General features: G+C 38.2%; 3 protein-coding genes and 1 non-coding gene across 6 annotated transcripts; 2 read left to right on the forward strand and 2 right to left on the reverse strand.

Moving 5' to 3' along the window:
- The first annotated feature begins 1292 nt into the window (after positions 1-1292).
- TRNAK-CUU (transfer RNA lysine (anticodon CUU)) lies at positions 1293-1365 on the forward strand. Its single transcript has one exon. It is a non-coding gene; the product is annotated as a tRNA-Lys (tRNA).
- Positions 1366-30969: 29604 nt separating this feature from the next.
- Positions 30970-75845, reverse strand: CDKL3 (cyclin dependent kinase like 3). Its single transcript, XM_061189604.1, has 13 exons — positions 75533-75845; positions 75074-75256; positions 71542-71736; positions 63351-63529; positions 46921-47033; positions 44738-44877; positions 39759-39847; positions 37450-37603; positions 37015-37343; positions 35804-35894; positions 34420-34582; positions 33507-33604; positions 30970-31020 (listed from the first exon to the last, which is right to left on the reverse strand). Exons 2-13 carry the CDS (start codon positions 75236-75238, stop codon positions 30970-30972), a joined length of 1767 nt encoding a protein of 588 aa, XP_061045587.1. The 5' UTR covers positions 75239-75256; positions 75533-75845.
- A 3175-nt stretch (positions 75846-79020) lies between these two features.
- On the forward strand, positions 79021-92408 carry UBE2B (ubiquitin conjugating enzyme E2 B). The gene is made up of 6 exons (XM_061188177.1): positions 79021-79192; positions 81284-81364; positions 82895-82920; positions 86621-86710; positions 90042-90130; positions 91384-92408. Exons 1-6 carry the CDS (start codon positions 79149-79151, stop codon positions 91510-91512), a joined length of 459 nt encoding a protein of 152 aa, XP_061044160.1. The 5' UTR covers positions 79021-79148; the 3' UTR covers positions 91513-92408.
- A 6574-nt stretch (positions 92409-98982) lies between these two features.
- Positions 98983-107346, reverse strand: CDKN2AIPNL (CDKN2A interacting protein N-terminal like). 3 transcript variants are annotated; one of them, XM_061188178.1, is made up of 3 exons: positions 107091-107346; positions 105671-105770; positions 98983-99106 (listed from the first exon to the last, which is right to left on the reverse strand). In XM_061188178.1, exons 1-3 carry the CDS (start codon positions 107327-107329, stop codon positions 99029-99031), a joined length of 417 nt encoding a protein of 138 aa, XP_061044161.1. In that variant the 5' UTR covers positions 107330-107346; the 3' UTR covers positions 98983-99028. The 3 variants fall into 3 exon arrangements, with proteins under 3 accessions (XP_061044161.1, XP_061044163.1, XP_061044164.1); XM_061188180.1 differs by lacking the exon at positions 98983-99106 and adding an exon at positions 100535-100827; XM_061188181.1 differs by lacking the exon at positions 98983-99106 and adding an exon at positions 101741-102141.
- Between the last annotated feature and the right edge of the window lie 16272 nt (positions 107347-123618).

Below are 123618 nucleotides of genomic sequence, written 5' to 3' on the forward strand. Positions count from 1 at the left end.
CATAAAAGAAAATATGGATAAGCTGGACTTTATCAAATTTAAATATTTCTGCTCATCAAAAGACACCATTAAGGGACTTCCCTGGTGGCACGGTGGTTAAGAATCCGCCTGCCAATGCAGGGGACATGGGTTCGATCCCTGGTCCGGGAAGATCCCACATGCTGCAGAGCAACTAAGTCCATGCGCCACAACTACTAAGCTGTGCTCTAGAGCCAGCGTGCCACAACTACTGAGCCCACGTGCTGCAACTACGGAAGCCCATGTGCCTAGAGCCTGAGCTCTGCAACAAGAGAAGCCACTGCAATGAGAAGCCCGTGCACCGCAACGAAGAGTAGTCCATGCTCGCCACAACTAGAGAAAGCCCGTGCGCAGCAACGAAGACGCAATGCAGCCAAAAATAAATAAAATTAAATCTTAAAAAAAAAAAAGTAAACAGGCGTCTTGAACAGGCAACCAAAGAAGATATATAAGTGGCCAAAAAGCACATGAAAAGGTGCTCAGTCATTACTCATCAGGAAAATGAAAATCAAAACCACAATGAAATACTACTCTACACCCCTTAGAACAGCTAAAACAAGAGATGACAAACCCGTCATTGGTGAGAACATGTAACAACTGAAACCCTCAATCATTGCTTTGAACAACTGTTTTGCAGGTTTTCCTTATATGAACTACCCTCTATGAACTACCAGCATTCACAGGTATTTACCTGAAAAAAATGAAAACATTTGTCCAAAAAACATTTGTACAAAAGTGTTCATAGAAATATGAAAATCTGTGAACAGCTCAAATTGTATCAACTGGAGAATGGATAAAGAAATTGTGGCATATTCATACAACAGACAACTACTCAGCAATTTAAAAGGACTGAACTACTCAGAATGGATGGATTTTAAGGGATGTTAGCTATATCTCAATAAGGCTATACAGAAAAGGAATGAATTAAAAATACATGTATAACATTGATGAATTTCAAAAACATTGTCAAATGAAAGAGGCCAGGTACAAAGGAATACATACTATACGATTCACTTACCTATATATTATATTTCATTTTCATAAAATTTGAATACAAATAAAACTAATCTGTGTTAACAGAAGTCATACAGTGGTTGCCTCTGGTAGGAGGCATTGACTGCAAAAAGAATAAGGTGTAATATAGTTGTTCCGTATTTTGCTTTAGGTGGTGGTTATGTGAGTATTTTTGTCACAACTCTTGACGCTAAACAGTTAGGACCTGTGCATTTTATTTTATGTAAACCACACCTTAAAAAGAAGATATCATTGGGACTTCCCTGGTGGTCCAGTGGGTAGGACTCTGCACTCTTGATGTGGGGGGCCTGGGTTCAATCCCCTGTCAGGGAACTAGATCCTGCATGCATGCCGCAACTAAGAGTCGGCATACCACAAGTAGGAAACCCGCATGCCGCAACTAGAAGATCCCACATGCCGCAGCTGGAGGATCCTGCATGCCTCTACAAAGAAGATCCTGAGTGCCACAACTAAGACCCGGCACAGGCAAAATAAATAAATTAATTTAAAAAAGAAAGAAGAAGAAGATATTAAGAAAACAAATAGCCATATCACACATTGGGAGATAATACTTGCAATGCATAGGTGTGACAAAAGACTTGTGTTTAGAATATGTATATCAAGAACCTCTAAAAATCAGCAATAAAAAAGCAAACATTCCAGTTGAAATTGTACAAAACATTTGAACAAACACTTAACAAAAAAGACATAAGGATGGCTAATAAGCATGTGAAAAGATGAAAAACATCATTACTTACCAGGGAAATGCAAATTAAAACCTCAATGAGTTACTACTACACATATACTAAAGTAGATAAAATGAAAAAGACTGATTCTATCAAATGTTTATAACGATGTGGAGCAACTGCAACACTCAACCACTGCTGGTGGGAGTGTAAACAGTTTTCTCATTTTAGACAACTGTTTGGTACGATAGTTTCTTATAAATTTAAACATGCATCTATGCTACGACCCAGCAATTCCACTTCTAAGTATTTCCCCAAGAAAAAGGAAGTCATATATCCACAAAAAGGCTTGTACAAGAAAGTACATAGTTGGGAGTTCCCTGGTGGTCTAGTGGTTAGGACTTGGCGCTTTCACTGCTGTGACCCAGGTTCAATCCCTGGTCAGGGAACTGAGATCCCGCAAGCCACAGGACGCAGTCCCCCAAAAAGGTACATAGCATCCTTAATCATAATAAGTAAAACAACTCAAATGTGCATCAACTGGAGAATGTATAAGGAAAATATTTTATATTCATATAATGGAATTCTACATTGACAAAAAAGTAACGAATAACTGATAAATGCAAACCACGGATGAATCTCAAAACATTACACTAAAGTATACATACTATATTCTATTTATATGATTAAAATTTCATGAAGTCCAAAAGCACGCAAAACTAATCTATGGTGTTAGAAATCAGAAACTGTTCGCATTGAGGGTGAGTAGAAAGATGACTGGGAAAGGAACTGGGGTAATGGAAAGGTTCTGTATCTTGTTTCAGGCTGTGTTTACATTGGTGAATACAATTGTCAAAACTCATTCAACTGAAGACTTAAGATCAATTCAAAAAGCCCTCGGGGACTTCCCTAGTGGTCCAGCAGTTGGGACTCCGAGCTCCCAATGCAGGGAGCCCGGGTTCGATTCCCGGTCAGGGAACTAAATGCTGCAACTAAGAGCCTGCGTGCCACAACTAAAGATCCCACGTGCCACAGCTGAGACCTGGTGCAGCCAAATAAATAAATAAATAAATCTTTAAAAACAAAAAAATAAAAAGCCCTCAAAATAAAGATGAAATATATGCATTTTCAGAAAAACATGAATGTGTCAGCAGCAGGTCTACACTAAAGGAAATACTAAAGGCTATTTTTCAGGTAGAGAAAAATGATCCCAGATGTAAACTTGGAGATGCAGGAAAGAATAAATAGCAACAAAAAAGGGTAAGTATTAACTGTCTAAGACAATAGTATGTACTGCAGAGTTAACGTATATAATTAGAATACATGACAAAAATAGCACATAAGTCAGGAGAGAAGTAAAAGGAGTTAAAGTATTCTAAAGTCCTTTCATTGTCCAAAAAGAAGTAAAAGTACTAATTTTATTAAACTGTGACAATCTACAGAGAATTGTAAAAGAAGGTATAATTAACAAACAAAAGGGAAATTTTGAATAATAAAAATACTTAATAAATCCATAGGAATTCCCTGGTGGTCCAGTGGTCAGGAATCCACCTTCCAATGCAGGGGATGCAGGTTCGATCCCTGGTTGGGGAACTAAGATCCCACATGCTGCGGGGCAACTAACCCCGCGTGCCACAACTGCTGAACTCATACGCCTCAACTAGAGAGCCTGCATGCTGCAAACTACAGAGCCCACGCGCTCTGGAGCCTGCGTCACAACTACAGAAGAGAAAACCCGGTCGCCAAAACTAGAGAGAAGCCTGCGCGTTGCAACCAAGAGCCCACGTGCCGCGAGTGCTGCAACGAAAGATCCCACGTGCCGCAACAAAGACCCGACACAGCCAAATAAATAAATAAATAATTTTAAAAATAAAAAAATAGGGGCTTCCCTGGTGGCGCAGTGGTTGAGAATCTGCCTGCCAATGCAGGGGACACGGGTTCGAGCCCTGGTCTGGGAAGATCCCACATGCCGCGGAGCAACTGGGCCCGTGAGCCACAACTACTGAGCCTGCGCATCTGGAGCCTGTGCTCCGCAACAAGAGAGGCCGCAATAGTGAGAGGACCACGCACCGCGATGAGGAGTGGCCCCCGCTCACCACAACTAGAGAAAGCCCTCGCACAGAAACGAAGACCCAGCACAGCCAAAAATAAATAAATAAATAAATAAAAACCCATTTAGCCATCCATTTCATTCATCTGTAAAAAATAAATAAATAAATAAATAAAAGGATTCCTGGTACCTAGTAGATGCTCAATAAATATTAAAAAAAAAACAAAGAAAAATAAATAAATAAATAGAAAATAAATAAATAAAAACACTTAATAAATCCAAAAGAAAGCAACAAAGGAGAGAGAAAACAGAAGTAAATGGAACAAATGGAAAGTAAATGGTAAGTTGGTAGATTGAAAGCCAAACATATCAATAACTACATTAAATATAAATGGCTCCAAATAAAATGCTCCAAATAAAAGACATAAATAGACTGGATTTAAAAAATTTTAAATGGCCAGCACCAACCATATGCTGCTTAAAAAAAACTATTTATATGAAATATATAGCAATACTGAAAGTAAAAGGAAATAAAAATGTGTACCATACAAACATACAAAAAAGCTAGCGTAGCTGTACTGATAGCAGATGAAGACTTTATCGCAAGAAGCATTACTAGAGATAAGATATATTTCATAATGAAATATGGTACACTTTACCAGGAAAATGTAACAAATCTAAATTTTATGCACCTAAAAACATAGCCTTAAATGTATATAAAGAAAAAATTGATAGAATCAAAAAGGACAAATAGACAAATCCACAATCATAGTCGGAGATTTTAACACACACCCCTCAATAGCTGTTAGAATAGGCACATGCCAAAGAAGCAGAAATGGTATAAAGATTTAAGCACTATAATTAACGCTCCTGACCTAATTGACATCTATAGAACAGTGTACCCAAATTTACTATATGCTGGTGTATAAAACAAGTAAATACATTTCAAAGGGCTGAAATAATACAGCGTATATTCTCTGACCACACTCTAATTAAGCTAAATTCCAACTTCAAAGATATTCACGTTTGGAAACTGAGAAGTACATTTCTACAAAGCTCATGGGTCAAAGCAGATATCACAAAGGAAATTAGAAAATATCTTTTACTGAATAATAATGAAAATACTACATATAGAAACTTTCAGTACAGTTAAAGCTGTGCTTGGAGGTAAATTTATAACATTAAAATGCTTATTAGAAAAAGAATAATGGCTGATAATCAATGATTTAAATTAGAAAATGAACATAAAATTTAACCTGAAGAAAGGAGAAGAAAAAAATAATACAGAAGCAGACATAGAAAACAAACATACATAGAGTGGATCAACTTCATTGAAAAGACTTTGAAACTCATAAATTGCTGTCAAAACTTATCAAGAAAAAAATGAGAGGGCTTCCCTGGTGGCGCAGTGGTTGAGAATCTGCCTGCCAATGCAGGGGACACAGGTTCGAGCCCTGGTCTGGGAAGATCCCACATGCCGCGGAGCAACTAGGCCCGTGAGCCACAATTACTGAGCCTGCGCATCTGGAGCCTGTGCTCCGCAACGGGAGAGGCCGCGACAGTGAGAGGCCTGCGCACCGCGATGAAGAGTGGCCCCTGCTCGCCGCAACTGGAGAAAGCCCATGCACAGAAACGAAGACCCAACGCAGCCAAAAATAAATAAATAAATAAATTTATTTAAAAAAAAAAAGAAAAAAATGAGAGAAACCACAAATGACCAACATTGATAACGAAAACTGGGACTTCACTACAAATCCTACAGACTTTTATAAGGGATATTATAAACAGCTTTATGCTGACAAATTTGAAATTTTAAATGAAATGGACAAACTCCTAGAGAAACATAACTTACAAAATTGACACAAGTAGCAGCAGCAAAAATAAATAAACAGGACTTCCCTGGTGGCACAGTGGTTAAAAATCCATCTGCCAATGCAGGGGACATGGGTTCGAGCCCTGGTCTGGGAAGATCCCACATGCTGTGGAGCAACTAAGCCCGTATGCCACAACTACTGAGCCTGCGCTTAGAGCCCACGAGCCACAGCTACTGAGCCTGTGTGCCACAACTACTGAAGCCTGCATGCCTAGAGCCCATGCTCTGCAACAAGAGAAGCCACCGCAATGAGAAGCCCACGCACGGCAACAAAGAGTAGCCCCCTCTCGCCGCAACTAGAGAAAAGCCCACACACAGCAATGAAGACCCAATGCAGCCAAAAATAAATAAATAAAAATAAATTTTAAAAAATATTTTCTCCCATTCTCTGGTTGTTTTCCTCCACTTTTACATTTTCTCCATATCCCTGCATATTGATCATATGTTTTAATTTTCTGTATTTCTATGCTTTGGCATCTTGAGGTCTTGCTGACACTTGAGGGACTGCCCCCTCCTAGGGCTAGTCAATGCCTAGAAATAGAACTCACCTGTAAGCATGTCTTTCATATGCAGTCAATCCATATGTGTCCATACGCCAACTAACTTTTTTATCAGGCTCTTACACTCCAGGCCACTATTCCCCTGCCCTAATCACCCCAGGACCAGGTACAGGAAAACTAAGGACAGCCCCTACCCCCCAGAGCCTGCTGAAATTATTCAAACTAGCCATTCCTAAGACTGCTTATCTGCTTGGCACATTCTTCCCTGTGGAAGCCACAATAAAAGCTCTTTCCCAGGTTTCCCCCTCATTCCCTCTGCCTCCTGACCAACGCTGGTGTTTCCCCATGTGGCCCTCTGTGGCATGTTGTGCCTCCTTCTCTTGAGATCTGTTGAGTATAACAACAATCTTTTCAATGGTAGTTTTCTCCTGATCTGTTGGCCTCACCATACCAGAATAATAATAAAACCTGTGTTTAATACACCCTGGGTTTTAGCAATTTGATTATTATGTGCCTTGCTGAAATTTTGTGTTTATCCTGCTTGGGATTTATTTACCTCCCTGGATCTGAGGACTTATAGTTTTGAATAACATTATTCAAATTTGAATAACATTAATAAATGTTATGAATAACATTTCAGTTATTCTTTTTCAAATATTTTTTCTGCCCTTTCCTCTATTTTTCTAGGAACACAATTACATGTATGTTAGAATGATTAATATTGTACCAGAGTCATTTTGCTTCTATTTCAGTTTTGTTTCATTTTATTTCAATCTTCTTCTATGCTTCAATTTGGATGGTTTCTATTGCTATGTCTTAAAGACACTGATATTTTCTTTTACATTATCTAATTTGCTTTGGACTCAATTCAGTGAATTTTCATTTCACTTCATATAATGTATTTTTTAGCTCTAGAAGTTCCATTTGGATCTTTTAAAATATTCTACTTCTTTCTTCATTACGTTTCTGTTTTCCTCTAAATATATGAGTATTTTATAATAGCTGTTCTCAAGTCCTTGTCTGCTAATCCATCAGCATTTTTTTTCCCCTGGCCTCACCACATGGCATGCAGGTTCTTAGTTTCCCAACCAGGGATTGAACCTGTGCCCCCTGCGGTGGAAGCACGGAGTCTTAACCACTGGACCACCAGGGAAGTCCCCCATCATCATTACTTTATCTCTTTCTATTGACTGATTTTTAATTTTCATTATGGGTCACGTTTTTCTGAGTTGTTTTCAAGTCTAGTAATTTTAGTTTGAATGGGAGGTGTTATGATCATTTATTCATCCTGCTAACGTATGATTCTTCTGGGATCTCTACTGAATATGCAGCTATTCAACAAGATCGTTCCACACTGGCTGTCAGAAACTTGAGTCTCTCCTAGCTCGGTGTGATCTCTAAGAAGTATTCAGCTTATAGCTCCCTGGCAGATATTCTTTGACTGGCCTCATAAATTTCCTCTATGCATGCCTTGTCAGTCTGGTTACTCCAAGAAGCAGATGCCAAGAAGAGGATTTGACATGAAAGAGATTTATGGAAGTAAACACCTATAAGGAAAAATGGGAAGGGAGCCAGGGGTAGCTAAGAGAGTCATAAGATTGCAATGCAGGTCTAACCCTTGTGAAGGAGAGAGGAATGAAAGTAAGACTGAGTGGAAAACATTTACACTGCACTGTAGCTCTAAGGAAGTTTGGGAAGCTGATGTGGAATCCTCAAGCCTTAGTCTCCCATCAGGAGAACTGCATTTCTCAGGAACAGGCCTGCCTTATAACCCTGATGAGCTCAGTCATTAACTGAGATTAACATGTGGGAAGTGTAGCTTTAGTGCAAATGCGGTGCCAGATTTCAGAGTGCAGCAGCTGGGGCTCACTTATGCTCTCCACAGTCAGAGATCTAAGAGGTACATTTTTGTGGCCACCAGAGATTCACCCATTGCACCACATATATCTACTTCTCACAATTTGGAGAGAGGTTCCTCCATGATTCCTGTTACCCTTCTTGAAAGGAAATTCAGAGGATGGAGAACAATGAGACAAATTACAGCCCTCATCACTGCAGTTGATCTCAAGGCTGCAACTGGTACTTATCCTCCTCCATGATTCATTCTGCATTTTCCTCACCTACAGGTCATCATTGTAGCAGGTCTTGGTGGCTTACCTGGTAGTGTGACCCAAACCTACATTCCTGGGCAGTCTGAACCCTTGGTAATCATACCCTCCTCAGTCAGAAGTTGCTACGTGAGTCCATTCACAGTTACAGTAGTATAAGGGAGTACCACGGGGTACTCAAATGGATATCTTGGGTTTAACACATATCCCACCTTGCCCCCATCATGTAACAGTAATCCTACCTCCTGCTGCTCAGGGCCAATTACCCCTACCAATATGGTGACTCCTCTTCTTGCTTGCCATGGGCACAAGGAATCCAAAATTCCATGGTGACAACTCAAATTTTTAGTTCAATGGGACTCTTGCTGTGGCCTCTAGCAAGAGTGTGCCCCTTTTGGAGACCAGGAACTCCAATTCTGCCAAAGCCCTGGGTTGCAGGGATGGAAAGTACAAAATCCCAAAGTAGGTCATTAGGAGTGATGTTAAATGGAACTAATCCTCCTTCCATGCCTTGGTCCCCAAATCCATGGGGATCTAGCACCCTATTATTCCTACTAGGGATACAGCACTCTATAAAATGCCTCTGATTTAACACATATTCTGCATCCTGAAGAATGGCATATCATCCTTTTATAAGATTGCCTCTGGGGTGTCACTTCAGCTGCACCTTATAAAGCATCCAGTGTTCTATGATGGTTATGGGACCACACCCACACCTCCTTCAATGTGAAGTGGTTGGATGCTATGCTGTGTGTATTTCCATGCTTGTGGATCAGGTTTTCTGTAAGTTCCAGGCTACTAAGAATCTGCAGGCAGGAAAGCATAGCCATATTCAGAATGGGTATCTATCTCAGTGAGGATGAAACCCTAGCTCTTCAAGGATGGAAAGAGCCTGATATATTTGACTTGCCACCAAGCAGCCAGTTAGTCTCCTCAAAGAATAATGCCATGCCAGGGGCTCAGCATTAGTCTCCTTGCTGTAGGTTTCAATATACAAGTCTTGCACTTCCTTTCACTAGGGTATTCTTTTTTTTTTTTCTTAATTGAAGTATAGTTGATTTATCACCAGGGTATTCTTAATGGACTTGGTGAATGACGGGTCCCCTGGGTCCTCCCATGGAACATTACTCTCTGGTTGTCTTCTGGTCTTATATAATACATTTATTCTAGCATGCCCACTTCCCTCAGTCTATTTATTTCTTCCTTTGTCACTGTAAGGGCAATTCAGGCATTTCTACTTCCCTGAGTGTTGGCCATAGTTTTCCCCAGGCTTAAGAGCAAGCACAGCAGTGTATTTTCTATAACCCCTAAGGTCCTTGCTAGGGTGTTAAATCTCGTGTCCTGAGAAGGTTCCCTCAAGTCAATGAATTCTTGCTTATCTAGGCTTATATTCCAGTCACCTTGATCAAACACCCAAAAATCTAATTCCAGGGATATTTTCCTGAATCCTCTGGTAAGCTAGCTAATTTTTCTTGTTTCTTTTCTTTTTTAAAGATCAAGTCCATTTTTAAAAAAATTTATTTGTTTTATTTATTTATTTTTGGCTGCATTGGGTCTTTGTTGCTGCACACAGGCTTTCTCTAGTTGCAGCGAGCGGGGGCTACTCTTTGTTGCGGTGCTCGAGCTTCTCATTGTGGTGGCTTCTCTTGTTGTGGAGCATGGGCTCTAGGCACACGGGCTCAGAAGTTGTGGCGCATAGGCTTTGTTGCTCTGCAGCATGTGGGATCTTCCCGGACCAGGGCTTGAACCCGTGTCCCCTGCATTGGCAGGTGATTCTTAACCACTGCGCCACCAGAGAAGCCCCTAGCTAATTTTTCTTATTCTTTTGGTTTAAGTTAAATTACACTCCCTGCAGTTGGAGCTCTGGGAGGTGCATTATGATGGCCGCAACACATGCACAGATTACTACTCAGCCAAAGATTGGAGGGGAAGCCATGCAGATTTCTAAGTTCCTTCTCTACATAGCTTTCTCTTCTCTTGTATTCTGCCTTGCAAACTCTAGCCACCTTTACCTCCCCAAGCTTATATCCCTACCGCATAAACTCACCAAATGTGCCAGGCTATCAGTGAATCACCACCTCCCTGTTTAGTGATCCAGAAATTGTAGAAAGCCTGTGTGATCATAATGATTGCTTCACTCATTTTTCTTCTCTCAGAGATCAATGTCCTGGGCTGCCTGTTGCCCAGTGTCCAAGACAGTTGTTTCATATTCTTTTCTATTATCTCAGAAGTTGGCAGCAATAAAGCAAAACCTTTGACTTGTTAGAGTTTAATACAAATTACCACTTTCACTACTTCTCTGATAGCGCTAACTGTAAGGAAAGCTGGGAAAAGTAGATTTTATTCCAGGCATTCATGTGCTCAGTTAAAAATCAGGGATTTTATTACAAAAGAAGCAGCAAAGAACAGATATTTGCAGATGACTATTAATAATCTGCCTCAGTATTCCAAGTTTACAACTATTTTCTCTCCATCCTTACAAAATATTATTCCAACTGTCTTCTGACTTTCACTGTGCTGTTGAGAAGTTGCTGTCATTACCCATCATTCATTTGTAGTTATCAGTCTTTGACTACTTTTAATCTTTTTTCACTTCTTTGGTGTTCTGCACTTTCATGATGATGTATCTGAGAGTGGGTTTCATTTTAGTTATTCTTGGATTCACTGGGATTCCTGAATCTGAGGATTCTTGGTTTTTTAAAATCAATTCTGGAAAAATTATCAGCTATTATTTCTTTGAATATTGCATTTCCTCATTCTTTCTATTTCTTCCTTTTGGAATTCTGATTAGTATTATGTTAGACCTTCTCATACTTCATCCATGTCTCTTAACTTCTGTTTTATCTTTTCTACCTCTTTGTCTTTCTAGGCTATACACTGGGTAGTTTCTTTAGATCTATTTTATTATTTTTTTAATAGATCTTTATTGGAGTATAATTGCTTCACAATACTGTGTTAGTTTCTGTTGTACACCAAAGTGAATCAGCCATATGTATACACATGTCCCCATATGCCCTCCCTCTTGAGCCTCCCTCCTATCCTCCCTATCCCACCCCTCTAGGTCATCGCAAAGCACCGAGCCAATCTCCCTGTGCTATGCTGCTGCTTCCCACTAGCTAACTATTTTACATTTGGTAGTGTATATATGTCAACGCTACTCTCACTTCACCCCAGCTTCCCCCTCCCACCCCGTGTCCTCACGTCCATTCTCTATGTCTTCATCTTTATTCCTGCCCTGCAACTAGGTTCATCAGTACCATTTTTTTTTTAGATTCCATATATATGTGTTAGCATACGGTATTTGTTTTTCTCTTTCTTACTTCTCCCTGTATGACAGCCAGAGAGTGAGGTCCATCCACCTCACTACAAATAACTCAATTTCGTTTCTTTTTATGGCTGAGTAATATTCCATTGTATATATGTGCCACATCTTCTTTATCCATTCATCTGTCAATGGACATTTAGGTTGGTTCCATGTCCTGGCTATTATCATAAATAGTGCTGGAATGAACATTGTGGTACATGTCTCTTTTTGAATTATGGTTTTCGCAGGGTATACGTCCAGTAGTGGGATTGCTGGGTCATACGGTAGTTCTATTTTTAGTTTTTTAAGGAACCTCCATACTGTTTTCCATAGTGGCTGTATCAATTTACATTCCCACCAACAGTGCGGGAGGGTTCCCTTTTCACCACACCCTTTCCAGCATTTATTGTTTCTAGATTTTTTGATAATGGCCATTCTGACCAGCGTGAGGTGATACCTCATTGTAGTTTTGATTTGCATTTCTCTAATAATTAGTGCTGTTGAGCATCCTTTCACGTGCCTATTGGCCATCTGTATGTCTTCCTCAGTGAAATGTCTATTTAGGTCTCCAGCCCTTTTTTTTTTTTTTAATTTTTTTTTGGCTGCTTTGGGTATTTCACTCCTGTGTGAGGCTTTCTCTAGTTGCGGTGAGCAGGGGCTACTTTTCATTGTGGTGCATGGGCTTCTCATTGCAGTGGCTTCTCTTGTTGTGGAGCACGGGCTCTAGGGCATGGGCTCAGTAGTTGTGGCACACGGGCTTAGTTGCTCCGCGGCATGTGGGATCTTCCCAGACGAGGGCTTGAACCCATGTCCTCTGCACTGGCAGGTGGATTCTTACCCACTGCACCACCAGGGAAGCCCCACCCATTTTATAATTGGATTGTTTGTTTTTTTGATATTGAGCTCCATGAGCTGTTTGTATATTTTGGAGAGTAATCCTTTGTCCGTTGTTGCATTTGCAAATATTTTCTCCCATTCTGAGGGTTGTCTTTTCGTCTTGTTTATGGTTTCCTTTGCTGTGCAAAAGCTTTTAAGTTTAATTAAGTCCCATGTTTTTATTTTTGTTTTTATTTCCATTACTCTAGGAGGTGGGTCAAAAAAGATCTTGCTGTGGTTTATGTCAAAAAGTGTTTTTCCTACGTTTTCCTCTAAAAGTTTTATAGTGTCTGGTCTTACATTTAGGTCTTTAAACCATTTGGAGTTTATTTTTGTGTATGGTGTTAGGTAGTGTTCTAATTTCATTCTTTTACATGTAGCTGTACAGTTTTCCCACCACCACTTATTGAAGAGGCTGTCTTTTCTCCATTGTATGTTCTTGCCTCCTCTGTCGTAAATTAGGTGTCCATATGTGCGTGGGTTTATCTCTGGGCATTCTATCCTGTACCGTTGATCTATATTTCTGTTTTTGTGCCAGTACCATACTGTCTTGATTATTGTAGCTTTGTGGTATAGTTTGAAGTCAGGGAGCCTGATTCCTCCAGCTCCATTTTTTTTTTCTCAAGACTTCTTTGGCTATTTGGGGTCTTTTGTGTTTCCATATGAATTGTAAAATTTTTTGTTCTAATTCTGTGAAGAATGCCACTGGTAGTTTGATAGGGATTGCATTGAATCTGTAGATTGCTTTCAGTAGTATAGTCATTTGCACAAAATTGATTTTTGCAATCCAAGAACATGGTATAATTCTCCATCTGTTTATGTCATCTTTGATTTCTTTCATCAGTGTTTTATAGTTTTCTGAGTACAAGTCTTTCACTTCCTTAGGCAGGTTTATTCCTAGGTATTTTATTCTTTTTGTTGCAGTGGTAAATGGGAGTGTTTCCTTAATTTCTCTTTCGGATTTTTCGTTGTTGGTGTATAGGAATGCCAGAGATTTTGGTGCATTTATTTTGCATCCTGCAACCTTACCAAATTCACTTATTAGTTCTAGTAGTTTTCTGGTGGCATCTTTCAGATTTTCTGTGAATAGTATCATCTCATCAGCAAACAGTGACAGTTTTACTTCTTCTTTTTCAATTTGTATTCTTTTTATTTCTTTTTCTTCTCTGATTGCCATGGCTAGGACTTCCAAAACTATGTTGAGTAAGAGTGGCCAGAGTGGACATCCTTGTCTTGTTCCTGATCTCAGAGGAAATGCTTTCAGTTTTTCACCATTGAGTATGATGTTTGCTGTGGGTTTGTCATATATGGTCTTTATTATGTTGAGGTAGGTTCCCTCTATGCCCATTTTCTGGAGAGTTTTTATCATAAATGGGTGTTGAATTTTGTCAAAAGCTTTTTCTGCATCTATTGAGATGATCATATGGTTTTTATTCCTTAATTTGTTAATGTGGTTTATCACACTGATTAATTTGCCTATATTGAAGAATCCTTGCATCCCTGGGATAAATCTCACTTGATCATGGTGTATGATCGTTTTAATGTGTTGTTGGATTCTGTTTGCTAGTATTTTGTTGAGGATTTTTGCATCTATGTTCATCAGTGATACTGGTCTATACTTTTCTTTTTTTGTGGTATCTTTTTCTCGTTTTGGTATCAGGGTGATGGTGGCTTCATAGAATGAATTTGGGAGTGTTTCTCCCTCTGCAATTTTTTGGAAGAGTTGGAGAAGGATCGGTGTTAGCTCTTCTCTAAATGTTTGATAGAATTCACCTGTGAAGCTATCTGGTCTTGGACTTTTGTTTCTTGGAAGATTTTTAATTATGGTTTCAATTTCATTACTTGTGATAGGTCTGTTTATATTTTCTAATTCTTCCTGGTTCAGTCTTGGAAAATTGTACCTTTCCAAGAATTTGTCCATTTCTTTGTGGTTGTCCATTTTATTGGCATATAGTTGTTTGTAGTGGTCTCTTATAATCCTTTGTATTTCTGCAGTGTCAGTTGTGATTTCTCCTTTTTCATTTCTAATTTTATTGATTTGCATACTCTCCCTTTTTTTCTTGATGAGTCTGGGTATGGGTTTATCAATTTTTTTTTATCTTCTCAAAGAACCAGCTTTTAGTTTTATTGATCTTTGCTATTGTTTCCTTTGTTTCTATTTCATTTATTTCTGCTCTGATCTTTATGATTCTTTCCTTCTACTGACTTTGGGTTTTCTTTGTTCTTCTTTCTCTAGTTGTTTTAAGTGTAGGGTTAGGTTGTTTGAGATTTTTTCTTGCTTCTTGAGGTGAGATTGAATTGCTATAAAATTCTCTCTTAGAACTGCTTTTGCTGCGTCCCATAGGTTTTGGGTCACCGTGTTTTCATTGTCATTTGTTTCTATGTATTTTTTAATTTCTTCTTTGATTTCTTCAGTGATCTCTTGGTTATTTAGTAGCACACTGTTTAGCCTCCATGTATTTGTGTTTTTTTACAGTTTTTTTTCCTGTAATTGATTTCCAATCTCATAGCGTTGTAGTCAGAAAAGATACTTGATACGATTTCAATTTTCTAAAGTTTTCCAAGGCTTGATTTGTGACCCAAGATGTGATCTATCCTGGAGAATGTTCTGTGTGCACTTGAGAAGAATTGTATTCTGCCACTTTTGGGTGGAATGTTCTATAAATATCAAATAGATCTATCTGGTCTATTGTGTCATTTAAAGCTTATTAATTTTCTGTCTGGATGATCTGTCCATTGGTATAAGTGAGGTGTTAAGGTCCCCCACTATTATTGTGTTACTGTCGACTTCCTCTTTTATAGCTGTTAGCATTTGCCTTATGTATTGAAGTGCTCCTATGTTGGGTGCATAAACATTTATAATTGTTATACCTTCTTGGATTGATCCCTTGATCATTATGTAGTGTCCCTCCTTATCTCTTGTAACAGTCTTTATTTTAAAGTCTATTTTATCTGATACAAGTATTGCTACTCCAGCTTTCTTTTGATTTCCATTTGCATGGAATATCATTTTCTATCTCTTCACTGTCAGTCTGTATGTGTCCCTAGGTCTGAAGTGGGTCTCTTGTAGACAGGATATATATGGGTCTTATTTTTGTATACATTCAGCCAGTCTGTGTCTTTTTGTTGGGGTATTTAATCCATTTACATTCAAGTTTATTATCGATATATATGTTCCTATTACATTTTCTTAATTGTTTTGGGTTTGTTTTTGTGGGTCTTTTTTGTCACTTGTGTTTCCTGCTTAGAGAAGTTTCTTTAGCATTTGTTGTAAAGCTGGTTTGGTGGTGCTGAATTCTCTTAGCTTTTGCTTATCTGAAAAGCTTTTGATCTCTCCATCAAATACGAATGAGATCTTTGCTGGGTAGAGTAATCTTGGTTATAGGTTTTTCTCTTTCATCACCTTAAGTATATCCTGCCACTCCTTTCTGGCCTGCAGAGTTTCTGCTGAAAAATCAGCTGATAACCTTATGGGGATTCCTTTGTATGTTATTTTTTGTTTTTCCCTTGCTGCTTTTAATACTTTTTCTTTGAATTTAATTTTTGTTAGTTTGATTAATAGTTGTCTTGGTGTGTTTTTCCTTGGGTTTATCCTATATGGGACTCTCTGTGCTTCCTGGACTTGGGTGACTATTTCCTTTCTCATGTTAGGGAAGTTTTCCACTATAATCTTTTCAAATATTTTCTCAGACCCTTTCTTTGTCTCTTCTTCTTCTGGGATCCCTATAATTCGAATGTTGGTGCATTTAGTGTTGTCCCAGAGGTCTCTGAGATTGTCTTCAATTCTTCTCATTCTTTTTTCTTTATTCTGCTCCTCGGCAGTTTTTTCCACCATTTTTTCTTCCAGTTCATTTATTCGTTCTTCTGCCTCCGTTATTCTGTTATTGATTCCTTCTAGTGTATTTTTCATTTCAGTTCAGTTATTGTGTTGTTCATCTGTTTGTTCGTGAGTTCTTCTAGATCTCTGTTAAACATTTCTTGTATTTTCTCAATCCGTGCCTCCATTCTATTTCCAAGATTCTGGATCATCTTTACTATGATTACTCTGAATTCTTTTTCAGGTAGATTGCCTATTTCCTCTTCATTTATTTAGTTTTGTAGGTTTTACCTTGCTCCTTCATCTGTAACATATTTTTTTTGCCGTCTCATTTATTTTTTTTTTAATTTTTAAAGATTTTTATGAGTGGGATTGTGTTGCTGTCTTACTGGTTGTTTGGCCTGAGGCTTCCAACACTGGAGTTTGTAGGCTGTTGGGTAGAGCTGGGTTTTGGTGCTGAGATGAGGATCTCTGTGAGACCTCACTCCAATGAACACTCCCTGGGGTCTGAGATTCTCTGTCAGTCCAGTGGTTTGGACTTGGAGCTCCCACTGCAGGAGCTTTGGCCCAACCCCTGGCTCATGAACCAAGATCCCACAAGCTGCGTGGGGTGACAAAAAAAAAAAAGACAATAACAAAGTAAAAAATAAAATTAGACTAGGAAACTAACAGATATGTTAGAAAGAATATAAAAATAAAAACATAGATGAATCAACAACTGGAAGGTACAACAGTACCACAATAGTAAAAAGAGGAGGAGGGAAAAGAAAAAGGGGGGAAAGGTCTTGGTTGTGGAGGACGGGGCCTAAGAAAAGGTGAGGTTTGGGTGGTGGGCGGGGCCAATGCTCAGGACCCACAGGGCTGGAAAAAGCCCCAGTGGCTGTGGGGGTGGGGCCTAGGCTCAACAGAAGGGGCCAGGTGTGCCCCCCACCCCTGGTGTCAGAGGGCGGGGGACCTCACCTGGGAGCCCAGCAGGCTTCCTGGGCTCGAGTGGCAGGGCAAATGCCCTCCTCTCCTGCTCCTCCCAGAGGTCCCCTCCCGCCTGCCTCTCCTGAGCTCCCCGGCCTCAGGGTGCTGATCCTGTCTGGCCTCCACTTCTCCTTCCCCCTCAGTCCCCCCACATCCTACCAGTTCACTTGGGGGTCCCTCCCATGTCCTTGGGCATTAGGGTCCCCCACCAGCAGCTGGAAGGCACCCTAGTTTTTAGATCTATTTTAAAGTTCACTAATTCTCTCTTCTGCGCTAATTAACATTTGACCAATCCACTAGGATTCTAATTTCAAATATTATATATTTATTTCTAGATGGATGTTCTATTTTTTCTTTTTCCAAATCTGTCTGGTTATTTTTTATAGTCTCTTGTTTTTTTAAATCATACAATCAATATTCTCTTTATTTCTTTATATGTAGTAAATAAGCCTCTGTGTGTATCTGATTAGTTTATAAAGTCTTAGCAGATTTGCTTCTGTTTGCTGTTTCTGCAAACTCTCATTCATGTTGCCTTATTTTTTATGTGTTTGTGATTTTTAATAGTGAGCCCATGTTCATAGTAAAAGTATCTGTGGAAATTCTTTAAGACCTTCATTTAAAGTACATTCCTGGGACTTCCCTGGTGGTGCAGTGGTTAGAATCCACCTGCCAATGCAGGGGACACAGGTTTGATCCCTGGTCCAGGAAGATCCCACATGCCACAGAGCAACTAATCACATGTGCCACAACTATTAAACCCACGTGCCTAGAGTCCATGCTCCACAGTAATAGAAGCCCCCACTCTCTGCAACTAGAGAAAAGCCCACGTGCAGCAATGAAGACCCAACGCAGCCAAGAAAACCAAAAAACAAAAACTCAAACATCAAAATAAATAACATTTTTTTAAAAATTTAAAAAATAAAGTGCATTCCTCCAGAGAGTATTTGTATTTGCTTCTGCCAGGTAACTGGTTTCATTACTTACCCAGTAGCACTTTAAACCACATTCTAATCTTGGGTTTTTTGGGTCACACAAGTAGGTGAAATGCGACACCAAACCTGTATGAAGGATGGTTATGAGTTCTCGGGAAAGGTTGTTGGTTTGATTTTTTTTTTCCATCCAGAGCCAAGGACAAGACAAACAAATTTCTCTATAATCACTCTTTGAGGAGTATATTTTGTCTAATTCACTCTTTACTAAGGGTATCACTTTTTAAGGACTCAGCTTTATGTGTAGTTTCCAATACAACTTCTCACCTTGCTTAGGCCCTAGACTTTATCTCCAATGCTCTAAACCACCAGTAACTTTTGGCCATTAATGAGAAGTTTCATAATTGGAATTTTTCAGGATATCCAACACACATACAGTCAGATATCTAGTACATGTATTGCCAAGAAAAAGTAGAATTGCTTTTGATCTGAGAAGGCTGAAACTTGATAAAAACTTCAACTAAGCCCTCCTAAAGGCACACAGAATTGTGAGTGCTCTGAAGTTTTAAAGAACTGCAACATGACACCACTAACTGCCAACCCAAGATTTCTTCTGACAAGCTTGCTCTGTGACATCCATGCCTCAGATTCTTACTGATCATTTTTAACATCATTCATTGATTCTTCAGCACGTCTTCAAACTACCAAGGTCATTCTGAATTTAAATTATTTGTTCCATACATATCAAGGTACATTAATTATATGAAGGTACTGGGGGTAGGATATAAAGGTACAAAGATATAAATTAAGAGGTAAGTAGGGCTTCCCTGGTGGTGCAGTGGTTGAGAATCTGCCTGCCAATGCAGAGGACACGGGTTCGAGCCCTGGTCTGGGAGGATCCCATATGCCGCGGAGCAACTAGGTCCGTGAGCCACAACTACTGAGCCTGCGCGTCTGGAGCCTGTGCTCTGCAACAAGAGAGGCTGCGACAGTGAGAGGCCCGTGCATCGCGATGAAGAGTGGCCCCCACTTGCCACAACTAGAGAAAGCCCTCGCACAGAAACGAAGACTCAACACAGCCAAAAATAAATTAAAAAAAAAAAAAAAAAAAAGAGGTAAGTAACTAGCATCATAAAGCAGGATGTGAAACATATAAATTTGTTTATATATAATATATAGTATAAACAATAAAAAACGGTAGTCTAATTTTATTCTTCAAGGTGTTAAATGCATCAGGGTGCTTCCTATCACTGTGACTATATTCTATGTTCCTTCTTCCAAATGAAAGGAAATGAGTGCCACATAGCAGCAACCTACCGAGCTACCAGTTGTAACCCCTTCCACTTGTAACAACTCCACTTGGCCAAAGGATTGAAACCAGGACTCCTAATCATCACATGAATATCTACCCAACAGATTTCAAAACTTGACCTGGTTGACTGCCAATTCAGCTGCCACTGCCTCTGCCGTTCCCACTTCTCTGCATGACTTTTGGTAGCTACAGAGAACCAAGTAATGGCAATCCCATCAGCCCTGGTCCGGGAAGATCCCACATGCCGCGGAGCAACTAAGCCCGTGCACCACAACTATTTTTTTTTTTTTAATTTTATTTATTTATTTATTATTTATGGCTCTGTTGGGTCTTCGTTTCTGTGCGAGGGCTTTCTCTAGTTGCGGCAAGTGGGGGCCACTCTTCATCGCGGTGCGCGGGCCTCTCATTATCGCGGCCTCTCTTGTTGCGGAGCACAGGCTCCAGACGCGCAGGCTCAGTAATTGTGGCTCACGGGCCTAGCTGCTCCGCGGCATATGGGATCTTCCCAGACCAGGGCTCGAACCCGTGTCCCCTGCATTGGCAGGCAGATTCTCAACCACTGCGCCACCAGGGAAGCCCCACCACAACTATTGAGCCTGCGCTCTAGAGCTCACGAGCCACAACTACTGAAGCCCGCATGCCTAGAGCCCGTGCTCTGCAATAAGGGAAGCCACCACAATGAGAAGCCCGCACACTGCAACAAAGAGTAGCCCCCGCTCGCCAAAACTAGAGAAAGTCTGAGCACAGCAACAAAGACCCAACACAGCCAAAAATAAATAAATACATTTATTAAAAAAAAAGTAATGTAACATTTTATACATGCAGAGCAGACATGTATTTGTCATCCATGCCAACTTCATATCTAAACAAATAGAGACCAAGGCACAGATCCCCTCAGAATTTCACAGGCAGTATACAACAAGAGTAAAGGGCACCTGTAGACCTAATTTATTACCAAAGTGAATGAAGTCAGGATAAACTCGGACAACTTGGACAAAAGAACTAAGATTAAAGACCATAATTCTGGGGAATTCCCTGGTGGTCCAGTGGTTAGGACTCTGTGCTTTCACTGCTGTGGCCCGGGTTCAATCCCTGGTCAGGGAACTAAGATCCCACAAGCCGTGGGCGTGGCCAAACAAACAAAACCATAATTCTGCATCTTTGAAGGAGACAACTAAATTTGATCAGTGCAGTACAAACTCACTATGCCCTGTGTGTATTAAACTTTATCTCAGTAAGTCCTCACAAAATCTCTTAAGAGATAAGCTATTCTTATCCCCATTTTCCAACTGAGGAAAACTGAGGCAACAAAATACCACACACACACTCCCCAGTGAAGAAGTGGTAAAAGCCATGATTCTAATTTAAGCAATCTGATTATAATCTGGACTCTGTTATACTATGTGGCTTTCTTTTTTTAAGATTTTTTTTCATGTGGACTATTTTTAAAGTCTTTACTGAATTTGTTACAATATTGCTTCTGTTTTACGTTTTGGCTTTTTGGCCCTGAGGCATGTGGGATCCCAGCTCCCTGACCAGGGATCAAACCACCTCACCCCCGACATTGGAAGGAGAAATCTCAACCACTGGACAGCCAAGGAAGTCCCATACTACATGGCTTTTAATAAAAATTGAATGTTCATTCAACAAATATTTTTAAAAAGAAAAAAGCCCCAGAAATTTATAGGTATAGTTTCAATAAGTATTCTGATACCACTAGATATTCTGTTTAAAGGACAGCAATTAAAGGAACCAATTTTCTAAACTCAAATCTATCAAACAACAACCCAAGGAAGACTACTGATAGCAGATTATTCCATAATAAATCTGGTTTTTAAGGTTTTTCATGAGGCATCAGATGCTTTAAACATTTTAATAATACTGTTCAAAGTAATAATTAGTAGCCACAAAGAAATTACTCAGAGATGCCCAAGAGATGCTGTCTGAAATGTATATAAATAATCTAGGGCTTGGTTTGAAAGGTCCTAAGACTTTGGAGTCATCCACCTGAGGAAACCCAAATCCTAGCATGCAATTTTATTATATTTCTCATCTCAGGGAGTAAAAACCACTGATTTAGAGCAAAAAGCACTGTCTCATTAGGATTCCATCTTCATATACTAGTTCAGTCCAACAGGGAACTGAATGGCTAGTCCTGTTAGATCAGGGCAGACACTAGCTCCAGGTCCTGAAATGCTGGACACTGAGCTCCCTCTGGAGGAGGTTAGGACTAAGTGACCTCAAAGAGAGCTTCAGAATCATCTTTACTCTTTGGCAAGAGCGGCACAGAGACCATGTAATAGCCCCTGGATACCTGCAATCTCTATACTGCTATCCATTAAATGAAAAGCCAATTGTGAAGAGCAAGCACCTTAACCCAAAGTTAGTCTGAAAGTCAATCGGAAGCAAACTTCATTTTATTTACCTCTTTGAGTTATATACTTCGTTTATTCTTTCGATACCATCCAATTAAGCAAGCAAATTACTTCACTTATTCTAAGCCAAGAGAGTTAACTGAGAGACCTTCATAACACTGAGACAACACTCACACAATTTCTCACTCTATGGCAAGTACTAAGGGTACTAATTTAGGACTTGCCTGGTCTCCTGACACGCAGTCACTAAAGAAACAGAAATGTGGTGACTTAAGGTGGATAATCTAAAATTCTGACCCATATACTGTAACTCACTTTGTAGAGCATTATTTCTTTTTACCCTTTCACTTGTCTTACCTGAATTTCCTTGTCTCTTTATAAATTTTGAGATACAATTTTTCTAACTTATCTGAGATTCTTCTGAATTCTGTTCCTAAAAAGCATGCTTCAGTTTTACCTATAAATGTAACTAAGTTTCAATTCCTCCATTAAAACACTAACAAACTATAAGTTCACCTTGTCTACTTCACCTTTAAACTCCATGCTGAATGACTGCTATTCATTCCTTGTTCAGCTACTTGAGCAATGAATATTAGCATGCTATAGGAAGCACATTCTACCACACCAATAAAATTATTTCATATTTTATTCTTTGGTTTTTTTCGGGCTTCTCTGGTGGCGCAGTGGTTGAGAATCTGCCTGTCACTGCAGGGGACACGGGTTCGAGCCCTGGTCTGGGAAGATCCCACATGCCGCAGAGCAGCTGGGCCCATGAGCCACAATTACTGAGCCTGCGCGTCTGGAGCCTGTGCTCCGCAACAAGAGAGGTCGCGATAGTGAGAGGCCCGCGCACCGCGATGAAGAGTGGCCCCCACTTGCCACAACTAGAGAAAGCCCTCGCACAGAAACGAAGACCCAACACAGCCATAAATAAATAAATAAATAAATAAAAATTAAAAAAAAAAATATCTTCCAAGAAACAAAAGTCCAGGACCAGATGGCTTCACAGGCGAATTCTATCAAACATTTAGAGAAAAGCTAACACCGATCCTTCTCCAACTCTTCCAAAAAATTGCAGAGGGAGAAACACTCCCAAATTCATTCTATGAAGCCACCATCACCCTGATACCAAAACCAGAAAAAGATACCACAAAAAAAGAAAATTATAGACCAGTATCACTGATGAACATAGATGCAAAAATCCTCAACAAAATACTAGCAAACAGAATCCAACAACACATTAAAACGATCATACACCATGATCAAGTGAGATTTATCCCAGGGATGCAAGGATTCTTCAATATATGCAATTCAATCAGAGTGATACACCACATTAACAAATTAAGGAATAAAAACCATACGATCATCTCAATAGATGCAGAAAAAGCTTTTGACAAAATTCAACACCCATTTATGACAAAAACTCTCTAGAAAGTGGGCATAGAGGGAACCTACCTCAACACAATAAAGGCCATATATGACAAACCCACAGCAAACATCATACTCAATGGTGAAAAACTGAAAGCATTTCCTCTAAGATCAGGAACAAGACAAGGATGTCCACTCTCGTCACTCTTATTCAACATAGTTTTGGAAGTCCTAGCCATGGCAATCAGAGAAGAAAAAGAAATAAAAGGAATACAAATTGGAAAAGAAGAAGTAAAACTGTCATTATTTGCTGATGACATGATACTATACATTGAAAATCCTAAAGATGCCACCAGAAAACTACTAGAACTAATCAATGAATTTGGTAAGGTTGCAGGATACAAAATTAACGCACCAAAATCTCTGGCATTCCTATACACCAACAACGAAAAATCCGAAAGAGAAATTAAGGAAACACTCCCATTTACCACTGCAACAAAAAGAATAAAATACCTAGGAATAAACCTGCCTAAGGAGGCGAAAGACTTGTACTCAGAAAACTATAAAACACTGATGAAAGAAATCAAAGATGACATAAACAGATGGAGAAATATACCATGTTCTTGGATTGGAAAAATTAATATTGTGAAAATGACTATACTACTGAAAGCAATCTACAGATTCAATGCAATCCTTATCAAATTACCAATGGCATTCTTCACAGAATTAGAACAAAAAATCTTACAACTCGTGGGCTTCCCTAGTGGTGCAGTGGTTAAGAATCTGCCTGCCAATGCAGGGGACATGGGTTCGAGCCCTGGTCCAGGAAGATCCCACATGGCGCGGAGCAACTAAGCCCACGCGCCACAGCTACTGAGCCTGCACTCTACAGCCTGCGAGCCACAACTACTGAAGCCCGTGTGCCTAAAGCTTGTGCTCCACAACAAGAGAAGCCATCCCAATGAGAAGCCCGTGCACTGCAACAAAGAGTAGCCCCCACTCACCACAACTAGAGAAAGCCTGAGCACAGCAACGAAGACTGAACGCAGCCAAAAACAAAAAAGAAAAAAAAAATCTTACAATTTGTATGGAACACAAAAGGTCCCGAATAGTCAAAGCAATCTTGAGAAAGAAAAATGGAGTTGGAGGAGTCAGGCTCCCCAACTTCAAACTATACCACAAAGCTGCAGTAATCAAGACAGTATGGTACTGGCACAAAAACGGAAATATAGATCAATGGTACAGGATAGAATGCCCAGAGATAAACCCATGCACATATGGGCACCTAATTTACGACAAAGGAGGCAAGAACATACAATGGAGAAGAGACAGCCTCTTCAATAACTGGTGCTGGGAAAACCGGACAGCTACATGTAAAAGAATGAAATTAGAACACTACCTAACACCATACACAAAAATAAACTCCAAATGGATTAATGAACTAAATGTAAGACCAGACACTGTAAAACTTTTAGAGGAAAACATAGGAAAAACACACTTTGACATAACCACAGCAAGATCTTTTTTGACCCACCTCCTAGAGTAACAGAAATAAAAACAAAAATAAACAAATGGGATTTAACTAAACTTAAAAGCTTTTGCACAGCAAAGGAAACCATAAACAAGACAAAAAGACAACCCTCAGAATGGGAGAAAATATTTGCAAATGCAACAACGAACAAAGGATTAATCTCCAAAATATACAAACAGCTCATGGAGCTGAGTATCAAAAAAACAAACAATCCAGTTAAAAAATGGGCAGAAGACCTAAATAGACATTTCACCAAGGAAGACATATAGATGGCCAAGAGACACATGAAAAGCTGCTCAACATCACTAATTATTAGAGAAATGCAAATCAAAACTACAATGAGGTATCACCTCACGCTGGTCAGAATGGCCATTATCAAAAAATCTAGAAACAATAAATACTGGAAAGGGTGTGGTGAAAAGGGCACCCTCCTACACTGTTGGTGGGAATGTAAATTGATACAACCACTATGGAAAACAGTATGGAGGTTCCTTAAAAAACTAAAAATAGAACTACCATATGACCCAGCAATCCCACTACTGGGCATATACCCTGAGAAAACCATAATTTAAAAAAGAGACATGCACCACAATGTTCACTGCAGCACTATTTACAATAGCCAGGACATGGAACCAACCTAAATGTCCATTGACAGATGAATGGATAAAGAAGATGTGGCACATATATACAATGGAATATTACTCAGCCATAAAAAGAAACGAAATTGAGTTATTTGCAGTGAGGTTGATGGACCTAGAGTTTGTCATGAAGAGTGAAGTAAGTCAGAAGGAGAAAAACAAATACCATATGCTAACGCATATATATGGAATCTGAAAAAAAAAGAAAAAAATGGTACTGATGAACCTAGTTGCAGGGCAGGAATAAAGAGGTAGACATAGAGAATGGACTTGATGACATGGGGTGGGAGGGCGAAGCTGGGGCCAAGTGAGAGTAGCATCGACATATATACACTACCAAATATAAAATAGTTGGCTGGTGGGAAGCAGCAGCATAGCACAGGGAGATTGGCTCAGTGCTTTGCGATGACCTAGAGGGGTGGGATAGGGAGGACTGGAGGGAGGCTCAAGAGGGAGGGGATATGGGGACATGTGTATGCATATGGCTGATTTGCTTCCTTGTGCAACAGAAACTAACACAGTATTGTGAAGCAATTATACTCCAATAAAGTTGTATTAAAAAAAAAAAAAGAATACCCAGCCAGTGAGTTGATAAGAAAATGAAGGTTGAACAAGCGTGAAAGTAGGAAGATCAGTTACTAGAAGACTACTACAAAATCCAGGCAACAAATGTTGTAAATAGCAGTAGAGGGGTAAAAAGTAGTCAAATCCTGGAAATACTTTAACAGTAGAGCTGAAAGGATGTAGGTTAGAGATGCAGAGAGAGAGAGAAGTCAAGGATTACTCCAAGATTTTTCTCCTGAGCAACTGGAAGAAATGGAGTTGCCCTTAACTAAGATGGGGAAACACGGAGGAGTAGCAGAGAGTAGGGCAGAGATCAGGACCTTAATTTGGGACATGATAAGTTTGAGATACCTATTATACATTTTAGCAGAGCTATTGAATGGACAATTGGAAATCTGAGTCTGGAGTTACATGGTCAAGTCCAGGCTAGAGAGAGAGAATTAAGAGTCATCAGTATATAAATGATATTTAAGGCCATGCATCTGGATGAGCTCACCAAGGGAATGTAGAGAGAGTGTGGTCTATTCACACTTGTCTAATATATTGTCACTCATCCTAGGATTGCTAAGAAATAGTTATAATTGATTAGTTATAGTTGTTATTTGGGAAACCTATCAGAAGGCAGACAAACATAGCACCCTTCTTTAAAATGTCATTGGCAAAAGAAGAACAGATTTGTACACCTTAATTTTGAAACTTGAAGACCCAGAAAGAATGACCAGTTGGTTTACAGTCATTTGGAAGAACAGTAGATAATAATCACTATGAACTAATAACTTTTGACAAGTATTAGCAGCCAATAAACTATCCAACCTGTCTAACTATGTCTACTGCTGAAGTTCTACTGGCAAACTTCATACTTCAAACTCTCATATTATTGGCAAAGAATTTACAGAATAAATGATCATTACGATAACCAGAATAAGAACAACAAAAGGCACAGGCAAGTCCCTACAAATTCCTGTCCCCATATCTATATCCTTAGGGATAGTCTTAAACTAAAAGGACAGACAATCAGGGACATTTTATATAAGATAGAGCTAGAACTTTTGGTAATGACTCTAAAGTTTACTCCTTATTCACAATAGTGACTAGATCTCTCCACTTTCAGAATTCTTTAACTAAACTTCTAGTTCCAGCCGTGATTAATAGGTATTGATATTACCTTAAACAATGGTAAAACTGGAAAAAATAAACAACTGTTTTCAGTCAATGAGCAGCAGATAAAGGTCAATTTCATCAGGTATATAATAGTCCTAAATATATATGTACCCAATAACAAAGCTTCAAAATGCAGAAAGCAACTACTACTAGAACTGAAAGGAGAAAGAGACAAATATATAATTACAGTTGAAGATTTTAATATTCCTCCCTCAGCAATTAATAAACTAGTATACTGAAAATTAGTAAAGATATGAGACATAAATACCTCATTAGCATAAACTCAGGTATGGTTGAAAGGGGCTTATAATGAATAACAAAGATGTTCCTCTCACTCCTATCAGTCAGGAAATTATAAAGGTTTTGGGACCTCTGTGTCAGGAAAAGGGGACAAAGACTAAATATTTGTATTTCTTATTATATCACAATATTACAAAGAGCAAATTAAACCCAAAATAAATAGAGGAAAGAAAAGAACATAAATCAATAAAATAAGAAACAAACAATAGAAACAATAAAACCAAAAGCTGGTTCTTCAAAAAAATTAGGAAAGTTGATAAACCTCTAGCTAGACTAACCCCCCAACAAACCCCTACAAATTACCAATACAAGAAATGATAATGGGAACATCACCTCTTCAATGATAACAAGGGCAAATGATAATCAATGTTACGCCAATAAAAATCAACAACTTTGATGGAATGGATAAATTCCTTGAAAGAGGCAAATTACCAAAACTGACACAGGAGGGACTTCCCTGGTGGTCCAGTGGGTAAGACTCTGAGCTCCCAATGCAGGGGGCCCAGGTTCGATTCCTGGTTGGGGAACTAGGTCCCACATGCGTGCCACAACTAAAGATCCTGCAAGCCTCAATGAAGATCCCGTGTGCTGCAACTAAGACCTAGCACAGCCTAAATAAATAAATATTTAAAAAAACAAAAAACAAAAAACCTGACACAGGAGAAATAGCAAATCTGGATAGCTCCATATTTATTAAATAAATTTAAGGAAAATTGAAGTTGCATCTTAAAATCTTTCCACAAAGGAAACTTTAGGCCCTGCTGGCCTCACTGGTGATTTCTAAAAAATGTTTAAGGAGGAAATAAAATCAATCCTCCACAAATTCTTTCAGAAAAGAGAAGAGGAGGTAAAACTTCCCAACTCATTTTATAAAGCACCTTAACACTGATTATCAAAAGCAGGCAAAGATAACACAAGAAAAAAAAAGGGACTAAAATCCCTCATTAATGTAGATGTCAAAATCTTAATAAAATATTAACCAATCAAATTCAATACAATACATAAAAAGGATCAAGTGGAGCTTAATGCTAGGAATGTAGGGTTGATTTAACATTAAAACATCAATTAATGTAATTCACATTAACAGAAAAAAGGAGGAAAATCATAAAACATCTCAGAACATACAGGAAAAGTATTTAACAGAATTTAACACCTGTTCATGGTAAGGACACTCAACAAACAGAAACAGACAGAAACTTCTTCAAGCTAATAAAAATTGTCTACATAAAACCTACAATTAACATCATACTTAATGGAAAAGGCTGAATGTTTTCTCTCTGGTATAGGAAAAAAGGTAAGAATGCCCACTCTCACTACTTCTGTGCAACATTGTCACACATCACAGAAACACTGGACAGGAAGAAGTAAAACTATCTTTATCTGCAGATGCTATAATTGCTTATATAGGAAATCCTAAGGAATAGAGAAAAAAAAGAAGGAAGGAATGAAGGAATGAAGGAAACCTACTAGAATAAATAAATTTAATTTAGCAAGGTCTCAGAATACAGGATCACAATATAAAAACAAATTGTACCTCTGTAATACTAGCAACAACCAACTAGAAGATATTAAAAAACGATACCATCTATAATAGCCTGAAAAACTAAGACACATAGGAGTAACTTTAATGAGTGATGTATAAGACTGCTACAAAATATTACAGAAAAAATTTAAAGATGTAAATAAATGGAGAGTTTATACCATGCTTCTGGGTTGGAAGACTCAATATTTCTAAGATATCTATTCTCCTCAAATTGATGTATAGATTTTAACACAATCCCAGTCAAAATCCCAGCAGGCATTTTTGTAGAAATTGAAAAAAAAGGACAATCCTTTGATGTAAGGATCAACAAATATATAAATGCAATAGGCAATGGGCAGACCTATATTTACTGAACCCACCACAGGAACAACTCTTAATTTCCCTGGATGAGATTAGTTACTAAAGCTAACAGGGAGTCTGTTAGAAAGATATGTTATATATAATAATCTGAGCTGTTAATTTTAATCAACCTTTTAATGAGTTGAAAAGAGATCAAAAGAAATTATCAAACTATCAAATTATCAAACAAAGGAAATTATGTTTCCTTTGTTTTTCACGTCTATTTAGTAAATACAAAATCAGGCAGAGTCCTTGTAAAATACCAGATAATCCCACTTTATTGTTTTTTGAAAAATATGACAATCAAGAATTTTGGTAGTATACCTCTTCTGGGTCATACATAAATAGAAAAAGTTTGTACCACATAAAAGGCACTATCAGACTGAACTAGGAAACTGGAAGAGTGCTGGCAGTTGTTGAAAGGGATAAAAAAATTAATATTTAAACACCATATAATTTTCTGATACTTTATAAATATTATAAGTTATAAATATTATAACAGAACATGTTAGTCAGCTATGTAATCATGTAATAGTAATGAACTGCTTTTAGAAAAATGTCAGATATTTCATTGAGAACTCACTTCAGGAAGCCTGAGCATTCTAGGAAATAACTGACACTTAGGTTATGTGACTAGCAGAGGGCAGAGATCAGTATAAATACAGTGTGTGTCATATGACAGGATGTGTTACCTACTCAGTAATCATGGCAAGTAAAGAAGCAGGCAGAGAGGAGACGACTTTATAATTCCAAATCAAGACATCACATCAACAGAATTCTTAGAAGAAAGAAAGAAGAAAACAGTGAATGGTTTGCTAACAAAACAAAGTTGGATGATGATACCAACGAATTGCTGCCTTAACAGCTCATGTTACATTTCTATTGTACATAAAATTAAAAGGGAAGACTTGTCAATTTGTATTTTTAAGATTTAAAAGAAAAGACACTGCCAGAAAAAAAATCTGTTCCTCTTCAAATTCTTCCCCTTACAATGGCCATCTCCACCCTAAAGTTAGAAACCAAGCCAATAAGTGGGATAAGAATGTAAATACATGTTGCCAAAACCTTGCCTGTATTAATGTTAAATTATATGTAACAATATATTCTATATAAACTACTAAATGATAAATATGCTGGTCAAGCCAAAAGATTTGCTTCAATGCTTTGCTCAATTTCCATCCTTTTAAACAACCTTCATGATGTTTAAATACTGCTCCAGAACGTCCAGTGTGAAACCAAACCCACGTTTCATGCTTATCAAGTGTATTTGTTTGCTCAGAAATGTTTGGTGCTCCCAGACATTGGGAACTCACTTTATTACGCATTTAGAAACTTTTCCATCTATAATTATAAAGTTCTGAACCAAAGCTAAGAATGACCACTAATCAAACATGACTGAGATAACAGGTCATCAAATAAAATTATATGACTTAACATAAGCTGTAGTTTTATTAGGATGTACCAGTCAGGAAGTTTTTATAAATTAATGTTCAAATTAAGAAAACATGAATAATTTAAAGATTAATAAATTTAAAAACAATTATAGGTGAGTATACACATAACTACACAGGATTTACGATATATCTGTAGAATTCTCCAGTCAGCATTTTTGTGTATGTAATATTAATAAAAAGGATTTTTTTTTAACCATACAGTGATTCTGGGATTCCCTGAATTTTCAGCAGCTGCATTTTCTACTCTACATCTGGCAGGTTCTTCCTTTCAGTTTGTGCATTTCCTGTATTCTAAAAAGTAAATAGAAACAGGACCTTAATTGAGGAAATGGTGAGTCTTTGGCTAAGGAAATACAGCCACAGATAAGTACTTATAACCTGGGGGTTATTTTATAAGGTACAGGAAGACTATTTAGCAAAGTATTCCTTATTATCATCATGAGACAAAACTGAAGGTGGCTTTTCTATGGACTCTTCTTTCTTGCCTAACTCACTCATCAGCAGTAATTAGAATTTCTCTCTAGGTCACAGAGTCTATTCAGTTCATGTATATACTATTAACTGGGAAGTGCCTGGATGTGATTTGGTAATTCAAAAACAAATCAATGAATAGAACAAATAAGTTGCCATTCCCTATCTTAGTTTTTTAAAACATGTCATATTCTCTCATGCTCTAAATTAACAAACTACCAACTCGAAATTTAGGAAATTTTCTTAATTCTGACATTAATTTATTAAAAGCAATTGAACCAGTCTTACATGCAATTTCAGTCGCTTGTCAGAACTGCATTTGAATGATTAGTACAAATAAACTACAACCATCACTGACAACTTCTGGATATTTCTAACAACTACAACTGTTTCAACATTACTCTTTTTTTTTTTTTTTTAATTTTATTTATTTATTTATTTATTTTTTATTTATGGCTGTGTTGGGTCTTCGTTTCTGTGCGAAGGCTTTCTCTAGTTGCGGCAAGTGGGGGCCACTCTTCATCGCGGTGCGCGGGCCTCTCACTATCGTGGCCTCTCTTGTTGTGGAGCACAGGCTCCAGACGCGCAGGCTCAGTAGTTGTGGCTCACGGGCCTAGTTGCTCCGCGGCATGTGGGATCTTCCCAGACCAGGGCTCGAACCCGTCTCCCCTGCATTGGCAGGCAGACTCTCAACCACTGCGCCACCAGGGAAGCCCTCAACATTACTCTTAAAAAGATCGTCTTTTCAGGAGTTCTACACCGTATGTACAAAAAGGGGTTTTCCTTTCCTACTTACTTTTGTATTTTTAAAATGACAGAACTGTCTTAAGAGTTCCTTTCTTCCTGCATTAAAATGTAATTTTAGTTCTGGGGGCTCTCATAGGACAGTAGGATAAACACATGTAGCACATTACTAGTCTGCCCAAACTCAAGAGCCCTAACTCACCCAATCATTCAAAAAATGTGCAAATGGTGTGCTGTTCAACATGCTGTGACCCAGGTTTAAAAGTTTAAAGCCACTTTATTACTTTTCATAACAAACTAAAAGATGACCATTAATGCCTTTCTTGTTCTACCTAGAAAATATTTCTTTTCTGCAAAGTTGATTGTGGAGTTGTTAACAAGTTGTAGGCCAGGAATAAGGCATAAATGTCACTGTGAAAATAAGTCTAACAGTGTCTGATAACTCTTACCTGAATGTTGCAGAGATTGAATAGACTTAGTTAAAATACCGTCCTACATAATTTCAGATCAAAGTTTCTATCTTCTAATTTCTTCAAATTTCCTTAGGAAGTATGTACTAATTTTATCATGAATAAAAATGTAGTCAATTTTATTTAGAAAATAAGAAACTGAGATAACAAAGTTAATGACCTCACAGGTGTACAGGATAGAAGGCTGTCAATATAATTTAATTCAGTGGGTGCTCAGCATAATCCCTTTCCCTTAAAAGAGTACCTTTAAAGAGTATTCATTTAGATGTTGATGGCTTCAAGATTCCCAAATAAAATTCAAGATTATCTGATAGCTGAGAGCAAATCTTTGAAAATAGGACAGTAGGTAGAGAGCAGAGATGGGGGAGTAAATTGGACAAAAACACAGGAAGAAAAAGGCCAAAGACAAAATACATATGTTCTTGTGGCCAGTATAATCCTATGTTTATACCATTATTCCTTTCCTCTGGCATGGTTTACCCACCACTAGGTAGTACACGTAACACACATACTATTTTCCCTGGGTACCATATATTCAATCACTCAACATTCAAATGAGAGTTCGTATTTACTACTCTCAAAAAATAACCTTTAAAAAACTTTCGTAATTGATTATTCTAGGAAATTTTAGTTCTGTTTCTAGAGGTCAAAGATTACAGCATTATGAATTTTTATCTGACTTTCCAACAGTAATAACTAAAATTATATACTAAGTCAAGGGTTCTAAACAGCATTACTTAGTAAAAGCTATAAATAAAAAAGTCTGGGCTTCCCTGGCGGCGCAGTGGTTGAGAATCTGCCTGCCAATGCAGGGGACACGGGTTCGAGCCCTGGTCTGGGAAGATCCCACATGCCGCGGAGCAACTGGACCCGTGAGCCACAACTACTGAGCCTGCGCGTCTGGAGCCTGTGCTCCGCAACAAGAGAGGCCGCGACAGTGAGAGGCTCGCGCACCGCGATGAAGAGTGGCCCCCACTCGCCGCAACTAGAGAAAGCCCTCGCACAGAAACGCAGACCCAACACAGCCAAAAATAATAAATAAATAAATAAATAAAAATTAAAAAAAAAAATCTGTAAAAAAAAAAGTCTTACCTCTTGTTTTTCTTGATATTGATCTGCATTAAGTAAAGTTGGTATTTTAGATGAATCTGTTTTCTTTGATTCCCTCTTCAGCACTTTTATCTGTTTAACTTTTGCAAAAATATATACAACAATGAGAAATTGTTACTCCTACCTTGAAATTTTACCTTCCTTTTCAAGAGTTTTAAATGGAAATTCTGATATCCACTGAAGTCAGTTTCTGAGTTTATTATAAAGGAACTGAACAAATCATGAGTTGTAATGGTATTATGTGCCAGATATAAATGATTTGTTATATAATTTTACTAACAGTCTACCAGTCTGTCCTCTAAATAAGGAGGACAGTTATTTATAAAATTCTGAGTATAACTGTTAAGTGGATCAGATAATTCCTCTTGAGCTATGCAAGTACTATTTTCTTGCTCTTATATTATCTTTTCACAAGGTGTCACTGTTCTTCAAAGAAACATAATAATAACACTGCAAAAAAATGAGTTCCATTTTATGAGCTCAGTACATGTTATAAATCTTAATCTACTAAACCCTTGGATGCCTGAAGCACACATATCATTCCTCCTATTATATGGGCAAGTTATCACAGAGAAACAGAGGAAACTGATTTACCCCAGGTCATATACTAAACCAAAAGCACCTTCCTCAAATACTGTTCTAACATTCCAACAAAATTGAGCTAATGAAAATTTTACTTTTTAAAGTTTTCTTAACCCTTTTTTAAAGTTATCTCCTTTAAGTCTTACCCATTATTTGACTATGGGAAAAAATTTTTCATCAGCTGAAAATATTTTGCATAGCAATATACTCCTTTCTACCTAAATCACGTTATAACATCTAAGTTATATTACCAAAAAAGATCTTGTAAAAGATTAAGTCTGTAGATTTCCAAAGCTATGCAACAAATATGTACCTTCCATTCCTTTCATCTCCTTTGACTGTATTGTGAAAGGCAAGTCTGGGAAATGGAATTCTTTCCTGTTAGTTCTGGAAAAATTCAGCTTCCTTTTGTTTCCATTTGCCATTTGGTCACTTTGACCTGTTCGCTCATTAAACACACCCTTCTCCATTCGGCTCTAAAAAAAAACAAATAAACAAGAGTTAATTTGAAGAAAGGTATGTAACTGCTTATTGAATGACAAGCCTACAAATGCCAGCCATTTGGATGGTATAAGATAGGCATAAAAATAACTATCTTTGCAAGGTTATTTTAATAAGTAAGAAGTAGAAGAGAATACCATCAAACATATAAACAGATCAAACTCCAATAAAAATTTTATAAAGTAAACTTTTTCTAGCATATTCAATATGCTGAGAATAGTCTTGATCATAAGAACCACAGTCTCAACTTTTAATTTTTGATCCTATTCATTGCATTTTGACTTTGGACAAATTGCTTCAGTTCGTTTTATTAATAACTTATTTTTCTATTTACAAAATGATGTGCTCTGGACACTAGGAAAACCCAAAGGAAAAAATTACTTGTGAACTCAGCATTCTGGAAAAACTTTTGTGTTACCTGTTTTTGCTCACTTGACAACAGATGATAGAAACTTTCCTAGGTTAATGAACACTCTTCCACAATGTAATGCGTAGTATCCCACTGTGTGGATGTACTTTAACGTACTTAACCAGTCACTTGCTCTTGGATGGATTTGTGTTGTTTTCAATGTTTTATTATTATAAATAACACTGTGCTTCAATTTTTAATTGAACTATTTTCCTATGTGAAAAATGAGGAAATGAACTACATTGATTATGTTTTCTTGTGAAAAGATGTATTTATTTGGTAATTGCTCTAAATCTAAAAAGTAAGATATTAAAATCATTTCTTGGAAGTGAAAAACCAAAAAGTCTTGTGACTTTTTAAAACATATTTATTTATTTATTTGGCTGCGCCAGGTCTTCATTGCGGCATGCGGGATCTTTTTTTTTTTTTTTCAGTTGCAGCATGCAGGATCTAGTTCCCTAACCAGGGATCAACCCTGGCCCCTGCACTGGGAGTGTGGAGTCTTAACCACTGGACCACCAGGGAAGTCCAGTCTTGTGACTTTTAAAGGTGAAAAGCTTACCTTCTTTTCCCAAGTCACACATTAAATACACAAATCAAGTTATAAGAAATAAAAATTGTGAAAGCACTAAGGAAATGATGACCTATTTTCACCTCAGGAAAAAAAAAAAGGAAACTAAAAGCACGTTAAAAAAAATGTTAGAGCCCCAAACATAGAGAAAATGACAGAAGGTGGGGGGATAATGTTGAAAGAGGCCATATTTTAATGACGAGCTTCTTGCCTTACTTGAGTGGGACCTGCATCCTCATGCCTATTAGATATAACTTGTCCAATAGATTGTGAAGAAGTACGTCTCTTTTTTGCTCTTTCAGTTAACCTATTATTTAAAAAAATGAGAAGTTATTAGAACTTCCCAGAAGTGCTTCTGTTTTAGCTTCAATAATGATGTTATACCATGGTAGTCTACTATTTGAACAATAAGTGCGAAAATGCAACTGTTAGTCCTTAAGTACCAATTGCTCTAAGTAAAGAGGTGAAAACAGAGCAGAGAAAAACTCACTTATGGCTAACATCAGTGGTGACAACCATGTTGTGAGGTTACTCCAGCTGGCCTACTTGGTCCCTTCTGCCTGTTCTGAACCTGGATCTCTTAACTACTGCGTTCATGAACTTCTGAGCTGTCTGACCAAGGCTAGTTTGTAACTATGGTTATTGCAGCCATGGTTTAGGAGTCACCTCAAGAACGATTGGACACCTGCTGTCTATATTCTGTTGTACAGACATGTCCACTTGCCACCTCTGCAGACCACTAAGCTTCACAACTTATAGCCCAAATCAGTCTGTTAGGATTGGCTTAGGATAACTGAACTAAGCCTCCTTCCCCAACTAGAGCCATAGTAATTTCCCTAAATTTAGAATGGGCCCTGATGCCTTGCTAGGAAGACCCCTGTCATCCATTACACTGCCCTTGATTAACCAGACTCATGGTACCAGTCTCTCAATCTGTATTAGTAGTTAAATCTAAAATCGGTCCAATATGCTGTTTTTCTCCCAAAATTTGACCTTGAAAAGCTACTTGACTACACACGATTATTTTCAACTATCTTTTCTCCATTTAGACAATTTGCTATGATACGAAAATAAAGCTTACTTTATTATTCAAAGGCACATCAATACCAAAACTGAGGTCACACTACATTTTTCTCTTCAAATGGGAAGTAATTTTTCTGAGGGTCTTTTTTTTTTTTTTTAATGAGGTTTTTCCAAACAGCAATAGTGAAAAACTAAACACCTAGATAGCCAAGAAAAGTTAATTTCTTCTGTAGCATTCATACGAAGCACTTAGTAATGGCCCATTATATGATTATAATTTCAATATACCTTCAAATTCAGTTTATATATAGACACTACGAAGTTGATTCTTTGAAACACCATTATATAAAAACACTGTATTACTTAGGTCCATTACCTTCTGTTTCTTTTCTGTTAAAACTCACCTTGAATTGTAGTGGGAGAGATTTGAATTAGGATTTGAAGCCATCAAATTCCTGCTAGTTAGATTGATGGGTGGCATCACCATACTACTTCCAGCATGTGGATCGTCTTTCATGCCCATAGAGTTAGTGCTGGGATTGACAGGGTTTGGTGGTTCACTGATTACAGGTTTTATATCTTGAGACATAGTATGAGCAATTTCAACTGCATCCTGTCGACAATGTCCACCTTCACACTCTATCTTTTCTGGTTCTAAGATATCTCCTTTTCCTCCTTTAACTTTAATAACTCTGACTTTGATCTCCTTGGGCTTTTTCTCTTTTTCCATTTCCTAGAATAGATACATCCAAAATCTGAGTCAGGAGAACAGTTATTTTTATCATTAGAGTACTAACTATAAAATAGTTATACTGGCTAAAAAGAAGACCAATTTTTACCTTTCCCAAAACTGAAGTACTTAGCAGTGTATTAGTATAAATTGTTTTTCTATCATCTTTCATAAATTCATTTTCTTTAGAATTCTCTTTTGGCTTTATGAATGAATTGACTTTTGCTTCTTGTAGCAATTTAGCTCTCAGTTCTGGTATGAATCTGATAAAACAAGCAATATCAAATACTTTTATTTATGTTGATAGAGTATTTTATCTTTAAAAAACTTTCTAATCAATTAATTTGCATTTGAGCTACAGCATAAATAAGTTATCAGTAATGCATGCCAAGAGATGGCACAATATTTACCTAATACAAATTGTTTCCTGGTAAAGATACATCTTTCTAAAATTTTTCCATGGTAATCTACTATTAATAAAACTTTTACAACATAGACTTACATGAATTAGATTCCTTTTTTGATGCAAAGTTTACTTAATAAAAGCATTGTTTTTAATTTTGATAAATATACTATTCTTTTCAAGGAAGACTCGGGCCACTTTGTCCCTTTTGTGGTTCTTCAAAGTAACAGGACTTAAAAGATGAACTAGTTTCTAAAATTTACTCTAGAGAAATATTTTCAGTACAAAATGTAATAGAATACATCAATATTGAAGGGAGGGGCTTCCCTGATGGCGCAGTGGTTGAGAATCTGCCTGCCAATGCAGGGGACACGGGTTCGAGCCCTGGTCTGGGTGGATCCCACATGCCGCGGAGCAACTGGGCCCGTGGGCCACAACTACTGAGCCTGCGCGTCTGGAGCCTGTGCTCCGTAACAAGAGAGGCCGCGATAGTGAGAGGCCCACACACCGCGATGAAGAGTGGCTCCCGCTCGCCACAACTAGAGAAAGCCCTAGCACAGAAACGAAGACACAACACAGCCAAAAATAAATAAATAAATAAATTTATTTATTTAAAAAAAAAAAAATTGAAGGGAGATTGTTTTGGTTTTAGTTAGGCTTTTTTAAAGTTATTTATTTTTTAATAGAAAATCCATTCACATGGCTCAAAACTCAAAAGGTTATACCGAAAAGTCTCCTTCCCACCCCTCTCCCGGAGTTGCACAGTTTCCCTCCTTGAAGCAGCTACTGCCATCAGTTTGGGACTGAATGAATTCTACCATGAATGAATTCTTCCCTAGAATTATAGTAAAGGGTAGTGTGAGGAGATGAATAACCAGTATCATTAGTTTGGCTGAATAAGAAAATGGCACATTTCTGTTAAAACTTCCTTGCATTGCAGAAGGTCCATGAAAAAAAGAGGCCTCTTATCCAAGTAAAAGGTCTTCCCCCAAACATTTTCTGAGGCTTCTATTATTGGAACTCAAAAAATTTCACCCCATAATAGTAAAAACCTAATATCTAAATACCCAAGACAAATCAAATTAGTCTATGTAGAATTGATAGGAAGCAATTTTTTTATTCAATAACTGACACTTCTTATCAATGGCACTTTTAATGTATCTTCTCATTTTTTCAGATTAAAATTCCTGAAATGCCTGAAGTTCTAGTTACTCTCAAAGATTCCCTTTTCTTTGCCTTTTTCTATTTTGGTCTATCTTCAATGGAGGTCCTGGTCTTTTCTATGCCTGATCTTAACTCCATCACATTTTTAATTAATATTCATGTTTGTGACCTCATATCCAAAGGCAAACTGATTGATTTTGCAATTAATGAGAAACTTTTCCTGTTTCTTTCAAAGCCCAAATAGAAAGTGGTGTGTTTTTTTAAAAAGCATGGCTGACTTATGAATCTACATTGTCATTATATATTTTAGATACAATGTGAGACAGAGACAGGCTTTAAGAGGCATGGTCCCTGTCTTCAAGGAACTTCCAGTTTGGTGGGGAGAATAAAACAACAGGAACTGCAACAGAGAATAAGTAAAGCAGAGAAAAAAAATCATCTGGGAAATGAATGCTAATTGTAATATATAGATCAGAGATGCTATCAGAGAGGAAAAACTGGACTATTCTGAGTCAGAGGTCTAAATGGAAACAAATCTAGAAAGTATTGGTTGTTTATTTAATGTTATCTCTGGCCTATAATGAGAATTGAAAATGCATGTGAAGAGCTTAGCACACTGCCTAGGACGTAGTAACTGTGTAATGAATGTTATGTACACTTTTTTTTATTATTAGAATTTTCACCATGACACCTGTGAGTCTACCATATACTTAGTCAATACAGAAACTCAGTAAGTTTTTGATAAATTGAATTCTTCTGTTGTGTAGCATTAACCCACATAGCAATTTTCATGCTAGTAAAACATCTTAATATAAAACATGAAAAAGTCCACACTCACTCAAAATGCTTACTTTTCAATAAATCCATCTCTAGTAAAATACTCATGATGCAAAAGATCAGTAGATGATATCCTCTCAGCAGAATCAATTTGTAAACAAGCCTAGAAAATGAAAAAAGATTCTATGTTAAACAAACTCTTAACAGGGCTCCTAAAGGTAAATGTTAAATTTATTTCACAAATGTAGGTGTAATTAATTACCCAGAGCTAAAAGAGTTCTTGAAAAGATGGAATTAGACCTCAGGAATTTCTGACAGTGAGTTCTGACCACTTATTTCCCTAAGAAATTTGTACTTGTAAGGCATTATTACAGGTTAAATGTCCTGTGATTCTAGCCAAAACAGAAGTCGGTCTATTTCTGCTGGAATTAGCAGGAATTAATTAGCTCATTTTGATCCTCTTATCAGCCCTGTAAAGTGGAAAGTTCATGGATTATCATTTCCATTTTACAGAACTAGAAGCATGATTAGTGATTTGCCAAACTAGAATTTTAATTCATATTGTCTGATTACTAACCCAGTGCTCTTTCTATGGCATAAAACAGTTTCACAAATATCCAAGCCCCCAAATCTTTCTATAACCCATTATCAGAACAGCTCTTTTCTGTTTCCCTAACTTGGGAGGACTTCAACTGAGTAGAGAACCAAAAAACCCCCACAAAACAAAAAGAGACAATGGAAGTAAGAGTTTTGGATAAGGGGCTTCCCTGGTGGCGCAGTGGTTAACAGTCTGCCTGCCAATGCAGGGGATGCGGGTTCGAGCCCTGGTCCAGGAAGATCCCACATGCTGCGGAGCAGCTGAGCCCACGTGCCACAGCTACTGAAGCTCGCGTGCCACAGCTACTGAAGCCTGTGTGTCACAGCTACTGAAGCCCGCGCACCTAGACCCTGTGCTCCGCAGCAGGAGAAGCGACCACGGTGAGAGGCCCGCGCACCGCAGCGAGGAGTGGCCCCCGCTCGCCGCAACTAGAGAGGGCCCGCGCACAGCAACGAAGACCCAATGCAGCCAAAAATAAATAACATAAATAAATTTTTAAAAATTATTTTAAAAAAGAGTTTTGGATAATAAGATGCACATAATGAATCTATATATAAATAATATAATTATAAATAGAACACATTTCTTTAATCAAAATATTAAATATAGAATTTGAATAAAAGCTATTTGCCTTATAATATTCATTCTTCCTCTAAAAGAAGGCAAAACATACTAATAATAGTTAACTTTTATTTATGCTTACTATGTGCCATACAACACTCTATCTAGCCTTTTCCTATTATTTGATCCCAACAACAATCCTACAAGGTGGGTAGTATTACTATCCTCATTATACAGATGAGAAGACTAAGGCCCAGAGAGGACAAGTAATTTGTCTAAGATCTCATAAATAGAAAAGATAGTTAAAGTCCAGAATATCCAAAGTAATTGCATACAATATTACACTTTTGTTTATTTCAAAAGGTGTATGTTTAAATTGATTCACAGAAAAAGTTGTAGAGATCTGCTATACAACAATGTGAATATAGTTAACAACATTGTACTGTACATTTTAAAATTTGGTAAGAGGATAGATTATATGTTATGTGTTTTTTACCACGATTAAAAAAAAGTTGACTCACAAAGTAAAACTGAGTCCATTATCATCTTTATGATGTGGGAATATTCAGATCCTTAAGACTGCAACTAGCTAAAAATATGTGCTTATTTTAGAACATAATAGTTATCCAACAACAAAACTTAGGAAGAAAAATGCTAAAAGGTCATAGCCTATTAGAAGCAGATAAATATTCTTTCTGTGAATAATATAATTCACAAAATTTAAATACTTGCCCTAGTTTGGAAAATGTAAAATACCATACTTTGAGAAACAGACTGGCAGTTCCCCCCGAAAATATAAATACACATCTACACAAAGACTTATAAGTGAATGTTAATAGCAATTTTATTTGTAAAAGCCAAAAAGAGGAAACAACCCAAAACAGAATAGATAAAAAATTGTGATATATCCATACAATGTAATACTACTCAGCAATAAAAAGGAACAAACTACTGATACACACAAAAACATGAACTGAATCTCTAGACTACAATGCTGAGTTAAAGAAGCCTGACATAAAAGAGTATATACTGTTTGATTCCATTTGTAGACTATTCTAGAAAATGTAAACTATAGTGACAAAGTAAATCAGTGGTTATCTGGGGATAGGAATGAAGGGAAGGATGGATTACAAAAGGACGCAAGGACATTTTGGGGAATGATGGAAATGTTAGGTATCTTGGTTGTAGTGGTGGTTTCACAGGTGTTTACATCTATCAAAACTCATCAAATTATACACCTGAAGTACATATAGTTTACTGTACAGAAATTATACCACAATAAAATTGTTTTAAAAATTTAAATCTAGGAAAAAAATACATGCTCTACACCAGGTATTAAGATGTATTTTAGGGAATTCCCTGGTGGTCCAGTGGTTAGGACTCGGCGCTTTCACTGCCGGGGCCTGGGTTCAATCTCTGGTCGGGGAACTAAGATTCCGCAAGCCGCATGGTGCGGCCAAAAACCAAAAAGATGTATTTTAAAGTTACAGTAATCAATCAAAACTGTATCTGTACTAGAATAAAGAGAGAAATCAACAAAATAGAAACAGACCCAAGCATGTATAAGCATTTTGTCTATTATAAATGTGGCGTTCCAAATCACCAGATTATTCAAGTTGAAAAAAAGTAGTTACAACATATACAACAGAAGACTAATATGTTTATTATTTTGCAAATCAATATAAAAAGATACTTGAAATGACAAATAGGTTAAGGATTCTTAAAATAAGAAATACAAATGACCAATTAATATTAGTAAAACGTCCAACTTTCCTGTAACGACCTAAGTGCAATTTTAAGAAAGGTACTTTATTTCTAGTTTATTAAGTTGGCAAATATTTTTAAAATTATAATATTCTGGGACTTCCTTGGTGGTGCAGTGGTTAAGAATCCGCCTGCCAATGCAGGGGACACGGGTTCTAGCCCTGGTCTGGGAAGATCCCACATGCTGCGGAGCAACTAAGGCCCATGCGCCACAACTACTGAGCCTGTGCTCTAGAGCCCGAGAGCCACAACTACTGAGCCCATGCACCACAACTACTGAAGCCCACGCGCCTAGAGCCCGTGCTCCGCAACAAGAGAAGCCACTGCAATGAGAAGCCCACGCACAACAATGAAGAGTAGCCCCACTTGCCACAACTAGAGAAAAGCCTGCACACAGCAACGAAGACCCAATGCTGCCAAAAATAAATAAATAAAATTTAAAAATAAAAAAATTATAATATTCAATGTTAGATTGAGAATGGAGATTTATATCCAGTGCTACTTGAGTATAAATTAATGAAACCTTTCTGGAGAAAAAAATAGCAAAATATATCAAAAGTCCTAAAAAGTGTAAACCCTTCGGTCCACTAGTCACACTTCTAGGAATTTATCCCAAGCAAACAATACAAGTTCATAAAGACATATAAAAGATGTTCACTGTAGCAACTTTACCAATAGTGAGAGAAAAAACCTGAAAACAAATGTCCAAATTGCAAGATAAGTTAAATAAACTATAGTACAGTCATACAATGAAACACTATGTAAGCCCTAAAATTATGATGTAGCTCCATATTTACTGACATGGTAGTATGCTTAAAATATACTAAGTGAAAATAAACAGGTTACATAGCAGTGTGTAAAGTATGATACCTTTTAAAAAGCATAAACTTCTATGCACGTAGTTGGTTGGCAAAAGCCCAGAAGTATATAAACCAAAATGTTAATAGTAATTGTTCCTGGATTGTGGGGTTGGGAAAATCTTAACTTCTCCTCACTGTTTATCAAGTATTCCTATTTTTCTTATGATCATTATGTATTCCTTGTATGATCAAAACTATGACATGAAAAAAGAAAGAAATTGAAGTGAAAATGTAGTAAACAAGTCTTATCCTTTAATAAACTCTAGTTCTTTCCAAGTACCAAAGAAACAACCTTCTTCCTTTGATAATAGTCTTTAGATGTTACATGTCATATGTTTAGTTTTATCTAAATAACAGCAACAACAGTTAACATTAACAACATTTGTTGACAGCTTATTCAAGGCTCTGTGCTGAGAATATTTCTACCATTACCTCATTTAATCCTCCAGCTCCAGAAAATAAATATTGTTAGTGTTGTTTTATAGCCCAGTAAACTGAGGCACGGAGATTGACTTGCTCAAGTTTACAAAGCTAATTAGTGACAGAGCTGGGTTTTAAACAAAGTTCATGTGAATCCAGAGCCCCTTCTTATAAACACCACACTATACTTGCTTTGAAATTTAGGTAACCACTTTTTTTAAGGGCTGTACGTTGGAAACAAGATACCTTAGTTGACCCTGGGAAAGGAAATTGGCTGGAAAGAGAAAATAGAAGCAAGTAACTCTCTCACATTTTGAATTTTGTACTAAGTATGCTGGTATATTTATTATGTAGTTCAAAATAAAATTTAAATTTTAAACTAACTTAAAAGTGCTATATAATGTTTTTGCTTCCTCCGATTCAACCTGAATTTTGGTACTGGTGTATCCTCAAACAACATTAAAACTGCAGCTGCGAACGCCTTGTGCATACCTTAGAATACCACTGTACAAGGAACAAATCCCTTGGGTAGATTGCTAGGCAGACTGCCTGTTAAGAGGTGTTGATAAACATGGTAAGTCCTTAAAATTTTCCAGTTTATCCCTAATTATCAATAAAATTGGGATAAACAAAAAATAATAGACAGGATTATCCCAGGGGCCTTTCATTTCTAACAGTCTGTGACTTTTAATTTCTCTGAACTTAAGACATAAAGGCAGAGGAATATAGTAACTTTTAACAGATAACATTACTTCATGAATCCTTTTGGAATTTCATTAAAGTAATATCCTAAAACTGTATTATAATTTATGCAAATTTCCCAGAATAAGTCCTTAATCTCTTAACATACATGAACAATATCTGCCAACAATACATTTAGCTTTGGGTATTTTTTTCTTGCATTTTTGGGGTGTTGAACTTGAGGAAGGACCACCCCAGCAAAAATGGGATTCTTGGAAAAGATATTCTGCAAGTGAGGTGTCAAATTGCCTGAAAAGAGAAAAAATATATACATAAGAAAACAGGGAAATTATTCTACAATCAAAATAATAAATTGTTATGTAGTCTGCATTAAATTACTAAAAAGGGAGAATAACAGTTAAGTTCTTTTAATTTTTTAAAGTTGAACAAGGAACTATCTGAATACAGCTTAAAAAAATGTGAGTTTCCCCAGTAATCTATTGATAGTACATAGGCAGTAGAAAGTATAAAACCACATGTGCATATTCTTTTCCCAAAATACAAGACATATTATATAATGCCATCAGAAAAGGCACATTCAAACTTTTACATATTTCTATAAGGGTATATAAATGGTTTAACTAGCAAGTGTTCATCAGCAAAGCCTTACGCAAAACAGCTAAAATACTAAAATTATATAGAAATAGGAATCCTGCAAAGAAGAAACAAGGCTATAGAGTAGTAGTAGAATGGAAAGAACTATAAATAGGAGTGGAGAGAGCTAAGTTCTAGCACTAGTTCTGCTATAACTAATTCTGTGACCTTGGGCAAATCTTCCTTTTCTGTGCCTTGGTTTCCTCATTTGTAAAATAACAAAACTGATCCCACCATCTCTAGAGGTCCTTCTAACATTAATCTCATAACCAGAACGTTAAAGATGACAGAAAAAAGTATGTTTTAAGGCTCTGAACTGTATCTTTAATCAATATTTACCCAGATTCACAGTTTTTATAGTTGTTCACAGTACCTGTCTCATGATCCTGTAATTACATGTTTATGTATAGCTTCCTCACCACAAAAAAGGCTCCTCAAGCTCCTCATTCAGAGGTATATATATATAAAATCCTTGAAACTCCATGAGCAATGCTAACCATGAAAATGTTTTGGTAGTCAAAGCAGATCAGCTCTCTGCTTATCTACTGTGGTTTAAAAAAAAGTTTTCTCAGTAAATAATTGGTTTTCTATTTCCAAGCACTTTTATTTATTTATTATAAATGTATTTATTTATTTATTTATTTTGGCTGTGTTGGGTCTTCATTGCTGTACGTGGGCTTTCTCTAGTTGTGGCGAGTGGGGCTACTCTTTGTTGCGGTGAATGGGCTTCTCATTGCGGTGGCTTCTCTTGTTGTGGAGCACGGGCCCTAGGTGTGTGGGCTTCAGTAGTTGTGGCGCCGGGGCTCAGTAGTTGTGGCTCGTGGGCTGTAGAGCGCAGGCTCAGTAGTTGTGGTGCACGGGCTTAGTTGCTCCATGGCATGTGGGATCGTCCCAGATAAGGGCTCGAACCCGTGTCCCCTGCATTGGCAGGCGGATTCTTAACCACTGTGCCAACAGGGAAGTCCTCCAAGCACTTTTAAAAAGCATTAAAATCAACTCTATTACTTAAAAGTCCTCTTTGAAAGAAGCAAATATTTGTAGAAGCCAAAATTTTAAAACAACTTTCAGACAAACTGAAGTAGGTTCCTATTTTACTATTTTTCTTAGTATCAACCATCAAAACATGGCATAGCTATTTGCATCCCAGCAAAGAAAAATATTATTTGCAAAAACAGAGGAGAGGGACTTCCCTGGTGGTGCAGTGGTTAAGAATCCGCCTGCCAATGCAGGGGACATGGGTTCAATCCCTGGTCTGGGAAGATCCCACACACCACAGAGCAACTAAGCCAGTGCACCACAACTACTGAGCCTGTGCTCTAGAGCCCGTGTGCCACAACTACTGAAGCCCATGCGTCTAGAGCCCATGCTCCACAACAAGAGAAGCCACCGCAATGAGAAGCTCGAGCACCGCCATGAAGAGCAGCCCCCACTCGCCACAACTAGAGAAAGCCTGCGTGCAGCAACAAAGACCCAACGCAGCCAAAAATAAATAAATAAATAAATTTATATTAAGAAAAAAAAAAAACAGAGGAGAATTTTCTACCTTTTTTATCAGCCCAAAGCATCCATCTACTCCCATCTATCAAAAAAATATGCTTCCCTGTTCTTATAAAGAAAACACTAAATTTGAAAATCAAGCAGAATTGATCTGGAAACACTTATTTGAGGCATTTAACAGTATATTTCAGTAATACCTACCTACTTTTAAAACAATTTTATGAAGTAAATCCAAATCAGAGCTGCTAGGAAGATAGGGATTTCCAGTGGCCATCTCAATAATCATACAGCCCAAAGCCCAGATATCCACAGGTCTGAAACAGACAAGAATAAATCACTTTTCATGGAAAAATATATAAAACATCTTTTCTGAAAAAACTTTTTTTTTTTTTTTTTTTGGCTGCACTGTGGGGCTTGCGGGATCTTAATTCCCCAGCCAGGGATCGAACCCATGCCCCCTGCAGTGGAAGTGCAGAGTCTTAACCACTGGATCACCAGGGAATTCCCTAAAAAAGAACTTTTAAAATAAAGTTAAGGCTAAAGAAAACAGAATGGTTAAGTGGTATCATTTATCAATTTTCACTACAATATCATATAGCAACTTTAGGATATATATTAAATATTATAATGTTTTATTAGTAACTTAAATAGTTTATATTTAAATTGCATGAGAAGCCATGTAGCAGTCCAAAATAATTAATTATAATTCTAAAACTGTTTGAAATACTTATATAAGGACATTATGATAAATGGTTTATGACATAGAATAGCTGAATAGTAAAATCATCTTGTACTTAGAAAGTAAAAATTAAAAATCTTAAATATTTTACCACTTACTTTCATTTATTTATCTTAATGAATTGTGAGTCATCCATAATTCAAGCTTTTTTTCCCACATAATCAGTTTTTTAAATAGATAAAAAGATGCCCAAACTCACATTCAGAATAAATTATAAATAAACACTATAATGAGATCTATTTTTCACTGATCCAACTGACAAAAATTATAAAATTTGATAACTGCTATGTTGGTGAGGCTATGGAAAATGAATACTCACATGTACTGCTCTGAGAGTATAAATTTAAACAACTTCTTTGGAGGAAAATTGGCAAAAGCTACTAAAATTTTAAATGTACATACTTTTGACTAAACACCTTTATTCTTAAGAACTTATCCAAAGATCTACTCACACATGTGCACAAAGATAAATTATAAGAGAATTTCACTGCAGCACTGTTTGTAGTAGAAAGATTGGGAACAACCTAGACATCCATCAATACGGGAATAGCTATGTAAGTTTTTGTACAACCACACAAGGAAATATTACTCAGTTGTTAAAAAGAATAAGGTAGGTCTATCTGCATGCGTTAATATAAAGTGATCTCTGAGATAAACTCTCAAGTGAAAAAAGCAAGATTCATTAAAGAAATCAGAGGAGATCTAAATATAATAAATGGAGAGACATTCTATGTTCATGGATAGGAAAACTCAATATTGTCAAGATGTCAGTTCTTCCCAACTTGATCTATAGATTCAACGCAATCCCAATCAAAATCCAATTTGGAGGGGACTTCCTTGGTGGCGCAGTGGTTAAGAATCCACCTGCCAATGCAGAGGACACAGGTTCGAGCCCTGGTCCGGGAAGATCCCACATGCCGTGGAGCAACTAAGCCCGTGCACCACAACTACTGAGCCTGTGCTCTACAGCACACAAGCCACAACTACTGAAGCCTGCGTGCCTGGAGCCCGTGCTCCACAACAAGAGAAGCCACCGCAATGAGAAGCCCACGCACCGCAACAAAGAGTAGCCCCCGCTCGCCGCAACTAGAGAAAGCCTGCGCGCAGCAATGAAGACCCAACGCAGCCAAAAATAAATAAATACATTTATTTTAAAAAATCCAATTTGAATATCAATAAATTGATTCTAAAGTTTATATGGAAAGGCAATAGAACCAGAAAAGCCAACATGATGTTGAACAAGAACAAAGTCAGAAGAAAGACACTATCTGACTTCAAAATGTACTATAAAGCTACAGTATGTGAGACAGTGTGATATTGGTGAAAAAATAGACAAAAAGATCAAGAGAACAGTATAGAGTGCCCAGAAAGAAACTCACAGAAATACGCTCAACTGATCTTTGACAAAGGAGCAAAGGCAATTCAGGAAAGAAAGTCCTTCTAATAAGTGATACTGGAACAACTAGAAATCCATATGCAAGAAGAAATGAACCTAGACATAGAACTTATGCTTTTCACAAAAATTAACTCAAAATGGATCATAGACCTAAATGTAATATGCAAAACTATAAACTTCTAGACAATAATATAGGAGAAAATCTAGATGACCCTGGGTTTGGTGATGAGTTTTTAGATACAATACTAAAAGCATAATCCACAAAAGAAAAAATGGCTAAGAAGTACATCATTAAAATTTAAAACTTTTGCTCTGTGAAAGACACTGTTAAGAAACTGAAAAGAGAAGCCACAGAGTTGGAGAAAATATTTTCAAAACCCATAACTGATAAATGAACTGCATCCAAAATATACAACTCAAATAAAACTCAATAATAAGAAAACAATCAGGGACTTCCCTGGTGGCACAGTGAGTAAGACTCCGCACTCCCAATGCAGGAGGCCCGGGTTCGATCCCTGGTCAGGGAACTAGATCCCACATGCATGTCGCAACTAAGAGTTTGCATGGCACAGCTAAGGAGCCCACGTGCTGCAATTAAGGAGCTGCTGAGCCACAACTAAGGAGCTGATGAGCTGCAACTAAGGAGCCCACTTGCCACAACTAAGACCCTGTGCAACCAAATAAAGAAAAAAGAAAACAATCAAATTAAAAATTGGGCAAAATATCTGAACAGACACCTCACCAAAGAAGATATACACATGGCAAATAAGCATATGAAAAGATGTTCACCATCATATGTCATCAGGGAACTGTAAATTAAAACAATAATTAGATAGATACCACCAAACACCTATTAGAATGGCTAAAATCTAAAACACTGACAATACCAAATGCTGGTAAGGATGTGGAGCAACAGAACTCTCATTCATTGCTGTTGGGAATGCAAAACGATACAGCCACTTTGGAAGGCAGTTTGACAGCTTCTAACAAAGCCAAACATAGTCTTACCATACAATCCAGCAAAAACTGCACTCCTTGGTATTTAGCCAAATGAGTTGAAAAACTTATGTCCACAAAAAACCTGCAGATGAATGCTCATAGCAGCTTTATCCATAAGTGCCAAAACTTGAAAGCAGGTAAGATATCTTTCATCAGGTGAATGGATAAACAAACTGTCAGACATACATATGATGGAATATTAAGTGATTACAAAGAAATGAGCTATCAAGCCATAAAAAATACGAAGGAACCTTAAATACACATTGCTAAGTGAAAGAAGCCGTCTGAAAAGGTTGCATAATGTATGACTCCAATTATACAACAGTCCGGAAAAGGCAAGTGTATAGAGAGATTTAAAAGATCAGTGGTTGCCAGGGGTTCAGGGAAAAGGAGGGACAGATAAAATAGTAGAGCACAGAGGATTTTTTGGGCTGTGAAACTATTCTGTATGATACCATAATGGTAGATACATGACATTATACATTTGTCAAGACCCACAGGAAACACAACACAAAGACTGAATATTAATATAAACTATAGACTTTAATTAATGATAATGTATAAATATTGGTTTATCAACTCTAACAAATGTACCAAACTAATGTTAGATGTTAATAATAGGGAAACTGTGCTGTGCGGGTGGGGGTAGAGGGGATATAGGGAAACCCTGTATTTTCTGTTCAATTTTTCTATAAACCTAAAACTGCTCTAAAAAAGTAAAGTATATTAATTTAAAAAATTAAAAGAGAGAAAAAAAGCAAGATTCTATACAATATATATAGTATGTTCCTATTTCTGTTTAAAAGGAAGGAGATGTGTGTCTGTCTGTGTGTCTGTGTGTCTGTGTGTATTGCTAGATAATGATTTTAAGGAACAAACGACTTAACTGTGGTGTATACAATTTGTTAAGTCCACATTACAACAAAAACTGGATAATAGGAACTTAAAAGCTTGCTTACTTCACAAGTTTTAAGAACTTACAGCAGAAACTAACACAACATTGTAAAGCAGTTATACTCCAATAAGAAAAAAAGAAAAGAAAAAAAAGAACTTAATAGAAATTTATAAGTTTTAGTGAGAAACAGTAAAATTAAGACCAACTTATTGCCTTCAAAGTTTTAAGTAAAGTATTTTTAGGCACTCTCCCTACAGTATGAAATTCCTACTCACCTCCTCCACTTCTAACAGAGGCACTAAAAACACTCCTACACAAATAAGTTCACTTTTTCCCAGCTTGTTCTGAACTTTCACAGTTCAGTTTGGTAAGGTAAGGCATTATCTGCAGAACTGTAAAGAATTATCTAAGCAGGTCTCTCAAAGAGCAATAGGAGACAAAATACATATAATTGATTGTCATTGCAGTGCTAATCTTAATGGGCTCCCCCATTATCTGAAGTATGAATAAGTCCTAGGATAACATGCAGGACTAAGAGGAGGATTAAAAAGAATCACATGGGGGAAGAACTTGGAGATCTGCTGACCTACTCTCCAGTGAAACTGCTGAAAATTATGAAAAAAAACCCCACAATAATTAAAACCTCTAGAAATAGTCCTAAGGGCAAACAGTGGGGGAAGGACTTGGAGATCTGCTGACCTACTCTCCAGTGAAACTGGTGAAAATTATGAAAAAACCCCCACAATAATTAAAACCTCTAGAAATAGTCCTAAGGGCAAACAGCAAATGAAGAAATACCTATTCAAGAAAATCTATGAAGGGACTTCCCTGATGGCACAGTGGTTAAGACTCCAAGCTCCCAATGCAGGGGGCCCAGGTTCAATTCCAGGTCAGGGAACTAGATCCCACATGCATGCTGCAACTAAGAGTTCACATGCCCAACTAAGGAGCTGGCGAGCCACAACTAAGGAACCCAAGTGCCGCAACTAAAACCTGGCGCAACCTAATTAATTAATTAATTAATTAAATATTAAAAAAAGAGAAAATCTATGAAAATTTGTTTATAAAGATGAGTCTGTGGTATTTGAATCAAGACCACTCTCTCCCTCCTCCACTCTAGCTCAGTAAGGCAAAGACACTACCCTACACAGTTCCAGCCAAGAACTTCAGGCTTCCTTTTTCCCTAGCTCCCAGTCAGAGGGCTTTATTCCCAAGAGGAAAACTTCAGTATTTCTCATATTTTCCCCAGTTACCTGTTCCTGAGGCTAAGTTCTGGGTGAGTGTGGAGAAAAACTTCAAAACAGCAAGAGAAAAATAATTCATCACTTACAGAGGAATCTCCTTAAGATTAACAGTTGACTTCCCAATAAAAACAATCTAGGCCAGGGACTTCCCTGGTGGTCCACTGGGTAAGACTCCACACTCCCAGTGCAGGGGGCCGGGGTTTGATCCCTGGCAGGGAACTAGACCCTGCATGCATGCTGCAACTAAGAGTTTATATGATGTAACCAAGGGTCCACATGCCGCAACTAAGGAGATCCCTCATGCTGCAACTAAGACCCAGCACAGCCAAAATAGATAAATAAAAATAAATAATAAATAAATATTAAAAAAAAAAAAAACAATTTAGGCCAGAAGGCAGTGGTACAACATATTCAAACTGCTCGAAGAAAAAATTATTAACTAAAAATCCTATATCCAGCAAAGTTATCTTTTAAAAATGAAGGTGAAATAAAGACTTCCCCAGATAAACAAAAACTAAGAGAATTTGTTACCAGCATGCCTGCATAACAGGAAATACTAAAGGAAGTTCTTCAGGCTAAAAACAAGTGACCCCAGACAGTAATTCAAGTCCACACAAAAAACAATGAGCCCAGGTAAAGGTACTTATGTTATTATAAAAGACTGTACATTACTTAACCATAAAAAAGAATGAAATTTTGCCATTTGCGACAACATGGATGGACCTAGACGGTATTATGCTAAGTGAAATAATTCAGACAGAGAAAGACAAATACTGTATGATATTGCTTATATGTGGAATTTAAAAAACAAGACAAATGAACAAACATAGCAAAACAGAAACAGAATTATATATATAGAGAACAAACATGTGGTTGCCAGAGGGGAAGTGGGTGGGGGAAGAGAGAACTAGGTGAGGGGGATTAAAAGGTACAAACTTCCAGTTACAAAATAAATGCGCCAAAGGGATGAAACGTACAGTATGGTGAACATAGTCAGTAACTATGTAATATTTTTGTATGATACATATCATAACTAAACTTATCATGGTGATTATTTGAAATGTATAGAAATATCAAATCACATAGGGTTATAGGTCAATTACATTCGGTTGGCCAAAAAGTTCGTTCGGGTTTTTCTGTAATATGTTATGGAAAAAACCCGAACGAACTTTTTGGCCAACCCAATACTTTAAAAACAAACAAACTCATAGAAAACAAGATTAGATTTGTGGTTTCAACAGAGGCAGGGGGATGTGGGGGGAGGGGAAAATGGATGAAGGTAGTCAAAAGGTATAAACTTCCAGATATAAGATAAATAAGTACAAGGGATAATGATAAATATAATTTACACTGCTGCATGTTACATATGAAAGTTGTAAGAGAGTAAATCTTAAGAATTCTCATCACACAGAAAAATTATTTTCTATTTCCTTAATTTTGTATCTATGTGAGATGATAGATGTTTACTAAACTTACTGTGATAATCATTTCATGATGTATATAAGTCAAATCATTATGCTGTATACCTTAAACTTATATAGTGCTGTACGTCGATTACATCTCAATAAAACCGGAAGAAAAAAAGACAGTATAAATTCCTATTTTTCTCTTTTATTCTCTTGATTTATTTTAAAAGCAATTGTATAAAATACTATGCATATAGTATATTGTTGGGCCTATAACATATAGAAATGTAATATATGTGTAACATTATTTGCCAATAACAGCAAAAAGGAGGTAAGAGAGAGCAAAACTGTTTTGGCTAGGGAAATTACTATAGATTATAAAGTAATAATTACAACAAGGTATTTTTGGGTTTGTAACGTTAATAAATTATTATACACAGCAAAAATACCACAAGAAGACAGAAAAGGGAATAAAGCTATATAGGAGTAAGTTTTCTATGTATATATCACTGGAATTAAGCTAATATAAATCTGAAGCTGATTATGATAATTTAAGGTGCACATAATAAACACTAGAGCCACCACTAAACAAATTCCCAAAAACTATAGTAAAAAAAATCATTAAAGAAATTGAATTGAGGGACTTCCCTGGCGGTCCAGTGGGTAAGACTCCACGCTTCCAATGCAGGGGGCACAGGTTCGAACCCTGGTCGGGGAACTAAGATTCCCACATGCCGCACAGCGTGGTCAAAAAAAAAAAAAGAAAAAAGAAATTGAACTGATACATTACAAGATATTCACTTAATGAAAAAGGAAAGCAGTAAAATAAGAACAGAGGAACAAAAAAGACATGAGACACAAATAAAGAAATAAAGCAGGTGTATGGACTTCCCTGGTGGCACAGTGGTTAAGAATCCACCTGCCAATGCAGGGGACACGGGTTCGAGCCCTCGTCTGGGAACATCCCACATGCCGTGGAGCAACAAAGCCTGTGCGCCACAACTACTGAGCCTGTGCTCTAGACCCGCAAGCCACAACTACTGAGCCCACATGCCACAACTACTAAAGCCCGCGTGCCTAGAGCCTGTGCTCCACAACAAGAGAAGCCACCGCAATGAGAAGTCCGCGGACCACAACGAAGAGTAGCCCCCGCTCACCACAACTAGAGAAAGCCCATGCACAGCAACGAAGACCCAACACAGCCAAAAATAAAATAAATAAATAAATAAATATATTATTTTTTTAAAAAAAGGATATATTAAAAAAAAAAGCAGGTGTAAATCTAACTATATCACTAATAACATTAAATGCAAATAGATTCAACAATCTACTTAAAAGGCAGAGATTGTCAGCCTGAATTTCAAAAAAAACATAATTCAACTATATGCTGTTTACAGGAGACACGTTTAATAAATTTTACACATTTATTCAAAGATACAAACATATTGAAAGTAAAAGGAATGAAAAAGCTACATCATGCAAACAACAACCACAAGAAAACTGGACAAAGTAGACTTCAAACAGAAAATGTTACTAGAGATAATGTTATAATGATAAAAGTGTCAATTCATCAGAAAGCTATAACAATTATAAACATGTTGAGAACAACTGGACAGAAGATCAACAAGGAAATAGAAGACTTGAATAACACTATAAACCAGTTAGACCTAATAGACATCTATCGAATACTTCATCCAATAACGGAATATACATTTTCTCAAGTCGCATGGAACATTCACCAAGATAGACTATATGGTAGGCCATAAACAAACGTCAATAAATTTAAAAAGACAGAAATGATACAAAGTATATTCTCCTATCACAATAGAATACAATTAGATATAAGTAGTAGGAAAATTTGGGAAATGACACATTACTAAATAACAAATGTATCAAAGAAGAAATCAAAAGGGAAAACAGAAAATACTTTGAGATGAATGAAAATGAAGAAACAAAACAAAATTTAGGGTATGTAGGTAAAGCAGTGCTTAGAGAGAAATTTACAACTATAAATGCCTATATTAAGAATTAAGGGGCTTCCCTGGTGGCGCAGTGGTTGAGAGTCTGCCTGTCAATGCAGGGGACACGGGTTTGAGCCCTGGTCTGGGAGGGTCCCACATGCCACGGAGCAACTGGGCCCGTGAGCCACAATTACTGAGCCTGCGCGTCTGGAGCCTGTGCTCCGCAACAAGAGAGGCCGCGATAGTGAGAGGCCCACGCACCGCGATGAAGAATGGCCCCCGCTTGCCACAACTAGAGAAAGCCCTCGCACAGAAACGAAGACCCAACACAGCCATAAATAAATTAAAAAAAAAAAAAAAAGAATTAAGACAGACAACCCACCTATCCCTATCTACACAGCAGCACTATATACAATAGCCAAGACATGGAAACAACTTAAATGTCCATTGACAGATGAATGGATAAAGATGTGGTATACATATATACAATGGAATACTACTCAGCCATAAAAAAGAATGAAATAATGCCATTTGCAGCAACATGGATGGACCTAGAGATTATCACACTAGTGAAGTAAGTTAGAAAGAGAAAGACAGACACCACATGACATCACTTATATGTGGAGTCTAAAATACGACATAAATCAACTTACCTATGAAACAGAAACAGAAACAGACTCACAGATATAGAGAACAGACTTGTGGCTGCCCAAGGGGCTGGAGGGTGGGGGAGGGATGGATTGGGAGTTTGGGATGAGCAGATGCAAACTATTATATATAGAATGGATAAACAACAAGGTGGTACTGTATAGCTCAGGGAACTATACTCAATATTCTGTAATAAACCATAATAGAAAATAATATGAAAAAGAATATATGTCCACATATCAATATAACTGAATCACTCTGCTGTACAGCAGAAATTAACACAACATTGTAAATCAAACACCCTTCAATAAAATTAATTTTTTTAAAAAAGAATTAAGACAGATATCAAATCTACAACCTACCCTTCCATCATAAGACACTGGAAAAAGCACAGCAAACTAAAACTACAGCAACCAGAAGGAAGGAAAACATTATTAGATCAGATCAGAGTGAAAACTAATGTAACAGAATTTTTTAAAATAGAGAAAATCAATGAAACCAAAAGCTGGTTCTCTGTAAAAATCAACAGAATCGACATTTAGCTAGAATGACTAAGAAAAAAAGAGTGAAGACTCAAATTACTGGAATCAGAAATGAAAGAAGTAACACGACTACCAACCTTACAAACATAAAAAGTACTATCAAAAAATACAATGAACAGGGACTTCCCTGGTGGCACAGTGGTTAAGACTCTGAGCTCCCAATGCAGGGGGCCGGGGTTCGATCCCTGGTCAGGGAACTAGATCCCACATGCATGCCCCAACTAAGAGTTCACATGCCACAACTAAGGAGCCAGTGAGTCTCAACTAAGGAGTCTACCTGCTGCAACTAAGACATGGCGTAACCAAATAAATAAATAAATAAATAAAATATTTTTAAAATACAATGAATAACTGTATACCAACAAATTAGAGAATTCAGATTAAAGGATAGTTTCTGAGAAAAACACAAACTACTGAAATTGGTTCAGGAAGAAGTCGACAGGTACTTCCTTGGTGGCCCATTGGTTAAGACTCCACGCTTCCACTGCAAGGGGCACGAGTTTGGTCCCTGGTTGGGGAACTAAGATCCCACATGCTGTGTGGCACAGTCAGAAAAAAAAAAAAAGAAAGAAAGAAAGAAAAATAGACAATCTAAATAAACCTACAGCAAGTGAAAATTTTGAATTAGTAATCAAAAAACTACACACAAAGGAAAGCCCAGGCCCAGAGGGCTTCACTACTGAATTCCACCAAACATTTAAAGAAGATGATCATGTGAATTCTTCACAAACTCTTTCAAAAAATAGAAGAGGTATGAACAGTTCCCAACTCCTTTTTAGAAACCAGTATTATCCCGATACCAAAATCAGACAAAAACATCACTAGAAAAGAAAACTACACACCAATATCTTTTACACATATGGACACAAAAATTCTCAACAAAATACTAGCAAACTGAATCTAGCAACATATAAAAAGAATTATACACCATGATTAAGTGGGATTTATCCCAGGAACACAGGTTAGCTCAACATGGAAAAATCAATTAATGTAATACATTATATCAATAAATTAAAAAACAAAAATTCACATGATCATCTCAGCAGGTGCAGAAAAAGCATTTGACCAATACCCTTTCATGATAAAAACCCTCAATAAACTAGGAATTAAAAGGAAACTTTGTCAACACAATAAAGGGTACCTATGAAAAAACCACAGCTAACATCATACTTAATAGTGAAAAGATGGGGAGTTTTTCTCCTAAGATTTGGAATAAGACAAGGATGTCTGCTCTTACCACTTCCATTCAACATTGTGCTGGAGGGTCTGGTCAAAGAAATTAGGCAGGAAAAAGAAATGGAAGGCATCCAGACCAGAAAAGAAGTAAAATTATCTCTACCCACAGATAACATGATCTTTTATACAGAAAGTATAAATCCACTAAACAATTATTAGAACTAATAAGTTCAGCAAGGTTGCAAGATACAAGATCAATATACAAAAATCCCTTGAATTTTTTTACACTTGCAATGAACAATCTGAAAATGAAATTAAGAAAATTTGATTCACAATAGCATCAAAAAGAATAAAATACTGGGACTCCCCTGGCGGTCCAGTGGTTAAGACTCTGCACTTCCACTGCAGGGGGTGTGGGTTCGATCCCTGGTCAGGGAACTAAGATCACACATGCCACGCTGTGTGGCCAAAAAATAAAAAAAAATTAAAAATTAAAAAAATAAAAGAATAAAATACTTAGGAATAAATTTAACAAAATAAATGTAAAATGTAACAAATGGAACCTAATTAAACTCAAAAGCTTTTGCCTAGCAAAGGAAACCATAAACAAAACAAAAAGACAACCCACAGAATGAGAGAAAATATTTGCATATGGTGCAACCAACAAGGGATTAGTCTCCAAAATTTATAAACAGCTCATGCAGCTCAATACCAAAAAAACAAAAAAACCAATCAGAAAATGGGTGGAAGACCTAAAGAGACATTTCTCCAAAGCAGACATACAGATAGCCAACAGGCACATGAAAAGATGCTCAACATCATTAATTATTAGAGAAATGCACATCAAAACTACAATGAGATATCACCTCACACCAGTCAGAATGGCCATCATCAAAAAGTCGACAAACATAAATGCTGGAGAGGGTGTGGAGAAAAGAGAACCCTCCTACACTATTAGTGGGAATGTAAATTGGTAAAGCCACTATGGAGAACAGTAATGGAGGTTCCTTAAAAAACTAAAAATAGAGCTACCATATGATCCAACAATCCCACTCTTGGGCATACATCCGGAGAAAAACATGGTTTGAAAGGATACATGCACCCCAATGTTCATTGCAGCACTGTTTACAATAGCCAAGACATGGAAGCAACCTAAATGTCTATCAACAGATGAATGGATAAAGAAGATATGGTACATATATACAGTGGAATATTACTCAGCCATTAAAAAGAATCAAATAATGCCATTTGCAGCAACATGGATGGACCTGGATATTATCATACTAAGTGAAGTAAATCAGACAGAGAAAGACAAATATCATGATATCACGTATATGCGGAATCTAAAAAAAATGGTACAATTGAACTTACTTACAAAACAGACTCACAGGCTAAGAGAAGGAACTTATGGTTACCAGGTGGAAGGGTGGTGGGGAGGGATAGATTGGGAGTTTGAGATTGACATGTACACACTGCTATATTTAAAATAAAATGCCTTACCATGAAAAAAATGTAAAATGTATGTGCTAAAAGCTATAAAACATTGTTGAAAGAAATTAAAGATCTGAAAACATCTTATGTTCATAGATGAGCAGACTTAACAATAAGATGGCAATATTCTCCAAACTGATTTATAGATATGCAATCCCTATCAGAATCCTAACTGTCTTATTGGCCAAAAAAAAAACCAAAATTGATAAATCTGATCCTAAAATTCACATGGAATTGCAAGGGTCCCATAACAGCCAAAACAATCTTAAAAAAGAAGAACAAAGTTGCAGCACTCACACTTCCTGATTTCAAACTAGCTACAAAGCAATGGTAATCAAGACAGTGTGGTTCTAGAACAAGGATAGAGATACAGATCAATGGAACAGAATCAGAAGTCCATAAATAAACCATCTGATTTTCATCAAGGGTGCCAAGACCATTTAATAGGGGAAAAAAATCATCTCTCCAACAAATGGTGCTGGAACAAATGGCTAAACACATGCAAAAGAATGAAGTTAATTAAATTAACTTCATTTAAATTAACTTCATTAAATTAATTAAATTAACTTCACATTTAATTAAAAATTAACTCAAAACAGATGAAAGACTTAAATGTAAGAACTAGAAGTATAAACCTCTTAAAACAAAACAGAGGGGTAAATCTTCACAACCTTGGATTTGGCAAAGGATTCTTAAATATGACACCAAAAGCATAGGCAACAAATGGAAAAAACAGATAGAATGGACTTCATCAAAATAAAAAATTTTGTGTGACAAAAGACACCATTAAGAAAATGAAGAGACAACTTCAGAGTGAGAGAAAATACTTGCAAATATATACCTGATAAGGAATTTGTATCTAGAGTATATGAAGAATTCTTACAATTTAATAATAAAAGCCAATATAATTTAAAAATGGGGTATGGATCTGAACAGACATTTCTCTAAGGAAGATACATAAATGGCCAATAAGCACATAAAAGATCAACAATTAAGTTGAACAATCATTAGTCATCAAGGAAATGCAAATTAAACCCATAATGAGATACCACTTCACACCCATTAGGATAACCAGAATCCAAAAGTCAGATACTAACAAGTCTTGGTGAGGATGTGGAGAAATTTGTAACCCTCATACTCTGCTGGTGGGAAAGTAAAATGATGCAGACACTTTGAAAAACAGTCCGGCATTTCCTTAAAAAACTCGACATGGAGTTACCATATGACCCACAATTTCAAATCCTAGGTACATACCCAAAAGAAATAAAGACACATGTATGTCCACAGTAAAATGTATATACAAATGTTCACAGCAGTATTATTCATAATAGCCAAAAAGTAGAAACAATCAAAATGTCCATCAACTAATGAATGGGTAAATAAAATGTGGTATACCCATAAAATGGATATTATACAGCCAAAAAAGATAAAGTACCGATACATGCTGCAACACAGATGAATCTTGAAAACAATATGTTAAGTGAGATAAATCAGTCCCAAAGGACCAGATACTGCATAATTCCACTTATATGAAATGTCCAGAGTAGGCAAATCCAGAGAAAATGAAAGTAGATTGGTGGTTGCCTAGGCCTGGAAGGGTTGGGAGGAAATGGGGAGTGACTTCTAATGAGCACAGGATTTCTTTTTGGGGTGATGAAAATGTTCTAAAATTGAATGTGGTAATGGTTGCACGACTCTGTAAATACACTAAAAACCACTGAATTGTACACTTTAAATCTGTCAATTGTATGGTATGTGAATCGTATGTTTAAAAGAGCTGTCATTAAAAAAGGCTAAACTAAGTAGATATACTTTTGCGTAATAAAACTATTAAAAATGCAAGAAACTGATTATAATAAGAGTCAAGGGACTTCCCTGGCGGCGCAGTGGTTAAGAATCTGCCTGCCAAGGCAGGGGACACAGGTTCGAGCCCTGGTCCGGAAAGATCCCACATGCCGTGCAGCAATGAAGTCCGTGTGCCACAACTACTGAGCCTGCGCTCTAGAGCCCGTGAGCCACAACTACTGAGCCCATGCGCCTAGAGCCCGTGCTCTGCAACAAGAGAAGCCACCGCAATGAGAAGCCCATGCACTGCAACGAAGAGTAGCGCCCGCTCACTGCGACTAGAGAAAGCCCGCGCACAGCCATGAAGACCCAACGCAGCCAAAAATAAATAAGTAAATCTATTAAAAAAAAAAGTCAATATCATGTTACTTTTGAGGTTAGAAAGAGTATTGTAAGTGGAATAGGGCACATAGAGGGTTTTCTGGGGTAGCCTGCAAAATTCTATTTTTCCATCTGGTGATGGAAGTATACATTTGTTGTGTGAGCTTTTCTTGTATCTGTTTTATTTTATATGTTTTAAAATGTAAAGATGTTAAAATTTAACATGTTTTAAAAACTCACTAGCAAATTTATTTCAAACACAACGTGAAGCCTTGCATTAGAATCCAAACTGACTATATACAAGGCATCAATTTTGGCTCTCTAGAATACAAGAGATCACACCTATCCTCAAGGAATTTATCTTTCAGCAAGAAGAATATTTTAAAAAGAGGTAGATAGAACTAGGCCATATTAAATATTAACTGGCACAAAATTTACATATAATGTACAACAGGATTTAGAGGAGGATATGATTTGGGGGCAAGGGATAGGAATAAGGGGGTGCATCAGGAAAGGAATTTAAGTAAAATATCACAAACAGAGGGTAAAACTAGGAGAGATCTTACAGAGGCTACACTGATTAAGCATTTACTTTATTTTCATTTTTCTCATTCATTAAATCATTTAATCCTCACAACAAACCTATGAAGCTGGTTCCATTATTATTTCCATTATACAGATAAAGTAACTGAGGCACAGAGGTGGTCTGCATATGGTATCAGTGATAAGTACAGTCGAAAACATACCCTGGATAGACTTTGGGTAAATTAGTTTACTTTTCTTAGTAAACTTACTCACTTTCTTACTTTCTTAGTGTCTTACTCACTACCTGTCTTAGTGTTGTCTTATTTGAAATGGGGATAAAATACTAGCACCTTCATCAGAGGGTTGTTGTGAAAATTAGATAATTTAATGCATGTAAAGCATTTAGAACAGTTTCTAGCTTTAAAATAAGTACTTATTGATGTTAGATTTTTTTAAAAATAAATTTATTTTTTTATTTATTTACTTATTTATGGCTGCATTGGGTCTTTGTTGCTGCGCGTGGGCTTTCTCTCTAGTTGCGGTGAGCGAGGGCTACTCTTCATTGCCGTGCACGGGCTTCTCATGGCGGTGGCTTCTCTTGTTGCAGAGCACGGGCTCTAGGAGTGCGGGCTTCAGTAGTTGTGGCATGCGGGCTCAGTAGTTGTGGCTCGCAGGCTCTAGAGCACAGGCTCGGTAGTTGTGGTGCACGGGCTTAGTTGCTCCGCGGCATGTTGGATCTTCCCGGACCAGGGCTTGAACCCGTGTCCCCTGTATTGGCAGGCGGATTCTTAACCACTGCACCACCAGGGAAGCCCCTATGTTAGATATTATTATAATAACAGAACAATGGTTTCTAGGAAAAGCATGTGAGAATTATCCCCACTCCCATTTCTTGTATTCAGTTGTACAACTTGGTCCCTTTGTTCTTCAAGATTCATTATTTATTAGATTGTTGTTTCCTATACTGTTTCTACTGTTTCACAATAGACTGAGACCTTTCTACTTTTTGAGGCATCTAGAACAGTACAATTTAAAAATTATTTGCCAGTCTGCAAAGATTGTGCCATATTCAAGAAGCAGGAAATCTGGCAGATCCTGTGGTAACACTGGCAGAGTACAGTAAATGTAGAGCCTACAGATAAGCAGAGGAGGCAACTCTGTTAAGGGTGTGGCACAGCTTAAAGCAAGCATGGATACAGCCTGAGGGGTGACTGCATAGGTCTTCTGGGGCTGGGGCCACTCAGCCCCAGAGGGCAAGCGTGGTAACGTCAATAGCAGCAGGGCAGGTGCCTAGGGTCTCTCTGCTCTATTTTGGGGTGTCCCTTTTCTAGCCCAAACCCAGATGCAGAAGGCAGAGGGTGTCAGTAGTATGGGTGACAGATACACCAAGGGAAAAAAAGAGACAGCTAGGAAAGGCCAGGCAGGATTCCCAAATATACTTACTTTCCATAAGATGTATCTTTTAATACTAATTCTGGAGCTCTATACCAGCGTGTGGCCACATAGTCCGTATAAATGTCTCCAGGAGCTGCTAGCGTTCGTGCAAAACCAAAATCACAGAGTTTAGTAATTCCTGACTGGGATACTAAAATATTCTCAGGTTTTATATCTCGATGAATGATCTAAAAACAAACAGAAGATGCAATAGATTAAAATGAGGTTTCATTATCTAGAAAATCTCTCAACAATTACATAGAGAAAATCTAGCTAATTAAGACAGTAAAGCTATTTTCTTACCAAATGCAAATGATTAACTACACAATGCAAAAGCTAAATAGTTATATACTTTCAGTTCTTGCCCCATCCATCATCTCCAAACAAAGCCAAGAAAACAGACATAATACTGAAAAGGTAAATCACATTCCTAAAAGGAAAAGTAATTAAAAGAACTTAACGGAAAAAGTTTAACTTTCTTTTAACCCCATGTCACACTCCAAGTACTGCCCTTTCTCTCATTTCCTTCACAGCTAAACTTCTCAAAGACATTATTTTTACTCAGTCTTCACTTTGACCACTCATTCACTCAAGGTAATGCAACCTGTCTTCTGCTCCCACATTCAAACTGCCCTAGCCAAAGTCATCAACAGCCTCGTTGCTACATCCAACACACACCCTTCAATACATATCTTACTTGGTATCTTAGTGTAAAAGATGTCAACCACTCCTCCATTCCTGACTTCTGGGACCTAAAATTCCCCAGTCTCCTCCTATGGCAGTTCCTTTTTCTCTATCTGTCCGTAAATGTAGGGTTCTGGTCTTAGGCTTCTCTTCTCTTACATCTTGTTTCCTGCACAATCTCAACTACTTTTTTTTTTTTTTAGCACTTTCTTCACTTGGTTATGGGAACACCATATTCTTTTGGGCTTCTTCCCATCTATTGGCTGTTCCATCTCAATCTCACCTACTATTACAGCCTTAGTAACTATCCATAAACTGATGACTTCTGTATTTCTATTTCTATCTTTCCTGGTTTCCACAAGGAATGGAAGTCCACAAGAAGTCCCACAGGGCTGAACCACACATCCCCACAAACTCAGCAAATCCAAAACTAAACGCATGATCTTTTCTCCCAAACTCATTTGTTCTCAACAGTCCTTTAGCTCAGTAAATGGAACCAACATTGATCCCATGGCTCAAGCCAGAAATCAAGGCACTTTTCTCCCTCAGGTTCCATACTCTCTCAACCTGTCTACTTCTCTCCCTAGTTCAAGTTCCCTCAGTTCTCTCATCAAAATTACTAGCTTACCAAATGGTCTCCCTGAATTCACTCTAATCCCCTCCAATCCATTGTCCACAGTGAAATCACAGTGCTATTTTAAAGTCACATGTATGATTATGTCACTCCTTCAAGGATTCCCTACCCCACAGGACAAATTTGAAGCTACGTAAAATGGCTGGTAAGGCCTTATAGGATTTGGTCTCTGCTCACATTCTCAATGTCCCTTCGCTAGCCTATTGAATATTAGCTTCCCAATTTTCCAGGTTTGTGTCATCATTTTTTGCATTTGCTGATGCTGTTCTAACCGCCTAGAACACTTTGCTTGGCCAACTATTTCCTCAGGTCTCAGCTGAGATGTTTCTATTAGATGTTCCTTCTATATGTTCTCACATTATTCTGCACTTCCCCCTTCACAGCATTTGTCATGCTTTATTATTAATTGCCTATTTACTTTTTTGTCACTCCCATTAGACTGTAAGTTCCATGAGGGCAAGATGTATGTCTGTTTTGTTCAGGCTATATCTCCAGGGCCCAGTACAATGCCTAAAACAAAGAAGGCATTTAAAACCTTTATCAAATGTATTAAGCATATTCTCATCACCAGTAAAGTATCATGACACGAGTGAAAATATCTTGGTGACAGAAATCTGGGATCTTTCCTTTTTTATACAACTTGCTGCTATAAGCCTTTGGGGTTGGCTCTTGTTCTGCCTCACTCTTCCTCCTAAATGGCCAAATAATTAATTTAGGGTAATGAGTCACCTTAAAGGAGACATCTATAAAACTATATTAGTCCTTTTTTACTTCTACAACTTTTACTGAGTGACTACTATATGCCAGGCACTATACCAAGATCTGAGGATATAACATGAGCAAAAATAGACATGGAAAAGCACGTTAAGATACCACTTCACACATTCTGCCTACTACACATCCATCACCCTCCTCCTCAGTGCTCTAAACATGGGGGAGAAAGATTCACTCAGCTGATGTCCTAATGTTCTCACTCGTTTTAACAACTAACACCATGACTACATGGCAGAACGCTATCCTTGAGAATCAAGCACTCTCTGAATCCCAACTTTTAAAATTCTGTGTTTTGACAACATCCTCCTTGGTCTTCCACAATCACTGAGACCGCTATAAACACAGTATTTCTTTCTATGTGTTTAGATCGTCTTTAATCTCTCTCATCAATATTTAATAGTTTTCAATGTATAGGTCTTATATATCTTTTGTCAGATTTTCTCTAAGTATTTTATATTTTTGATGCTGTTACAATGGTATTTTTAATTTCAATTTCTGATTGTTTGTTGCTAATACACAGAAATACAATTAATTTCAGTATATTGATCTTGTATCCTACAACCTTGATAAACTTACAAGTTAGTTCTCTTAACTTTGTTGTAGATTCCATAGAATTTCCTACATAGATGATTATGTCATCTGTGAATAAAGACAGTTTTACTACTAAAAAAAAAAAAAAACAAGATACCACTTCACACCCACTGGAATAGCTATGATCAAAAGACAATAACGGGAGGATGCAGAAAAACTGGAATACATTGTTGATGGGGATGTAAAATGGTACCACCACTTTGGAAAAAGTTTGGTAGTTTCTTTAAAAAGTTGAAACATAAACTAACCATGTGATGCAGTAGTATTCTTAGCTTGTCCTATTTCTATTCCTCTCTCCACAGCTCCTGGTAGCTTTGTAAACCAACAGCCCCCAAAATCATGGTGAAAACTAGCAGCCTAGCAGCCACCAGAGGGAGTAGAATAGGGTTGTATCTCCTCCAAAGCCCCATTCCCAGGTAATAGTCATTATTTGACATGTCTGGCAGATCACTGGAAAATCGCACTAGAAGTCTTGTCTTTACTGACCTAACTCAGGGCTGGCCCAAGCAATCAGCCTTCTTAGCAGCCACTATATAACATTATAGCCACCTGAGGAAGCTATAACAGGACAAACAACAAGCTGACCAAAATACTTAATTAAAAAGAAAGGCTGTTTAGAATGGATAAACAAGGTCTTAATGTATAGCACAGGGAACTATATTCAATATCCTGCGTGATAAACCATAATGGAAAAGAATATAAAAAAGCATGTCGCTATGTGTATAACTGCGTCACTTTGCTGCACAGCAGAGATTGCCACAACATTGTAAATCAACTATACTTCAATTAGAAAAAAAAAGAAAGGCTGCAGTTGAAAGGTATTATAGTATAAAGTTTAAGAGCACAAATTGTGGTGAGACTAACAGGTTCAAATCCCTACTTTACCCCTTGATATTGTGAGAGTGGGGCAAGATTCATAAACATGGCTTCTTTATCTATAAATGGGGGTGAAATAAATATATATTTCCTAGTGTGGTTTTGAAGAATATGCCATTACGTATGCCTTAATATATGTAAAACACTGAAAACATTTAAAATAGTGCCTCATGTGTGCTAACTGCCATAAAAATGTTGATTACTATTATGATTCTTCTGTAAAAAGGAATTGAAGACATTCTCTGTATTCTGACATGGTGTGACCTCCAAGATATAATGTTAAGTTAAAACAAAATATGCGTGTAAAACAAGAGAAAAGAAATAAAGAAAGAAAGGCTGGGAGTGAGATGTCCATAAAGGGTTTGAAAAGTTCCAACATATTCCTGGGAATCATGAAGGGTACATGCACAGCTGTGCACACACCCAGGAAAGACCTGAGATTGTCCCTAAGCTCTCAAGACTGGCAGACTTTAAGGTTCTACACAAGCAGGAAGGTAAGGCTAAGGCAGAGTTGTAAACTGCCTGCCTGAACATTGAAGACATGGCCCAACACAGAGAAAGAGCCCTCAGTAAATATGGCTAAGAGATTTATTGGTTTCAAGAATTGAAGGAAATTTCTGTCCAAACCTTAGCTGACCACTAAACTAACTGAGCAGAGATTTTAGTGGTCACACATGACAAAGAATTCAGACTTCACAGAATTAGTTCAGCAAAGTAACTAAAAAAATAGCAACAACTACAAACCCTGAGAGATGGGAAATTCTGACTTCCAGAGTTACCACATATTATTTTAAATGTCCAGTTTTCAACAAAAAATTACAAATGTCCAAAAAAAATCCCCCCAAATAGGTGTGCAAAGAAACAAATATGGCCATGCACAGGGAGAAAAAAAAAGCAGTCAATAAGAAGCTTTCCCTGAAGAAGCCCAAACATTGAAGCCACTAGACAAAGACTATAATTGGCTATTTTAAATATGTTCAAGGTTAAAGGAAACCATGTCTAAAGAACTAAAGAAAAGTATGAACACGTCTCACCAAATAAAGGATATCAATAAAGAGAAAGAAATGATTTTTTAAAAAACCACTATCGAGAAGGCAAAAAGGCAATCCACAGAATGGGAGAAAATATTTGCAAATCATGTATCTGATAAGGATCTAGTATCCAAAATACAGAAAATACAACTCGACAATAGAAAGACAAATAACCCAATTTAAATATGGGCAAAGGACTTGAAGAGACATTTCTTCAAAGAAGATATACAAATATAAACTTGCCTATTCTGGACTTTTCATTTAAATGGAATTTATACTTATGTCTTTTGCATTTTGACTTTTTTCATTCAACATAATGTTCTCAAGGTTCACTCATTTTGTAGCACGTATCAGTACTTCATTCCTTTTTGTGGTTGAATAAGTCCGACTGTAGGGTTGTACCCCATTTTGTTTATCCATTCGTCAGCTAATATACATTTGAGCTGTTTCCACTTTTTGGCTACTTTGAATAATGCTGCTATGAACATTCCTGGGCAGGTTTCTATGTGAACATACGTTATCAGTTCTCTTGGGTAGATACCTAGGAGTAAATGTGCTGGGTCATATGGTAATTCTATGTTTAACTTTTTGAGGAACTGCCAAGCTGTTTTCCATAGCAGCTGTACCATTTTACATTACCACCAGCAGTGTATGAGGGTTCCAATTTCTCTACTTCCTTGCCAACATTCATTCTTGTCTGTTTTTTAAATTACAGCTAGACTACTGGGTGTGAAATGGTATCTCATTGTGATTTTGATATGCATTACCATAATGACTCAGGATATTGAGCATCATTTCATGTGCTATCAGCCATTTTTATATCTTCTTTGGAGAAATGTCTATTGAGTCCTTTGCCCATTTTTAAATTGGGTTGTCTTTTTATGTTGAATTGTATTTTATATATCCTGGATACTAGTTGCTTATCAGATATATGATTTGCAAATATTTTCTCCCATTGTGTGAACTGTCTTTTTACTTTCTTGATAGTGTCCTCTGATGCACAAAGTTTTGAATTTTGATGTAGTCCAATTTGTCTTTTTCTTTGATTGCTTTTGATGCATTAATACATGATCACACAGATTTACACCTATGTTTTCTTCTGAGTTTTATAGTTTTAGCTCTTATGTTTAGGTTTTTGATCCATTTCAACTTAATTTTTGTATATGGTGTGAACTATCAGACTTTGGATTCAGTGAGTTTAATTCTCCTTTATTTTGTAGTGAAATGCTCCAAAACTACATAGAACTCCATATTACAATGATTTATAATAACTCTGCTCCATGTGCTTGAATATTTTTGTTTAATTTTTTTTTTTTTCCGCTGCACCATGCAGCTTGTGGCATCTTAGTTCCCCGACCAGGGATCGAACCCTGGCCTTTGGCAGTGAAAGCAGAGAGTTCTAACCACTGGACCACCAGGGAATTCCCCTTGAATTTTTTTGACTATTGATTCATTTTCTTTGTTAGTTTTAAGATCACTTATATTTTTTTCCATTTTGATTCCATTAAGGCATTTTTGTTTGTTTTAGTGAACTATCATTGACTTACAATATTGTGTTAGTTTCAGATGTACAGCAAAGTGATTCAGTTACCTACTTATTTTTTCATATTATTTTCCATTATAGGTTATTACAAGATATTGAATATAGTTCCCTGTGCTATACAGTAAATCTTTGTTGTTTATCTATTTTACGTATAGTAGTTTATCTGTCAATCCCATACTCCCAATTTATCCCTCCCTCCCTTTCCCCTTTGGTAACCATAGTATGTTTTCTATGTCTGTGAGCCTGTTTCTGTTTTGTATATAGATTCATTAGTATTACTTTTTAGATCCCACACATAAGTGATATCATATATTTGTCTTTCTCTGACTTATTTAACTTAGTATGATATTCTCTAGGTCCATCCATGTTGCTGCAAATGGCAATACCTCATCCTTTTTATGGCTTAATAATAAGATATATATCTATTTAGATATATATATATCATCTTCCTAAACCAATCATCTGTTGATAGACACTTGGGTTGTTTCCCTATGTGCTTGAATTTAAACACCCATATAAGTTCAAAATTGTTACTTTAGTTTTACCTCCTCTTTGAAGTTTTCTACTCTCAGTGTAGCCCATACTGGTGTCTCCCATTATTCAAGAAATATTTTTAAAGTCTACTACAGGCAAGACACTATAGGGATACAGATAACATATAACTATTCCTGACTCCTTATCTGCACTATTTAATGAGCACTTAAAACACACCTAGTGTTAAACACTACCTACTACCTAATTTGATCTTTATAAAAAATCTGTGAGGTACTATAGTATCATTTTACAGATGAGGAAAATGAAGTTCAGAGAGGTTAGATAACTTTCCTGGGGCCACAGAGTAATGGGGCTACCACCTTTCATTGTGCAAGTGTGAACTCCACATGTTGTGTGGTTATCCATACATAAGCTGGTGGGTGAAAATCCAGGACAGTCTGATTCCAAGGACTGTGTGCTCTTAACTGTTACATTATACTGTCCCCCCATGGATCCAGTCGGCAAGGAAATTACAATCTGAATTTCCAGTTGCTATCATAACCACATTTTTCAAAGCTGCAATATGAGATGCACTATTACCAAGACAGAAAATTAGAAATTAAGGTATCTGAAAAAGCCTAGGGCATATAGATGTTATGCCTATATCACTTACTAATAAAACTATTTTTGAGGCTTGTACTGTTATTTCACAAACATACATCTAACTTTACAGAAAGTAGAGCTCATGTTGGGAACAAAGTATGTCCATAAAAACCTGCTGAGATAAACATTAACTAAACAATGCTAGCTAAAAGGCAGCACTAAAAATCAAAACAGTTGATCCTCTTTCCTTTCTTGACTTAAATGACAAGGCTCTACACCCCTCAGCCACTTTATTTCTCTCTTTTCTTTCCCTAAAGGCATCCACCTTCTCTTGCCATTCCCCTGGCCTAGTTTCCAGTTCCTACCTCCAAACCTCCCTTCATCTGAGCTGGCTTGACTTTCGATGTTTTAATGTACTTTCGTTAATAAAAGATGCCCCAGTTGACTGTTGATTCCTCTATACCTCCTTTAGCATCCCATAGTTGGTCTGCCCTATAGTTATAATTAGTGTGTGTTCAATACGTTTTTTGGTTCTGCAACTGAATTATAAGGTAGTAACTCCCCTGATCTTCTCTCTATTTTCAGGATGTCAATTAATATTGTCCAGAAAAATAATTTTAACAACTTTCATAAAAACAGAACAATGTTTAAAGGGCACTTACAATTCATATTCATCCTAAAGTTTGGCTTATTTTTAAGCACTTACATTATTTTTTTTTTAACATCTTTATTGGAGTATAATAGCTTTACGTTGTTGTGTTAGTTTCTGCTGTATAACAAAGTGAATCAGCTATACGTATACATATATCCCCATATCCCCTCCCTCTTGCGTCTCCCTCCCACCCTCCCTATCCCACCCCTCTAGGTGGTCACAAAGCACAGAGCTGATCTCCCTGTGCTATGCGGCTGCTTCCCACTAGCTATCTATTTTACATTTGGTAGTGTGTATATGTCAATGCAACTCTCTCACTTCGTCCCAGAAGCACTTACATTATTATTGTGAAGATATTCAATTGCTCGAAGAATCTGGAAGAGGTATTTTCTAAGTCGTTTACTCTCTAGTCCATGACAATAATGTTGTAACTCATCTAATACTGTGTGGTCAATAAATTCAAACACCAAATGAATTTTCTTTTTCTGTCTAAAAACTTCAATCAGATTGACCAGGTTTTCATGACGAAATTGCTATTAACAAGAGAAATGGATTTTTAGTATTTCATGCACCATAATTTGCACATATAAGACCCATATAATTTTAAAAAGAAGAAATATTCTCTGCTTCTTTTCCTCCATGCATTTCAATAAAAATTTCTCAACTGATTTGCTTACATTCCTATTTTTTTAAATGTTAATCTATTTAATAATTAATATTTATAGAACAGAGGGAGATGTATTGCTTTACTTCAAGTTGACATTTGGTTGCCTACTAAAATAATTCAGAGTTAATGTACTAAAATGTATTCTGCTAAGAGATATCTTCCTATCTTTTAAATTGGTTTGTGATTAAAAGGTCCTTATCATTTCAAATGAGCATGGATTCCAGTGCCACTGAGCATGTAATCTGAATTTACAGAAGTTAATTACTCTCTGAGATTTGTCCTGAACTCTCAAGAGTAAAATATAAGTTCCACGTGGACGTTATAAATTCACCACACTGTTAACAAAAGGGTATCAAAATATCTAGAAACTTTTCATATATGCGAAATACCAATTTATATCCATAGGAACTTTACATAAATATACAATTATTTGTGGGTACATTTTTGTTCATTGCCTGTAATATTCTATTAAGCAACCAAACACATTTTTAGACTGGTAAGCACTCACTGTCAAGATAATTTCAAAATGTCAAAAATGGCATGTATCAGCTTAGAAAACAAAAGAGGTTTATCATTTTATGCTGCTTATTCTATTTTTTAACACACTGACTTAATTACAATCAATTCTCAAATATTTAACTTTTTCAAATTACCAAAAATATTTATTCATTTGGCTAAAAATTAAGGGGTATATTTTTGATGTTGGATTCATCAAAAAGCTATACTTGTAAGAGAAAAAGTTTGCCTTTATTCCAATAGCACAACATCCATTTTTCTACTTATCTGTACTAATACATAGACTAAATTCCTCAAAACATGACTAATAGAAAAACATGCCAAAATATAATGCCAGATTTCTTTCCTATTTTTGCTCCCAATCCAATTTCCCTGGTTGGTGGGGTGCCAGAGTGCTGCAGCAACAACATGCTGGCAGTAGCAAAAAAAAAAAAAAAAGACTGCCTTTAGACACTATAATATTAATCCTTCAACTAAGGAGAATTACTGGTTTCTTGACCAGTCTTAATTTTAAAGGCAAAAGCAGATAAGGGTGAATGCGAGTTAATAAGCATTAAGGAACATCCATCCAGGGGTAAGGAATCAGTGACTTTCTCAGATAAACCATAAAACCACTTGAAATACTCCATTATCCTTTTTCAGGTTGTTTACTTTTGTTTTCCTTTATAAATAGAAAACTTTTCTACAGATATTCTCACTAACTACTCTAACTGTAATTTATTTAATGAAATTCCAGCAGATAAAAATTTAGTTCTAATTAAGTCATTATGGCAGTGTTTTTAGACTAAGAATGTTAACTAATCCAAGAAATCTCTCGTGGAATTAGATCTGATCAAACTAAAAATTCTACAAGAAATAAACCAATGAGAAAAAATAGTTAAGCTATCTCAAAATATTTTGCACAATAGTTGTAATAGTAAATTTTCAAATTCATCTCTGTGTTCTTGCCACATATTGGTTATTTTTACAAAACAATTAAGAAGAAAAAAATAATTAGCTTAAATGCAACAAAGGTGAAGAAAGAGCAAAAGCTATTGCCTGGGAAAAGGTCTCCTTCTAGTCAGATTTTCACTTATGGTGCACAACAGTTGACTTACAGTATTATTGTGTTTTAGGTCATCAGGATAAGGACAGGTATCGTTCACAAAATCATAACATCTTTACTGACTTTAACTTTCCTTTTCATTGTCTAGAAATAGAGCAGTTCCAACAATTCACACATGCCTAATATATTTCTTCTATTTAGAAAGCAAATTGATCCATCATATCTAATATAGACTTACAAAGAAAGAAGAGAATATTACTTTTGTATCAGATAAAAAAGAACAAGAACAGTATCTGTTTTCTTCATCACATGTAAAAACATCTAGGCAATGAACCTTAAAGCATCTAGATAAATTCCAATAAACAAAATACATATGTATATTTAAATATTTTTAAAATCACTAGTTTTGTACCCAATTGCCAATGAATCTTAATGCTCCTTTCTTTACACTCCTGAGGTCTTTCCACTGAGTGGACCTATCATACCTACATGAAATTCTATCTTGTCCCCTGATCTCTCCTGCTATTGTTCTCCACCTCTAAACACCTACCTATCATCTTTACTACATTGTATTCCTGTCACCTCAAATTCAACATTTCTAAAACCGAACTAGTTCCCAAACCATGTCTCTTTTGGGTCTTTCATATTTCCATCAATGGTAGCAATCACTGAACCTCAAAGATACCTTTGATTCTCCTTCTGTTTCCTTCTACACTTTCATGTCTTCTTTAGTAATATATTATGTTCTAACTCTACTTTCCATTCAAATTGCTGCATTCTAGCAAGGACCCTCACATTTAACAGGATTCCTGAATTAAAAACACAACAGATCTCCCTATTTTTACTTTCTCAGTCCTCCAATCTATTCTAAAAAATAATGCTAGATTAATATTTACAGTTTCTTTACTCTGAATTCAAAACCTCGCACCTCTCACAAAATCAAGTTTTGATTCCTTAGCCTAAAAGACAAGACTTTAAAGCCTGCCTCCAGCTTAATTCTCTAATCTCACCTCCTTCTATTTCCATATAAGAAACTCTACAGGCAAATGCTCTTTGTCCTTTCTGCTCTGCTCTTTGTCCTGCCTTCAGCCTCTCTGAGCTTATGCTGTTCCCCTAACCTGGAATACAATACTCTCCCCCTCTTTCCTAAATTCTACATACCCTTTAAGGCCAAATTCATGTTCCACTTCCTCCAAGAAACCTTCCCTACCCAACAGGACTTTGTGTTAATCACTTGGCTTTTATTATCAGCCACTTAATATTCAGTATTATTTTTATATGCCCTCTTGTCTAATTAATAAAAGTCCTGAAGAGCAGGTACTGTCTTTTACGTCATTATAGTCACAACATCTGGCACAAAACCCTGCACAAAGCAGACATTTTTACTAAGTATTATACCTGGATATTTCTGAATAATTATTTCACAATATTTGGCATAGCTTTTGTTACATTATACATAAAAACATATATCTAGTATCACTGTAAAATTACAAAATGTACACAGTAAGGTAAGCTATCACACTTGTTTTTCTATTATATGTCCAAATACATATGTTAACTGAAATATTCATTATATAATTTTTTATTCCATAACAACTTCCCTTTTGACTTACAGAGAGCAATTAAGGCAAAAGAAGCAAACCTTTAGCAACTTTATTTCTCTCGTTGCAATTTTGTTGACAGACTTTTCTGGTTTCTCATAAAATATCTTAATGGCCACTATCTGCCCAGTATCCTTATGTTTACACTTCATGACTGTTCCATAACTTCCCTCTCCCACTTTTCCAAGGGTTTCATACATCTCCATTTTCAAGCCCAGCTTCTTCTTTATAAAAAGAAAGGGGGGGGGGAGGAAGAAGGTTAAACATTTATACCTTTATTTATTCAAGGCGGATAATGCATTTCCACAATAAACCCATACTTAAAAATACGGAAACAGGAAAAGTAGGAATCTTTTCACAGATTCTGTTTGTCTTTGGGAACTCTGCCAGTTCGGCAGTAAGGGGTCCTTGTGGGGCTCTGGCCCCCACCAGAACTTGGGGAGCTTCCTGCTGTCAAGATCATTCCCACCAAGAGTGAAGATTCGCTCACTACATGTCACCTATTCATCATGAGTGGGGTCCCCACACGTCCAGTCATGCCCGCGTCAAATATGAGGTTCCCGCAAAGCTGCAGTCGCCAACAGGTCAGGCCCTGGGGCCCAAGAAAACCTCGGTCCCACCCGCTCCTCAAACCAGGCGTCTTAGGGTCCTGGACCAGTGCCGCGCCCTTCGCCCCTCAGTCGACCACGTCCGGACAGCCGCCGCCGCCTCAGCCCATTCTGCAGTCCCGCCGGCCCAGCTCCGCGCAGTCTCAGCCGGGAACCAGGACACCGACCCTACCTATCCCGTCAGCTCCCAACGGCCTACTGCCATGGCAACAGCGCACCGGGCCTCTCGCTCGGGGCCTAGGGCGCAAGACCGGAACACCGGCCAGGCCCGACCCGGAAGGAAAAAGAGGGAACAAGCAGAAAAGAGTTCCTGGGGGGCGCTAACTGAAAGCCTCCTTGAGGGTGGAAGTGGGAAATACGAGCTGCTGTCGATCAAACTGGGGCCACTACACAAGGTTGGTTTTGAGCGGCGATGGGGGCGGGTCGCATTTTGACGGCAGCTTGAGTGACTGCAGAGCCTCTAGGGAATGGGAACCAGCGTGGAAGTTTATCCGCCCTGCGTTTTAGATGCCCCCAGGCCCGTGAACACTTGCCACTTGCCACTTGTGCCGGATCCTAAAAGGATGCCTGGTGTCACCAGGCAGAGATTTCTTGTAAAACGAGACTTCCAAGGAAGTCTTGTGTAATTATAGTTTTCTAAGTTACCTAGTTACGTTAATATTCCATAGATCTGATTTCGACCTCAGCTGTTGACATTCATCCTTAAAACAGGGATAAAACGATTCGTAAATCAAGAACATTTCTTGAACACCTCTTATATGCTTAAAACTTTTTTTTGAACTCATAGTAATCCTCCTTTTAAAAAACTCCCTTCCTACATGTCAAAACTCTTAAAAGTCCCTCTTCAAAAGCAAATAATTCAGAGGGCTCCACCCCCCCCAAAAAAAGAAGCCTTAATCTAATTGCTTAAGAACTAGACATGAGGTTCTGCTGGAGTGCCAGCCTCCAATGAATAAACTGAATATCACTGGAAGCGCCCAAGGAGTGCTGTCTTTGTTAGGGCTTTCATTTCTTTTTTCCGTAAAAAAAAGTTAAGTGTAAGAGGCCGAATCTCACTGTGCTGCTCGAAAATAAGAGAAAGCACTATTATTGTCCGATAAATGCTAATCCAGTTGGTCTCACCCCACCATGCACGTTAAAATCACACCTACAGAGCTTTTTAAAAGGTCCCATCCCCAGAGATCCTGATTTAAATGAGTTAGGGTAAAGGAACTGGTATTTTAAAACTTTCCTAAGTGTTTTCTATGCTGCTAAGGTTTATACTGAGAGAGGTGTGGGGGAGGAAGGAGAAGTGGTCATGGTTTTTTGCTTATCACCACCAAAATATTCAGAATTGTCTTTCCTTTTGAAAAGTTATTCAACCATGTTATAAAATACTTTCCATGAATAAGAATATCATAATAAATCTTACAGTGGACCCAGACTTGCTGTAAAGCACATTTATTAAATATTTGTTGTTGGCTTAATATTGACAAGGGACAAAGCATGAATCAGAGTTCCTGCTCTCAGTGAGCTCACAATCTAAAGCTACAGTCTCTACAGTATAAAATTATAGCTTTAAAACTATTCTTTCTACAAATAGATTGTGGCAGGCCTGGTAACCAGGACAGCCTATGAGTCTTTCTTATACAGTAAAGCTCTAGGACTTAAATGAAATCTCCTCACTTGATTTTCTCAAAAGCGTTACTTCATTTTGGAAAACCATAATCTGTAGATTTCCAAAACAATTATAATAAACTGCTAGACAAATGACATAACGGATTTTTTTTAAAAAGTTTCTCTTTGGCATTGCACTGTAGGTAACCCTACCAGTGTGTCCTCATCCTTAGTTATAGGGAGGATAAGGATTGCTGTGGCAGGAAGGCAAAAAAATAAGAATATTCACCTTATTAGAGAACTACATTTGTGAATGCGTGTCTATCAAGAGTTAGGCCTGGCTAACTTGATTACCAAGGCAGTCACTAAAAACAAGAGAAAGAATTCAGGGATTGAAGAAAGGGAGGTACCAGAAAAGTAGAGAACGTTAACCCTTTCTGGTTTCATGAAAGTATGGGCAACGCTAAATTCCTCATTCTATCTTCCTATAATACCTTGGGCTGAGGAATTGCCCAAATGGGTTAAAAGAGCTCAGAGTTCAGACCAACAAAGCCCTGAAGAACAGAAATTGACGGCAATAGAGGAAAGGAACTCAATGACTAGAAGTAATGTCAGAATCCCAATGGTCAACATCCCCGAGCCCCCCTAGAGGGGGACATTTCAGGTCATTTACTTGCTAGTGTAGAAAACCTGACATAAGTTACTCAGGCTACATACATAACCCCCACCGACGTTTGCATGCTCTCTGCCCCAGATCTGAATCATAGTATTAGGTTTCTCTGACAACCAACCACCTATTGATATACTCTTGCGATCACCCCCACATTTCTTGACAAATACAACGGTACCCTATTGTAGCCAAATCCACGGACTCACAAAACCTCAAATAAGAGCAGACCCATAAAGGAAAAACAATTCCGTAATTCTATGGGGATTGTAAAAAAATATTAGATAATCTATACACCGTTCTTTTATCTCTGCCCAGAATTTCCAACCCTGGAAACCCACTGCAATGCACATGCAGGATTTTTGGTGGCCCTAAGGAAGCATTTCAGGGGATTTTACTTAGTATGGGCCTCAGCATTGAGCTGGGGAAAACGGAGGTCCCTTCACTGTTCCCCACATACCACACTTGATAAACCATTGAGTCAACTAGGGGGCATTTTAAGTCCAAATTATTTTTGGCTCTATTTTAAAGATTTAAGAAGCAAAACAAACTACTGCTTCCGACACCACCTCATCAATTGCCGTTCATTGGACAAACTGGACGGAAAACTAATAAAGGTGTATACCCGCCCTCAGCCCCGTAAATTTAACTACCCGGTTCAAAGACCTGGAGGAAACTCGGATCCAGGCGACGCTCTCACGTGATCCGTTCTAATCACGTCATAGGGACACGTGGTTCTAGATACTTCGTCCCCTCCCCCTCAGGCGTGGATTGTTGACAACGCCGCCGGCAGTCACGTGATCTTACGTCACCCCACCTTCTTTCCCTGATATCCCTGGCCCCGGATGCGTCCCTCTCTCCCCACCCGGTTGAGCCTAAACTAGTAAAAGAGGGGGAAACGGGTTGGTGTTTCGGTTTCGGTGTTTCTTAATCACAATCTCCAGCCTGAGCACAGAGAACAATAATTGGTCGATTAGTTGAGGAAGCCAAAATGGATAGGGTCCCTGCTAAAGGGCTCCAATAACGAGCTCTCCTACGTCCCGTCCCCTTCTCCCCACCCCTCACTCCATGGTACTGGCAGAGGGCGGAGGGATCTGGAGGCAGCGGAGGGAGACGTCATTGCAGGGTTGTTTGTGCAACCTCGGCGGAGGCAGTGATCCACAGTGATTCGGCCGCCGCGCCGGGGGGTGGGGGGGCTGCGCGGGACTCTTTTTTTTCAGACTGACCGCGGGGCAGCTGGGGAGCATGTCGACCCCGGCCCGGAGGAGACTTATGCGGGATTTCAAGCGGTAAGGGCCTTCATCTTCGCCTGGATGACGGCTCCTCCCCAAAGCTACGGGGCTGCAGGGCGGGGATCCGGGACACCTTCCTCTCATGACCCTAAGAGGGCCGCTGTGGGCCCAGCGGGACGGACGGAAGCCCAGTCCTAGCCCCCGTTAGCACTCTCGTGTCGTTGCCTGTTCATTCGTCCGACGTAAGAAATTTCGATACCCCCTCGCCACCCCCTCCCCCTCAAAAAGTAAAAAGATGGCCATGGGCTGTCCTAGGATTCCCTGCTGCCCACTTGTCCCAGTTGCCCGATGTCTCGCCCTGGCGTTCAAACCTCATCCCCCGCCCCTGCACCTTGCGGTACCTCCTCTCTCTGCCCTGAAAGCAAACCCTTGCAGAAGCCTTTCCCCCCGCTAGCTGCACCAGTTAGCTTTGTTCGATGGCCTTGCGGTCTCCTTCGAGGGCCAGGGTTGGGGCCAAACCCTCTCGCCCTCCCTCCCTCCCCCCCCATTCTTTCTGCAGTGAGGGTGGGGTCTGATGCGCTAGGGCCGGAGGTTAACCCATCCTCCGAAACCCGACTCTCCCCCCGCCCTCCTGAAAGGACCTTGAGAACTGGCTTAGAGGGCTGGGACTTGGGCTGGCAACCCCAGCTGCTAGTGCTTTCTGGAACTCAGCTCTGTGGCCTGGTGTATAAAGCGCTATCTATAGCCTCCAAAGCCTGGGGAAATGCCGCCTTGGAGACTGGCGCTAACCTGATACTCCCTGGGCCTCCTTTTGTAAAGTAGGGTTTTGTTAGGAGGTGTTGGGGTTAGTGAGGAGGAAGTGACTTTTTCTCAGTTGTTTCCCCTTGATTGAATGCTTGGAGGTACGGGGAGAAAAATGACCGAGAAAACTTAGCATTACGCTCCTCTGCGCATTTTTAAGTGTTTTTCTAGGGAGACCCGCCCTGCTTGAGGCAAAATACCTAGTGTAAGAACTTAGAATGGCCGCTCAGGAAGTAATCTCTCAACTTCATTATAAACCCTTAAATGAGGCACTTGGAAGCCATTGTTTGGGGCTTTGGCCAGTTTATCATTGAGTGTATTCGTAACTTAGCATTTATCTTTGGTGGGCGGGCTTCAAGCAGCATGTCCTCTAACGCTTCTGTTCGTTGTGGCCTATTCTGCTTGAGGTTGACTAAAAAGAGCCATTTTGGGGGGTGACTAATATCAAGTATCATACCACATGGCAGTCTATATATATATAATGTAGCATTTATTTTTTTTACTGAGATGACAGTCTTTAAAAGGAGATGCTCTTTTTGGTGCAGAACTCGCTTTCTACAGCTTGAAACCAGTAGATTTCAGATTAGCTCCCATGAGTGAAATTCAAATATTAAAACTTCCCAGTTCATGGCCATTGTTACCCTGGTTTCTCACTGCAGTTCTCTGCTTAATTCTGAGTTGTATACTTGGCATCTTTGGTAGTTTTCCAGGGGACTTCGGTTGCAAGAATTTGATTATGACAAATGTTGGAAGGTAACTTTGTATTGAGTCGCATGATCTGAGAGGTAGATTTAGTGTTGGTGCAGAGCTTTTAAAATAGGGACTGAGGGGAAAACCTTACCAAAGCTTTGATTACTTTAAAACCTATTGCTAATCGAAGCAAATGGGATAAAGTAACTCTACTGCCTAAAACTAGTTTCCTAATTAAATTGGATATACGTGTGTTTTCAGTCATTTAGTGTTTACACTGAGGTGGGGTTTTTTTTGTTTTTGTTTTTGTTTTGGGGGGAGGAATATTTGGTGGCCATGTTGCACAAGTAGCTGTGGTTAGGACTCACGAAGTCTTTGCATGTTGACAACAGTAAAATCGTTTTTTCACTTGAGGTTTTTACTTTGTTGTTACTGTTGAAGGCAGTTCTTGAACAGATATCTTAACCTTGGTGATATTTGAAGAGGGATGACTCCAAAGCGCTTTTAAGTCATGGTTTATTCCAGCTCAGCACAAGAACAAGGAAATTGATTTACTTTGTTTCTCAAAGTAGATGGTGTACAGTCCATAGGTGTTCTGTTTGGCGTTCTTAGTGGCCTTAATGTTCAACTTTTAAAATTTCTACTCTGGATTTCTAGATTGCAAGAGGACCCACCTGTGGGTGTCAGTGGCGCACCATCTGAAAACAACATCATGCAGTGGAATGCAGTTATATTTGGGTGAGTTGAAAGAAATGACAAATGGTAGGTGTGGTGATTCTTTTAAGAAAAGTGAACGTATAACAACTAGGAAAGGAGCTGAGAGATCAGGGATCTTACAAAAACTGCAAGGTAAAAAAAAATTCTGAGAAGAGTTTCGGCAGTTACATAAAATTTATGATTTTATGATCACTTTGGGCTTTACATGATAAAAATATCATTTGAGACTAAAGGAGAAAGATAAATTATTTTGTGGAAAATGTGCCAAGCAAATTCTTACGCTTGCATTCTACTAGAACTGTAAAAAGGCTAGGAACCAAAAATACTAGAACTTCCACCATGGTAAGGATTTAAATGAAAAATGTTTCACACCTCAGTGTGAAATAACTGAATGGAGCCTTTTGAGATGCATTCTTACCTTTTACAGATAGTAAATATTTTATATATGCTTTTTAATTTAAAATTTCCTTATGGTTTTTCTTTAGTTTTCCAGAACTGGATTTTATTTTCTTTCGCTCTTTTTAAACTAGGGTTTTGCACTAAAACTTTAAAGGAATACTTTTGTAAACAGAATTCTGAATTGCTATTGAATCAGTTATGAGAGTCTACGTTAAAGACTAGTGGAAAACTGAGTGTAGTTCACCCTTCTAATTCAGACTGTTAGAATGCTTCTTTGAGATCTTGAATGTGCCTTGCAAGTGGTAATTAAACTTCATGTTGCTGCTTAGGAAAGATGAAATTGGAATGTGGTAGCAAGGAAAAGATTTGGGCAAAAGAAACTGGCTTTCTTGGTGACATCAGATAAATCTAGTCGATTTGAACAAGAGCTATTGCTCTTTTGAAAAGCAGGACACCTTGGTGTCATAATTATCTTTTTTTAATATAAATTTATTTATTTATTTTTGGTTGCATTGCTGCGCATGGGCTTTCTCTAGTTGCAGCGAGCGGGGGCTACTCGTCGTTGTAGTGCGCGGGCTTCTCATTGCGGAGGCTTCTCTTGTTGCAGAGCACATGCTCTAGGTGCGCAGGCTTCAGTAGTTGTGGCGCAAGGGCTTAGTTGCTCCGCGGCATGTTGGGATCTTCCTGGACCAGGGCTCGAACCCTTGTTCCCTGCATTGGCAGGCGGATTCTTAACCACTGTGTCACCAGGGAAGTCCATGGTGTCATAATTATCTTAAACTAAAGGGTATTGATTTCCATCTTACTGATATACATTGAAAGTAAGACTTTTCCTCTTAAGAATACAGATACTTACAAAAGGGTTGGTATTTATGAACTGAATTCTTTTTGTGCTAAAATTATGACAAGTTTGTTTTGTTTTGTTTTTTGCAAAACCACCCTAAAAGGAAAACTTTGAAAATTAAAGTTACCTTTTATGTCTACATGAATAAAAATCCAGGGCTGAGGTGATACTAAATTAACAATAACTTAAATACTCCACAAATTACCAGAATGAGCCCCTCTTTCTCTGAGTTTATTCTTTCCACTTGTGAAAATAAGGAAAAAGCAGAATGAAAAACTTCTTTTAATCAGAAATCTTCTTGTTTTCAGACCAGAAGGGACACCCTTTGAAGATGGTAAGTCATTCTCAATGTTTTCTATTAAGAGGCTTCTTTTAAGTAGGGAATTGTAACACCAACCTATCTAGTTAACTAGTTTCTATTGTTAATAGGTCAAATTGTAACTAAATAATGCTACTGAGAATTTATAGTTTACAAAGGACTTTCTTCTCAAGTCAGCTTGATCACCTTCATTACTAGTTCCCTCTGTTACTTTGATATTGGCTGTAGAACTCTAAGCCTCGATTAGATGGTGGGGTCTATGTTGAGAATAGTTTAAATGGCCTTGTAGCATGCTAAAAGTGTCCCTGAGGTAAACATCAGAAGGGTAATCATGCTTTTTTAACTTTATGTATATTGATCAGGTGCTGAGCTGAAATTGTTCTTAATCATACACAGCTGCCAGTAGCTTCACATAACAGCTAGCATTTGACACCCGTAAATAGTTACCATTCTGCAGGATCTTTTGCGTCTTAAATTCAGTATTTTCACCAAGAGCCAGGAAAATGGAAAACTCCTTCTAATATGTATTTATAGTTGAACTTCTCAAATTGATTTTAACCAGATACTTAGTTTCCCTAATTATAGCATGGATTTTTAAAAATTGTTAAACAGGTTTGTCTTAGTTATCACAATGGCTTCAGAATTAACCCATCAAGGATATTTGTACAAATAATGATTGCAGAAGTATTTTTAAGGAGATAACCTGAATGTTCAATAGGAGAAATGGTTAAGCAAATTATGATACATCTAGACTCTAGAATATTATGTACCTATTAAAGAATAAGGTAGATCTGGACGTATATCTGAGGAGACAAAAAATTTGCAGAATGTATGTTGTAATACCACATTTTTACTAAATACATACATGCAAGTGTGTGTGGTTAAAGGGGGTTATATACCATACTGTTACCAGTGGTTACCTCTAGATGGGGGGTAAGGAGTTGAAGGGAGGTACTCAAGGAGTTCAGCTTTTTACTTTATACCAGAGGATTCTTAAGGGTGGTCCATAAACTCCTTAAGTTCCCTGTGACTCTTTCAGGGGTTCCATGGGATCAAAACTGTCTTCATACCAGTAGTGAGACATTTGCCTTTTTCATTGTATTAACATTAGCTCTGATGGTACAAAAGTGTTAGTGGTTAAAACTGGCCCTAAGCAGTTTAGCACCTTGGCATATATCAAGACAGTGGCACCAAACTGCTGGGAGTCATTGTATTTTTTGCATTTTAAAAGATGCCAGTTTCAGTTAAAATGTCTTGATGAAAAAGTGGGAATTTATTAATATTACTAAATTCTGACCGTTGAGTATTCATCTTTTTAATATTCTGCGTGATGAAGTTGGAAGTATGCATGAAACACTTCTCTTGCATACCAAACTATGATGGTCGTCTAGAGGGAAAGCAGTTCTGCAGTTGTTTGAGCTGCAACTTCAATTACTGCTTTTTTCATGGAACATTTTTTACTTGAAGGAATGACTGACAGACAAACTCCGGTTATTTAGATTCGAGTTTGTATTTGGTTGACGTATTCTTAAAAGTTACCAAAATGAGCTGTTAGGTCAAGCAAAGTGACTGACAGTATTTGTAGCTGCTGATAAAATGACGGCTTCCCAATACTTTTAAGACTTCTCTCATGAGATCAGTAGGTGGTATTACCTGTTGTGATTTTCTTTTTTTGATGGAGTATATATATAATGAAATATGGTAACATTTAGAAGATTTGGATAACTCAGTGAACCAATATTTTCCAAATGGCCAATGTATTAGAAAATTATGGATGGATAAAAGATATATGCAATATGCAACAGTTGTTAATGTAACTGATGCAGAAAGTTTTTGTGGTTTCAGATTCTACGTTGCAGCTAACCTTTAAAAACGTACCATTTCTTTGGTGTAATATCAAAGAATATCTACAATTATCTGAAAAGGCTATGAAAATAGTCTTTCCTTTTTCATTTACATATTTGTGTGAGGCCTGATTTTCTTCATGTACCTCAACCAAAACAGCATGTTGCAACGATTGAATGCAGAAGCAGCTAAGAGAATGCAGCTGTCTTCTATTAAGCTAATCATTTAAGAGATTTGCAAATATGTAAAACAATGCTACACTTCTCACTAACTTGGTTGGGGGAAATATATTTTCATTAAATGTTACTTAGGTTAATGTGTAATGAGTTTACAGTTGTTAATAAATATGTTAAGTTTTCCTTGAGTTATAGTTTCTAATACAGTAAATATAGATAGTTATAGCCTGTGATGTGCTGGAGGCAGCTTATACTGATTGTGAGAATAGATTGTTTAAAAATTTGGGGGAATTTTTGCAAGTTGGTTATTAAAGAGCCCATATTTTTAAATTATTTTCAATTTTTGGTAGAAATACCATAAAATGGTATGCTGTTCTCAACTTCACATTCAGTGACTTCACTTTGGAAGCTTGGCGTGGTTGGGAGTAAGAGTATAAAGGGGTCCTGAGACCCCATAATGTGAATTTAAAAAGGTTAAAAAAAAGCTGTTTCATATCTGTGTTTGTCTGAAGTGTTTATGTTGTACATTTTTAAAATTAAAATTAAAACTGTAAAACTATATAACTAGGTATAAGGCTATCTTTGCTAATGAACTGTACATTTCATAGACTCTCTATTAATATATCAAAATGTGAATTAAATATCATCTTTGATTTTGTTTGTATCTTTGGCCTCCCTAATCCCAAATTTCCAAACAAAAAATGTAAAGAGGTAGAGGTTACATACTGAATATATGACTAATGAAAATAAAATATTAAATATTTTACTAAATACATGCCTCTGATACTGGAGTCATGAGTTTAGAATTTAGGGTGAGAAAGGGTTTTTGTTTTGTTTTTTTAAGCTGCATTGATGAAATAAGGAAAGAAGCTTGTAGAGACATCTGGAATGGTTTTAAACTTTTATTGACTTCATTAGGAATAAGCCTCAACTTACTATGCCCAAGGTGTTGTGGTTGGAGTACCTATCCAACCTTCAGGTAGATTTCCTCAAAATAAAAGGACTCTGGATAGTGAAAAGGAGGCTAGAAAGACAAACACGAAACTATTAACGGTGGTTGTTTCTGCTAAATATATTTGGAATTTAAGAGCTCTTCTTTGTATACTCTGAACAGATTGACTTTATTATAAATGCATAATTTTTTTAAAATACCTGTCTCTTTTGACCATAAGATAATTATTTAGACAGACCAAAATGTACTGTATTGGTCTATAACCAACAGTAGGCAGTTACACTAATGCTTAACTGATTCTTGGCATACTTAAGTGATAGGGACAGAGCAGACTTTTCACATTAATGGCCATGCCTCCAATCTGAGTCCTTTGTCATGTGGTGGTGAGCCCATCTCAAAATCATTTGGCACCCCCTTCTAAGTTACAATAAATTATTTGTAGTTCCTCAAATGTGCATTTAAAATTTTGGTAGCTAGGGCAAAATTGCTTTCCAACAATATGACAGTTAATGTTCCCACCAGTAGCACATGTAAGTGCTTGTACCCCCCAAGTGCTTGCCAATGCTGTATGTTATCAGTACATAAATAGTATATTTAGTATGTTTTATGCGCTAAACCAAAATTGACATTAATTTTTGTGTGGTCGTGCAAAAGCCAGCATGGGCTTGGGAGTTCATTGATGAAGAGAGAGAAAAGTTATGCTTGTCTTTACTGTAATTATTTTGGTTTGTTTTCTATCTAGGTACTTTTAAACTAGTAATAGAATTTTCTGAAGAATATCCAAATAAACCGCCAACTGTTAGGTTTTTATCCAAAATGTTTCATCCAAATGGTAAGTAGCAATTTATTAGCCTTTGCAAATGATAGGAGGAAAAAAGAGTTGTTTCATCCTTTTAGGTCTTGCCCATACTTCTCGTTATTAGGGCCCACTTCTAGATGTTGCTTCTATGTCAATATTAACCATACTTTTGTAGTCTGGAATCTTATCAAGGTTCCAGATTTGAGGTAAAGTTTTGTTTTAATAACTTCTGATTTTAAAGTAATATCTATTTATTTATCAAAATGTGAAAGATACTAAAAAGAATTTATAGCTTAAAATTTAGCTTGCAAATAAATGTACAAAATTAAGATCATGTTGTATGTAAAGTTAAGTAATTTATATATAACATGAACATTTTCGCTTATTAAATATTCTTTTGTATCTTTTTTTTCTCCTCCTTTGGCCGCGCCACGCGGCTTGTGGGGTCTTAGTTCCCCGATGAGGGATCGAACCCGGGCCCCCGGCAGGGAGAGCGTGGAGTCCTAACCACTGGACCACCAGGGAATTCCCTATATCATTCTTAATGGCTGCAAAATGTTCTGTTTTATGAGTTTACCATTATTTATTTAATCATTGTCCAGTTGGTGATTTTTAATTGTTTACAGTTTTAAACAGCACATTTTTCTTGAAAATAAATCTTCTCAAATACCCATGAATAAGTTTTTAGAAATAGGATTACTAGGTCAAAGGTTTGTATGTTTTTAAGGGTTTTTTTTAAATACAGTTTTCCTCCCTTGTTCCTATTTTTACTTTTAGCAGTTTATTACTATTTTCCATAAATGATTGCTAAGTGACTCTTTTGTAATTAAATTTGCTCTTCCTGACTTATTGCTCTTTACTTCTAATAAATTTGTATTCCTGGGTTATAAATTACTGTATGAAAGACTTATTTTCTAGAATATTTAAGTTCTTTTTCCCTTTTATATCCTTTGCACATTTAAATGTGGTTTTCCCCATCAGTTAACTTACTTTCAGGAGGAACATTTTCAGAGGTCCTCTTGATTGTGCGTCTAGTCTAGAACTACAGACTACGTGAGATAACTGCAGGCAGATAGGGGTCTCCCTACTCATAGGAGAGGTGTGTTTGTGTGTCTGGAATCAAGGTGACTTCCCAATAATAGATTAGATCATAGATTTAGCCTTTGTGCTTTATTGCTGTGAAGTCGCTTTTTCTTTCAAGGTCTTCCCCCACCCAGAGGCAAGGCAGCTTTAATTTTATTTTCTGTTTCTGTTCTGAGGAAGTTTTCAAGTCACTTATTATCATTTATTCTACTGTAGCTTTACTAGCTTAGACTTGTTAGTGAATCAACCCAAACTGTAGTAAGGGAGCTCTGTAAATCAAGGTAGAAAAGACTGTGGAATGTGCAAGGAGTATATGTGTATAGGTTTAAGATTTTCAGCCTTAACAAATTTATAAGGAAACTGTGTATTTGATTTTTCTTTTATCCCTTCATATTAATAACATGGTTTCCCTTATTTCCACTATCAGTACCTTATTTAGTTAACTTCCTAGTTTGCTTTTTTTTAAACATCTTTATTAAAAGATTCACATACTGTGCTACTCACCCATTTAAGTTGTACAATTCAGTGGTTTTTTGTATCTTCACTGAGTTGTGCAACCATCACCATTATCAATTTTAGAACATTTTTATCACCCTCCCCAAAAAATCCCATGCCTATTAGCAGTCACTCCCCATCCCCATCCCCCCCTGCCTCCCAGCCATAGGCAACCACTGATTTATTTTCACTCTACAGGTTTACTTATTCCGGACATTTCATGTAAATGGAATCATATAATATATGTGGTCCTTTGTGATTGATTTCTTTCAGCTGACATAGTTTTCAGGTTCATCTGTGTTGTAACACATACTTGTACTTCATTTCCTTTTATTGCTGAATGATAATCCATTGTATGGATAGACTACATTTTGTTCATTCATCAGTTGATGGATGTTCGGTTTCTAGTTTACTTTTGGATTACTTCTCAAAAATAGTTACTAGTTCAAAACTTTAAAATTATTTTACAGTTTTATGGGTTTTACAGAGGTGATGATTTTTGCTTTGGACTTGCTAAGTTTGATGTTCCTATGGGATACACAGTAAGCGGTTGACTATGCTGCTTTAAAGCTGAGAGTTAAATCCGGTCTAACGCTAACAATTGGAAGTACCTAGCACATAGATAGTAATAATTGAGGCCATGAATAAAATTGCCCAGAGGGTGTGTAAAGGGTAAGAAGGAAGAGGACCGAGGATAGAGCCCTGAGGAATGAAGGTACTTAAGTGTAATTTGCTTCCTCTCCCCAAAAAGGCCTCACTTATTCCTGTTTGATGCAGAGTGGTCTGGCTTGTTCTGTGAAGCATTCCACAATTTGGCAGTATCTATAACATTTAAATGCATTTATTCTTTGTCAACACAGCGATTCTGCTTCTGGAAATTTATTGTAGAGATAAATAATCTGGCAAGTTCTGGATAAAAATTTATGTTCATTGTTTGTATTCTCACATAATCAGTTCAGGAGGGGGGAAAAGCCTCTCAAATGTTAGACTTTTAAAACGGTAATCACTTGATTTTTATTTTTATTATGAAAGGAATGCATACTTATTGGAAAAACAAATCATAAAGTACAAGGAAAGGTAAAGAAAATAATACCCTTCATAATCCTACTATTTACAGATATCTACATTTTGGCATTTAGTCTTACGAATGTTTTTGTGATTGCATATACTTCAAATGAAAATATTTATAAATAATTCTTTATAAAAAATAGAATTATCCTAAATAAGTAATTGGAAACTTATTAATGTAATATATTGGGGGTGTCATTCTACATTAATTAACATATGGTAGATGTATATCATTTCTGGCGGCAGTATTGGTATGTACCGTTAATAACGTACCATTATTTAGCCAGTCCCCTCACTGTGGACCAAAGGTAGTTTCCAGTTTGTCACTTCTATAAAGAGTATTATAGTGACCATCCTGTAAATAAAACTTTGCATGTCCATGATTATTACTTTTAGAGTGGAATTGCTATGTCAAAAAATTAGCTTTTTTATCCCCCCAAGAACTTTATTTAGGAATATTTGGAAATGTGGAATTTAAACAGATTTGCTATATAGTATGTGATGAAAAAATTTAACTCTCACTCAGCCTCCTGATCAAAAGGCGCATAAAGAGTCCTTAGTTTGAGACTGATTTTCCTGTGAGACAAAAAGTTTTAGTTATTGACTAATGTTCAAGATTTCTGACTGAACCAAGCATTTGGTTTGTGGTAAAAATTTCTCTTTAATTGTTAGAAATGACAAAGTTAATATGTAACCAATTTTAGTGTTGTCTTTGCAGTGTATGCTGATGGTAGCATATGTTTAGATATCCTTCAGAATAGATGGAGTCCAACATACGATGTATCTTCTATCTTAACATCAATTCAGGTAAGCATGTGTTAGGATGCATCTTAACTTTTCAAGATTCTGTGGGATATAATTGGCTCTTTTAGGATCAATTTAAAGGCCAAGTGAGCAAACTAACCCTCCCAACACTAAGGTAGCCAGTGGCAGAGCTTGGACAAAACCCTCATGATTTTTATACAACCAATCTGCTTTTTCATTCGTGACCACGTTGGATCAAATACACAATCATTCTGATCAAATTTAAGTATAAAGTGTTCTCACAGGTCAGGTGTTTGTTTTGTTTTGTTTTGTTTTGTTTGTTTTTTGGGGTTTGTTTTTTGCCACACCACAAGGCTTGCAGAATCTTAGTTCCCTGACCAGGGATTGAACCCATGTCCCCTGCAGTGAAAGTGCAGCGTCCTAACCACTGGACCACCAGGGAATTCCCTCACGGGTCAAGTATTATTCGTGCCCACAAAGAAGAGTCTTCTTGGAGAGAGATAAAGATGATTGTTTAGAAAAAAACATAGGGACCTCAAGAAACTGCCAAGTGCAGAGAAGCATTGAGTATGTTACCCCATCCAAGAAATTCTATTTTAAACGAAAGTAAGTAACTATTCGCCAAAGCACTCTGGCAGAATATTTCAGAGTTGACCTTGAATGACAGTTTGGGGGAGGGGTGGGGGGTGAGTGATGTTTTAGTTATATGGATTTGCGAGAAGCAGAAGTAACGTTTTTGGTTTATGACCTTTTTAAAGTTTTTTCTGTCACACTTCTGCTTTAATTCACATCATCTTATAAAGTGTTTTCAGCTTTCCTGTTTCATTCCCTTGCTGCTAGGTGCATATGTTTTGTTGATTAAAGGAAACAAGGTATACTACCCAACTTACTGTCAGAAATTTGCGAATTTACCTCAGTAATAGAGTTTAACTTTGGAAAATGTTAGTTGCTAAGCTATTTTATAGATATTGTGTATTAACCAAATCAAGTTATTTCCTGGTTACTGTCTCAGTGTGCTGAAGAATACTGTTCTTTTCCAATTTCTTTGAGATTAGAGGTCTTAAGGCAATTAAGAACTATCTGTTTTGAAAGCTTAAGTTCTCTAGCAGCAGGAAACTTAGTGTAGTTATCAAACCATTTCTGAAAGTACTTAGATCCAAAAATATGTAAGATGTACTAATTTCTGTCTGTCTTCATAGAATAATTTGTTTTGTACAACTTCTGTGCTCCATATCGGGCCCATGTTAATATAAATAACTCTACAAATATGTTTTATCTTCTGTCTTTCCTTCTAGTCTCTGCTGGATGAACCAAATCCAAATAGTCCAGCCAATAGCCAGGCAGCACAGCTTTATCAGGAAAACAAACGAGAATATGAGAAAAGAGTTTCGGCCATTGTTGAACAAAGCTGGAATGATTCATAATAGACAACTGGTCTGTTAATCTTTTTCATCATTGTTGTGTATAATTTACCTCTCAGTAGAAAGGCTAACAAATTTTAAGTGCCACAGGTTTTAAGGATTCTGCAGAAAAAAAAAAGTCCTTCGGTTTAGAACCTACAAAAGCTTGTGTATCTTGATTAATGTACTTTTTATTGCATGGTGTGAACTAAGTTATTGCTTACATAAATTTGTAATATATCCTGTTTGTATTTTTTTCCAAGTGTATAATGTTGGTGTGGAGTTTTCATGACAGAATATACACATTTTGTAAATCTGTACTTTTTTCAAATATTGAATGCCTTATTTTTGAATTCTTTAGATTTTTAAATTGGAGAAAAGCACTTAAAGTTTTTTATATATGAATATTACATGTAAAGCTGTTAAAATACATAACTTCAGTGCAAGAGACTTTGTCACTTATTTCCTTATCTGAGTAGGAGGGGTTAATAAGTCTCTAGCTCTCCATCAATCGATAGTTTCATGTCTGATTTCAAAAGAACAGATTTATATTTTATCAAGAAATTCTTCAAATTTGATTCTAAACACCAATTATCTCAAACTTTATTTTGAATGTACCTATATTAGTTTCAGTTGAGCAATTATAGACATAACTGGTTTGATTCTGTCCAACTCTGTATTTAGGCCACTTGTTACTGTTTCTTCATGCACTACTTACTGTTAAACTCTACCTTTTGCGATTACACAATTTGCACCTCCACCACGAGGAATTGGCACCTCTACCATGAGCAGAGAGCTGATGCAACTTATTTTGCTGCTTGATAGCACTTTAAAAGATTTTTGATAATGAAAAAAGTAAACCGTCAACATTTACCAAAAACTCATGCCCCACTATTAACAATAAATAAGAACTTGTTGCATTGGTTTGAACAAGGCAGATATTTGGAAGGAATCTTGGTGTAATTTAAATATTTGAAAACTGCCTTTTAATGCAATTGCCTATCTGTTTATTCTGGAAAAATGTTTTAACACCAGGGCCTGCTGAGTTGCTTTCTCTTGTGGAGATTTTTTTTTTTTAATCTCCTAAGTTGTATAAAAGTTGTACTGCATTTTAGTTTATTGGATAAACATAAAACACAGTATTGAAGAAAGCTAATACAAAGCTATCCTATGCCTTCAAATAGTATAGAAAATGGAAAATATACAAGTAAATTCTGTTGAACCACCTGTGTAGTCTTTCTAGTAGTTAAAAGAGCTATTTCATTAACCCCAAGAGTTTCTTGCACATTCATACTAGCTTAGTAAGCTAACAGCTTCTTTTCTATTGAAAGACTGATTTCTCTATTGGAAGACTGTAGGATGGCAATATCTATAGGTTCTATTTATTGAGCAAATTTTAGAAAGGATAAGTGCTGATGTTTCCCTTTAAAAGTTAATACTTGGGAAATTTGGGGGTAAGTGTATGATCTTAGGGAACTTTTGATACAATTGAGAGTTAACTCACTGGAATTATGCCCCTGCCCCCCCAAAAAAAGATGCTTTATTTAAAGGTACTTTTTGGTCATATCAAATGTGTGATACTTCTATATTCAGCTCTAAAACAGTTTCTTTAGACATTTACTCCAGTGACTGTCTCTTAGATTAAATATACAGTAGCTATGATAGTCTCCCCTCTTATTTCATTAAATGCTATTTGGCTACTACTTCAAAATCTATTTTTATCCTTAACCTGTTTTCCCTATTTAAAACTGAAATATTTCAAGTATTGATAATTATAAGGAAGTTACATCTTACTTCGCAGGCAGTTAATGAGCTCTAACTCCTAAATTCAACACATGCATAAAACTCATATCTAGCCCCCATTCCTATTGGAGAAAATTCTTAGGAATGTTCCATCTCTCAATTACTCTTCAGTTTTTTTCTTCAGCCTTGGAACAGATTCCTATTTCTTTGGTTGAATACCAGATGTACTTCAATTTACAAAGTCATGTCATGCAAAGAATGTTTACTCTAAAATTTACTACATAAATTTTATAAATGTATGGTACGGCAAGAGGCTAGAACTAATTTATTTTGGTACAAATTTGGATTCATGTTAAAGATTAAGTGCACTTGTGATGTGCAATTCCTCTGTAACAGTACTTCTAACATAACTCTCTGTGCAAGGCACTATTCTAAGCACTTTAACATGATCACATTTCAAACTCAAGAGTAATCTTATGAGGTGGGTACTACCGTATTACAGATGAGGAAACTAGGTACAGATCAAGTAACTTTCTCATGGTCAACCAGCCAGTACGTGATAGAGCTGGGATTTGAACCCAGGCAGTCTGGTCTTTTAGCCAATAACTATACTATCCCTTAAGAGATGTTAAGGGATTGAGTTCAGTTTTAAAATTCTACTGAACTTAAATATTCATCCCAATTTGTGAAAATACCATGTTGATTGAGTTTTATATAGACTTGTGTCTATCCAGTGAAGAGGTTTTCACCATTTTCCACTTTTTTTTGTAATGTAAACAAGTAAAGTCTGGATATAGGAACACTGATCTCTGATAGAAAGCACTCTTGACTTATAGACCAATTTTTTTCCCCTTCCTAGAAATATCCTTGAGTCTGTACAGACACACACCCCAAAATTAAAAAGTTCCATGAATATGAATAACTTCTGAAACTGATATAAAAATTCTTCCTCATGTAGGTGGAAGGTAGTGGAGAGGAAAGCTATTGAAGGTGGCTTATTTAGTAAGTCTGTTGTGTGCCCAGTAAACAAGGTACCTATCTTAATTTATTCATTTAGTACTCTTTTAGAAGACAGAAGCCTGGGGCTCAAAAAACAATTTAGAGTTATGTCTAAGGTAACCTCAATTCTCCCAGGTTTTAAGAGAGATCAAGTTTTTAGGTCTTGGTGGTATTTATTACAATTCCTTTCTCCTGCATTCAGCAATGCAGAGTCCCAAAGGAATCTGGTATGTGGGGATTATGTATGTAAACAGAAAAGTCCATAGGTGGAAAGCTATTAAAGGTAAATGAAATTGTCCATAGGACAGGGGCCTTGTGCAAAGATGGTAGCCCTGTTACTTCAGTTCCCATCTAGTTAGGGAAAAACTAAACTGTTGTCTGATACGGGGAAATTCTAGTTACCTTGTTCCAGTATATGATATAGAACACAAAGATATATTAGAAACACACAGATGTGTGTGCTGTTTTTTCAGTAATTTCTCCCCACCATCACTACAGGTTTTTAAAATAATTTTGTCAATAATATCCTGAGGTTTTTAAGTTTTCTGTTCATAGCATGGACTAGGGCTTTCTTTTAGTTGGGCCCAAAAGATGAACGAGATGCACCCTATACAAAACTCTCTTAGCTCAGCAACATTAGTTCCTTGCTGGTTGAAATCAAGAGCCCTGGAAGGAAAAGCTCCAAGTTTCCTCTTTGGCATATGGAGGACTCAGACTTGGGCTAGAAGCCTGCATGGACTGTCAGGAACTCTGCCATTGACTTAGTGCTAAAGCTTGGCCACAAGATGCTTTTGTTTACCAGTGACTTCTGGAATTGTATATTTGGAAAAACTCTAAATATAGAGTGTACTGTGCTGAGTAAAATCAAATAACCTTTTAGCTGGTTAGAGAGGTCTTTACGTGGTGATGGTCTTCATTTGGTTACAAGTGTGATGCTTCTGTAGTCCTTTGGGGGGATATTAGAGCTGACCTCAGGCTCCATCAGCCTGAACCATTTAGTTGTCATTCTTCCTGGAATGCAGGAGGGCTTTTGTGGTGTCTTAAGGGCTGCCAAAGTGCAAGTGTAAGCACACTTAAGGCAGACCTCTTAATGCTGCTTCCTGTCTGAAGCCCTCTTCCCTTCCCCCTTTACAAACAAGGCCTTGTGCCAAGAATACTGCAGCCCACCAGCTAAATTGGACTAGCAGCACTTGAACAGAAGAATGTCAAAGGCAGCTCTTTGGCTGGCCTCTGCATAAAGTCATTCTACAAACCTTGAGTTGGGAGATTTTATGTTTTTATGTTTTATGTTTTTGTGTTGGTGCTAGTACAAAGACAACAGGAACAGGAAGCTTCTTGTTCTTATAACTATCCTGAGCAGAGAATAGGAAAGAATCCAGAGACTAGCTCATGGCTTCAGCTTCAGCTAAAGGCCTAGAATATCGCCTCCAAAGAAAATCTAGATTAGTGACCTTGCTGTATTGTAGTGGGCCTTGGCTATAGGACTGTACCTGCATGAGCACATAAGGCTGTGGTTTCAGGTGGAGAGTCCCTGGAACATCGGCTGGAAAGCTGCCTTTAGAATGAAGACTGTCAATCCCAGGGGTGGGTACAAGAGATCTCTCGCAAGCCAGAAAGATCAGCGAGGGCAGTACTGGGGCCTGGTGGTAAGTTGATGATACCATCTGTTAGGGAGAAAGTTTCCTTCCTAGCTTTCATTAGCCCTTACACATTGGTTCTTTGGCAGGGGCTGGATATTGTGCACAGAGCAGCTTGAGAACAGACCACGATCACCATGGCGCCCTCTCAAGACCTAAGTTTGAGGGATCAGGCTGTAAGAGCAACAATATAAGTACCAAAGATTGGAGCCAAACACTGGGAACTGCTTTCCAGATAACCTCTGGCAGTACATGCACAGGCCTAGGGAGGAGGCCAACAGGACAGCAGTGGACCTCCAAGAGTCCAAGCTCTGAATCCTCTGGGGACACTTTTTAATTAGCGGCTTTGTTTTTTGTTATAAAAGTAGAACCTAGTCATAAAAAATAAATTTGGTAAGCACAAAGGTAGAAGGAAGCATGAGTCATTCTCACCACCTGAGAAGTTGAGAACAGCTGGTTTAAGGGGAAGTGAGGACTGTAGGTGTTGGTCCAAGCCCAAATGTTTCCAATAGTCTGGGGCCCAAATTTCACACCCAAAGTGATAAGGAATCTAGTCAGTTTACAGTGTGAGACTCCAGGGCAAGCCTTCTGCCAGGCAGCTGTGTTCATGGAGAAAGGAGCATACCCACAGCCTTTGCAAGCACCAGACCCCTAGAGGTAGGGATTCCAAGGCTGGCCACGTGCTGACCCCTTTCCCCATCCTGCTTCTGCCCACTGTCCAAAACAGCCTGGCATTTAATTTGTGCTGCATTCTTCAGTGCCTGCTGCCATTTGTTCTGTCAACATAACTGCTGATACGTTGGCACCTTATGGGTGCCAAGCTGCAATGTTAGGTCCACCCTTTTGCAGCTTTGGGAATGGAGACTGGTCTGGTGGGGTGATTATGGGTGGTCATTTTTATTTTATGTAAATTTTATTTGAAACATTCATATCCTCCGAGCGTGGCCTCAAAGGGAAAGTAGGGCAGAAATGAAGCAATTCACTAAGTGCCAGGTACTTATACAGACATTGGTTTTTCTACGGAATCCTCCAATAAAGTAGGAATCATCCGCACAGTGCAGATCCCTACACTGAGGAACTCAAGAGGAAGGAATTACTACCAGTTCACAACTACTGGGGATAATTAAACATTCTTAATAAGAGAAAATGCTGAAGGGAAGGAAAAATGCAGCCCTAACAGCATGAGATTTTGGTGCTAGCATTCACAGCAAAGCAAGGGCTTTAATCACTAGGCCCATGCAGTTCAAGGTTGACCTTACTGTTAATTGCCCCTCCACTAAAGCAGGGGGTGGACCAAGACCTGCCTCAAGGGGCTTGCCTGGTGATCTAGTGGTTAAGAATCCGCCTTGCAATGCAGGAGACGCAGGATCAATCCCTGGTCAGGGAACCAAGATCCCACATGCTGCAGGGCAGCTAAGCCCACGCGCTGCAACTATTGAGCTTGCATGCCGCAACTAGAAAGAAGCCTGCGTGCCACAACTCAGACCCGACACAGCCAAAAATAAGATTAAAAAAGAAAAAAAAAGATCTGCCTCAGGCCCCTAACAGCTTCTTTCTCCTAGGCAAATAAGTTCAAGGGCCATATTCAAGGATATTTTTGGTTCACTGGCCTTTTTTTTTTACTAGGCTGGGAAAGAAGGATGGGACTTGGGCTGTGACTACCTGGATTATGTTCTAAAGAGGTATCCTTGTCTGACAGCACTGTCAAGGAAAAAACCTCTGGTTCACATGCCCAGGTCTAGAACAGGTAGGAATTAGCTCCATTCTAATAGGAGCTTAATAGTCTCAACTTTTACTTTCTATTTGATTTCCAAGGGTATCTGTTCAGGTGATGTAGTCTTTGTTACCCCACCTCCTCAGCTGGTACTCATGTCTACGAGCAAGGCTTCAGGCCCACCTCCATCTCTGATAGAAGCACATGCAAAGGACTCTGCCTCTACTGCTGGCAGTGTGAAAAAAAACCTTCCAAACCAAAATGAGAAAGGCAGTCAATACTGCCACCCCTTGCCCTGGGTGTCATAACTTAGAAGGGACAGAGTAAACTTTGGGAAAGAAATTAGCAGGCTTGCTTTTCATTTAAATAAACAGGTTCTCTGGCTAGCTATTTTAATGAAAAGCAAGGCAGGCAAGGTTCTGTTTCTTAAGAGGGAGAGGGAGAGCATGCATTTATTTGTTGAAGGAAGCAATTTCCATACGACCACCAACCTGTTTACGTTCTAAAATTCTTGCGTCTTAAGGATTATGTTTACTCTTATTCCTACAGAACTGAAAGGTATCCCTAAACTAGTCAAGAATGAGAGCCAGGACTAGATGACAAGACAACTAGATGACAGGCCTCAGACCCCAGAAGTTGACAGTCTCCTTCCAGACATAAGGGTACCCAGGCAGAGACTTTAGAGCTGGACAGCTGGGAAACACAAGTCACCTGACGGTTAGGGTATATATATCTCATGTCAGATACAACAATGTGTATTTTCACGGCCATTTACTACAGATAGCAAAGCAACAGAGGATGGGCAGTGATAGTTAATGTGATTCCTCCCAGTGCCCACAGAATAGGTAAGCCACAAGTCCAAATGGATCCTGGAAAAGTTCAGAGGGAATCCTTTCCTTTGCAAAGGCAGAATATTGATCAGGTGGGCCACAGACTCTGAGGAATGTTTCAAAAAGCAACTTTCTGGATAACATAAAAGGGCATCACTATTAACTGAGCACCCTAAACTGTACCGTTAGTATAGGTCACCCAAACACAGGTCTGAAATGTACAGGTCCATTTATATGTAAATTGTTTTCAATAAATATGTACAGGATCTGCAGTTGGTTGAATCCATGGGTTGTTCAAGGATCAATTGTAGTTGCTTCTCAAAAGGTCTTGAGACTTATGTTTTTAACAGATAAGATCCTCTCCTAGTCATTACTTGCAGTAATACTTTACCATGTCCCTTCCTGTGATCTCACTTGATCCTCACCCCATCCTGTGGAGGGTTGTATATATGAAGAGACCAGTAGCTTGCAGCTTATATCTGGTGTGAGCTCCAGTTTCAGATCTAAGAGTGGGCCATTTTACTTGCACAAGGAGTGCTGCAATGCAAATTTTAGATTTCTATGCCACTTTCCACTCCAAAAAAACAAAGGATAAAATTCTAAAATACTGATTAATTTTATAGGTGAGATAGCCACAGAGGTTGTGAAGGTAAGACGAAAAACAGGCAGCTTATCCTGGGAAGAGTAATGGGATCCTGAAACAGAAAAAGGATATTAAGTGAAAACTAAGGAAGTCTCAATGAAGTGTGGACATTAGTTAATAGTGTACCAGTATTGGTTCATTAATTATAACAAATGTACCATACTAATGTAAGATGCTAGTAATAGGGGAAACTGTGCAGAGTATATGGGAACTCTGAACTATCTTTGCAGACTTCCTGTAAATCTAGAATTGTTCTAAAATAAAAGCTTATTTTTAAAAAGTTTGAAAAAAAGGGCAGCTTAAACTGAGGAAACAGAGAAAACCCACTAGAAAATGGCACCAGAAAATTTGATTAACTAGAGAAGTCTTCAAACACTATAAAGACTTTGCAATTGATATGTTCCTGATAGGACATTTTATTTTATATCTTATAGAGAGGCCAAGGCTCACTGAGCACCGTGCTTGGCCCTCTAACATCTTAATCCTTGCCATAGGTCTTTGTGGTAGGTATTTCTGTGATCTTCATTTTCCAGGAAAGGCCACCGGAGAAAAGTGGCTTGTCAGAGGTCCTGAGGTCTTCACTTGGCCCACCCTAGTGGTCACTACAGATTAGAGCTAGAAGCTGCACAGAGATGTGGTATGCTGTTTGGCCTTAACCTTGAGCCATGGGTGAGAGTCGTCCTACTTCTCTGCTCCCAGACACCACGCTCCCACAGTTGCTCTCCTCTTCAGCACTTCAGTGACCTGAGTTTACCAGTAGATTAAGCTAAGGCAGGTCCACTGTCGTATTCTGCCACCCTCTCCTGTACAGTGATAAGTGAATCCTGCTGTGACTGTTACATTGTTGCCCCCCAAATGAAGTCCCTCTCGGTATTTATGCCTGGAGATAAGTACTTAAGAGTGGGTACTAAATAAGAAAGAGGAACAGGGAGGGCGTAAGAAACATACATCAACTGAAAGGGGGAAATTAATAAAACCAGAATTTCTGAGCAAAGCAGCACTGCACTAATAAGCAAGTATTTCTTGAGGGACTTTGTACAAGGCAATTCCTCAAGCCCAGAATACTGAAGCCTCAGGCTCCCTGCAGAAAAAGAGAATATGGGCTTTATTCAGCGGCCTGGAAGGCTTTCTAGAGAACCTACAATCAACTGGCTGCCTGGAACAAGCTGTGGAATCTTGTGTCAATGAGTTTTAAAATAAGGCTTTTTTATAGGCTGCCTCTTCCCATGAGCTGGTAGATACCTGAAGCCTATGATTTGATTTTCACTCAACTCTTTAAAAAAAGATGAAGTGTGTGTGGCAATAGGGTACATGGATGGTGTAAACTTCAGGTAGAAATAAGGGATATAGTTTACCTCAGTCGGCGGGGAAAAAAGACCATAAAGCAGAATCACACATAAAGGTACGTTGTTGAAAAATCCAAAGTGTAAAATTCACTACCTGCCATTATTACATCAACATTAAAAAAAAAAACAGGCATTTTTAACATTTTGACCAACATTCAAAACCTGAAAATAAAAAAGAGGGCATGATTTATAAATACATAAATATCCATGCATACTTTTACAATGATAGCTACTAGAAGAATGAGAACTTTTAAAACGTCAATCTAGACAAGATTCCCTTTCATTCCAATTGCCTCTTTCCTACATGTTGTTAATATCAAGAGTCTTAAGAGAGCTGCTGAGGTCAATGTCATATTCATCCCAGCCTCCTTTCCAAGCCTGTAACTAATGATGAAAATGTGATGAATCTTCTGCCTTAGCTTTGATGCTAGGAAAAAAAGAAAAAGTTAGTAGCCATGTAGTCTAATGAATCAAATTCATAAATTAAGATACAGCAGTGATGCAATATTTATGTACTACCCAGATGGTAGGTAGACTCAGAAATTAAGATTTTACTACATACAGAAAATTCAGCAAAACACTGACCATACTATCCATTTGGAAGCCAGAGTCTAATTTTTTTGTCTTGTCACTTGTGATCTATAAATGTTCACAATTTAAAGCGATAACAGAAATACTTAAAAAATAACTTTTTCCATGGCATGCTCCGCAATGAAGGCTTCTAAAAACAGAATCACAGGGCTTCCCTGGTGGCGCAGTGGTTGAGAGTCTACCTGCCAGTGCAGGGGACACGGGTTCGAGCCCTGGTCTGGGAAGATCCCACATGCCGCGGAGCAACTGGGCCCGTGAGCCATAATTACTGAGCCTGCGCGTCTGGAGCCTGTGCTCTGCAACAAGAGAGGCCGCGATAGTGAGAGGCCCGCACACCGCGATGAAGAGTGGCCCCCGCTTGCCACAACTAGGGGAAGCCCTCGCACAGAAACGAAGACCCAACACAGCCATAAATAAATTAATTAAAAAAAAAAACAAAAAAAAAACAGAATCACATAAACACTTATTGTTCTAAATTAAAATCAGTTGAATCCAGGTAGTAATTTACAACATTTCACATTGAGTCAGGATATTTAGGAGATGTGAAGGTTATAGGTTTCTGGATTTCACACTATTAGAAACTATAGAAACTGCATGTTTTCTAACAGTGGTGAACTGAAGCAGATAAATTCTTTCTGGGTACTCTCTAGCACCATTGGTAAATTTAAACTTGGCTTTAGACAACTTTTAAGCAGGGTGCAAAGAAATCATTTTGTCTGTCACCTTCTATTTGAATGGATTTCCTTAAGATTTAGCAGTGCAAGTGAATCAGTCTGAGACACTTTTTAGTAAGCAGAGTTTTCAAGGTATGACCTATTTCCTAGCTTAAGCCTGTCACTCCAGTCTTTGAGAAGTGAAGAAGCGAAATTCCTCAGCAAAAGCAAAATATAAGAGGGCTTTGTCTTTTTAGGAGAATGCAGTATCACCTAAAGAAACCATCTTTAGTCCAAAAGGAAAGAGAATCCCCTAAGCCATCTCTCAAATTTCCAATAGGATAGACCAAGGCTATAGCAGAAGAGTTGCCACTGGCTTTGGCTGCTGCAAGTATGGTCTTTGACTCAAGGTGCTGGCAGGTGATTCACTCAGCCTGGGCACCAGGCAACAGACTGGCCTGTGGGGTCAGACAGAGCTTTTCTGGCTTCTTCTATTTCTGTGGATAAAGGGAAAAGAAAGGTAGCTCCATGGAGCATTTATCTTAGGATACAAGACAAAACCTGATTTAACTAATCTGATAAGCTGAAAAAAAAATTTTTTAAATAGTTGCCATCTTATTAGAATCACATCTCCTTCCACCAATGGAGTGGCTGCTCCATTACTTTAGAGCTTGCCAAGACTGTATACAATGCACAAAAAACCTCTTGAAAGGCAGGCACACTTGTTTTTCCAACTTCTCTTTCACATTTCATATTTAGTCACTTTCCATACTGCCACTTTCCCTCTTGGACAAAAATGTTCTTAGGGGGACTTCCCTGGTGGCGCAGTGGTTAAGAATACGCCTGCCAATGCAGGGGACCCAGGTTCGAGCCCTGGTCTGGGAAGATCCCACATGCTGCGGAGCAACTAAGCCCATGTGCCACAACGACTAAGCCTGCAGTCTAGAGCCCGTGTGCCACGACTACTGAAGCCTGCGCGCCTAGAGCCTGTGCTCTGCAACAAGACAAGCCACCGCAATTAGAAGCCCGCGCGCCACAATGAAGAGTAGCCCCTGCTTGCCGCAACTAGAGAAAGCCCGCGCGCAGCAACGAAGACTCAACGCAGCCAAAAATAAATAAAAATAAATTTATAAAAAAAAAATGTTCTTAGGAAAAATGGAGTAATTAAGTGGACAGATTTTTTGAGCCAATAATGATAGCTTCTTAGTCAATCACTCCTCTTTCTCCTTAAGACAATGCCTTGGAAATATAAACTCTGACAGTCTTAGTAATAACATCATTCCTGAGTGAGCTGCTGCTCTTTGTTAATTATTGCTCATTAATGGGTAAAGCCGGTTGGTCAATCACGATGTCTGCTAGTAAGTACCTAGGGAGGGCTGTTAGATAACTGAGACTCTTCAAAATATTTGTGTCTGAATCCCCCTTTTTCAAAAATAAATCATACACTGCAAATATCTGACAAATACCACCTGTCAGAGACCAATACTCATTTCTTTTCTTAGATTCCACATCCCCCTTTCCCCGCCAAAAAAAGAGTTGGACAGACCACAGAGGTGTACTACCCTTAAAACTGCAGAATAACCATGAAGTATTTTTAAAATCTTACTTTAAAGAACTTATGTCCCTAAGTTATCTTCACTATTCAGTCTCGGGATACCAATAATGCCAGGCGATTCATTTCCACTTGCTAGCTAGCTTCAAAACCCAACTAAAATAATTTTAGAGCTAGGGATCAAAGAACTATAACTGACCTTTTCAGGTGCATGGCTCAACATCAAAGATTTTTGTTTTTGTTTTTTGTTTCTGGGCTGGCAATGTTGCTTAATGTTTGCCAGCCTCTATCTATTACATGCAAAAACCTCGGGCAAGAAGACAAAAAAAAACTGCTGCAAAGCTCCCAGGGCGCTCTTTCCAGTGGGCTCTCAGGGTAGCCTTCAATAGAGAAGGGACAGCCTTCAACACAACACAATTCTGTCATGGCACACAGATCAAATGACTTGTTCTCAGGACAGGCTTATCTAAAAGACTCTTACCAACTGGCAAAACTCTACACATCCTCTAAGTATCTCACTTTTCAGGATCAACTTAGCTTCATTTTCAGTGACATCAACAGTCTAAAACTTGGTTACTAAGAAAACATAAGTTTTATTTGAAGGAAGTTCAAACATATATAATCAAAAAGTGCTATAGAAATACAGGCTCCCTGTAGGCTTCTTCCAGGTAGCTAGGTGCCAATCATTAGTCTGATGGCAGAGCTCGTTTCAGGGATGCCAAAGTTCATTTCTGAGGACTCTTCTCTGGAGGCTGACACTGTGCAGTTAAAGTGTCAAAAATGAACATCCCAGGACAGGGCTCCCTACATTTTTGAGGTTCAAGACCCCTTTACAATGTTTATAACAGTTTAGAAACTCTTCTCCTCAACACACATACATATACTTCTTCACACCAGCCTATGGATAATGTTAGGGATGTGCATATTAATTACAGAACCTCCTTAGTCTCTTCTGGAGTCTGAAGCCCAAATATCGTGAAGTGTTCTGACCTCTAACATCCCAGTATGACGGGAAAGAGACAGAGAAGTATAACAAAATTTATGTGAAAACGGATCTTACGGAGGGCAGAATACCTCTTAAGACCAAAAGGCCAAGGAAAGAATCAGCCATGAGCAGTCAGGAAGTAAAGGCTCATCCTATTCCCTGCCTGCCCCTGACGAATGGGGTGCAATCAGGTGGCCGGAAATTATCTAGACGCCCCATGCCTGGGCCCCAGGAACCTCACCGCTAGGATACTGAAGGACTTACTAGAGGTTTTTTTAAAATATTATATAAGAGAATCCAAAAAGTCACAAACTCCCAATTCACAACGGCTCCCGGGCTACAAACAATAGCCCTGTTAACAGATTTTAAAAACAAAATAGCCCCTTGAACACAACCTGAACTTTTGATTCCAGGTTCAATTAAAAAACAATACTTTTTTAAGGAAAAATATCTGAAATCAAGTGGGGTGTGCTGTTTGGGGCTGAAGTACTTTCTGGGCAGCTGAGGATTTGATTAGCTCCTGACACTCACACTGAAGGGAACCTTGTTATATGCCCAGCTTCCCAAAAAAAAGACCCAACTAGGGTGAAGCAAGGGCTTACCTATGTTTCTGACTATAGAACTATAAGAGAGGCCAGCAGTCTTTACTCTTTTGCTTTGGTCAATTTTGTAAGCACTTTCTGAGCATCTTCTCTGGGTTATGCCTATACTAGGTTTTGGAATTAGAAGGACTAATATCTTAAGCACCATCTCTTCCCTCAAGAAGCTTACAATCTGCTCTTAAAAAGGTCTGGGTAAAGTGCTAAAGAAATAAACTACGGGAGATGAGGAAGCAATTAATTTTGTTGCCTGAGGAGACCAGGGCAAATGAGAAAAACCATATCTTGGGAGATTGTGAAAAGCAGTTGGGACGCCCAGCCCCATCCTCTGAGCTTCCTTCTGCCACACTCTCCATGGCCCCAGCCAAAGGACCCAGATACAAGGCTCAACAGGCAGCAGCTCACCATGTAAAAAATCCACAGCCTCAGATCAGAACAAGCCTGGCAGAATAGGGAAAAGCTATGATGATATTACTCCATCTACATTTCCATCAGCAAGTCAGAGGGTCCAAACAGGTCTGGTGGGGTCCTCACCGACTGGGGTAAGGATGAGTTAATGTTACCAACAAGATTTTTTAATAAGTGGGAAACTGTAGCACTCTAACCAACATTTTCTTAAAATTCAAGCAAAAAGCTCAAAACAGAATTTTCCTAAAGGAACTGAAGAGGTTGAGTTTATGTGTTACTCTACCAACAATGCATAATTTATCTACTGAGTTGTTCTCTAGTTACAAAAAGGCTTATACCAATTACAGAGAAATAAAATGAAAGGGCTTAGATTGGGGTAGTAAACAAGAGCATTCAGAAAACAATATACTCTAATACATCATCATAAAGGCAGGGGCCGTTAGCTCTACACCATTTCAAATGCACTTGGAAATCCTGTTTACCTTTTTCATTAATTCACTTCTGGTAGTAAATTGTGGCAGGTCTTCCACTTCAATCCCATCAGCCATTTCCATCACCTTGTCTAAAAGGTCTTTGTTGTAACTGCACGATAAAAAGTAGTAAGATAGAAACCGTGGAAGAATTATTGTCACTGTGGGCTAAAAAGAAATTGCAGGTAGCTGGACTATAAACTCAACTCTCAGAGGAACGATCTGATACTACTGGGGAAACTGATAGATGTTCAGCATCAAGTTAGAAAATAGTTCTTGCGCATGTGGATACAGAAGCAGCACTAGGGATGCCAATGGAGCAGGTGTTTTAAGATTTACAAAACAAACAAGACTTACAAAAATAGAGGCACTGTACCTCTGGCAGTATATATTCACGGATATGATATGAGGGCCAAAATTCTTTTTTATTTTTTTGAACATGTGGAGTATTGGTCTAACGAAAATAACATTATTTGTTCATTTGTCCAATTTTCTGACATTTGCCTAATCTTGGATCCTGTTAACCAGAATTTACTAGAGGAACCTGGAAGTCAGAGAAAAGGGAGGGATACAGCAGGCACTGCTTCCCCATATCCTGTTCTAATAACTCCCCAAATCTGAAAGCAAAACCAAGCAGCTTAGGGCTGGACGGACCATGTGACCAGACAGCCATAAGGAGCACAGAAACCAGGACTAAGCCAAGTCATCTCATTATCCTAACACAATTTCAGGAAATGCTAAATAAAAGGATGTGGGAGCCTCAAGATTTGCCACCTGCTTCATGGAGTGGCAGAGGGAGTGCCATTTCAAAAAGTCCCTTGAAGGCGTTTGTTATTTTGATAAAACGAAAGGCAGAGAGGCAAAGACTGCTGCTTGCTACAGGGTCCAGCAGACTAGGACATGGGGAGAAAAAGACAAGGGCCACAGATTACATCCTGCCATAAATGGTAAAATCCACCAATCCTGCTAGATGCTGCATGACCCTAGGTATGTCTCTTTCCCTCTCTCAGCTTCGTAGATGTAAACTGGAGATCTCAGTTTCTGTCCCTGCACGTTTGCCATGTGGAAGAAAGGAGCTAATGAACTTAAAATGCCCTCTGCAAAGGTGACAGTTTGAAGTAATAATAATAATAATATAAATAACAATGGCAACTCGAACGCCTAGCATGTATAGAGCTCTTGCGAGATGACAGCCTGTGCTAAGTGCTTTTTACCCTTTAATACTGTAGTCATCACAACTAATTTTCCAGATGAGGAAACTAAAGCTCAGAGAGATTAAGTATCTTTCCAAAGGATTGGCTAGGGTGGAAACCTGCCTTAGGCCTGTCTAGTACGGTTGGAGTTTGGGGGCAGGGTCAGCCTTGGGCAGGGGTCAGCCCTGGGGGAGGACTGCGGATCGGGACAGGGTCAGCCAGCCGCCAGGGGTCCGCACCTGCAACCCAGGAAGAGGTGGTTGGCCCAGACCATGGAGAGGGATAGCAGCTGGTCCAGGCGGCCGCCGCCGTCTGGCGGGTCGCGGTAGTCGGGCAGGTGGCGCAGGATGAATTCCATGCGGGCCTTCCATTGCTTCTCGCTCTCCGAGTAGGAGCGGAACTGCTCAGCGAAGTCGGTCGCCTGCCGCACACCCGAAACCAGCTCCTCCACGGCTGCTGCCGCCTCGCCACCCACCATGGCGCCCTCCGCCGCTGAGGGCCGGACCCGCCCACCGCCTTCCGTACACGCACTGCGCCACCTCCCCGCGGCTAGAGGGGCCGCAGCGGCGAGCGACTGCTCAGGCGGACTGGACTGGAGCGCCCTCGGCGGGCGCGGCGGCCTCACCCGGCCCGGCCCCTCAGACTTCTGCAGCCACGGCCCCTGGAGTGGGTCTACCCCGGGGCCTCAGGGGCAGTTCTCTGCCCACCCCGCGGGGAGCCAGTAGGGAAACTGAGGCCCTCCCAAGCACAGAGTGAGGGCGGCCCTCTCCAATTCGGCAGCCGGATGCCAGCCAGGACTGTACTGTGTCCTTGGCCTGGGAATTCCCCGGGCACCCGGCCCGCAGACCGATGCCCCCAGTTCTGAGGACGTATAGGTGTAGCTGCTCTGGATCTACTTTTATCGATTCCCAGAGGTCTCGACACTCCACCCAGGTTGTGGCCCGCCTTCCTGGAGCCAGTAATCCATCCAACTGAATACCTGCCAGACCCTTTGCTAGGTACTAGAGATGCAATGAGAGCAAATTCAGAGCGCTGCTCTAATGAACTTTACAGTCGTGAATACTTAATTGCTCAAGGGTAACTTTTCAAAGTTGACAACTTTTAATAAAGAAAGGCCCTGAGTGCTAGGACCACGAATAAGCAAGAGACCTGATCCAGACTTGGAGGTCAGGGAAATGATGCTGGAGAGCAGAGAGATGAACAAGAGTTAACTACATGAAAACGAGTAGGGCACTGCAAGAGAGCCTGGCCTGGTGAGAGAACTGCAAGATCTGTATGACAGATCCTAAAGTGGGGGACAGTGGAGGAGATGAGGCTGCAAAGATCACCAAGCACAGTAGGTCATGGAAGGAGTTGTGGTCTAGACCCTAAAAGGAATGGGGAGCCACTGAAGGATTTTAACCAGGCGTATCCAAAAGATGTTGGGAGGAGCCAAAATGGATGTGTCAAGAGGAGATGAGCAGGTGAGTTGGCCTAACTCTGCTGTCTGTCCTAGGGTCAGGTAGACCCATCGACAAACAGAAGAGCTTCCTCATAAGGGGTGCATTTCCCATCCCGTTCAAGTACAATAACTGGGAAACCACTTGAGCCTCCATCAGCCTTGGGAAATTATTGACCTAATAGGCTTCCCCATCATCCCCCATCAAATGTGGGGCAGAGTACAGAGCTGAGCCTAGAATCCAGGATCCAGGATTCCAGTGTAGGTCCTATATTGTGAATGAGGCCGAGGGGCAGAGCCACCTATGTGTTGTCTGCTGCTTCTGCAGCTTCTGATGAGACATCAGGGCCTCCAACAGGCAGAAAGCCCATATAGAATGGAAATATCAGGCAGTCTTATGAGTAGACTGTGCCTGTAGAACCAGCACCAGGCTCAGTGACATCCCATTGTGGTTAAAAATAGGGAGGCACGCTACGCTCACCCTGGTGAGCAGGAAGAATGTGAACAGGGCTGTGAAACCAAAGACAGACTCAGCTACTCTACATCAGCCAGGAATAGGTGCCCAGAGCTGGGGCTCCAAAAACTGAGTGCAGATTATGTCTCCTGAGGGCCTTGTTAAAATAGCAGATTCCCAGGGAGTTTCCTGGTGGTCTAATGGTTAGGATTCGGCGCTTTCACTGCCGTGGCCCAGGTTCAGTCCCTGGTTGGGGAACTGAGATTCCACAAGCTGCGGGATGTGGCCAAAAAAAAAAAAATAGTGGATTCCCAGGCCCATCACTGGATGTTGAGTCTAGGCTCCAGGTAATTGATTCCATCTGCAGCTGGCCAAACTTTGAAAAATGTTGATGAGGGTTCTTGGAACCAAATTCTGGGTCACCTGATTGTATGGTGGAGAGGTTGACCCAGAAATAGGAACCTGGGCTTTGTGACCAACAGCTGCAGCTACACAGCTAACTCCGCCCCCCGGGGTGTGAAAAAGCTAAGAGGTCATCCAGCAACTGGCTCATTTAGCATCATCTTTGATAATGATGAGCCATATGCAGATGTGTACCTACATACAAACATATTCAGACATGCATGCAGGTTATAACAACTCAAAAGTACACAAATAGTAATTCTTTTTTTATAATATGATCTTGTTAACATTATACTTTCAAAATGTAAAGTAGCCTAAAATGATTAGATAATATTAACATTTTACCAGCCCCTGCGGCAAGTCCAATTACTGCCTAGTTTATTGTTTCTAACTCGTTTCTGTGATTCAGGTTTTCTTAAAGTTACTTACTTATATAGACAAAGATCAGTTTTCCTACTTCATCTTTGTTTTAAAACATCATATTGCTATATAATTCACATACCATAAAATTCACCAATTTAAAATACTCAATGGTTCTAGTATATTCACAGATTTGTGCAACCGTCAACACAAATTAAATATAGAACATTTTCATTACCCCAAAAATAAACTCCATACCCATTAGCAATTGCTCCCCACTCCCTCAAGCCCCTGGCAACAACTAATGAACTTTTTATCTCTATGGATTTCCTATTCTGGACGTTTAACGTAAATGGTTTCTTGTGACTAGCTCTTTCACTTACGGAATATTTTCAAGATTCATGCATGTTGTAGCATGTGTCAGTACTTCACTCCTTTTTTATGGCTGAGTAACATTCCATTGTATGGATATACCTCATTTTGTTTATCTTTTCATCAGTTGCTAGACATTTGGGTTTTTTCTACATCTTGGCTATTATGAATAATGCTGCTGTGAACATCCATGTACAAGTTTTTATGTGGACATATATTTTCAATTTTCTTGGTAGATAGTGGATTGCTAGGTCTATGTTTAGCTTTTTGAGGAACTAACAGATTGTTTTCCACAGTGTCTGCACCATTCTACATTCCCACCAGCAACGTATGAGGGTTCCGATTTTTCTACATCCTTGTCAACTCTTATTATTTTCCCTTTTTTTGATTATAGACATCTTAGTGGGAACAAGGCTGTATCACATTGTGGTTTTGTTTTGTATTTCCCTAAGGAGTAATGATGTTGAGCATCTTTCATGTGTTTATTGGCCATTTGTATATCTTCTTTGTAGATATGTCTATTGAGGTCCCTTGCCCCTGTTTTTTTTTAATATCTTTATTGGAGTATAATTGCTTTACAATGTTGTGTTAGTTTCTGCTATACAACAAAGTGAATCAGCTATATGTATACATATATCCCCATATCCCCTCCCTCTTGAGCCTCCCTCCCATACTCCCTATCCCACCCCTCTAGGTGGACACAAAGCATCAAGCTGATCTCCCTGTGCTATGCAGCAGCTTCCCACTAGCCATCCATTTTACATTTGGTAGTGTATATATGTCAGTGCTACTCTCTCACTTCATTCCAGCTTCCCCTTCCCCTCTGTGTCCTCAAGTCCGTTCTCTACATCTGTGTCTTTATACCTGCCCTGCCGCTAGGTTCATCAGTACCGTTTTTTTTAGATTCCATATATGTGCGTTAGCATACGGTATTTTTCTCTTTCTGACTTACTTCACTCTGTATGACAGACTCTAGGTCCATCCACCTCATTACAAATAACTCAATTTCGTTCCTTTTTATGGCTGAGTAATATTCCATTGTATATATGTGCCACATCTTCTTTATCCATTCATCTGTCGATGGACATTTAGGTTGCTTCCATGTCCCGGCTATTGTAAATAGTGCTGCAATGAACACTGTGCTACATGACTCTTTTTGAATTATGGTTTTCTCAGGGTATGCCCAGTAGTGGGATTGCTGGGTCATATGGTAGTTCTATTTTTAGTTTTTTAAGGAACTCTTCTCCATAATGGCTGTATCAATTTACGTTCCCACCAACAGTGCAGGAGTGTTTCCCTTGCCCTTTTTAAAAAAAAAAAAAAATAGACTTTATTTTTTAGAGCAGTTTTTGGTTTACAGCAAAATTGAATGGAAAGTACAGAGAGTTTCCATATATCCCATCCTCCCCTGACCCCCACCACACACAGCCTCCTGCACTACCAACTGCTCTCACCAGAGACACATCTGTTACGTTGACACATCATTCTCATCGAAGTCCGCAGTTTACGTTAGAGTTCACACTTGGTGTTGCACATTCTGTGGGTTTTGACAAATGCATAATGACATGTATCCATCATCATACTAACATTCGGAATAGTTTTACTGCCCTAAAAATCCTATCAGTGTTTTCTGAAGAGCAAAAGTTTTTAATTTTGATGAAATCAAATTTATTATTTTTTTTATGAGCCATGCTTTTTTGTCCTAAGAAATCTTTGTCCTAAGGACAAATCTTTGTCCTATCAAAGAAATCTTTGTCTAACTCAGTGACCTAAAAATTTCTGTATTCTTCTGGAAGTTTTATAGTTTTACGTTATACTTTTAGGTCTGTGATTCATTTCAAGTTAATTTTTGTATATGATGCAAGGTATGAGTTGTCAAGAGCAACAAAGAATATAAGATTTTATCCCACTTACAAGCTAATAGGTTACCCTTCCACAGTTTCAGTGGGTGCTGGCAAAATACTTAAGACTCCTAAAACAGAGACAAAGAAATTTGTGACTCAGAGCACAGCAAACATGAGTTTCATGTTTGTATTGGTTCCCCTTGTCCCCTAAGTCCCACAGGGGCTATGCCAAAGGGCCCAGGTAGATAAGGTACAAACAGGTACACACAGTGGGTTTGTATGACCACTGAGGAACCCCAAGTTTAAGGAACATCAATCTTTTTTTTTTTTAATTTATTTGGCTACGCTGGGTCTTAGTTGTGGCATGCAGGATCTTCAGTTGTGACATGTGGGATCTAGTTCCTTGACCAGGGATGGAACCCGGGCCCCCTGCATTGGGAGCATGGGGTCTTAGCCACTGGACCACCAGGGAAGTCCCAGGGAACATCAGTCTTTTATAAAGGACTGCAAGCAAACCTGCTCAACCTTTGCCCCAGAGCAATACATTATCTTTTTTATCTGGATGGTAAACAAATTTACCCTTTGCTCTGAAGGTAGACACTATCCCTAGGCTGCTTCATGGACAAAACATCCTTGAAAAGACAGTCTGGAACAAAAGGGCAGTTAGTGTCTAACTCTTAAGGTGTGCAGATACTTGAGAAACCCATGGAAAATTATTTCCCAGCATAGGTTGAGATTTTTTTTTTTTTGCATATGGTTGTCTAATTGGTCCAGTACAATTTGTTGAAAAGATTATCTTTTTTCCATTCAATTACTTTGATACCTTTGTCAAGAATTAATTGACCATATATGTGTGAATCTATTTATGGACTCTCTATTCTGCTCCATTGATCTATGTGTCTATCTTTTTACAAATACCATAGTGTCTTGATTAGCGTAGCTCAAGAGTTAGCAAGCTTTTTCTATTAAGGGTGGGCTACATATAATTCCTGTTGTATACTTTTTTTTTTTTGAATTTTACAATTTTATTTATTTTTTTATACAGCAGGTTCTTATTAGTTATCCATTTTATACATGTTAGTGTGTATACTTTTCTTTCTTTTTTCAACCATTTAAAAACATAAAAAGCATTGTAGCTTATGGGCCTTACAAAAATAAGCTGCAGGCTAATTTGGCCCATGCTGTAGCTTTATAGTCTTTCTTTTTTTTTTTAATATTTATTTATTTATTATTTATTTGGTTGCACCGGGTCTTAGTTGCGGCACGCGGGCTCCTTAGTTGTGGTAGGTGAACTCTCATTTGCGGCATGCATGTCGAACCCAGGCACCCTGCATTGGGAGTGCAGAGTCTTATCCACTGCGCCACCAGGGAAGTCCCTATAAAGTCTTAAGACCAGGTCGTTTAAGGGGGCTTCCCTGGTGGCGCAGTGGTTAAGAATCTGCCTGCCAATGCAGGGGACACGGGTTTGAGCCCTGGTCTGGGAAGATCCCACATGCCGCGGAGTGACTAGGCCTGTGAGCCACAATTACTGAGCCTGCGCGTCTGGAGCCTGTGCTCCGCAACAAGAGAGGCCGCGATAGTGAGAGGCCCGCGCACCGCGATGAAGAGTGGCCCCCACTTGCCGCAACTAGAGAAAGCCCTCGCACAGAAACGAAGACCCAACACAGCCATAAATAAATAAATAAAATTAAAAAAAAAAAAAGGATCATGTCGTTTAAGGACTTCCCTGATGGCGCAGTGGTTAAGAATCCTCCTGCCAATGCAGGGGACACGGGTTCAATCCCTGGTCCAGAAAGATCCCACATGCCACGGAGAAACTAAGGCCCATGCACCACAACTACTGAGCCTGTGCTCTAGAGCCCGCAAGCCACAACTACTGAGCCTGCATGCCACAACTACTGAAGCCCGTGCGCCTAGAGCCCATGCTCCGCAACAAGAGAAGCCACCGCAATGAGAAGACCATGCACTTAAACGAAGAGTAGCCCCTGCTCACCACGACTAGCAATGAAGACCCAACGCAGCCAAAAATAAATGAATAAATAAATAAGTTTATAAAAAAAAAAAAAAGATCAGATCATTTGAGTTCTCCAGCTGTGTTCTTACACAAAATTTTTTTGGCTATTTTAATTTATTGCTTTTCAATACAAATTTTAGCATTAGTTTCTCAATTTTTAGAAAAACAAAGCTGCTAGGATTTTAACTGGGATTGTATTGAATCTATAGATCAACTGGGGGAGAATTAACATCTTAACAATATTGAATCTTCCAATTCATAAACATGGTATATCTCCATGTATTTAGGTCTTATTGTTATGGTATATTTTAAAATCCGATGAAATATTAGATTTAAAACACATTTGCCACTTTATTTGTTCTTCCTTCATTCTCTACGTCTTACTTTCAATCTGTTTCATTTTTCTTCTACCTGAAAAATTTGTTAACATTTCCTTTAGTACAGGTCTGTTAGTGGCAAGCTCACTTTTTGTCAAGCTTAAAATGACTTTATTTTGCCTTCTGTATTAGTTGTATGGCTGCATAACAAACTACCCCAAAACTTAGTGTCTTAAAACAGTAACCATTTATTATCTCACATTCTCCTTTTTTAAAAAAAAAATTTATTTATTTATTTGGCTGCTCCAGGTCTTAGTTGTGGCATGCAGGATCTTTAGTTGTGGCATGCAGGCTCTATAGTTGCAGCATGCACAATCTAGTTCCCTGACCAGGGATCAAACCCAGGACCCCTGCATTGGGAGTACAGAGTCGTACCCACTGGACCACCAGGGAAGTCCCTCACAGTTTCTGTGAATTAGGAATTCAGGTATGGCTTAGCTGGGTGGTTCCGGTTCAGGGTCTCTGCTGAGGTTTCAGTACATTTGCTGGCGAGTACTTTAGTTATGTGAAGCCTTGTTTAGGGCCACAGGAGCCACCTCCAAGATGGCTCAGTCACATGGTTGTTTGTCTCAGTTCTCAGTTTCTCACTACATGGACCTCTCCGCAGGGCTGCTTGAGTGTCCTCACATGACGGAGGTCTTCCTTCAGAGTAAGTGAACCAAGAAGGAGTAAGGCAGAGCCACAGCATCTTGTATGACATGGACTCATCGGTTACATACCATCACTCTAACCTATTTTGTTCATTAGAAGTAAATCACTAACTCCAGGGACTTCCCTGGTGATCTGGTGGTTAAGACTTCACCTTCCAATGGAGGGGGTGCAGGTTCAATCCCTGGTCAGGGAACTAAGATCCCACATGCCTCACGGCCAAAAGACCAAAACATAAAACAGAAGCAATGTTGTAACAAATTCAATAAAGACTTTAAAAATGGTCCACATCAAAAAAATCTTAAAAAAAAAAAAAGAAGTAAATCACTAAGTCCAGTACACATTTGAGGGCAAGGTGTTTTAGGCTCCACCTTTCAAATAGGATGTCAAAGAATTTGTGAATGGATTTTATAAATTTATTTATTTATTTTATTTTTGGCTGCATTGGTTCTTCATTGCTGCATGCGGGCTCTCTCTAGTTGCGGCAAGTGGGGGCTACTCTTTGTTGTGGAGCACAGGCTTCTTGTTGCGGTGCACAGGCTTCTTGTTGCAGTGGCTTCTCTTGCTGCAGAGCATGGGTTCTAGGCGCACGGGCCACAGTAGTTGTGGCACACAGACTCAGTAGCTGTGGCTCGCGGGCTCTAGAGCGCAGGCTCAGTAGTTGTGGTGCACGGGCTTAGCTGCTCCGCGGCATGTGGGATCTTCCTGGACCAGGGCTCGAACCCATGTCCCCTGCATTGGCAGGTGGATTCTTAACCACTGCGCCACCAGGGAAGCCCTGTGAATGGATTTTAAACCACCACATCTTCTTTTATTTAAAACATTTTTTTCTCTTCTCTTCTTTCCTCTTCTTCTCCTTCTTCCTCTTCTTCCTTTTTCTACCCCTCCTCTTTCCTCCTCCTAAGATTATCTTCTAGAACATTCCTCACCAACTCTTTTAATCGTGGGCCTGGAAACCTTGAGAGAATTCTAGAAGATACTTTAGAAAATACTCTAGAATACTTCTATTCAATTCTTTTACCGCGAATTTATTTCTCATGTCTACATTGCATTGGTTAGTAAGTATAGCATATCCTAAATATTAGTGTCTCTAGTATTTCCTTGTTAAGTAAAGTTTTGCTTTTCTGCTGAAAGAAAAACCTATTTTTCCATTTTGAGGAAGTATCCATTGATTCCCAGTTTACTGAGTGTCTTTTTTTTTTTTTTTTGAGGGGGATCGAAATCACTTTTTGAATGTCTTGTTTTTAATCAAGAATAAGTATTTGATTTTATCAAATGCATTTTCAGTATTTATAAAGTAATTACATGATTTTCTATTTAGAACTATTAATATGATGATTTATATTGATAGATTTTCTAATATTGAACCTTATTTCCATTTCTAGAATAAACTCCATTTGGCCGCTGTATATTATTCTTTCAGTGTGCTTCTCCGGATTCTGTTTGCTAGAATTTTATTTAGGGTTTTTTCATTAATATTTATGAGTGAGATAGGCCTTTTTTTTCTTTATTCTTATAATCTTTATTATATTTTGGTATTAATGTACTTATATTTGCTTTATGAAAATAATTTGTAAGCTTTTCTTTTTTTAGGCTGTGGGGCGTTTTAGAAACCATTGGAATCATCTGTTCTTTTTTTTTTGAATGAAAGCTTATTTATTTATTTATTTATTTATTCATTCATTTTTGGCTGTGTTGGGTCTTCGTTTCTGCGCGAGGGCTTTCTCCAGTTGTGGCAAGCGGGGGCCACCCTTCATCGCGGTGCGCGGGCCTCTCAGTATCGCGGCCTCTCTTGTTGCAGATCACAGGCTTCAGATGCGCAGGCTCAGTAGCTGTGGCGCACGGGCCTAGCTGCTCCGCGGCATGTGGGATCCTCCCAGACCAGGGCTCAAACCCGTGTCCCCTGGTTTGGCAGGCAGACTCTCAACCACTGCGCCACCAGGGAAGCCCTGTTCTTTAAAGATTAGTAGGCTTGTAGAATTCCCCTGTGCAATAATGAGCCTGGTGTTTCTTGGGGGTTTTTTTGGGGGGGTGACGGGTAAGTATTTGACAAGTTTTATCAATTTATTTTGACAAATTATCTAACAAATTATTTATTATAAATTATATATTACATCTGTATACATTATATTTATGCATAATATATTTATTTCATTAAAATTATTTTGACAAATTATTTTAGGCAGATTGGTGTATTTTGGTTTTCTGTCTTTAGTTTTCTGATAAAATTGTACATTTCATATAGGTTTTCAACTTTATTTGCATAAAATTGTATAATGTATTCTGTTATGGTTTTTTGTTTTGTTTTTTACTTTCTAATGTTTGTTTGACTATTTCCCACCTGTAATTTCTTACTTGAGGTATTTGTATATTTCCTCTCCTTATTTAAATGATTAAATTTGCTTGAGACTGACCTAATTTACAGATTTTTTTCTAAGAACAAGTTTATTTATTTATAAGTTCTACTTTATTTTTGTTGTATTAACTAATTAATTTCTGTATTTGTCTTAACTTTCCTTTTGCTTGCCTTTGGTTTACTTTTAAATTATTTTTCTAGATTTTTGAATCAGCTGTTTAATTCACTTATTTTCTTTCATTTATGTTGATACAATCATTGGAGGCTATTAATTTTCCTTTGAGTACTACTTTAGCTATACTCATAGATTCTTCAATATGGTATGTTCATTATTACTGTTTTCTAGAAATTCTACAGTTTTGAATTTGTATTTTCCCTTTGATCATGGAATTATTTTAGACCTCCCACACACTCCCAAATAGAAGGGCACTTTTTGTTTTCTGAATATGTTATAAATGTCAGTGTTTATTGTGTTATTATAGGATGCTATCTATATTCTTTTTACTGTGGGAATTTAATGAGGTTTGGTTTGTGGCCTAATTTATAATCTTGTGTGTATGCAGGAATATCCCAGAGCACTTGAGAAAAAAGTATGTTCTCTATTCTCTGGGCACAATATTTGATGCATATCAATAATATCTACATTTTTTATTGTGTTGGTTAGACTTCTAGATCCTCATTTAATTTTGACCACTTGATCTGTTTTGGATTGAGAAAGGTGAAATCAAAGTCTTCTATTATTAGTGTGTGTTGTGATGGGATTTCTTTTGTGTTATGATTCCTACTCATCTTGTGAGAAACTCATAGATTTTAAGCTGTGTTAAGTAGTTCAAAATGGAGTCACAGTGGCCAATGTGAATTTCCATATTAGTTGTTTTGAAACATCTGATGTAGGATTGTGAGTGTCTTAGTGTTAGAAACTAAGAGTGTTACTTTAGATAAGAAATTTGTTTGGTAACATCTTAGGAAAGACTTCACAGAAGTGAAGGTACAGAAGGTACATCAGATAGAGACTAGACTCCCTGTGGTGTAACCATTATACCCTGCTGGTAGACTCCTTAAAATGAGACCCTTGAGTCAGGTGACTTGAAGGCTCTTTGCTGGAGGACCCACCTCCAGGCTGCTGAGAGCTGTTCTAGACTGACACTGCCAGAGACTGTCGGAGCAGAGGGCGACTTCTCACTCAGGCTTGTTGTGAGACCTGTTGAGGGACTGGGGACCACTGCTGAGATGCCTCCTTCTGAGGACTTCCCCTTGGAGTGGTTCATTACCCCTTTTCTATTTTCACTACTTTGACTAACCTGTGTTGTGCATTAATTGTGTGCAGTAGACCAAGTGATTGTGCATTGAGTATTGGCTATGTTTCATACATCTCCAGTCCTGTGTTCTTACCTAGCCTTACCGCTGGGCCCTACCACAGTGTGTCTTTGTCTAAATCTTCTTGTATCTCTATAGTTCTATTATGTGAAAGTTCCTGCTGTGTTATTTGGTACATAGATATTCATAATTTAAATTTTCATGATGAATTATAGCCTTTAGCATTTAAAAGTACTTCTCTTTACCTTGTTTAAAGCTTTTTGTCCTGAATTCTGTGTTGTCAGATATTAAGACTTTTAATGTTTGTATTTTTCTGGTATGCTTTTCTTTGCCCATCCTTTCATTATTAACCTTTCTGAATCATTTTGTGTATATAGCCTAGAGTTGGATTAGGCTTTGCAATCTACTTTGAAAACCATTTTTAAAATAGATGAGTTAAGCCCACTTATATTTATTGAATTGACATATATATTTCGTTTCAACTCTGTCATATTATTTTATGTTGTGTTTTCATTATATATTTTTGAATTTGCCCTTTTTATTAATGTAGTGTTTTTTGTTGTTGTTTTTAAATTTATTTATTTATTTATTTATTCTTGGCTGTGTTGGGTCTTTGTTTCTGTGCGAGGGCTTTCTCCAGTTGCGGAGACCTGGGGCCACTCCTCATCGTGGTGCGCGGGCCTCTCACTGTCGCCGCCTCTCCCGTTGCGGAGCACAGGCTCCAGACACGCAGGCTCAGTAGCTGTGGCTCACGGGCTTAGTTGCTTCGCGGCACGTGGGATCTTCCCAGACCAGGGCTCGAACCTGTGTCCCCCGCACTGGCAGGCAGACTCTCAACCACTGCGCCACCAGGGAAGCCCTATTAATGTAGTTCTGATATTTAGGAAGGTTTGTATTTTTGCTCTAAAAGTTACCTTTATAAAATACCCTCAATCCACTCTTTTTGGGGACTGTATCTTGATTCCTTACTATGAGCAACAATAAAATTACCTTTTAATTTCATCCTCTCTGCCTCACCCCTCCTCCATTATTTAGTCAATAGAATTAACAATCTTAGTGTTTATGTTGCATATGATTAAGCTTCTACTTGATTTGGAAACTTTAAATACTATCCTTTGAATCAAGTAATTTGAGGTGATCAGTAAGCTCATTCTTATTCCTATCTTCTCTCTTTCTTCTTCAATTTTGTATTAGTAATGAGAAATGTCTACAATATTAAGTAAGGCATGTAACATCTGCATTCTGATCTGTCACCCTAATCTCTATATTTGTTTTACTCTTATTTCTACAGTTTAATACATTCAGTGCTCAAGGAAGGTCCTTTTACCCTGATTTCCTCAGGCTTGCTTAGGGGTGCTGAGACTGCTGTCCCATGGTTCTAGCAGGTTCCTCTGAAAGGGCTCATGAGAATGATATCCTGACTTCTTACAGATTTTTAAATGTTTGTCTGCAGGGTTTATACCTGAAGATCTGTTTGGCTGGATAGAATTCTTGGTCTTGCAGGTGTGGCTCCACTGTTTGTGGTAGTGATTGTTACCCTGGAGAAGTGGTGGAAGGGTGGAGAGGTGGGGCCGGGGGACCTCGCCGTTGCCACAGTCTTGGACTTCTGACATGGACTCCTTGAGAAGTCACCTATCCTGTGGATTTCAGAGCTTGGTTGAGGAGAGCTTCTCTGTTTCCCAGATTTCTTTACAGCCTTTGTCTCTAGGAAAATGGACCCACTTTTAAAAGTTTTATTTTTTTCCAGTGCTTTCCAAGACTTTCCACTGTCCCCAGTAATCATGCTTTGTTCAAAATGACCTTGTTCTCATAGTTTCCTTTCAGAATAGGGTCCTTCCCTTCCAGAAGGGAATCATTGCTGAAGATTTCTGAGCTCTCTGAGGCTTTACATCCCCTCCTCACTCAAGGTTTTTCACCAGCTTTCCTGCTCATTTTCACCTCTGGTTGCTCTTAACAACACTTTGGAGGTTGCATTTTTCTCCTGGTTTCACCACATACGTAGTTGGCAGGTTTGTTGTTGTCCTTGTTGAGTGTGAGACAATTCAGAACTAAACTGCTGCCATGTTCCTTCTGAAATGGAACATTTTCCTATTTTTAAATTATAATAAAAAATATTAATGCCACTAAAACATCCTTTCAACTAAACCTCAATGGACATCAGGGTTTTTTTTTTCCTTCTGAGAAACTCCTAAAAGTGAAATTTCTGGTTCAGAAGGGCATGCACACTTTTAAAGCTTTTACTATGTTTTGCCGAAGTACCCCCTAGAAAGTTTATACCTAAGTTTCCATATCTACCAGCCACAGGCTTCTTCTTTAAAGCCGGTGAACAGTTACTGCAATCACTGCTCGAACATTCTAATATTTCCAGACTGTCTTGAGCAAAACTTTCCTTCTCTTTGTGCAGGCCCCCACTTTGTGGCTGACACTCTGTAGAAGTCCCCCATCCAGAGGCCGTGGCGTGGAGTCCTGAGGCTGGAAAAACAGCTTGTCATTATTTACCTTCCAACACCTTCAGCTCTTCTCTTCTGATCTTGGTCTTGAAAAGGGGGGTCAATCCAACAGGTGAAAACACTCCTGGAAATGGCTCAAGAAGGCCTCCTAGTGGGTGGTCAGATGAGAGCACTGAACCATGGACCCCCAGGGTTTCCTTTTTCTCAGCAAATAACCTAAATTCATAGCGGTCCTGGAGGTATCAAAGGGAAAAAAATACCTAGTTCCCCTCCATACATGACAAAACTATTTCAAAATAGCCAAATGGACTGGAGAAGCGGTTTTATTCTTGCCCATCCTGCTTTGGAAAAGTTGAAAATGCAGGTGCATTAAAAATACCAAGTGGAGAGAGCTCTTGGATCTGGCTTCTCAAGCCTTTGTACACGTTTTCCCAGCCAAAGCTGGGAAACATTAAAAGTTTTGAAACCCTGGGATCCATGGCTATTAAAGAAGTATCTAAATTCTAGATATTCCTCTCCTAGGGCTTCTCCCATATCGTGACTAGCCAACAGCAGAGGGCTCTCACAGGGACAAATAATATGCACAACTTGTTTTAGTCTGCTTATGATAATTGTCTCAAATTAACATCACAAGGCAGTGGAAATTACATTCCCCAAAGGCTTCCTACTGCAGGAAGTTACCCTGCTCCTTACTGCAAAGGTAGTAAAGATTAAAATCAGGTTAGCCTCTGTTTTGCAAAAGTTTGTTAATCCATCATTTATATTCATATAAGATGGTGTTTTTTATCAAAATGCATGAATGTTTTAACCTGTTGTAAATGTAAGCTTAAGTTTTTTCTGTTGAATTAGACAAGTCTTCTCTCTGCCAGAAACGTTAAAACTGATATTCTTATAACAGCAGTTCAGTGGCTGCTTTAACCTAACTGAATGGATATTCAGCGCTCAGATCACAGAAAGTTCTAGTTCTTCACTATTTTGTACGCCTCGGGCCATACCAGGAGTTGAGTCTGAGTGCCTTATTTTAAGCACAGCACTGATGAACTGAAATGCTTACAGGGAAGGAGATGGAGGAGGGGAGTCAGAGACCAGGTTACATGGGAGCAAAGGACACAGTTGGAGAGGCCCTAGGACTGTCTTCAGATCTTTGAAGGGCTGTTTTGTAGAATACGGCTCATTCTTCGTTGCTTTCCAAGGCAGACATAAGGCCAAAGAGTGAGAGCTCTATAAAATTAGATTTAATCTTTAAATAGAAGAACTTTAAACAATTAGAGATGTCAGAAGAATACAAAATGCTTCGTTGGGTTGAACCGAGCTCCCAGTCATCTCACATCTACACTAAATTCATGATTGAACTAGATACGTAATTAAATATTTTACGATTAAAAAAATATGGCCACAGCTATTTGTTTTTAGGAAGACCTGAAAATGTTTAAGAAAAGCAGACTCTTTTGTTATTCTATTAGTTTTGCTGAATAGGACCCTGTGGCTGATCATCTTAATCCCAACTGGAGTTCTGAAACCTGTTGCCTGCCTGGCTGCCTTTGACATCTACTCACATAAGGAATAATTAATAGCAAAACAACAAAAATGCTTTATATTTGTGTTCTCCCTCATTTTTAAATATCTAAATTTTAGCTGTTTCTCTTTCTCTATATACATTTATGTATATGTATTTCCAAATTATGTATTTATATATTCCAGAAATAATTTTAGCTTTCAGGAGGACTCACATATCCTTTGTATTAATTCTATTAACCCCAAAGAACAGTTTCCCCAGCACAAAAGGGAGAAAATTATTACATTCCTACTGTTAGTCAGTGGTGGTAGAGGATTTCCCCACAGTTCAAGAACAAAATCCTCTTCTGAGAGTGAAACTCTTAAGTAAGCACACAGTACACTTTTTGTGTAAGAAATTTGCTTAAGGAGATAGTTTTTCCAGACAACCCAATCAAAAAATGGGCAGAAGACCTTAACAGACATTTCTCCAAAGAAGACATCCAGATGGCCAACAGGCATGAAAAGATGCTCAACATCACTAATTATAAGAGAAATGCAAATCAAAACTACATTGAGGTATCACCTCACACCAGTCAGAATGGCCATCATCAAGAAGTCTACAAATATTAAATGCTGGAGAGGGTGGAGAGAAGGGAACCCTCCTACCCCTTTGGTGGGAATGTAAATTGGAACAGCCACTATGGAGAACAGTATGGAGGTTCCTTAAAAAACTAAAAATAGAGTTACCATATGATACAGCAATCCCACTCCTAGGCATATATTCAGAAAAGATGAAAACTCTAATTCGAAAAAATATATGCACTCCAATGTTCATAGCAATACTGTTTACAATAGCCAAGACACGGAAGCAACCTAAGTGTCCACTGACAGATGAATGGATAAAGATATGGAATATGGTACAATGGAATATTACTCAGCCATAAAAAAGAATGAAATAATGCCATTTACAGCAACATGAATGGACCTAGAGATTATCATACTGAGTGAAGTAAGTCAGACAGAGAGACAAATATCGCAAGACATCACTCATATGTGGAATCTAAAAAAATGATACAAATGAACTTATTTACAAAACAGAAACAGACTCACAGATATAGAAAACAAACTTATGGTTACCAAAGGGGGAAGGGGAGGGGGAGGGATAAATTAGGAGTTTGGGATTAACAGATACACACTGCTGTATATAAAACAGATAAACAACAAGGAGCTACCACATA

This window comes from Eubalaena glacialis, chromosome 4 (genome assembly GCF_028564815.1).
Source record: "Eubalaena glacialis isolate mEubGla1 chromosome 4, mEubGla1.1.hap2.+ XY, whole genome shotgun sequence".
In the NCBI taxonomy this organism is placed as follows: Eukaryota; Metazoa; Chordata; class Mammalia; order Artiodactyla; family Balaenidae; genus Eubalaena; species Eubalaena glacialis.

What these genes read in the sequence shown, in the direction of transcription:
- CDKL3 (XM_061189604.1), bottom strand. Translation starts at nt 75,238, where the DNA reads ATGGAGATGTATGAAACCCTTGGAAAAGTGGGAGAGGGAAGTTATGGA. An exon ending in TGTTGGCAGATATTGTTCAT is followed by an intron (nt 39,848 to 44,737) that starts GTATGTTAAGAG and finishes TTCATTTTCTAG; the next exon opens with GCTTGTTTACAAATTGATTC. An exon ending in GTACTTCAGTTTTGGGAAAG is followed by an intron (nt 37,344 to 37,449) that starts GTAAAAATTGGT and finishes TATCTATTCTAG; the next exon opens with GAAATGGAAAAAGAGAAAAA.
- CDKN2AIPNL (XM_061188178.1), bottom strand. Translation starts at nt 107,329, where the DNA reads ATGGTGGGTGGCGAGGCGGCAGCAGCCGTGGAGGAGCTGGTTTCGGGT. An exon ending in CACCTCTTCCTGGGTTGCAG is followed by an intron (nt 105,771 to 107,090) that starts GTGCGGACCCCT and finishes TTTATCGTGCAG; the next exon opens with TTACAACAAAGACCTTTTAG. An exon ending in GAAGTGAATTAATGAAAAAG is followed by an intron (nt 99,107 to 105,670) that starts GTAAACAGGATT and finishes TTTCTGTTTCAG; the next exon opens with GATCCCATTACTCTTCCCAG.
- UBE2B (XM_061188177.1), top strand. Translation starts at nt 79,149, where the DNA reads ATGTCGACCCCGGCCCGGAGGAGACTTATGCGGGATTTCAAGCG. An exon ending in CTTATGCGGGATTTCAAGCG is followed by an intron (nt 79,193 to 81,283) that starts GTAAGGGCCTTC and finishes CTGGATTTCTAG; the next exon opens with ATTGCAAGAGGACCCACCTG. An exon ending in AGGGACACCCTTTGAAGATG is followed by an intron (nt 82,921 to 86,620) that starts GTAAGTCATTCT and finishes TTTTCTATCTAG; the next exon opens with GTACTTTTAAACTAGTAATA.